Here is a 144179-nt window from a genome sequence, read left to right as displayed (position 1 = left end):
ATTAGTTTTGCAAAGACTGGTGTATGTTTTCCATTAATTTTAGCATTTTTTCCAGTTCACATAAACACTGTTGTGATGTTCATACATCATAGGCTGATTCTATTTCTCTTTCACTATGTGACTTTTGCTCTAGGCCAACACACTCTAAAAGGGGATATGATCCATATGTTTGCTTTGCCTTCTGGGCTTCTTCCTGTCCCTGACATCATTTTGTGTTACTTTTTGAATTAAATGTAATTCTGAAGAGTCTGACATTTTCACCTCTGAGCCAGACAGCTGTTTGAGAGTGGTGATGGCAAGTAATATTTTATACTGTTTTGAGTTATTCTTCTTTGTTCATTGCTTATTAAATAAAGGATGTTCTTCATTGAAGATTTCCTTTAGACACAATATCATAATCTGTAATATTTAAAATTCTGAAAATAATCATGTTAGATTCGTTCTAGTCTTTCCAACCTCCAGACATAGCCAGGCTGACTAGCTCTTCAGTCTTTCTGACACCTTCTTCTTAGCTTTAAAAACTCACTTGAGTGCATTTGCTGCCTTTTCCCTTCTATTTGACAATGAAGGTTATCGCATTCTTACTGGATTTATGTTTTCAAAGTGTCATCTTGCAATGATCAGTATGACAGCATGTTTCACACAGTGGTCCATAGAACCTTTGGAGAAAACCCAAGAGAGGATTAGTGCTCGTGAAAGACAAAGTTGGAGGAGGGAAGAAACCAAAATATTATTTTTTTTATTTTGTCTTTCATACGGGGAGAAAAAGGACAAATCCTCCTGTTCCCCCTTGGAGTTTATTTGATGATTGGTGCCACTTGCAGTACTTCTGTAGTCCCCTAGATAGCACAACTTTTCAATCAGAATGAAACATACTATCATTTTTTTGCTCAGAAGATTAAAACCTTTAGGCAGGTAGACACTGCTTCTTCATATAGAGAAATCTGAAATGAACATGAATTGCTTGGATTAGTGGGACAGAAGACATTGGTAAATAATTGTGTTGGAGATTAAACAGTACCAAAACCCTTTAGCTGGAAATGCATGCTGTGGGAGGATATGGTGAGTGTCCATTGCAGGCTGACTATTTGACACAGATGTGTCAAATCATATTTGGTGTAGTGGGTTCACCCTGGCTGGATGCCAGGTGCTCACCAAAGCCTGTCTATCACTCTTCTCCTCAGTTAAATAGAGGAGAAAAAATTCAAGGAAAGGATCATAAATTGAGGCAAGGATAGGTAGAGGTCACTCACAGATTACCATCATGGGCAAAACATGCTTGGAAAAATTAACTGAATTTATTACTAATTAAATCAGAGCAGGATAACCAGAAAAAAAACCCAAAATCTCACAACACCCTCCCCCCCTGTCCCTCCCCCCTTCCCAAGCCTAATTTTATTCCCAATACTCTACCTCCTCCTCACAGCTGCTCAGTGAGAAGGGGGACAGGAGCTGTGGTCACCTCAGCACACACTGTTTCTGCCACTCCTCACATTCTTCCCCCACTCCAAAATGAGTCCTTCTCACAGGCTTTGGTTCTCCATAAACTGTTCTAACGTGGATCCCTTCCACGGGGTGCAGTTCTTCTGGAGAAGGCTGCTCCAACATGGGTCCCCTGCAGGGTCATAAGTCCAAGAGCAGTCCTGTTCCAGTATGGGATCCTCTCTCACTGGGGCAACAGGTCCTGCCAGGAGCTTCTCAAGTATGTAAAATCATGGAATCACTGCCTCCTTTGGCCGTGGTTCCAGTGCAGGGTCTGCAGTGTGGGCTGCAGGTGGATCTTTGCTCCACCACGGAGCTCCATGGGCTGCCTCACCAGGGTCCTCACCACAGCTACAAGGAAATCTTTGCTCCAGTGCTCCTCTACTTCTTCACTGACCTTGGTATCTGCAGAGCTGTTTGTCTCAGGTATGCTCCCTTCTTTGGCCACAGTAGCTCAGGATTTTTTCCCCTTGTGAAATACGTTATCCCAGAAGGCACCACCATCATCAAGGATGGGCAGTCTTGGCCAGCCCACCTGGCATTGACTATGTCAGTCAAAGGGAAGCTTTTGAAAGATTCTCACAGAATCTACATCTGTAGCCCCTCTGCTACCAAAAACTCATGACACAAGCTGAATGCATTTGACTTACATGGATTAAAAATAATTAAATAATAGTTAAATAATTAAAATTAGTTGTGTACTGTCTGCAGACAGAATCCTCTATATTATGAGTAAATATAGATATATAGATTTATAAATACATAGATATATGGACATAATTCCTTTAATTATGGGGAACTGCAAAAAATCTTGAGATGAGCTCCATCAGTCATTGCTTTCTGATATATGGGCTTTATTGCACTTGATCTCTGTGGACATTTTTCTGCAACAGTCACCACGGTTATTGCTGGTATTAAGTAGAAGGATCAGTCATTCAGAAATTCAATATGTATTTTCTTATATCTGAGTCTCAGTTGCAGATTTTCAATCATTCCTGATGTCTGGCATGTCAGTATCTCCAGGTCAAATTCTATTCTCCATTACACCAAAGCCAATTCAGAGTTGACCAGAGTTAGTGGGAGCTGAGGCAGAGCAGGTTAGTGTAGCCTAACAAAACACAGAAGATAATCCTCCCTGCTTCCATTAGTGAAAAGGCTCATTTTACTCCTTTTTTGAGCTGGATGGAAAAGCTCATAATGGCTTTTTTTTTGTTGTTGTTGGGTTTTTCTTGGGTTTTTTTTTTTGGGGGGGGGGGTTGTTTTTTGTTTTTTTCTCCTAGCAAGAAGTTGTAGTCCTGTATGTTGGAATGATAGCTGAGTCAAAAGGGGAAAGGGAGTTTGAAGGGTGGCAGATGATGCTATGAGGGACTGTTACCTGGCTGAGCAGTAACTGCTGTGGGTGAGCTGGGTTGGAGGCTACACTTTGCTGACAGAATTCCAGTGCAAAGATACCAGTACCAGAAAGAGGGAAAAATGCTCCAAATCATGGGCAGTTCAGCAAGTCTCTCAGGAATTTCAGTTAGAAACTGATTCTGACTCCTAAATATCTCACATCCTGACTCACCCGACAGTTAGATCTCAAATACTACAGAGCTCTTTTGGTTCTTTTGTATTCTCCAGTACCATAAACCCATCATTTTAAATCAATGAGCTTAGTGGTAGGATAAAGTCTGCTCACTCTAAATTTAAAGGGCAAGTTCTGAAGCAATGGCTAATTTTCCAGGCATCTGAAGGAGGCAGCTTGCTGGGTCACCAGGTCTCACTGCTGAGAACAACAGATGTGAAAAGAATAATGATCGATGCAGACCGTTCCCAGAAGTACAGCTCAAGTAGCTCTACCATTAAACTGTCAAACTCATTCTGTTTTCTATAGGTTACTCAGCAAACTGTTGCAATTGTTGATGTGATAGTCAGTGTTTCATAAGCAGGCATTTTGCCTATTGTTTTTGTAACATAATTAGTAAAATAAAGTTTACCTCCTCTAACAGTGTTACTGTACTGAGCCTGCTTGGGTTTTGTGAATCTTATGTCACTGCAGTTCACATAGGAACTTTTCTTTTAGTTATGCTTTATTTTTAGTGGGAAAGAAATTATGGATAAAGTAATTACAGAAGAAAACTGATTAAATAAAATTCTGATCACTTAGTCTCCATACAAAGGTGCTCATATTGTACCTTGCTTTTCTGTTTAGTCTCTTATGAAGGTAACGTGTCTTTATGAATTTAGCTCTAGGTCTTCAGCAGCTAATGAACAGGATAATAATTTATTAATTTTTATAGAATGATAATACAGTGGAAAAGTCAGGATGTAGAAGAAAGGCCTGGAGTGTGACCATCTTCTTGAGTAAGATTGGTCTTCTAAACCTGTAAGTAATGTATTCCTTGGATGTCATATGGATTATTTAAAAATTCCAGGCCTTTTGAGAAATGCTTAACGTAAATTGTCTGAATCTAGAAGCATGGCTCTGTAAGATGTTGAAACAGCAATATCATCACAAAGCCTGGAAAGCTTTTTAGTTCTGTATTTGTTCTTACAATTTTTTTAATATATTAATTCATATGTTACACAGGAATAGTGTGAAACAGGAATTATGAAATAATGCATTACTTTTCAAAGATACCTCTTCTCCTATGGTATTTGAATAGTTGCAGGTCAGCTGGTGAGGAAAATTTAATTGATCCATTCTTCTTGGAAATGATCAGCACAGGAGCAATAAAGGAAGTATTCTTGCAAATGCAGTTTGTGTGGCATATTGTTTACTGTATATCTTTATAATTATTCCCATTGTATAAAAAAGGACCATCTACTGGGCATAGTAGATGGCTTCTATTATCAACTAAAAAAAAAAATTAATACAAAAGTTCAAAATTCTAATTGAAGTTTGAACCCATGAAGGGTTCATAAAATTGTCTGTGATACAACAAAATCTCCTGGATTCAAAGTTTAGGATTTTTACTCCCCAGCAATGGGCAAGTATTATATTATCACATCAAGACACCTTCCTTTGGGATTTGAAAATGTACATTTTCAAATGTACATTTTATCTATTTCAGCCTTTTAAGAGTATTCCACCATTTAATCACAACACAAAATGTAACCATCTTGTATTGAAATGTTCATAAACATATTTCAGTTTTATGTAGTGTAATTTGAAGTAGAAAGAACTGAGGAATGATCAGTGAGCTCCAGTGGCTATTTGTGGCTGTAATAAAGCCACTCTAATATTGCATACTTGTACAATGCATCACGTAATATAAATAGGATCACCTAACTATGAAGGAACACACCAGCAAGATTAACACCTCAGGGAAGGGCAGGGAAAATTATTAGATTCAAGGGACACTCTTTGTGTGGGGAGTTTTTTTGTGCAAACAGATTAAAGCCAAGGCATTCTCAAAGGGAAATAACTTTGTACATGAGGAAACATTGTGTAGTGCTTGAAATTAAAGAGCTTCTGCTGTAGAACAGAGCTCAGAGTTCCTCTTGATATGAGAGGACTAAAATGATGGCCTCTCCTGCTTCAAATGAAGGCTCTTAGTTCATTCGCTGTTTTTATTCACAGGAAATTGTGAATGACATGAATCCAAAGGCTTTATCTTCTCTGGATACACTGAGGTGAAGCCACAACATTGTCTGGTTTTGTCCTTGATGAATGAAATTGAAAGTGATTTACTTTCTCTTTTTACTGTGAGTGTTGCCCAATCAATTTTCTCCAAGACTGTAGGCCTTCTAGTTGGTGGAAATCTTTCTTTAGCAAAAACACTACTTTGATAACTTGTTTTATGTCACTCTGTAATGTAAAGCCTAGTTGGCACATTGAACAACAGTGTTGGGAATAAGATTATTCAGCAGGAAATCTGCCACCATCTTCCTCTTAAACAAGGCTTGTCTAAGTGAAAGACAAGTAATGGTCATGCAGAAGAACAGACTAGCCAAACACCAAGATGACACAAAAGAACTTTGACTTATTTATGAATAAAGCTCATGCAAAGCAAACTACTTTTTATGTTTTAATCCATTCTTTTCCTCTATTTTAATTGGGAAATTAGCATTATTAGGGTATGTTCCTTAACTCTGATGTCATTTTCCTTTTTGAGAAACATGTGAAAATTTTCCATGGAATTTAATTTCTCATAAAATCATCTTCCACAGAATGGCTGGGATCATTGGATTGGATTAATGTGAAATCAAAAATTAATTCATAGATTATATACATCCTGAGACACAATTTTGATAAAAGCTTTCCTGTGAAGCTTTCAATGATTGCTTGATGTGGAATGAAACACTGTTTATTTTCTGATATTATTTTCCTATATTAAAAGCATTAGCCACATAATTCCATCTGTGAAATAAAAAGTAGATTTTTTATTCATGTAGACAACAATTTGCATTTAAATCTGTGTATCGCCCCTGCAGAGATTCTTGTCCCAGCATATGAACCTTATCATCTCAACAGCCTTATATTATCAAAACTTTTATGTACATAATATCCTGCAATGATTCCTTGAGATACTGTGTTAATGTAGTTTTATAAAATAGTTTCTGTTGGATGTGTTCCTCCATTATAACTCAGGCTTTTCCTGCAAATGTAACTATTTACACAATATTTTTCTCAAGAAAAGACCACTAAGTAGAAATTCTTGTCAAAGCAGAAACCATGAAGCTGTTCCTTTGCACTCTCCTCTTCAAAGTGCACAGAGGCATTCACAAATGTATGTGCAAAGGCACCTATAACTCTCTCCTGTAAAATGCCACCTACTAGCTATGGGATTTACCTTTTCTTACAGGCAGTTATTTAAATCTCAAATTCATCCTCCAGTAGAACATATGCTATGAGAATATTCTGAGTAGTTTAATATTCCACAAACTTTCCTTCATTTTTTCTTCCTCTTTGTTTCCACCTTCCTTAAAATCCCATACTAAGAAAAGAAATATTCACTGAAGAACTTCTTTGAAAATTATGCTTTATTTGGATGTATAGATGAGAAACAGTTGGGAAACTTCATTATTATTGAAGAATAAAATACTGCAGATTGCTGTGGTTGTTCTGCTTTCTCCTGAGAATACAAGCCAGATGAGGTCTATGTGCATATATTTCTAGGGGTTATCAAGGAATAACAGAGCCCAGAGGCAGTTAAAACAATTTCAGTGGAAGAGTGTGCTTAAAACATTGCTAAGGAAAGGCAATCAATTTCATATGGAGTGAAAGTCTCCAGCCTCCATGCCACCTTACACAACATTATGAATGAATGAAATAAATCAGCTTTTAGAACTGAAGAACAAAAAGAATTTCTGTGTTACAAAGCAGGTCCATATTTTGTGAAACTGGAAGAACTTGATATTAATTATTCTGACATAAATCACATTATTCCTTACAATTGCTTCATTCTCTACATTTTCCATAGTTCTGTAGACATTGTGAAGCTGCTTTTTTTTGGGTTTTTTTTTCCATTGTGCTGCTGTAGAGGTGAAAATTCTTTGTGTTTTGTACTGAAAAGTGAGATATATTTTTTCTCTCCTAGATCTGTTGTCTCATTGCATAATCCTTCCAATAGAAGAATCAAATACTTAAAAATAAAAATCAATAAGGACTAAACCAGTAAATCTCCTGAGCCATGCTGCTGCTGCTCTAGCTCCATCTTTTGCAGTTGCATTTGTGTTCATGCATATGATCACATGAATGGGACTCAGTAAATCACACATTGCTCACTGTGTAAATCTTAAAGAACCATTTTTATTTCCTGTGGAGCAGTTATGAGTTCACACCTGCTAAGCTGAGACTATTCTAAGATACAATTTTGGGGAGTGTCCCCTGCATCTAGATAGTCCACCTGAAGAATAAGAGAAAGCTAATTAATAAAATAAGATTAATAACTAGAAAATTATCTTTTAGCCTGGTCTTCTTCCAAGTCCCACTGAAAATTAGAATATTCTGGCTATAGCTTTCCTACATCATCATTTCTACTCTGCACACTGTGATCATTTCACTCAGTTTGATTTCATTCTCTTTAAGGTAAACTATCTATGTTCTTTTGAAGTTTTCCGTGGAGGAAGCTCAAAATTAGTGGTCCACCTAACAGCTGATAGAATACCTCTATGCTTCCAAGACATCAAGATGCAGTGCTGGTCATATTATGAAGGGAAAAGTGAGATTTAGAGGTATACAGGTATCCTGTGTTGGAGAACATCCCCTCATTTGTCTCCACACCCTGCTATGTTCTTATTGCTTATGTCCAGGCCAGCAAATAAATGGTAGAAAATCAAAAAGCCTCATCTGCACCTCCACATCCACCTGGTTTTGGGAGGTACCAGCATCAGTCTGAAGCACACTGAGCTGGTTAGAAAGGGCCTGCAGCTTCCCCTCCCCGCAGCCCCGACCGCTGCGGCCGGGCTGGTTCCAGTCGGCTCCATCTGCACAGAAAATGAGGTGGTTGTGAAATAAAATCCCTGGTTTCTGGGAAATACTACACATGCAGTCCTCTTTCCCAGGCTACACAATCAAAGAGAGGTTTTAGTAGTTAAACAGAGGTTTTATTAGTCAGTTCAAATGTGCTCTAGCTAGATGTTTTATACTCTTCCCCACATCCCTGTTCTTGGAAGAGGAAAAATCAGTCATCTGCTTTGTGTGGATTGACTTCATAGAAACTGAGAAATAGAGTATAGAGCTTCTGACAAACCTGAATGGAGATAATCATGTTTTATTAGTCTCTGAACCTAGGGAAATTAATGTAGTTTGGAAGGGCAGAGAGCATTGATTTCCAAATGATCTATTTTTCCAAGTCTTATCCTCTATCCTTAGAAAAAGTATAAAGTGCTCTCTGGTATTTTATAAAATTAAAGTTATTTTACATTTAAATCCTGAAATTTCATTTTAATCCACTTTATCTCAAGAAACCTAAAAAAACGTGTTCACTTTTGCATCTTATATTAACTTATTTTAACCTGCAAAAATCTTCATTAAAATAAATCCTTCTCTTAATATTCATTCTTTATATTAACTGTCAGTGATTGACCCTCTTGGGTAGTGTCTAATGAAGTGAAGGTTGCTGTTTCCTTCATTTTTATAGAATTAATTGGTTTCTCAAAGCTCCAAGAGATTTGACCTATTGTTTGCCCTCTTTCAAGAGAATTTAACACATTGTAGTCATTCCAACAATGGGCAAATAAAGTTCAAATAGGTGATAAACTAACTAATTAATGCTTATATTTAAGAAAGTAAAAAAGAACATTCTACAGGTTTTTACTATTACTTGTCGTATTTCTTTCAAGGATTGTAAGGAACTGTTTTATCAAAATCTTGTAGGAGAGATTTTGATTGGTTGTTTGCAATTAAGAAAAGTAAGAATATGAATAAGCAAATAAATGTAATCAAAATGAGAATTTGAAGATAAAATCACTTAGACAAAACTATATTTGTGGTAATATGACCAGGGCCATTGACATTTTTAGAGGAAAAAAATATTAAAATTATTCTTATGTTTCATAACATTTACTAGCATTATGTACATAAATCATTTATCATATACATAAGTTGACTATTTAAAAAAATTAATACCATTTTAGTGGTGGTTTTTTCAATATTTTTTGGTTTAACACATTTGATATCATCATACCAAAAAAGATGTTTTTGCATTTCCATTAATTCAATATGTTGACTATTGAAAGCAGTACTAAAAGCTGAGATGACAGTTGACAGAGCTTTCCATTGGGCTGTGCCTGCCTGAAAAGACCTACAAGAGTCATGGAATCACAGAAGAGTTTGGGTTGAATGGGACCTTAAAGAACATCCAGTTCCAAACACCCCTTTTCTCAGATACATTTTTGTTGTTGTTGTTGAGGGGAAGAATGGACAATAATATAAGGATTTATGATTTGTCTAGCTCTTTGTCCATTACTTGACCTCAACCAGACTCTCTCTTCCTCATTGTTAGATTTTTTTTTCCTCTCTCTTTTCTTGGTGATCAAAAGTAGATCTTTTGATACAGGATGATAGTAAGTCATTAGGAGTTTTTATAAAGTAATACACTTCAAATAGAATCAGGAACATATTTTGCTAAACTTAATTCTCATAAATTCTTATGTTCTTTATTTCAAAACAAGGGAAAGCTGTTCAAGATCTGGCTACATTTGTTTCTCTGAAATTCACCTGCATTCCGTTATATAATTTTTCTGGTTTGTACAATGACTTTCTGATGCTAAAAATAATGAATTTTTGAAAACTTTCATGAAACTTCCTGAAGATGCTGTCTACCTTCTCTGATGGGTTAAGAAATTCCAAAAGAAGGATTTCATATCTCTCTCATCCTTAACTTTTATTAACGCTTTCTGTGTTATCTTTATAAAAAATAATAATTTCATTATTGTATCCAAATTATTCATGATAGTCCATAAAAAATAACCAATTTTTCCAAGTTTCCACTGGAACTCTGATCTGCAGAGAAGTACTTTTCTTCCTGCTCTTTTATTTGAGGAGGCAGGGGAATGATATGATAAAGCCAGGAAAGCCATGGTCCTGTTTAAAGGCTCCCTCCACTATATCTTAGAACTTGCTTCATCTACAGGCTTTTCAAAAGCTATATTAGGTGTGATTAAGGAAAAATTACATTTTATGCATCATGTTTTGCCTATTTGTCTTTAGCTCTGTCAGCTGAATCAACTACAACTAGTGCAACACTTTAATATTAATCAGATTGTGAATGTCAAATGATCTGCTTAAAATAATTAAAAGCCATTATAATTGAAAAATCTATTGATATTAAGAATAGAGTGAGACTTTAATAAGATATTGTGATCCATATCTGACCTTTTATGTTATTTTGGATTTTTCTTCTAAAAACATCTAGGCAGATACAGCAGATACAGCAGTATTTTTAAATTCAGGTTTTTTAGTTTTAAGGCTGATATAAAAAAGCTAGTATAATTTTACACTTTTTATTTTATAGCTAATCAAGAAAGCTTTAACAATTTACCACTACATCTCTCACTTCAGTCTTTATTGGAGAGTAAATTTAGTCCTGATATCTGACTTTTCTTTTTTTGCACACTTCACTCCTGATTATTTAATGCTACTGTGTTGTTTATTCTTTAAAACTGCTCTTTAGCCTCTTAGGCTTGTTTAAACTAATGTCTGATCTAGAGACTGCAACTAAGAACAGATATCAGCTTGCAGAGGCAGAGTGGCCCATGTTGTATATTAACCTTTCTATAGAAATTTTATTCCTGAGGACTAGTGCTAGGAATTCTGCTCTGTATGAAAACTTCTATGAAACTTAGAAACTTAGGAAAGACTCTTAGCATATAAAACAAGAATTGAGAAAAAAAAAAAGCCTTTGTTTAAAGCATAATCTGTGGTATTGAAAACCTATTGTGTTTAGAGGATAAAAGAAGAAAAATTGCAATTGGTAAAATAAAATTATTCTGTTGCAATTGGTAACAAATTATAGCATTTTTAATGCTTATTGTGCAATGTAATTTTTTTGCCTGTCTGAATTTCTGTGGGGTTATTTTCCAGCTATGGGTAACTATGTATAACACATTTTTTCCAGTTATGTGAATTTACTGTCTGATCAACTAACATCTTTGTTAGTTGTTCAGACTGTTCCTTTGCAGTACTTCATTACAAGCAATTTTCCCTAGATTTTTTAATTTCTTCCTGTATCATCTGAAAGTTTTCATCATCCCTTAAAAACCTGAGAGCCAAAATAAGATATTTCACAATTAGACATTTTTACCTTTCACACACAAAATTCTATACACAGAATTATATCAGTCTCATTTAGAACCTCCCCGATTTACACAAGATTTGTATTAGCACATTTTAGTTATTGTATTGCCTGGGATTTGCAGCTTCCCTGCCAAACAGAGCACAAAATCTATTCAAGGTGACTTTTTCCTAGGATACAGATTGCCACAAGAAATGGATTTACTGGATTTTACCTTTTTCATTATGAGATCATGCTTCAGCTATGTAATAATACAGTTGGGCTGACTTGGATAATTGTATCATATTGACTGTTTAGTATGACTTTCTGTCCTTATTTTTCACCTCAGACAGCCTGTATTTTTGCAGTTGAATACATGTTCCAGTCTTAGTGTAGCATAAGTTTCAGAAAAAAACCTGTACTAAATTGAGTTACAAAAGTATAATGCAACTAACAATTTTCATAATTTAAACTTGTAGCCCAGCCCAGCATGAAACCAGAAGTGTTGAACTGTGCATTATCAATTCCTTAGAAAGCACGTGTTGATTATCATTAATTATGATAATCAACACGTGCTTTCTAAGGAATTGATTGATTATATTGCATTTTAAAATTTTTTTATCTTCAATTCTATTTCTGGCCAGCCCTGTGAGTGCTCAGACTGTTCAGATTCTATAAATAGTAGGACACATTCATTCTCAGGTTTTGAGTAGGATAGGTTGTCTTCTTCAGGGTGCTCCCAAGATCAGATTGAGAAAATCACTTAGCATGTTCTGGAAGGCTTGCAAAAACTATAGAGAAAATACAGCTGGCTTGGAGGGACTGCTCTGTATCAATAACAAGTTAGGCACAGGCTTGATGAGTTAAACCTGTACCACTGGTAGGTATTTGAAGTTGCCTCAGTTAATTAGAACAGCAATACTATTAATCACATTTATATGATTAAAATAAAAATAAAACAAAACAAAACAAAAAACACCAAACAAATGAAAAAACCAAACAAAAATCTGTGTAATGTTATTTCTGTCTATTTCTGTCCTGAAATATTAATATATATCAAGACTAGCACTTTACCTTCTGTCTGTAATAAAGGTCTGCTCTATTTCTAAGTGCTCTCTTGTTCTTTTCTTCTTTGCTGTCCTCTGAATGGCCATGCAGAGGGTTTTTCTATTGGATACTCATACCTTCACTTATTTTTTTCTTTCCATATAAGCTTGATCAACTTTTTTTATTATCCCATGTAACTCTGATATTTTTCACCTTGAAGTAATAAACTTTTAATTATGGTATAAAAGTATTAAAACATTTGCAGACATCTCTGGGATTTTTGTTTTTAATATAAAATTATTATAATATTATTAATTATTAGTTATAATTATAATTACAAATATAATAGTATAATTATTATATTTTATATATTATAAAATTATTATAATTTATATAATATATAATTATTATATAATTATTAATATTTGTTATTAATATAAAATTGGTTCCTTACTTGTCATTGATTCCTGCTCCAAATCTGCAGATAGATTGATTTTATTAATAATAAGATCAAAGATTAAATATAGTCAAAAAAGTAAAAGATCTAGTAGTACTTAATTACTAGGTAAATGGAAGTTGTTTCAAATTTTAAATAGCATCTTCCATTTATTTTCTCTTCTGCTTCTTAATGACCAAAATTCAACTGTTAAAATTCATATGACTGATCATGTTTCCACATACATCAGTACAAAGGGGTAACTCAACTGCAGCAGTAAAATTAGCACAATAAAATGTGAAAGCATTTGAATGAGGTATTTATACTAACAAGGAAATAAAAGAGTTAAGATCTATGCAGAAATACAAATATTCTCTATTGCATATCTGTTGTTTCATATAACTTACACTTTAGCCTCTTCTGGGCAAAGACTTTGTTTATTCTCTAATTATTATGCATATTTCTACTCCTTTCAGATTTCTACCCTTACAGATTTACAGAATTTCTTATAGACAGTTGCAGGTGCCATATAATAAACAGGAAAATGAAATATTTTTGTGAATGAGCAGTGACTTAATAATTTAAAGTACCTTAAACTATGTGCACTTAATACCACTGTAAGTGGTGCAAGAGCTTCTTTATTTAAGAAAATAATTAAAGTTTTGAGTAACAATTCCTACTAAGAGAAGTGTAAATGTACTTTTGCATTAATATACTGTGAAACCAGTAAACTGAAGGATAAGCAGGTCACTTGTGGTCAGAAATTTTAAATATTCGAAAGAAAAGAAAAGTTAGATTCAGAAACACACCCTCCACTAAAGAAGGGTCTTTTTCCAAGTAAGATCACATATTTGTTTATTGTATAGATCCAGGAGAATGGAATCCTCCTGTCCCTGCAGTCAGATAAAGGCCAGAGATTTGCACAGCTGAAGCATATGCATACATCATTAAAAAGCAAAGGACTGCTGAAGATCTGTCATGTGCTTGTTATCTTTATCCAAGAGCAGCAGTCTGTAAATGGTCTATTTTGGTCTGCAGCAGTTTGCCATAAGGGCCTGTGCTTCACCACCATTACAGAACTTCTGGCCATGGTCAGTTGAAGCAGCCAGTGTAAAAGATACTGAAATGCAGCTCAGAAAATAGGAGAAAAATAAATTGCCTGAATCAACTAATAAAATAGGTTGCTACTAAATAGAGAAGTGCTGAAGAGTAATGACCCTGAAACAGATTTTAAAAATATTGCCCTCAAAATGTCTCTGAAAAATTCAGTCATAATTGAATTTACTTTGAAGAAAGCAAATAAGATACAAGAAAAACATGTTTCTGGAGCAGTGATCAACAATATAGAGGCAAGCCAAGGTACTGAAATACACAGGATGATTTGTTTTCAATCTAAAATGAACAGTACTGCAAAACAGATGATGGCATGTCAGGCATCATGCAAAAATTACCAATGGCTAAAAAATATGTCACTTCAAAGACAAGGGTCTCAGGTGGGAAAGAAAAAGCTCATTACTTTCTTTTTTAAGCAGTATTTAAGGGTCCAGCAGCTGACAATCAGAAGGACACACATGGAGGAAAATGTGTGCCTATATTAAGCAGTGGCTAAGATCAGCTGCAAAGACAAGTGCCAAGAGCAGGGACAAGAGCTTGTCACCAAGGGGATGGAACACCAAATTACTCTGAGGCAGATGTGGGACTGGCAAACCTGCTCTGTGCAGTAGCTTGACATACAAGTGTGCTCTTCTTCTGCACCCTGGAGGATATCTGCCTAACAATATTCTGTCCAGTTCCTGGGGAGTTTATAGCTGGGTGTCTGCAGAGGCTGCCAATAAAACCCCCTGTTTGCACCATTGTGGCTCATTGTGTGCAGTTTCTCAGCTTTTGCTCAAGGCAAGGGTGTAGTGCTACCATAGCACAACCCAATCTCACTTTTCTCCCAAAGTGGTAGATTGCAGTGACATCCCCTTTTTTCATTTTGGGTTTCCCTGCCTCTCTGAACACCCTATATTCAGACACTTAGACATAGACTATGGCTGCAAGAGTATTTTGTGATGTGTGTGACCTGTCAGTGAAGCATAGACATGTGTGAGTGCTACATAATGCACTGGTTCATTCCAAATTCTGGTAAGGCTTTGTAGGACATGTATTTCATGGTTACAAGTGTTATTCAGTGCAGATATGCTGTGCTGCAGTGGGTTGATGGGAGCAGTGTCTGTCACGGGGCGGCCCCTGCACTCTTCTAATGGAGGTCACCCTGTAGCCATACCACTGCCACTCATTGACATCCACATTCCTATACCTACATTTTCCTTCTCTCAGTTTAAAATATTTATTATTTATCCTGTGTGACAGGGCTTGGGTATCAGATCCTCTGATTTACCCAACTGCTTTCTCAAGCTGCTGAATATTGTTATCATTCTCTTCCTCATCCTTTAAGTTACCAGGAACAAATCAAATTTCTTTTAGCAATTCTTACTTTTATATAGTCCCAAACCATGGTATACCAAATTGGACATAGTACACCATGTGTCATATTAGGAAATCTGAAGTGTAGGCATAATTCAAATATTATTCTCTGAATATGCTTTTCAAATCCATTGCAAAAGGCTGCATAAAAAGGCACTTCAAGAAATGGAGAGGCTACAATAAAAAAAACATGGCTCTATAGACCTGTTTCAAAGAGTTGTTTCTATCACCTACACACTTATAGTATATATATCCTTTAATAAAACTGTTTACATTCCACTGTAGTAATGTTAGTTTAATGAATTTTTACTTAGCAGGGAAGTTTGAGGTTTGTGATCCATACAAAATGCATAATTTTAACAATTCTGTGTTTGTGATGAAAAACATGATATAACTCCATCCTTTGACATGCTTTTAGTTCTCATCTATTTCATAGAGAGATAATAATCAGGTTATTTCAGTACTGCCACATATCAACATTTTATGTTGTCTTTCTGGCAGTATAGCAACTTCATTTTATCATGTATTTGTCACTGCAAGTTAACCAAAATTTCTTTAGAACTATCATTGCAATTAAATTGTCAGTGATGTTGTTTTTATAAATGAGGTAATTAAGCCCTTCCATTCTATTACATAGTTAATGAGCATGCAAATTAAAGTAAATAGTTGAAAGATGGCAAATCCCTAATCCCTTTTCAAGTATCTTGTTTGAGCTAATGCTTTGTTTTCCTCAAATTCATATAATACAGCATAACATTTCTGCCGATATAAGTGACTTGCACGTATTTATTACTTCATATAAAAGTCCCCTCCAAATGTATCCAAGCTCAACAGAAGAAATATTCTTAGAAGAAGAATAAAAATAAGAAATATTCTTAGAAACTAATTTCCCACCTACCATTTCGCTCTGGAATCTGAGCATTTGATCAATGTGGCTTCATACTGATACGAAAGAGTAATGTTACTTATTTAACACTGCTTTTCATTGTGGTTTTGCCCCATATTGGCACAAAAAAACCCCCCCCCCAAAAAAAAAAACCCACAAAAAAAAACAAAACAACCTCATTTGGATTGCTGCTGTCTTTATTGTCTTTATTTTTGTTTTTTATCTCCAGCTAGCACAGAAATCAAGGAGAGAATCAGAAAAGTAAAAGCTGGAAAATTCCTGCATTTAGATAAAAGACCATTTAAAATTTTAAAGGAAAAGCAAAAGCTGCACACACAGGCAAAGCAAACCAAGGAATTAATTCATTGCTTCCCATGGAAGGCAGGTTTTCATCCATCTCTGGGAGAGCAGTGCATCATGTGCAATGGTGACTTGGAAAGACAAACACCATCACTCCAAATGTCCCCTCCTTCCTCCTCCCTCCCACTTGATGCACTGGGTATGGCATCACATGGGCTGGAATATCCCTTTGGTCAGCTGGGGTCACCTGTCCTGGCTCTGCTCCTCCCCACCTCCCATGCATGCCCAACTTCCTTGCCAACCTGACAATACAAGAAGCAGGAAAAGCTTCAACCCTGTGCAAGCCCTGCTCAGCAATAACAAAAACACCTCTATATTATCAACCCTGTGTTCAGCATAAGTCCAAAACATAGCCCCATAGCAGCTACTGTGAAGAAAATTAACTGTAGCCCAGCTGAAACCAGCACAATTCTTTGGGCTGGGTATTTATGATTAAAAATGGCAATTTTGCATTTAATATAAGGGAACTGTCTTTTTATCTTCCTGAGAGAAATGAAACATTTACAGCAGGACTAGATAAACACAGGGTTTATAATGGCCCCTGAACCATATGGCAGCCACATTAAAATGAAGCAGAGAAGGGAGGGGCACTTGAAAGGGACCTTCCAGGGTCACTTTGCATGTTATGCTTAGCTGAGTTTAATGTGATCCCAGGCAGGCAACCAGTGTGGTGCAAAGGAATAAGTGGCAGACTTTAGGCAGTGCAAACATTCACAGAGGCAGTTGCTGTGACTGGGCTTGGGGGGTTGTATCTGTGGCCTGTGAGGGGTGTTAAGACTTTCCCATCTAGCAAACTCTACTTGTTGAAAACTCTCACTGGATGTGGAGTTGCCTCACATTTTTTAACTCTTGAATCTGTAAGATGCACAGATTTAAAGGAGTTACCCTTGTTTACTAGAATTTATCTTTATGCAGATATTCTTCTGCATAAAGAAGTGATTGTGGAAAAATCAAAAATGAAAAAGGTCCAGAAGCTGTATTTCTGCTGAATAAATAGAAGCATAGAATAGTTTGAGTTGTAAGTGACCTTTTAGAGGTCATCTAGCCAGAGCCTGTTACAATGAGCAGGGACATCTTCACCTGGCTCAGGTTGTTCAGAGCCCTCTCCACCCTGACCTTGAATATTTCCATGGACAGGGATGACCGTGACTATTTCCATGGACACCACCTCTCTGTGACATAATGTTCCTGCTCTCACCACTAAAATGAGAGAGGTGATAACTTATGAAAGAAGGAAGAAACCTTTGGGTATAGGATATTTGAACTCAATTGATTAACCCTTTCTATGCTATAACATAGTCAAGGTACTAAGCCATAAGGTAGACTGGATCCATTTTCCTTTTCTTCTCCTTTTCCACCCTCCTCAGGCATTATCTCTGCATGCAGTTCACAAGATTTGGCAATAAAGAAAGTAGTATCTTTGGAAACAGAACAAGAACAGGAAATGCAATTGCAAATTGAACTCAAAGAAAGACTTTTTTTTTACATAATCAAATAAGACCTTCTTTTCAGAGCTGTCCTAAAAGAATTTATATTTATTTTATATAACTTCATTTATATTTAGCTTCATTAAAATTACATTACTTGAAAAAAGTAAGATTTATTTAAACTCATACATTTCAAAGCTTCACAAAAACAATTAAAATAAGAAAGCAAAATTGCCTCTATTAGTGGGGATCTATTTAATAAAACATTCTTACAAACATATCTATTGTCCATTTTAGTACTCCTGTCAGCTGGTTTAATTGGTTGTCTCGTGTATATGCATTTCCAATGTTTGAATATGTAAAGTTTATTGAAACTGCTGGATGAAATGTGTCAATAAATAGAAGGTAGTGCAGAAGTGTAAGTATTTACTTTTTTTCTAATGAAATTTAAGCAAGAAATAAATATATGTTAAAAAAATTTAAATAAACCAAATTTTCTCCTGTTGTTGAAGAAAGTACCTGCAAAAAGAATCCTGTGGATTTCTCAGTTGCATGTCTTCATCTAATTTGAGTTCTGAAGATTTTTCTCTTCAGAATATGGATTATAACTTGGAACCTACTCTGGAAATGCTGTCCAGAAATAGCAGTTTGAAAAGTCATTTTACATTTTCTTATTTCATGACATAATGAAGATATAAATACTATTGTAGGTGTGTCATGATATCCTATTACACCGGTTTGCATACTGGTCTGCCCTCTTAGATCAGTCTGGTGTTGCCACCCTGTGACATAACTGTTAAAGCCACTGCTTATTTGGATCCTCCTCTTCCATGCAATGCAGACAAAATGCTGCCAGCTCTAACTCCAACTCACTTTTCCTACATCTTTCCTTCATAACTTTTTGTCAGCTACAAATCAACACAGAGACATTTCACTTACCTTCATCTCTATACATAAAAGTTCAAATGAGAAAATGCCAAACATTTTAGCACTGTGCTTGCCACCCTGGCAGGAACTCAGAGGGGATTAATAAGGTACTATTGAAAATTTGGGGCTTTATACATTTCCAAAAGGCAACAGCAGCAGTCAGTGCCAACTTAAATTTGGACTAAAATCTTCCTATGTCTATGCCATGGAGAAAAGACATGGTTCAAGGGTTGTTTGTTGCATATATCACAGTTATAAATAATATCATAGATACAACATATAGATGGAAGGCAATTACCCAGCTTTAGTGTTATACTAGCTTTTAAGGTCAGTGCCAATATTTCAGAATTCTCAGTCAGGGTGAGATTTCGGTGTCTTGGCCACTGAGACAAGAAAAGATAAATTGGACCACATCAGTCTCCAAGGGACTGTAAAAAGCCGAGTGCCAGGTGTTTTATGCATACTTGTGCCATGTATGCTGTCTTTGGCAGTAGAGAACATCACCAGATGTAGACTTTGGAACAAGAAACAAATTTAAAAAGCACAACAGCCTGTGATCTGATCTCTGAGTTACATGCAGGTCCCACACTGTTGGGCAGTAGCAATGGCCAGCAGGAAAAGTTAAGTTTATTCTGTACTTGATACAGACCTGTAGATTCTGTGTGACCATCAAAACCAGAAAAAGCAATCTCAGTATTTGTATTTGCCTCTCCTGGAGTGAAGACCTTTCCTAACCCAAACCCAAACTTTCCCATCCATTCCCAGCCACGAGCATGGCTGCTACTTAATTAGACCAACTGCTGTAGCAGAAATTTCAGAACTGCTACACATACTGTGAATGCAACACAATGGATCTTTGTGGGAAAAAACAATTACTTTGTTGGGATTGTTGTTTAGAGTTTAACGGCAACCTTTCCAGCAGAAGATTTGCTTACAAAGTACAAACAAACCAATGCCTACAATGGATTTACTGATCCTACTCTTCCCCCTTTTTCATCTTTTCAAACCCTTGAAAATCTATTCAAAATTTCAACTGTGTTGTAAGGTCATTCCTTGTTTAATATAATGCTCTCTTTAGAAAATATTTGGCATAGCAGAAAGAAGTTTTAATGAGTAGTTGGTCATCCAAGAAGGAAAAGAAATAAAGGAATAGGACATCACTCTTTTTAGAAGAGGGGGATGGGCTACCCATTTGAAAAGGACAGATTTGGTACTTGGCTAGCTAGTGGCTGTCAAATGATGGGGAGTTGTATTCTCCTTTCCCCTGATAGTGGGTGGCCTGCTGGAAACCCATCAGGATCTGATGGGGATATAATTCATATCTAACTCAATACAGCTCAAACAACAATTCTCAGGGCATGAGGTGCCCTTTCTCTTTCCTTTAGAAGTATAACTAGCTGCACAAGAAGAGCTGGTGGGAAGAGCCACATGAGAAAACTGATGGAAGATGGGACTCTCTTCTCCCGTGCTTTTAAGCTTCATTTAAACTGGGCGCCTCTCTAAATCCTCACCTGAGGCACACAACACTTACATTAATGTCATGTCTGTGCCTTGGCTTCTAACTCTTTGATCCAGATGCTGACCCAGGGCCATGTGTTTATGAAACAGAGACACTGAGCCCTGGTGCAATGCTGCACTGGCTGTGATGGGTGTACAAGACAGATGCTGTGGATGATTGATGATCTGATGGTGGCAAGACAAAAAAAATGTTATGTTCTTCTCCTGGAGTGCAATATGTCTGTGATGTAAAATTCTCCCTGGGTTAAAGCTACAGCCTTTGGTCAGGAGGTCTTTCAGCAGACTTTAGTTCAAATGTCAATTATTTTATAGGTGCAACCACAAAAAAACAAATCACAATGAAGTTCTGATAGAGTATCTCTTTTCAGGGACACCTTTTTTTAATCCAGAGAAATAATATTTCACAAAATTATGTAGAAAATGCATATTTCTTAGTAATCTTACTCAGCTGACAATTCCAAACTGGGGGAATGAGTGACACACATTAACAAACTTAATTTCTTGACTTATTTTTTCCCCTCACCTGATTCTCAGTGATGGAAAATCCTAATTATAGCCTTCCTTCTCCCATTTTTTTTCCTGCTCCATCATTTCACTTTCCCTTCTGGATACCAAAGGAAAAAAAAAAAAAACCAAAACAAGAGATATCAGTCTTTCAAGACTTGGAAACCACTTAAGCAGATCCAAAACCTGAAATCAGCACATGTGTCTTTGGGTGTTATGCCAGAACTCTAAACTCTGCAAGCTTTCTCCTTCTTCAGTAATATTTACTTCTGAACCACAAAATATGGGTTGTGCTAAAAAAATCAAGGTGAGATGAAGACTAGGAACAGAGAGTACATTTTTTAGAGGAGTGCAAAAAGGTGAAATACATAATCTGTATTGAGATGACATTAATCTGTAAATTCTGATTTGGCACCTCATTTTATAGCTTATCCCCTGAGCCCAAACAACTACTCTTTTTATGCATGGAAGTTTCAGAGCTGTCTAGTATGAGAACTTGCTGTGAGTCCTGATTTTAATAGCTTCAAAAGAACAGTGCCATTCAGATTGGCTTTTAACATGTTCTTAAATTGCTATTTTATTACTCTTGCTGACATTCCAGAGACATGAAATTACCAAATCACATTAAGAAGACAGTAGGTGGAGGGAGGAATCTAGTTAAATAACACCAGACAGGCCAAAAAAATTGACTCCTTATCTTTAACTTTCAAAGCTGTGCTTGTTTAAAAAAAGAAAATTCATGTGAACATTTTGTAAATGAAAACAACGAAGAATCTTTATGAAATAAGGTCATTTGTCTGTAGTGATTAACCACATTTTTAAGCTTTGGTTTTCACCTTTGTTATTATATTTACATACACAAATCTCTCTCTATATATATGTGTCATGGTTTAAAAATAGTGCTCCCCAAGCTAGCATTCCCACTGAAACACCCCAGACATGTGTTTTTTCTTCACTCTCCTTCACCTGTGGTAGAATGGAGAGGAGAAATGGAGGCAAAAAAGGTAAAGATCACAGGCTGAGATAAGAACATTTTACTAGAAACAGCAATGAAATAAGAAAACTAAAGCTAACACTACTAGCAGAGCCTACAGGTGGATGATTCACAAGATCAATGGCCACAGCAGAAGGGTCCCACTCCAGTCCCTCCCCTGTGCATGTCCCCAGGTGATATAACAAACCCCAGGGTGTTGGCCACCACCCTCCTGGCTGTTGCAAAAATTAACTCTTTCCTTGCTGCAATCAAGACATTGTGCATGTATGAAAGTTATGTAGGAAAGACTGTAGTCATACAGTGATTTTACTGGTGACAGAAATTACAACGATAATGACTGTGGTTCATTTGAATGTGTTCATCATTGGTATAAATCTTCACCATCTGAATTCCATGTGCATATTCTCAATAAATTAAATACCTTTTTCTTATAAATTACAGAAACTTCAGGTGTGTAACAAAAGCAAAGATGGATATTGCAATATATTGTGTGAAAATTAATCAAGTCATGGTGGCTCAATTCACGAATGGTGAAATGACTCTCAAGTTTCTTGCTTTTAAGTCATTTCAAGAAAATCTATTACTAAGTTAAACCAGATAATGAGATGGGAAAAAAATAATTTATAAGGCAAATTGCAGAAAATAATTACAAATCATAGGATTGTTTCAGTTAAAAGGGACATTTTAAGCTCATATGATCCAATCCAATAGCTATGGACAGGGACATCTTTCTGTAGATCAGTTCCGCAAAGTTCCATCCAACGTGCCCTTGAACACTTCCAATGATGAGATATTCTAACAGGATAGCCTGTTTTAGATGGAATAATATTCCAATTTGTCCCAAAATACCAATTTATTTTACAAGATCTCAAATGCAGTTGATATGTTGGACGACATTTTTGTGCCTTGAAGTGCAGCAAGTCACCAAGTTTTTGCTTAATCCATATGTTTTAAAGACTGAGCAAGTAGTAAGTATCAGGCAAGTTCTAGGTGGGGTTTTCAGAAGTATATGCTTGACAATGTGCTCTGACCAGCTTCTGGATTTATGGGGCTCTCCTCAAGTTCTAATTGTTCAGTCAAAAATATGAATCTCTGTCTTTTTAACCTCCATCAATACAAATTAAAATCTTTATCATTGTAAAATGCTATAAAGGAAAAAGTTGGTTTTGAAACAGAAGTGGTTTTCACATGGAGGAGCACATGCACTGGGAAAACTTCCAGCTCATCTGCTGTTACTACTCTAGAAGAATGACACTGCTCACCTCTTTTTAGCAGGCGTGTGTACCACCCTCCCCAGATAAAATCAGTATTTCCTTTTAAAGGCACTTTCAGTATGCTTCAAGTTTCCACAATATCCCTGAGTTAATCAATAGAAACTGCCAGTATGTTACTAAATCTGTAGTTACAATAAAATGAATTTTGAATGAGAAATGATTTTTTTTAAGTGTTGCTGAGTGTTACATCCACACTGTGCAGAGGTATGTATAGTAAACACTCATCTCCAAGTTCTGGACCTTGACTTGTCTCCTCAGACTTACTGGGGTTTTTTAATGTGAATTTATTGCTTCTTTACTGCACATTCTATTCAAGAGAGACTTACAGGCTACAATTTTATTGAGCAAAAAGCAAGAAGGAGGGACTCATAAGATGCTGAAGAAGAGATTTAAAATGGATGAAATATATAAACTGATAATATAGGGCATAAAATTCTTTTTTTTTCCCCCTTGTATTTTTTCCACCTTTTTATGTTGGATTATGTAAACTTTATATAGAAGGAGAATAAAGATCATGCTGAATATCAAATAACCTTGTTTCCAAAGAAGTGTCTTTATTTTCTTGGGGAGAGTGAGTGTATGTAAAGATAAAATATTATCTAGTGATAGCATAAGATATCAAAAAAGAAAAAAAAAGATGGAAAAGTCAATTCTGTGCTGGATCCTCTCTTTGAAGTGAATGAGAGTATAAAATACTTCTTTGCAGATTACATTTATATTGCTAACAAAGACAATTTCTGACTGTTCTCTGGTTTATTTAACCTCATATTGAATTTAAAAATCTGTTTATAGTACTCAATTAAAAACAGAAACTTATTCACCAATGTTTTCTTTGCTTCGTGTGACCACATAAGAATCAGGTTTGTTTCCATCAAACCTTTCCATTTCTTGGGCTCTCCATATCCCAAACAACTAGCATTTTTTCAGCCCATGCTACATCTTCCAATTTTCAAGCTAAGTTATGCCTGGACATAAAACACAACTACTGTTTAAGTAAAACTTTATAAATGTAGAATAGCTTATTTGTGAGGAACAAATGTGTTTACAGGCAAATGTCCATTTTTCAGTCTCAATTAATACTGGAACACAGACAGTCATGTCTCCTCAAAATAGACTATTCAGATGCCAAATAAAATCTCAGTTTTCTATTAATAGCTTTTCCAGCTATATATCTGTTCAAGAAAATATTTTAATGATAGAATATTATTTCTACAACAACAACAAAAGATATTTTAATCCTCATCATTTGCAAAAATGGCTGGACCATTTGCATTTGGTCTTTCCAAATAAATTCAGATTTGGTCAAGAACCCTGGGGGCAAAAGATACAACAAAGTAAAATAGAGATTGTCTACAATTAAAGCTACTATGAATTTTTAATGAAATGCAGGTGCTGCCTTTTCTCTCACCAATAAAGAAATTGTGCAGACCTTCCTTTAGAGACTTACCCTGATGGGAAACATACTCAAAGATTCATCAGCTGAATGTTAAAGTAAACTGGCTGGTGATCATCCACAGATTCTGTTACTTATTCTTCACTTTTTTTTTGGATGATGATGATGTCATGTATCAGTGTTAAAGAGGTGGCAATTAGCTGCATTCATAAACACGTGCTTGAGGCAGTCACACGTTTTTGAAGTTCAGCTCTAAGGACAAAGAGCTAGAAGCTGTGCTGAGACATACTAAAATCAAATCACCATAAGCCTGAATGTGTAAAAGGGAAATATTCTCTCCCTGTTTATGTGTTTGGAAATGAAGAGGCAGAGCTAAGAATATCTCCTTGCTCTTAGTTTAATGGTGCATTTATACTACAACAATATGCTACATGTGGTGCTTCTTAGTATACTTGGGGGAATAAAAAAGCAAAAGCTACTTAAGGGTTGAAAAGATACATCAGTGGGAGGAGAGCTTAGCTGAGAAGTGGCTGTTCAGCAGCAATTTGATTTCATAGCTCTTCCCTAAAGCTTTAGCTGGTGGCAGTGACAGCCTCATCAGTGATAGGAGTGTGGTCTGCTTAAATCACTGAGTTACCAGCTGAGAGATGGAGTGAGCAGGCTGCATAGAAAAGGAGGTATGAACGGCAGAAGAAGTGGGTTTTTGCAAAGACTCCAAGATGGGGGAGGGAGAGAAGGAATCCAAGCTCTACCTCACAAGAGAGTAGAGACTCACAAAAGATGCAGTCGGCATAGGTGGTTTTCCTCAGTGATGGAAGATGAAAGATGGTGTGTTCTGACCACGAGATGACTCGTTCTATGTCTGCAGATGTGGAAAAAATACAGACCTTTGTCAACAGCAGTGAAAGAGCAAGCTCTGGCAGGGCAGGCCTCTGGAAGAGCCATGCCTATCTCATAAATCTCTTCCAGTGCCACAGGAGAAATCAAGTAATAACAGTCAGGAAAAATCTTCTGTTAAAGGATTTAGAAACAGTAATCTGCCAATAAAAGCCTATTAATAGCAGTCCTATTAGGCTTGCTGCTTGCCTTCCACACTGGTAACTCTACTTAGTCTTCTACCAAATTCTGCATGAATTCTACAGACAATCAAGTGGAGTGTCGTAAAATGTTTAGGAGCTGGAGTTACTGGGTTTTTGTAAGCAAAAAGACAACACTACAGAAAGGTTGCAGAGAAGATGGAAGGAAGGAAAAACTGGAGGTGTATAGTGAAAGGAAGTGATAAAACCAGTTACAATAATGGAAAACTACATATAGCCAAATTTGGTGGAAATATGGAGGCAGAAGATTTCTCCTTCCCAGACAGGTTAAGCCAGCTCTGGTGGACTTTAGGATTCAAGGGTTATTTTCACCATACCTTTGTTCCTCTGACCCACACTGAGTACCTCTGTTTAATCTGATTAGCCTTGAGTCAGATAACCTTCCTTTGAACAAAAGAATAAAATCTTCACAACTAGAGTGGTTAAGCACTAGAAAGGATAGTTCAGAGAAATCATGAAGTCTTTCCCCTTGGAGCTTCTAAAACTTTGGCTAGAAAAGAATCTGAGTATGTTGGGTCTACATTTGAAGTCACTGCTACTTTGAGCAGGAGGTCAGACTGCCTGACCTCCAAAAGCCTTTCCATTTTTCTATCTCTGCAAAAAGAGGCAGTTTGTAGCAGTGACTGTGTGCTGAAAGGAGAGCACTTGAATTACACTGTATCTTTTCAACACTATTGAATCACTCCTAGAATATAATAAACTGAAGTGCAAACCTGTAGTGCCTGAACTCTTTATTGCCTGATTTCATATTACTGCAGTCACTCCTCAAAAAAGTGGACTCATCAGTCAAACAGTGTTTACCAGTGCATAGCATACTGCCGAGCTCTAATGGTCTTTAACTATCAGAAAAGCCATAAGGGACAGCATTCCTATTATCATTGAGGCCCAGCGTTGGGAGAGGATGCATTGTTGAGAGGTGAACGTAGGTTTCTTCTTTATTGCTTCTCTGAATATAAACTGATGCAATCTATCATGGTTTAAATGAATAATTTCAAAATGTAGTGGCCTTTAAAATGATTTAGAGTCAATGAGCTAGTAGTGGAGTCAGCCTGGCTCTTGCATTTGGGTGCACTGCCTGTGTGCTGTGTGTGCACACAAAGCTGTGTGCAGCTGCTCCTTAGCCACTGGTACTTCACTGGCAATGCTGAACCACAAACTCTCAGTCTGAAGAGCAAGCACTAAGCTCTCCATTGTGTTTGTTTGCTGAACAGCTGCTGGAAATATTAACAAAAACTGAGATGTTCTTTGTTACTGTTCTTAATTATTATTTTTTTTTAATATATAGAACAAGTGCAGGACAAAAAAAGCCCTTTTACCCACTCCTCAGCTTCACTGTGCTGAAACACACACCTCTCTGACGTTTGCTTCTGTCAAAGAGTAAGGAAAAACTGAAACTTTATTTTTCAACACTCAAACAAAGATCATCTGCACAAAAGCAAAAAGTTGCATATTTCCTTGGTTCAATTTGTATTTTTTTAAAATGTTTTGTGGGCAAATTGAGTGTAGGTTCTGGGTTGGTTTTTTTTTTTTTTTGAGGTTTTTTTTTGGGTGTTTCTTTTTTAATTTTTTAATTTTTTTAATCCTAACATTTCTTTCCCTCCTCCATTAGAAATAGCCAAAAATAAGACATTACTTTCTTTCTTTTCCCCTCAAATTTTTTGTGCACATCTGGGCACATGTTTGGACATGCACAAATTTATTATTAAATACAAAATCTCTAGCTTTTGTCCTAATTGTTTTTTCTCATTTCTGTCCACTCACCCCCTGTCCATCTCTTAGATGCTGCCTTTTTATTTCTCTTATTGCTTCTCTCTTATGTCTCTTAGGAATTACAAAGGACTTGATAGATTATTGAGGTCCTACTAAGTGTTTTCGCTTTTCTGAATGCTTGTTCCTTAGATACTAGGTAAAAAACAATTTGATTGCAGATTTTGAGTATGTTTTAAAACTTCATCACTTTCTTCAAAAATAAAAGTTGAATGAGTTTGGTCAGCAGTTGTAATCAAATTCTAAGAAAAACCAAAACAGTGACTAAAATTATTTCAAAACAATAACAACTTATAGATGGGGAGGGTGAGTGAATATTCAGTGTTGAAATGCAGACAGACAAAGACCATATGGAGCATGACTCAGGGTTATTTGTAAACAAACAAGGGAAATTGTAATCTTCCTCCTGTTGTGGGAACACTTACATTTCTTTGTTTCTGTTTAGACTTTTTTTCTGTGGTAGTTATAAACCTATCACTGCATTTTAGACAGACACAGGCACTTGCCTACTGTCACTGCTCTTTGGCCCACAATTTTGGCAATAATGAACTGATTTTTTTTGTTTTGTCAAGGTCTCTATTGTGGGTTCTGTGGCAGGCAAAGAGCCTGTAAAGAAGCTTTGGTCAATTTCTGAAAATTCCAGAGCATTGCTACTGAGCTGACACAGCTCTTCTGCCACACAGTGAATCTTCAGGCTCCTCTTACAGAAAGACCACGGTGACACTAATTAAATGGAAAGGTTAGATGGCTGTACTTTCATTGCCTTCAGCACTGCTTTTTTCTAGCTTCTTAGTTAATATTGAACATTTCTGGTGAAAAAACCTTCCAGAAAGTAATGCATTTTTCCATACACAGTTGCCCTGAATCACATGTACAATGTGTGCAGACATCTGTACTTCCCTGAACTCTGATATATTTAGATTAAACTTCTTTTCCCTGATATTGAAAAAACACTCACACATTTCATTACAATAACAGATGGAAGTGTTGACTGTGCTGACTTAATTCAATGTTAGCTCTGAATCCTTTACCATTAAGCAACACTTTTATAATACTTGTCTAATACATCTCCATTTAAATCTGAAAATTTGAGGAGTTGCATTGTTGGTTCTCAATCAATAGTATCAGAATTACTGTAAAATTAAAATTCTGAAGACCATTAGGGGAATAATAATTGAAATTAAATAAATTGTGGGCAATAAAGGATCCTTAAATTTTTAACATTCTCCACTGTACTGATAAACGTTAAAACTAGAATCAAGTATCAGCACTAGGAAATGGAAATGCAGGTTTCACTGATTTGAAATTACCACTTTTATGTTCCATTTTCTGTCCATCAATAGAAAAAAGGCAATTCAAGTCTGTCCTCAGCATTGCTTAGCTATGAATCTTTGTGTGCTGTTTCCAAGGAGAAAAAACATCTTTACTCACCACTGCTACTAAATGACAAAAGTAGATCTCGTAAACTCTTCCCTCTCATGCTGTTTCCTAAGGATATTTAATGCTTCTGTAGTTGTCATTGTCTGTGAGAAATACTCAAACATTAATCTTAATTAAAAGAAATGGAAAGAATGGAAGAAACAGGAAGACTGCTTGCACATTGGAGATTTACCCCTTACAAATTTCCTACAGAAAGGGCCTTTCTATTGGCTATAGAAAACACCTGAGAATTCTCAGCAAAACCCAGCCTTCCTCAGCCACAGAGAAAACAGCTGCTTAAAAAGAATTTATGAAATTCATGAAGATAATTGTTCTACTCAACCGCCTTAGAAGTTCTCAGAGGCCTAAACTGCTCCATACTAAAATAATTGAGTAAAAGAAAAACCTCTTCACTTTAGTAAAGAAGTTAGAGGTATAGATGATACATAATAAGGGCTGCTTCAATATTTACTAAGCAAATGACAGGAAAACAGAAAATGGAATGGTTAAAAAAGTAATTTAATATATGAAGTCTTATGAAGAACCTTGTAATTTTAAAGAACTTTGTTCTTAAGATGGGGAACTTTCTTTGGTCTCTCACCAAACATCTAAAAGACTAAGAAGTGTATGATTAATATGTTTTAGACCAAATGAAGTAACAAAAACTCCTTTAAAAAATAGAAGGATAGGATAGAAGTTTATCCAAAACTATTTCAATTCCCATTCCAAACTGCTTTCTGTACTAACCTGAACTCTAGACTTTCATTAGTACAAAAAAGACCTTCAGGTTCTCTTTTTCCCTATGAACCTTTTGAAATTTTCACTATCTCCCTTTTTCTTTCTCTCTCAGAGCTGATATAAAGAAATATTTTTCCCTCACCAGTACAGAAGAAAATGAAGATCAAGATACAGATCATAAGAAACTTGACATTTTGGAATCAGAAAATACAGTGCAACAAGTTATTTTATGAAGAGTTTTCTCACTACCAAATATGCTCTTGAGTCCCCAGTTTGTAAATATTTCATTTACTTGCTTGCATAAATGCATTAAGGAGCTTCCTCATGAAAACTTTATTTTATCTGTTTCTTTCCCCCTTTTCCATTATGCGGTTTTCTGATACAGTACAAGCCTTGACCCAAAAGAGCTTGATAAAATAAGAAGAAAAAATGTATTTCATGCCACGAAGATAGACAAAAGGAGCAAGAAGTAGATATCTAAACCTATGTCTTACAAAGATCTGTGATTATTTGCATCTCTTACAAACTGATCCTTTAAATCTGAGTAGAAAAATGGTTGGTTCAACTGATGTTACCTAAATGTTTCTAAGTAATACCAGAATAAAACATGAGCTGTTGGAAATACTCGAGTAAATAGAGTTACCTTTGGTAATCTGGGTGTAACAAGGAATTTGTTCTTCATGTATGTAAGATGCTGATACCTGTGCTTAGGATCACTCACAGGATCCAATATATATCAGTTGACTGCAGGAGCAATATAATTTGTCTATCAAAAGTTTGCCTAAAATTACTTACAAATTTCATCCATATTGCCCAGAAAATAAGATGCCAGAAAATATATTTTAATTGCTGAGAAATAGAATCATTAGAAAGACAGTTCTTCAGGTCAGAAATTGCTTTGATGCTTAGCCTAACCCCTGTTCTCTGATAGGGTTTAGCAGAATGACAGCAAATAGTGTCATCCTACCCCTAGGAATCTTCAAAATGCTGTTCACTTTTAACTATTGACAGCAGGGCTTAATTCATTACAAATTCTTTCAACTTTTTTGTTTAAGTAATTGTTCATTGCCCCCAAAGGAGTTTTAGCAAGAGTAGACCATTGATATGCAGTCAGTGATTTTATTCTGCATGGCTTCTTAATGTTAAGTATGAATTGCACCACCAGCCTCTCAAATGACATGTAGCAGGAACCATGAAATTTTATTCTAATTTATTTGGCCAGCTCCTTCAGCAGCTTGAAGACTTTCTAGACATACTTCATTAACACAGAAGTTTTACTTTCATTTGGAATTTTAAAAACTCATATCCATTTCTGTAGTTTTTAATGGTTTTATAAGGACCCCACTATCTTGGTACAAATAAAATTTTTAGGGCAATTCTTACTTTATATTTTCATTCTTTATCTTAGAACAGGCCTAGTGTGAGATGTCTCTTTTTTTCTGTGTGTTTCATAAGAACCAGGCTGGCATGATTTTTTTTTAAAGGCTATTCTTGTTTCATACCTTTGCTCTTGATCTTTGATCAGGCTCAGTATGAAATGATTTTCTTCTCTGATTCTTGTACTAATATCCATCTCTGCAATAGGCTATTTCCCATCTGTACTAGCAAGATCTTGTCAAACAAGCCAACAGGAGTCTGCAATAGCTTCAGGCACCTTCATCTCATCCCGTCTTTCTCCATTTTTCTTTAAGCAGTAGGAACAAATTCTCAGAAAATGAACAAATAACTTTTAAATTTGAAACTATCACCAAAGGCTAATTGAAAGAACAGAATCTCAACAAAAAAAGGATTATGTATTCTCCCTCTAGACAGGAGAACAAAATTATAAAACATACAAGGCTACAAAGTAAGAAATACATTGGAATGCAATTAGATGTCAGAATTAAAGAGGATTCCAAATTTTTTCTTCTCTTATATAACCTTAAATTTTTTGGGCCATCTAGGATAATAACTGTGCCTAATCAAAATTGCAGCTGTTTTTGCAAAGAAATGTTCAAATAACTCCAAGGAGTCACTCATTAAAATAATTTTCTTGCCATTATCCATAATATCCTAGGCAATGTTTTATTTAGATGATGAACCACAGAAAGCTGCTTTGTTGTCTTTAGAACACTGTTTTCAATAAACTTCAACAAAGTCCATGCCACTTAGGTTGATGATGAGTACAGATCACTTCAGTCATTTCCAGGTTCCTTTTTCAATGAGGCCTGGTTTTAACAAACTTTGGTTACTAGCTTGCAATGCAATGTACAAGGAGCTATAGATAAATTACTTTTACTTATTGAACAGTTGATTATTGGAATGTTTCTCTCTGCTACACCAATATCAATAATTCACTTGATCCCTGGATCTGACTTTTCCCAGATTCACCTTGAATGTTACATGAAATTAGTGGCAGATGCACTGATATTCCTGAAAATAGTGCTGTTAAGAAATAACATAAAAATACAGACAGTTTCTCATCCCACCACTCATCTATATTTAAATATGGATGGTGGTTATCAGATGATTCCCATGGCTGATACCTGTGGAATGATTTCCTATCTCTGTTTTTGACACTGATTCATTTCTTGCTTCAGTTCCTAAGTCAAAAAAACCAAATAAGGAAGTTACATTTATTCTAAAGAGCTTGAACTCCTTTCCCCTTGCACACTCTGCAATGTGCCAAATATATGTGTGGTCTCTGTAGAAAAGGTATTAAAAACTATACACAGTAGCCATAATTGCTCACAGGCCTTCTAGAAAAGCATTTGACTGTTTATCTTATGCTTCTGAAGCTACTGATATTCCTGTGTGACCCCTAAAACTAACCAAGCTCAGTGCCATACTGAAGCTCTTTATCTCTAACAGCACACTTTATTCAGAGTAAATAGCAAGAGGAAGAAATGCATTGCAATGCACTGGTATGCAGAGCCCATGGAGCCATCCAGTTATTGTTAAGTCCAGCACTGCTCTGTGTACTGAAAAATAAGAGGGAAAAAGCATTGGTAGGTGGCAGATCTGCATCAGAAAGCAGTGTTATGAATTTAGAGGATTATATTAGGATGAGTTAGAGATCTATGGATTTAACAGAAGTAAAGGTAGATGAAGTTCCTGGGGAGAATTTTATTGTTATCATCTTTAACTGTTGATGCTTACCAATTTCATATTGATTGAGAAGCCATCCATTTTGAATTATTTTGGAATTTTTAAGTAACACTAGAAAAAAAATCTCACACACACAAATCCAACCAGAAATCCAGCAACGAATGACAGCATCAACTTTTTTTAAAGTTTTTTTAGAATTTTACATTTTAGCATTCTGAATTATAAAAAAGAGACCTCTATTTTTTCCTATACGTATATTAGGAAAAAAAACAAACAAACAAAAAAATTTTACATTTCATTGGTATATTTCTTATTTCATAAAACAAAAGTTGAAGACTTGATTTAACTACACATATGGATATAACATATATATCATTTCTTTATTTTACAACTTTAGGTTCTTGAAAAAGTCTGATTCTCTTAATTGATTACCTTTTTTTTTCCTGAATGTTGGGGTGCATTAAGGAAGATCAAATGCTTTTGTATAGTGATGAACAACGAGCAGAGAAAGAATGATATCAGAAGAGGAATGGAAAGATCTTGGGTTGTTAGAACCCTACTCTTCACCAAATTGGAGGGGAGAGGATATTTTATTTTTAAAACTGTATGTGGTATGGGAATGAATTTACTCAAAAATGTTGATTAAAAAAAAAAATTTATAAAATTTTTCTTTCTTTTTTCTATTAATTTCTTTTTGGTGCAAATTAAGGGTTCAAGAAATAAGATTTAATTTGAAAGAAACTTAAAAACTGAGATATTTAGTGAGAGAGAAAAGACTGTATGGAAGGAGTAAGTCAAAAGAAAAAACCTAAAGGAAAAAATTGTCCTCCTGACACTATGAAATATTGAGAAAGCCACTAGAGAGAAATGCTGTCATTTTCATATTTCAGGGCTTTCATTTAGCTTTGATGAAAATTGAATAACGTACAATTTTCCCAATATTGTAAACCATTTAACACAACTTTGCCATTTTCAAGGCACAAGTAATTTCAAAAGTCAACAAGCTTAAAGATGATGTTTGACAGAAAGGGTAGTTCTCTAAAAGCTGAAGAGTGGTCCAATGACTGCACTGGTATCCTGGGATTTAGAGTTCATAGTTTTGTCAAAGACTGTCTGTCTGATCCTGGACAAGTGATTTGATTTTATGCTGCATTTCCTCATCTGTAAAATGGGAAAGTGTAGTATTCATCTCTCTCAGAGGAAACTGCAAGGATAAATATGTCTGTTGTCAAGAAGGAAGTTCAGGAAAAAAGTTTTAAATTAGGCATACAAAATTGCTGATTTGAAATGTCATTGAGATTCAACTGTGGAAACAATTGTCTAAACTGTTTAATGCAGTACCTTATGTAGCTTCAAATCATTGTAACTGCAAATAACTATAAATAGCTACAAAAAATCTTCAGATGCCATAAAGCACTAGTACAGAAGCATATTCAGATGCCATAAAGCATAGTACAGAAATTTCCAGTATCAGATTTCCACTACAAACTATACAGAGATTAAAAATATAATCACAGAGTACTGAGATTATGTATGCTGAAAATATCCAAGTGGGATTGAATAGTGTGTTAACATACTAGCACATTTCTGAATAAAGAAATTACATAAAATGAGGACAATATCTCAGATAAAGTAAAAACAAAAACTGCTTTAAGAGGGGGTTTAGGTTGCTTTCTGTGCACTTGTCAAACACATCTATTTTCTACAAGTAATTAGATCCTGCAACTTTTGATAAATTTTAAAATGGCCCTCAAAGTGTTCACCATGAATTCCAGTCACCTGTTAGGTCATGGATTAAAGAGGCCTGGTGGGGTTTTGTAGAAGGAAGGTGAGGAAGCTCAGCTTTCCATACCTACGTTACATACTCCAAACAGTAATGCTTTGGAAGATTACACAGAACTGTATTGGTAAATGGTGCACTAATCAGAGATGTAACTATCAGGAAAAAAATACAGAAACAGCTACCTAGCTTGAAAGTGTTCAGCAGCCCCACCTGTTTCCCAAGCCATGTACTGTCTGTTGTACGGCCCACACTCTTTCTATTAGAGCTAAAGGAGCATGCTTACTTTTTAACCCATATCTATGTCTGGGATCTCTTTCTGAAAGTTATTGTTAAATACAGCTGTGTGAAATGTGCTGCACAGAAATTAATCTTGGCAGATTCTAGCACAAAGTAGTTAAAGATAAGCACCTGAGTTTCATGCCATTCTTAGTAGCAGGTGAGCTCTAAATATAAAATACTGGGGAGGGATAATTTAGCCTCACATAATGCTGAAACATATTCTCATAGAAGTATTCCAGAGCAATTTCTTCTTATTTCATATCTACTGCATCCATTTTTGACCTCTTTAGCTCACCTTCAACTTGAAAGGTGTTCTGCTGCCAGCATTCAGGCATGCACATCACTTGTCCAAAAGCAAGATGGATTCAGTTCTACCCTGCACCTCACTGGCAGCTTTACCAGGAAAATGTTCTAATTGACTCTACTCTTTGTGGTTCTGGATGAAGAAAACCTGCCCAATGTTTTTTCTCTTTGGTTGAACGTGACAGGGGTGGTAAGCAATAGATTTTACTCTAAAAAGTCAAGGCAGTCTTTAAACAGCACTTAAAAGAAAAAAATATATTGTAAAATATTAGATCGTGCTTTTAGATTAATGCTGTAGAAATAAATAGTAAAGTATTGAAAATTACATTGTAATATCCTGGTTCCCATGGTATCAATAATTAAAGTTTATTTCCAGTATGAAAATAACTGTCCAGTGATTTTAAATTACAGAAATTCATTACCAAATACATAAGTTTCAAGACAAAAGAGAGGATTTACAACTGGTCATGACCACTTGAGTAAGAAGTATGTATATTACTAACAATGTTGTAAAAGAGTAAGAACATATGGAACATACTGCAATGAAATTTGCTTCAGCCTGATTAGGATACCTAATATGATGTAGGTCTCCAGCAAGTGCTGACAAGAAGTGATACTGTGATCTTCTCTGCTATGTCCTTTCCCTCTGGAAGCTTTTAATGTCACTTACATGGTATTATCTGCAAATGTGCCTCCAGCTCTGGCTGGAATGTAAGGTCCAGGAGCAGCTTAGCTGCAATGCTTCAAGTTCTTTCTGCATGAAATAAAAATATTTGTTATTAAACTAATTTTAAGATCAAGACCTTTTTTTCTCCCTGTAAACTAGAAAAAAGCCTATTACCTGTCAGCCTATATGCATGTAAAAACTTCCTACTAAATAGAACAGACACAATAAATATGTGCTGAGGTCCAGTGCACAGATAGGTTAAAATCTGGATGATTATTTCTGTTGTCCTAGTTCAGTGCCAGGGTTGAGTTTTTACAGGGACTCTGATGGTGCACATGAGTCCTGCTGCCTGTGTTTGGTGCTCATTAACACACTAATACATTGTTACTACATTGACAAGCAGTACAGGTGTTATAGGGCAGTGACACTCTCAACCTTTCTAGTGGTCTGTGCATTAGTCCATTTTCACATGCCTGTTTCCCTTTTGCCTCTGAAAAAGAGTTTGCTCTGTGGTCCATTGACTTCTTGGCTGCAGTAAACCTGCTAATGAACTGAATCAAAGCTCCCAGACAACTTCACAAGTGTTAGCAAGAACAGATGTTAAGTATCTGTAGCAGAGATAAAGCAATTATACAAATGGGAGTGGTGGTTTGTGTTCTAAGGCATCCTCATCCTTTGAACATGCAGATTCAAGCATTCATTTACATAATGTCCATATTACCTCTAAAACACACCCAGAGCATACTCAAAAGCAGAAGATGCAGTAAAGATTTTTAAAGAGATGTTATCATCTTGACAGTCCTTGTTGCTCTCTCCAATCTCTGAAAATCTAAGCTTTTCATTTTATTGTCATGTTGGAGAAGAGAAGCAAACCAGACCTGAAATATTTTTATTGCTTCTGACATGGTTCATTTCAAGATGTCTGTCTGAATTCCCAGTATGCTCCTTTGCCTGTTTTAGCATCTCCTTCTCTCTGTCCTGTGAATTGTGAATGCTATTTACATGGCATTATAAATAGCACCATCTCTTTTTTTTAAGTGTCTGTACCTTCATGATCTGTCTTCAAAAGAATTGAGAACTCATTGTAATTTGTTCTGTATATGAGTTATCATATCTGTGTTTAATCTGCATTCAGTCTTGTACTTTTCCATTCCTATTCTATGGCAGCACTTTCCATTACTTTCATTTAACTCAGATGTCTAAAAACTTTTTTGTCTTTAAATTTTTCTTTTATAGAACAGAGGATTTTTCTGAGTTAATTATGGATGACATTTGGAATCACTGAGAAAACTCTGGTGACTTCCACAGTTTTTGTAATTCCCAGTTTCAGGTTTTTTCTTATTTGTTCCAGATCCTTTTTTCTGCTTGTTTGTAATTATTAAAGTTGTTTATTTTAATTTCTATTCATTGAATACCACGTCCATTCATATTTTGGCCACTTACTTATTTCAAATGATGCTTCAGCTGTCCTGCTTACTGGATAGAAATAGATGAAAGCGTGCTCTTTACAAAAAGCCACATCATCTGACTTCAAAAAGAAGCCCTCTGCTCCAAATATTATCCCTGTAATTGGCAATAAATGAAATAGATGCTAAAAATACCTAACTTTTTTTTTCCTGTCCATAATTCGGTTGTTGCTGGCTTTTGGCTTTGTGTATATCTACATTCAAACTGTGTGCCTTTGAATATTTTCCTCTTCTGTGCTGATAAAGTGTGCTCATATGGTAGTGACATGTGCTGTTCTATTCTGCTGCAATCTAACACCATGTGATGACACTAACCAACCAAAAGCAGAACTTTTGACCTGTAATTTCTATACTCACCTTTTCTTGTCCTTGTGTTCCACTCTGTCCTTTTTTCAGCTGTAAGACAAAGTTTCACATATATCCAAACTCTTAACAGTGTTTAACTTACATTTGTCCCATCCATTTATCACATGTGGCTCTAATTTCAGGGCGCTATGTCACATGATTCAAGCCTTTTGTTTATTTTCCTTTCAGTGTGTGTTTCTGCCTTTTAATTTTCTTTTAGAAAATCCCCATACACTTTTTTATTTATCGTTATTTCTTCCTTTTTTTTTTCACCTTTTATTATTTAATATTGTCCTTAATTTTCTTACACCAGACAAATATTCAGGCTGGTTAATTTCATCATGGTAGTTGACTAATTTTGATTCAAACTGCATTCCCATCTTCTTTTACTTTAGAGACTGCATATGCCATTATAAAACTGGATTTTTTTTCCTGGGTTCATAGATTTACAAGACAGAAAATAAAATTAATTTGACTGTCATTTCCCACAACCATTGAGTTGGTATTGGAGAATTAGCTAAAGAGAAAATAAGGTACCTTAGGTTTTTCTGACATAAGAAGGAGTAACAGTAATTAAAAGACAAGAAATAAACTGTATTTCTGGCTTACTCCCAGGCAGACTGGTGTAATTTAGTATCTTCTCAAGAATAAGTATGCATTTCCCAAAGATACCTAACTAAGGATAGATACCCTGCTGCCAGAAGACAATGCAGCTTGATTGATGGGGGGAGAGGCCACCTTTTCTGTCAAGATTACACTTAACTAAGGATTAGATCAGAAGACCTTGGTTTCCATTCAGGCACATCCTTAACCTCAAATTTACTTTTGAACTTGAGAAGACACAATACTGTGTAGTTTCCTACCTTTGAAAAGGAGATAGAACTGCTCTTCAGGAAAAATACATTTTAATGTCAGGCTCTGATTCTATTTGAGGGCCTGAGATACTACACAGACTGAACATCCTCAGTTTAGAAAAAAAATAAGAAAAAAAGAAATCAGTATTTGATCTCATGAGTTACTTGACCTTATGTCAGTATTTGATTTTATTCCTTGGGGCTTTATTTTTTTCCCTTCCTGATTGTTTCATTGTATGCTCAGTTCACATTAACATAAATGAGAGTTGGATCTGACTTTTTTGAGTTATTTTCCGCCTGCTTTTTAAAGTCACAGCGGCTATCTTAGTGTCTTTCAGACATTGAAAATCCTTAAAAGTGCAAAATGTTTCTGTAGGGTAAAAAAAATTGCACAATATCAGTTTACAATAATATTTTTTTTTTAAATCTAATAACATTAGATAATTCAACAATTTTAAAATATATTTTTCTTTTTTGTATTGGACACATTGCACTCTAAATTAACATTTAGGAAACCAAAGCACCATTGTGAAAAGAAAGATTATCAATAGAAGCAATGAAACATTAATTTTATAGTATTATTTTGACATATAAAGGAAAGTCATAGCATTCAAAATAAATGACATAAAACAGAGTTGTATGCATTGCAGTTCCATACTCCTAATTTTCTGCATCAGTCTCTGTAGTCTGACAGCTTCATGAGCCTCTGTACTAATTAAAATTCCATAAATGATGTCATAAAAACCTCAGATTCTATTGTTTATATCAACTATAACTTGATCCAGATTTTGATTTCTTTTCATGCCAAAGACCGCACAAAAGCTTTCTTTTCTTTTTCATTAAGCTTCTGTTGATATAATTTCCCACTGAATAATATCTTATTTTACCATGATAATGGTTGTTTTCTTCCTCTTGTAAGATAATTAATCAGAGTATAAAATTTTGAATGTACACGGTCCCTTTTTCCAGTCATTGCTCCAGCTACTTTTTAAAAGAGAGTATTTCAGTATTTCTTCATCATTTCTCATTCAGCTCAACAAATATGAATTTTCATTGCCACTTGATATCCTCTATACTTTTGCATTTATGTAGAGAGCATAATGTAAAATTGCAATCAAAAACAGTTGTGGTATCACTCCTGTCTAATGAAAATTGTTCAGGGCAGGGGTGAGGGATGCAAAAAGCAGCAGGAGTGATCTTTTCAGTCATATTGTCCTTCAAGTTGAACTCATTCCCTCTTGTCCTGTCACTACATGCTCTTGTAGACAGTCTTGCCCCAGTTGCCCTGTAAGTTCCCTTCAGGCATTGGAAGGCCACAATTAGATCACCCCAAGTCCTTCTTTGTTCCAGGCTGAGCAGTCCCAATTCTCTCAGCCTGTCCTCATAGGAGAGGTGCTCCATCCCTCTGATCATCTTGTTGGCCTCCTCTGGACTCGCTCCAACATCTCCACGTCCTTCCTGTGCTGGGCACCCCAGAGCTGATGCAGCCCTGCAGGTGGGGTCTCACCAGAGCAGAGCAGAGGGGCAGAGCCACAGACCATGGAGAATGTTGGTACCTACAACCAGAGGAGGATCAACTTCAGCATGGGGCAAAGGGACTAAATAGACAAATTAATTCAGATCTTATCCGAGCTAGTTCAACGAACCTCGTATCTGACAGCCACCTGAAGCTCTGATTTAGAATAACCCAAAAATTAGGTTCTAATCAGGAAAAGAACACTACTGTCTCTACTGTTGAGTCTTTCAGTGCCTTTCTGCTAGCCCAACTAACTGCTTTATCTATACCTCCCAGATAAATTTAAGATATGAGCTCAGAAAATTTTGAGTTTTACATGTCTAGCAAACTTTGATTTTCACTAGAGATCTGGTATATTGAAGACAGTGTTCCATGGAAACCATAATTCCATGCATAGGACAGGAGTTTCTCATAGCAGATTTAGTCCTTAAATTGTAGCTAAATTACAAACAATAACAAAATTCAGCAACAGAAAAGACTTCTGAAGCCAAAGGCTCCTGCAGAACTTAGTCATCAGCCCCTTAAACAGTGGAGAAATTCTGTCCCTGGGTCTGGATTAGGTCTACTGTACTAAAGGGTAGACTATTTGTCATGGACAGAGGAAATTTACTGCCAAGTCTTTAGAGGGCAGAGAAGCAAGTCAGTCTCACAAACACCATCCTCTATGTCTGGAAAATGCCTTTAAATGCCATTTCAAAAGTATGTGGAAGCTTCTACTCTGTTACTCTCTTCCAAAAAAAATTGTGCCACTGGTCTGATTTTTTTTTCACTTTTTGGTGGGCTAAAAGATGAAAGACCTATTTGTCTCATCAAATGACCCTCTTCAAATCATTAACACTGTAAGATACAAAACCACATGTAAGTTAGTTTTCCTCCCCTTGTGCTACATCTTCCCCTTTTTTTTTATGCCCACTTTTCATTCTGAGAGATATGTAGTACTAAGAATATTATAACCCCTTCTGGCAACAGAACAGAAGCATGGTTTCCATTAGAGTTTATTGTTTTTTTCCTTTTTAATTTTTTTATCAATCCATATGAATCCCAAAGGACTTCAGCCTTTGATAGAAACTGTAGTCAAGATATATTGTGGGTCTAGTTCTCCCATATTTCTATTCGACTTATACTGTGTATTTAGTTCCCCTGTGCCTAGTTAAATTAAAATATAAGTACAATACGTGTTCATGTAGTACTCTGAAAATGAATTTGTTTTGTTCTGTAAAAAACTACCCTCTTTAGTTTTATGCACACAGAATGCTTGGAAGTGTTCTAAGATTAAAAGAAAAAAGAAAATGCTTTTCCATTTCATCAAGAAATATATATTTTACATGAAAAGTTTAATTCCTTCAAGTTAGTCTTTTCAGCTACTCTACACATGTATCTTTAGGGTGTTTTCTACTGCCCTGTAGCCCAGGTCAGCCAGGGAGGTCCCATCTGTAATGAACAGAGGCAGCAACCCTTTGCCTCTAATGCTCTGACTTCACAATCAATTCGCAGAAGCAGCATCTGGCACTGATGCCCAGAGAAGTGCTTCTATCACCCCCCTTTCACCTCCCTGCCATCTCTTCCCTCCTGGGAAAGCTTTGTCTGCCTGCACAGTGAACCAGGTCGGTGAATTGATCTTGCTTAAAACTAACATAGCAAAAAATCCGCTGTTTAGTTTTAACCAGAAGGTAAATGCTTGTGCTGACACAAGGGAGAATCAGAACCCTGACAATTTAATCTGGTTTAAACTGATTGCAAAACCACAGCATTGCATACCTGGCTTTGAAAATGGGTAATTACCATTGAACATGGTCATTTTTATCCCCTATTAAAGGTGCTTGAATGACTACTTTAGCCTTTTAAGAGCTATGCAGTTTGTCTGAAGTTCAAGGAAATTAATTCCCTCAAAGTGATTTACACAATGACAGAAAGTTTGGCACTCCTTAATTCTCTTTATGTGCCAGGGACTGTGTTGTGAGACTGAAGGAGAATACACTCATTTTAATCCACTTGCCTCCCTAATCTGAATTACTGTATTTACCTTTATTTCTGTATTTACCTTTATTTCTGTATTTACTGTAAGGCAAAAATAGAATATGATTCAGTCATACATACTTAGCTTCATTTTAAATGTGTTGTTTACTGCCTCCAACTGTAGATTTCACTATAGTATTATCTAATTTTAATCTTTGAAAAATCTTCCCAAAACATAATTTTCACAGACCCCTTGTAAAAAAGTTATGATGAATTAACATCTGTGCTAATCTAAGTGTAAATCTCAAATGCTTTTCAATTTACTAGGTCAGAAATGGAGTAGTTAAACAACAGTTCAGAGATTTAAAGAATCAAAAGCAGTTCCTTCTGCTAGAGGTCATAAAAAAGTTAGACTAGTCTTAAACAAGAACAACAGACATTGTGAAAGTCCTCAGCTAAGCATGTCCCTATCAGTTCTTACCTTGGTAAGAGAGGATAAATAACTAAGTGACTACATATGTCCCCAGAATGGCATTGAAAACCATTTTATGAACTCAGTATGACAAACTGTGTCTGTGGGTAAACATATTCTACATTTCTTACTCAGAGCCAAGAAAGGAACTGAGAGCTGGCTTAAATAATATGACATGAAGCACAGATCACAATGCAGCAAATCTCAGCTCTGAATTCTTTATTGAACAAAGAAATTAGAAAATGTAGTATGAAAAGAAGTGCTTAAAAGGAGTTTTTAGGCCCATATCCAATGCAGGGAATCTGTGAGGCTAAACCAAGCAGCCTACTAGTCTGGCAGAAAGGACTGTGAGTAATGCACCTCATTTAACACACCTTCATCAGCCAACAATGGATTAACAGCCTTGCACAAAGTGATTCCAAAGGTCATTTCAAACTCTAGAAGTGCCATTTTTTCTGATTGCTTACAAGAATCTAGTAATTTGCTTAAGTAAAAAAGTATAGTTAAACAGAGAGTATTTGTCAAGATTATTCTGGGTCTTGGGGCCGTGAAACTGTGCTCTCAGAAATGTTTCTACTATTTAAGCCTTTTTTTTTTCTGTGAGATTTCTTAAAACATTATTGAAATTTCTTTTTTTTTTCCCAGAACATGTTGCAGTGTGTTGAAGTACACCCCTACTTTTTACCTCATGTTTTCTACCTTTCTCTATTTGTAACTGCCAGATGAAATATATAAAACAGGGTCTAAATTTTGTAAAGGTTGAGGAGAAAAGTGGAAAATGGATAGCAGGCACCAAATTTATAGTAAATATATGAAAATGTTATTTACATCAGTACCTATTTTTTATTTGCATGGCTGAAAAGATGAAGTAATTAAAAATCTGTCGTATAGACATTTTCTCTATGTCCTCTTTACCCAAATGTAGCAGACATATCTTGGAACAAACAGCAAAACTACTCTGAAGTTTTGAGGCAAGCAAATACTGTGAAATCACATTGATTTCTGTAAGTTTAGAACTGTAGCAAACATCACCTAGTTTAGGATTAATTGTCAACAAATGCAGAATAATAGTAAAATAAATCATGTTGGTGAGTTAAGTACATCCAGCCTTTGTCTCTCTGCAGTGCTGCATTCTAAAATACCAGCTTTCTCATATTATAATGATTAGAGAAGTGGTTTTGTAGGAGAATGGTGACAAGCACTTGATAGTGACAAGCACTTAATAGACAAACTCCTACAAAGTTGTACTTTGTTTTAAAATGTGCAAACTGTGCTCGTTTCTGAAGTGTTTTCCAGGGAGCATCTCAGCAGAAGTTGTTTGCTTTTGATACAAATTTGGAAGGGCATTTGATAAGAGTAACTATGAAATACCAGAAATGCATTTTTTCTTTCTTTTAGTCTCTCTTGTCCATAGTAGGTCTGTGGCTTCTCATAAATGTTTCTGATGGACCAATTCCATGACAAAGCAATAACCTGTGGTGCTCTTTGGTTGCCACCTTGCATACAGCCCAGTACTGCAACCTGGAGTGTACATGAGAGACTACAGAACAGCATATTGACCACTGCGCCAAAAATGACATTGGGAAATCTTCATGTCTGATGAATTCTAAACAGCAAGAGGCATTTATTTCATTAAGCTAATGCTCTGGCCCAGAAGTGGTACCTCACACCTGAGGTTTGTGAGGTGTTTCACTGTTGTCTTGAAAGTCATTATGCCCTGATGACAATGAGTGCCACATACTCATAGTATTCACTCTTCACTTCCTTTAGTGCCCTAAAGAAATATTCCAAGAGAAGCAGTCCCTGAGTGTCCTGAGGCCAATGTTACACTGCTGAATGGAGCAGCCTGAAGCCCCTTCACTGGGCCTGAAGGCAAAGCTCACAGTTCAAGGTCCAGCACGTTGGGCCATTCCCGTTCCTCGTGTTTCCCAGCTGATATAGTCTCACCCAAACTGAGAGCCAGCATCCAGCTGAGGCCAGCTCTCCCCTGAGACATTGCTGACCATCATCTGCTGAGGCTGAAATGGAGCCCTGGGGAAGGGACAGAGGGGCTGGGGGCTCCTGGGTCCCTGGCAAGGGCAGTCAGGACTCCTGGGTACCCCCAGGGCCCTGGCAGCAGCAAGGGTGAAGAGGAGGCTCCCTTGTCCATCTTCCAGCCTACATTGCCTGGGAACACGGACTGTGAGGTTTTGATCATTCTTCTCTCAGATATGTTTGGGGTGCTAGAATTTTCTGTGATAAGAAGAGGAAATTAGGCCCTGGAATTCCTGGTACATTGCAAAGGAGGACTCTCCTTATGGGCCACAATTTGGGTTTTACCTTTGGGCTGGAAGCCGGATCAAATGAGCTGTAAAATAAATAACAGTAAGAAGTAAACTGTAAAATAAATAACAGTAGGAGGTAAACTGTAAAATAAATAACAATAAGAGGTAAAATGAAAGTAAGAGGTAAACACCTCTTACTTTCCAGCTTTTCTTGCTGTGAGGAATATATCTTTTTTCTTCGTTAAGATGTTCAATTTTCTGCAGATGCAACCCAGTTCATCAGAAAATCTGTTGCTTTTTTAGCCACAAGGTCAGGGGGGGTGTATGGTTTTTCTTTGCTTTTTTTTTCAGAAGGATAAACTCCCTGTTGACATGTTTCTTTATTAAGTGATATTAGAATAAAACGTGATAGTACAGGGTAGTTTATTAATCATCTTTTTTTTTCTCTAAAAGGCCTTATTTTTCATTTCTTTACTTGCATATGTTGAAGCCAAAATTTTGTTATTTGAAAACTTAGAAAAATTGTGTTCTGTAGCACTCATTCTAAAGCCTTCTAAAAGAAAAGATTCTTGGAGAAATAATTATTGACTCTTTCATCAAAAAATGGGAAAAAAAATATCTGAAGTTTCTATGTCAACATTGTAAATTCTCTATGCTCCATTTCAGAAATCTTTACTAGTTTAAAAGAGCTTTCCATTTTTATTTAAATTTAATACTGTATTTAAATCTACATATTGGTATATCAGGAGACTGTAATATCAATATCAGTGAAAAAAAAAATTACCAAAAAAAAAAAGGAGTATAAGAAAGATGAAAAAATCTTGACACTTTGTCTAAGGAGATTAAATACAAAGAAGAAATGTTTTGAATAACATAGTACTGTTACATATCAGCAATAAGTTTTCCTCACATTTCATTCACAAATTTTATCTTTCCAGTATCACTTAAAAAAGAAATAAATTTTCAAGTCTAACTTCCTCTCGTTTTACATCCTTTCATAGAGCACAGGTCATTTGCCAGGAGCAGAACATTAACTTAATGAATCACAGGTAGCCTCAGCAATATGTAACTTTTAAAATTATTTCTGTACTGGAATAGATAAAGAACAGAATGTCACAGCCGCTGATTTTGCGCTTTCAAAATGTGTCTTAAATCAAGCCTGGAGACGAGGTGAGAGGACCACTGAATGATAACTGATTAGGATGATATCACGCATGGCAGTCACAGAAAAAGCACATGTAACTGTGCTGACTTCATTTTCTCTTGGGCCACAGTAATAGCTGTCTACCTGCAGCTACCTGCAGAACCCCTGATAGCAGAGTGATAGGGGAAACAATAGGTGAGCATGCTGGTGCTGAATACAAAACAACAGCCTTTGAAGTGAAAATGTAGATGAGAAAATGAGAAAAGAAATTTGGGTCTTAAGTGACAGAAATATTTAGGTTGTAAAAGTGGCTTTAAGAGATTTTTCATGTAAGATTTATAAATATATTTGTTTATTTTAGAAAAATATGAGCTGAGAAATTTGAAGAATATACAAATACTTGAATTTCTGTGGTTTAGGGAAGAAATCTTGTTCAAAATGAAATACTATAGGAAAAGAAGCTTGAGTTAGCTTTCTAATTGTTTTAGAAAACAAATTATATTATTACAGAGCAATGATTGCTTGTGTTTGGATAGCTTTGTGGTTATTCACACAACACAGAGCCCTGCAAACAGAAAATATTGAAAGCACTGAGCCTTACATGACTGGAAAAAAAGAACTTGTGTGTTTCCTGATGTTCATCCAGAAATCTTACTTTATGGCTCTCTCTGAGACTTTGGAATAACCAAGAAAAGTGAGTATTTTAACTCATTTAAAAGTGAGTAATTTAACTCATTTTCAAAAATGTGCTGCTTAGGCAAACTCTGCTGTGAACCTCTGTTAAAATGCAAATGATGCAGTCACTGATGAAGTCAAGGGCAGTGGCAGTAGGATGCTGATGTGTTTGCATAGATCTGAGCATTCAAAGCAAGCACATACCCCCAAGATTGTGCAGACCACTCGTTATTGTAGCATTGCACACACACATGCACTCTCCCCAGACAACACCTTTTTTGTCAGGTTTCTGCAGAGCACCAGAACTGGGTTCTACTTTTCTTCAGCAGTGAAATAAAAGACCAGCTGGGACAGAAACCCAGTTTGTGCTAGTTTGGTTAGGGCATTCAGTGCTTATTGTGGTGGAAGCACTATGGAATCTGTCATTTCAGTATTCATCCCTCAAATATTTACACTAAAATTTAGGTTTCCCATGTTGCAGATACAGCTGTCTTTATGGGTATTAAAACCTGCCAGCATCCACACATCACAATGTGCTAACAATCTAACTTACAGCTCATCAGTCTGGAAAATAAAAGATATTATTATTGATGAGCCTGTTTATCTATTCACGCCTCATTCCTTTGACCTTTAGGGGGAAGTCTGGAACAGATTGATGTTCATGGCACCAATCTGATGCCATGCCAGCCTGCTGACCACATTGTTGTTGAATCACCCAGCAAAGTTGGGAAACTTTTATTTTAAACAGCACAAATTATAAAGATCATCCCTGATTAAGGAGATTCTCTGTGCTTTCCAGACATTTGCAGTTTACACTGTAGAGACATCAGGCTCAGTCACCCAGAGAAGGAAGCACAGTCATGTTGTCTGCTGGAGGAAAGATTTCTTGTTCTCCCTGCTAGAACCAGGAGTATCTGTTCTGTTTCAGTTAGGTGACCATTGCAGGTCATGCAGAGGGAAGTGACTTCGCAGGCTGTGGGGGAGCTGCAGATGTTCAGGTCCCAGCCTCTCCCAGAACAATAATCACTCAGAGGATGCAGAGCATAAAAGACCCTCAGTGTACACAGAAAGTGCCAGAGGTAGCTGTGACTATTGTTAATGAGTGGTAGAAGAATAATTCTCTCTGCTCTATGTGTGTGTATGTGTATTTTCAGTCACAGTGGTAACTTTCAATTCAATACCCTTTATAAAACCTCCACAGTGACTAATTATAAGAGAACCAGGAGCAACTACTATTAGCAGAAATAGGATTGTTATTCAATAACCTTGTGAGGCTGCACATCCAATGACATTCTGAATCTGTAGTTATTAGATGGGGGGTCTAGTGAAGGTTATTTCAGATTGCTGCTGGCGTCTTGCTGCTGAGCTCTGTATATTCAATGCCACAGTGTCAGCAGCTTGAAATTCCCTGTCTGGATTTTACACAGTTGATAATCTTCAATTTAGAACTGTTTGCAAAGAAAGAGAATGAGAATGAAGTGTTTTCAAAATAGGGGCATTCTGTGCAACTCTCTGTCTCGGGGCAATCCTGTCAGTCCATTCTCAGGCACTGCTCACCTGCAGCAATGAGTCATGTACCGAAATAAACAATTTGCTGAAACTGCTGTGATGTGTACTGATGCTGATTAACAGGCTGCAGACATTTGGAAATTGCCTTTGTATTCAGTACATGGCTTTGTTTGAACAAAAGGTATCACCAAGTAAACTGGGATGCCAAAGATTTCTACAGACCCAGATCTTTGCCTCCTCCTGCTCTCTGAAAGCAAGAGCACCAGTGGGTTTCAGCATTACAGAAGCAGGGAGGATGTATTTCATTTTCACACTGTGTGGATGTTGAAGAGGGAAGAACAAACCAGCAAAACAGAAAACAGACTAGTCTTTTCAGAGAGCAGTCTTCAGGGCACTGGCTTAATTCCATTCCAGAAGGTGACAAACAAAGCCAGTAAATTAATTTCCAGCCCCAACATCTGTGTTTTTGTAATAAGAGACTTACCAGTCCCAGATGATTCTTGGACAAATGACTTTGAATGGCTGTTTTCATTGGAAAGAAAAGGCAGCTCTTCCCTTCCCTGCATAAAAGTTCTGCTCCATGAGCCATTAGCTGTTTCCCAGTAATTTCTTTAAAATTTGTTTGTTGGAAAAAGACCAAAAAAAATTTAAAAATTGTTACTAGGAGTAAGTGCAGCAAATGTAACATATGTCAACCTCATTAAGGATCTGTACTTAAGATAGAAAAGCAAGATGAGGGCACAAAACAAGATAGAGACCCATCTTCTGAGAGAGTAGAGACCCTTTTTCACATTTATCACACACTGGGCTTTGGTACAGCACTGTTCTGAGCTGACTGACATACACAGAATCTGCCTTGTCCCATCTATCCAGTAATGCTTCAGTATGAATTTCAGGGAGGTTTCTTCAGCGTGTGTGCTCAGAGAGTTTTTCAGTATCTGCCCCTAATTTGCTCTGCAGTCAGGCAGCCTTGTTTCATTGGAAACTCATCTCCTCAGCTTGCAAGCAGAGGTTAAGACATTCTTCAGGATTTGCTTCTTTCACAGACCATTTTCACTATCTTCCCTTTCTTTAGACAGAAACAGTAATTCAGAACAATGATTCAGAGATTTTTATAATCTGATTTCACTTTTTCTATTTAATTGAACGGTCATACCATGATTGTGCATATAGAAACAGAATCTGAATTTCTCTAAAATTTTAAGCCTGTTTTAGAATTGCCAAGCTCTTTCATGTTCCTGCTGTAACATTATCTTTCATTAATCCTCCTTACATAGACAAAGAACTCCTGTCTGTAACCAGAGTTGAAAAATTTTCCTTCTTCATTCAAATCTGTTAACACTGATAAGCACAGATATGCAGTCCCTCACACATGGCTCATTGCAGGGTAATGTTTATAACCTGACAGAACAAAAAGAATAGATAAACACCAGAAATTATATATACTAATTCACTTACCTGTGGAACCAAAGCAGCCCACCTCTGATTGCATTCCAGGCTTTTGAGCACAATTCTAAGCCCATTCTCAAGGCTAGACTTGTTCAGTACCCACAGTGCTTGGAGAAAAACTACATTTTGGCATGGAGAATGCTCAAGATTAGGAGCATGCTGATACTCAGTCCTCTATTAATATAGACCAAAATAGCCCATCCTGCACTGTGAGCAGATGGAAAACAGGGAGATATACAAAATTGAGATATAAAAAATGAAGGTTTAATTTCCTGTGTTCACTATATTTATTGCCATGGGTGCAATCTTTTACAGTATGTTGCAGAATGGAAATCTAACTCCTTTTACAAAACTAAAATAATGTCCCAGGTCTCAAATATGTGGATTCTATTCCTCATTTACAAGCAGTATCTGAGTTAGTGAATGTGTCTCTTTGTGAACAAGTACAATACAAGCTTGAATTCAGTGAGATCATTCTGACTTTGCAAATTGCCCTTGCTGCAGAAATTCAAAGCTATTAGTTAGTTCTGATCAAATTAGCCTGTTTTGAAACCAGTGTGTTACTAGCCTGCTTCTTTCCAGCTGTGCCATGATGTTTGATAATCTGTTTCCATGCTTGTATTGTTCTGTAAAACATTCCAGTCAAGAATTAATCAGTATATTTTAACTCCAACATGACAGCTTCAAAGAATGTATTTCAAATTATTTGGCTTTACTTTATTTTTGTTTTATTTAGATCTGTAGCAGACTTTTGCAGCTGATTGAAATAAGAGCACAATTATAAGATATCTTTGCAATTCTAATTAAACAGTTAATTGGTAGTGGTGACTTATCATACCTTACATTTAGCATTAGTGAATAGCAATATAGGAAGCAGAAGCAACAAAACTAGCATTATTTTTCCCTTGCAAAACTCTGAACCCAATTCTGCTTTAAATTTAACAAGCTTATTTGATAACAGTGTTACATCATAATTTGTTCAAAAGTCTCCAGCTCTCAGTTGGAGATGAACAGTGTTTATAATTGGGTACTGCTGAAGGTGGAAAGTGCACATCATATACTACCACACAAATAATTTTCAAATAGGATATGTGGAGTAAAGAACAAAAGCTAAATTGCATCCCTGTAACTGAATTCAAAAAGCATGGAAAAAAACTGCAGCAGAAATGTGAAAAAGCAGATGAAGATTGGCACACCTATAATTTAAGAAAACCTTCCTTTACAAAATAGGAAAAGATACCATTTACTAACATCTCCTTATCCCTCCTAAACTAAAGCATGTTTCCTATAGTAAAAAAAATGGTTGTGTTGAATATGAAAAAAATTACAATATTAAATCATCCTTAAATCTGTTATAGGACATATGAAAGGTAGTCCTACAGAATAGTATAATGTAGTTTGTTTACAGCTCCTGATATCAGGGAAGAGAATTTGTTCTTCTATGATGTGAAGGGAGATAATTCCTTCAGAAACATAATTTCTATCTATCATTGTCATTTTGATTTTAAACTTCAAATGAAAATTAATGTCTGCTACTATTGTTAATTATAAAATGGAAAATGCAAAAAAAGTATTTTTTTCTCAATTCAATTATTAGGCAAAATATTTTGATTTCTTTCAAGATTGTAAGCATAGAAAATGGAAGAATAATCCAAAAGAGAAAAAATAATGTGGCTATATCCGTCTCAATACCAAAATATATATTATTACATCTTATAATTTATGATCTGATGAACAAACCTCAACATGGAAAAACTGAGATCCAACTAATTCCTTCACCTTGAAAGCTATTTGTGTATTTTTATTAAATACATGTAATGGTGCATCCTCATGTAATGCTAAAAACCATGAACTGTTCTGTTCTATCAAACCCACAATCTTCAAAGGAAGAGTTTCTAGAATCTCACATGGCTGTCTTTTCTCATTTAAACAGTCCTGCTGGAGACCTTGGGTTTGATTAAGTAGTGAAGGACTGAGTAGGAAAAAAATAGAGTTTTGAAATTATTTATTGTTAATGTACGTGTTTGCCTCATTCAATGCAACTGCATCTTCTACTACTTTTACTTTTACTTTTACTTTTACTTTTACTTTTACTTTTACTTTTACTTTTACTTATTGCAATGCATTTCCATAACTTAAAAAACCAATTTGGTTATATTTTCTAGTCAGATAGTTCTCTTCATAAAGCTCAGTGAAAGCTCATATAGCATTTAAAGTTCATTTCCACCCAGATTTTGGCAAGCAGTCTTTTAATACAGAGGAATCATATTTAAATTATCCATGCTAAATGACAGATTTTAATTGCACTTCATACTTTTCTTTCCTCTTTTACACTATAGTGATTTGGAATATTGAGCAAGCACGTTAAATCCCTGGCATGTAGTGAGTATTCATTTAAAAGGTAAATGGCACTGGAATGGAATATGCTTACTGTTTCCATCAAAGGGTGCTGTTCTATTCTGTCAGGGCTCAATCCTGGATGGTGCTTCGTAGCTATAAATATGACTGACTGCGTTGGCAACAATTTCAAACTGTGTCTTTCAAGGACACAGCCATAATGCTTATTTACACATTGATTTCAGCTTACTCACTTGAGTGACTAAGGGCTGTTGACACAGGTATCACATTACCAGATTGAATTTGTCTCATTTAACATATCAAAAATCAAAGACAAATGAAACGTTGAGCAGAACTGGTTTTCAGCTCCAGTCTATATCTCCTTACTAATTCTGTTAACAATTTCCCAGACACTTTCACCTCCTTTTCACTCCCTTTTTATCCTAAGGATAGAGAAAAAAAAACTTTTCATCTATTTTATTTTAAAACAGTAAAAAGGTAAATGAAGGTAAATGAAGAAACTAGTTTCATAGAACAAATAAGATATGCAATAGTCTGAAATACTATAATCTCTTGTGAAGAGAAAAGGAAAGATAAGGAAATGAAAGGGGCAGCTACCATTTTACTGACATCACAGAAGTCTGCTTTATTAAAAATCAAGTGGCTTTAAATGCCATAGGGCCAATAAAAGTAATGAGATGTGATCTCGAGTCAGTGAGTGATGTGAAGCCAATTCCTTCTCAGGGGTTTAAGCTGTAAGATCCACATTAATGTATTAGTATCAGTAGATGAAACATAACGAATACTACATCTCATTTACATAATGGATGAGACTGGTGAAGCTGTTCCAGATGGTAGATGAGCACCTTGAGCCAAAAGAGGATTTTTTTTTCCCTTTTTGCATATCAGTATCCACAAGTCTGAATTGCTGAGATTAGATCAGTCTGATAAGAATATGGATTTTGAGTGATTTGTTGCCCTTAAATATGAAGAAAGTTAAATACCCATCAAGAACAACAGCATTCCATGCAGCTGTGAGGCCTTCTTTTCTTATTGATATGTCTGGTAGTACACTAGAGGTGTAAATGTCATAGAAAACTTTATTCTCTGACCAGTCCTGCTTAACATGCCATCAAAGAGTTAATTCACATGTTCAGTCAGACATGCATTGTAGGGGTTTAGTACCTTAACACACACACTATGTACATTGTGAGGAAATGCTGGGCTATTAATGAAATCAGTAAAACACCCAAATGTTCAAACAGGCTAAAGACAAATGAGAATGTGGTGTCCTTTCTTGCAACCATAGGCTTGCTTTATAAATGTTCAAGTTTGGCACAGGTGAAAAATCAAATACATTGGATCAGCTTCATCAATATATTGAATTATGTGTTACTGGAAGATGGACTCTGTTTTGCCACTGAAAGAAGAAACTGATGTCCTTTATGACTTATTATTGGAGAAGGCTGTTTTTGTAAATAAGCTAAAGTGCAAGAAATGTTTACCCTGGGTCTTAAGCACTGTGCTGTAAGTGTTTCAAGGATCCCAGTAAGCCCATTGGTAAGAGACTTCTGTGCATCTACTAGTAATGAAAAATTTTAGCTAGACTGATTTGTGTGATTTGCTTGTTATGTTATAATATACTATGGTTAAGTCAACTTTTGTTAAGCCAATAATATGTCAGAATCAGACCCCATTTTACAGATTTACAGCTAGGAAAAAGTCCCATCTTACCATTTTCCCTTTCCCTGGTTAGAATGGCAATGACATTATAGACTTTTCCCCTTCATTTTAGACTGTGAAGTCCACTTCCTGGTATAACTGTGGCATTTTCTGTCAGTGTCTGCTGTTCCAGGAGGCTATTCCATCGCCAACATTATGTTCTGAGGCATGTTAAGTTATTCAAATTTTTTGCTCATTTATCAAATGTATTTAGCATAAAAGCGTCTTTTGAAGGAGTGATGTAGTTATTGTAGAGACGTGCAAGTGAAACAGAGGAGATGATGTTTTTTTCTTGGTGGCCTGATGCTAATTCAGTGTCTGGAGGGGGCCTAGCTGGACTACTGTTTCATAGCTTTTTCTACCTGGAACACAACATCTAAAAGAGATGTAAAGAATGATAATTGAAACATTATAGATTTGCATGTGAGTGTGTGTCTGTGTGTGTGTGTGCACACACACTGTTGAGTATATTCATTTCTTGGAGGTGGGGGTGGGAAGGAGTTACGCAGACCACTTGGTACAAGGACGTCTCATATTTGAGGTACAAGCTCAGAAAGTCTGCCAACAATTTTTGGATTTGAAAATCTTAACACCTTTCCTTCCTTAAACATTGGCTTGACTTTTTTGTATATATAAAAAACAAAACAAAAAGTTTACAGAAAATTCCTATGCAAGGAATTGCAGAAGGAAAGAAGGAAATATTTCTGAATACTGGAAAGATTCATGTGGAATTCCCAGTACTCAGAAACCCAAGCAGGTTAAATGCTACTGTGTGCAATTTACAGCATCTGCTACTTTGCAGGTTTCTGCTCCACAGTAAAGAGAAGGTAAAGAAGCTCTTGGATCTGTGAGGCTTGAAAAATAGATTTTTTTCAATGTTCTCTTCTGTTAATTGACTTTGTTTCTGCTGTGGTTCTAAGACTTTGTGAAAAAGTAACATCTATGTTTAAAAAGTCTTTTTTTTTTTAACATTGATACCAACAAATGCTGGGTTACACCTTGACAAGAGGTCAAATTATGAGGATGCATTAAGTTATTAATCTGCTTCCCAAACAGCCCTCATATAACAGAGAGTAGAGGGAAGTAAGGAGGAAAGGGGGGAAATGAAGTACAACTCTAAAAGCACTACATTTAAATTATTTCAAAATATAACTCTATAAAGAGATGTTTTACCACACCATATAGCAAATTAACTCCTGATGGAACAACCTTTCAAAAATATTAAATTTAAAAAAATACTAATGAAAGTATTTTAAGAAGGTTTTCTTTTTTCATTTGCCCTCACTTCTTTCATTTCTTAAAAGTCAGTAACAAAATTGCTGTTAACTTGATGTATTTTCCTTTCCTTCTGGCCCATGAACACAATTATGGGCTTGTGAATCACTGGAAAGAGGATAAGATGCCTCCAAAATAATAACAGTGTTGGAAGGTGAGGTGAAATGAGGAAGCTATGATGCAAATGCATCCCTTTGTGCTATGTGAAGCAGAAAATGAAGGCATCTTTCATTGCAGAGAAGTGAATCTGAAACACATTTAGGAACAGCTAGATTTATGTTGAGTTAATATTAAGTTAATATTGATTGAGATGAAACAGCAAAACCTGAGGAGACACACTCATTCATATTATTATGTACTTTTGGCAGCTCTATTTTTCTGTGAGCTTAATGAACGATATAGTCAAACTAATTCATCCCTAAAGGTTTGCCTTATTTAGAGATCTCATACTGTCTGCTTTGTCTATCTTCTTTTAATTTGTTCAAACAAACACTTTTTCGATCCTTAAATTAAGTTGGCTTTTCGTTTTTCCCCCAAGACAATTGCACATCATTAGAGAGGTGGTGGAACAAGTACAATTGCAAACATCTGCTACTGCAGCGCAGTGATGCCGTAAACTGATCTGCAGTCTCTGTGACTGTCAGGACTTCAAGTTTATGCAAAGGTCACATTGTTTGATTGCAGACAAATGACTCTGGGATTTCATGCCATCATTCAGGGCTTATAAACCCATTTTGATTATTTAGTAAAGTTGTTCTGTGAAAGGAGAAACTATATGAAGTCAAGTAAGGGTCCAGAACTGCTCCTGTATGTGTTTTTTGTTACTTCAGGAACAGAGTCAATCATTGACAGTGCATTGCATTTCCAGTGCTGGGGCCTAGAACTTTGCAGTTGGGAACTATGCAGAACATTGCATAGTAATGTCATAGTATGATATAATGAATTATTAAATTGCATTTGTCCTAGGCATGGCACTTTCAGTTGATACATAATGTGAATACTGCACATGAATAGACTCTATTCTTGAACTTAAAACTGAGGATTTGTGTGTGTGTGGTTTTTTTTTTTTTTTGTTGCTTTGGGGGTTTTTTTGTGTTCTTTTTGTGCTTGTTTTTTTTTTTGGCTAGTCACTTTTTGGTTTTCTTTCTTTTCATTTTTACTGTCAGTGTACAAAAGTGGCTTATTTATAATTACTTGTATCCTATCTTTTACAGCCTGGCAACCTCTGTATGATCCAACAGGAATTTTTTCCCTTAACAAGGAAATAAAATTTCCCAATTACAGAAACTAGCTGTAAATAAGTCATCTTTACCTAAATCCTAAAATGTTCTCACACTCCCAGCTCTAGCTGTAGTCAGAGAAACTGTGTACCTATTTCCCTTTAGAAATAAGGATCTTAATTTTATTTGGACAAATCTTGAGTTAGTGTAAATTTGAATTGCTTCATTGCCTTCTGAAGAGTGATAGCAATTTATGCCAGCTCAGAATGTGATGCTTAATCTTGGTACAGAGAAGGAAGGTGATAAAAAGAGCACCTCATATCAAGTTAAAAAAAATAGCCTCTGGTCTTAAGACAAAATGATGGAAAATTTAATGCAAGTTATAAATAGGGCCATTAATTTGATATACAATGCTCTAGCAGTATACTCCATTAAGCATCCATATTTACTTAACTGCTACTGTGCTACCAACATGACATAGCAAAGTTATTATGGGAAACCCTTCTGTCATATTGTATTACTTTTGTGTCTCAAACTTGGTTAAAATGCACAGTTGTACAACAAAATTTCTACATTTGTGAAGTGCCCACCTATTATCATAATATCCTATGTTAAAACAGGGATGAAGAAATATCTTATATTTGATTCTGAATCTCCTTGTTCTGTGAGTTTAGACTTGACTCAAGTAAAATTAAATTTTACTTTGATGTGAAAAACATGAAAATCTTGTGTGAAAAAAACCCATGGAATTGTTATTAATCATTTTTTAAATCACAAATTTTAAAAAAGAGGGAGAAAAAAAGAATAAAGAAAGAAAAAAAAATTATAGGGTTAGATGATTGTGTAATGAAGGTAAATTGAGTTTCTGTCTCAGACAAGGGCCAAAGGCAGGAGCACCCTTCCAACTGTTGTGATCAAAAAGACAGACTCACAAGGACCTCCAAGGTCAGTGAATTCAATTGTCATAAAAGCAGGTAATTTTTCATAGTGTCTTATATGTGTAATTCATAATGTCACATTACATTGACTACAGATGGCTTGGGGGAGAGGTTTGTTCTCACTATTCTTTACTATTCTTTTGTGATTACAAACAACTCCTAATTAGTATCTTAAATATGTTAAATGCAGTCCCTCCTAAAATTTCCAGGTCCTTAGATTATTACTACTTTCCTCTCACTTCAGTAAACAGTGCACAAGGGTGTGTGACAAAGAATATCAATGCAGAACTGCATGCTGAGTGGAGAGGTTATCCAATTAGATTCTGCAGTGGTCTCTTCTGGCCTGTTTTCACTTTTCCCATGGATCAGTTCAGTAGTGGCAATTGTGCAGAAAGTAGACTTGAAATAGCACAAGGAGCTGTAGTAACAGCTTCACAGTTAACTCGCTCAATGCCTTTCCCCCATCACAGTGATTTTTATAAATTGACGCTTGGTTTCTTGACTTGTTGTGGGGTGAAGCTTTTCTGATGTTTTTATTAGTTGGGGATGTTTTTAGGTTATCTGGCTTGGGTTTTTCAAGTATTTTTATTCCTCTTGTTCAGCTTTCATCCATGAAGTTTTCTTCAAAGAAACACAACAAAAACCCAGGTTTTCTCCAGCTGAAGATGCATCTTATGTCCCTAGGAAAGAAAGAATGAATTGTCTGACAAGTGATATAAAAAACTTGCTTTGATTCTTCTTGAGTCTGTAACTTTTATGTATATAAGTTAACTAGACGACTTCAGTCAGTAATATACATAAAGAATTTCATTCACATTAACATGTTTTTAATACTTAAAGAAATATGGATTAATTATAAGCATCTCCAACAGATCTATAGAAAAGACTAAACCAGACTAGAACAGCCTAGACTAGACTATTTCAGTTGAAAGGGACTTGTAGCCATCATCTAATCAAGCTGCCTGACTAATTCAGGGCTGACCAAAAGTTAAAAGTGCTGTTAATGGCATCATCCACATGTCTTGAACACTGACAGGCTCATGACCCCTCTATAATCCTGTGTTTGACCACCCTCTTGGTAAAGGAATGCTTCCTTATGTGCAGTTGGAATGTCAACTGGTGACACTTTGAACCATTCCCATAGGTGTCCTCACTGGATGTCAGAGAGGTAATCTGCACCTGCCTCTGCATTTCCCCTCTGCAGGAAACTGTAGGGAACAACAAGATCTTAAGCATAGTTAAGAGCATGAGCATTTTCATCTGTAGGATTTAGAAGCATATAATTATCTTTTTGTAGATGCAATTTTAATTCATCCAAAGACTGGAAAAGAGCTGTGACTTGTTACAACCTGTGGAATTAAAATGCTATTGATAAAAGATTGGCATGTTCTGACTAGCAGTAGCCTTGTTTTCAGTAGGAATCAAAACTCTGGGTATGATACCTATGCCTCAGAAGAATTAATTATTTTTTTCCAAAAGAGAAATGTATTGAGGAAATATTTTACAATCAGTGCATCTTTTTTGATACAATTACAAGCACAAAATTTTGGAATTTATCCCAAATATTTCTGTACCAGAAGCAACTCTTCCAGTCATTACAGGGGTTTGTGCCCATAACCACTTGCAATACTTTATGTACTGATATTTGTTGACAGTAAGATCATGCTATGGCAGATATCTGAAAATAACTGATGGGAAAATTACAAAGACAAATGGATCATAGCTTCTCTCTTGAGGTGTTTGTTAGAAACTGCAGTTCCTTTGCTATACCTTTTCTCCTTTTTGCTTTCTTCTTGCAAGTTCTCCCAAATCACTAATCAATGTTTCAGTCCTTACATGTTTCATCCAAGACAAATAGAAAGGGAGGAAAACAGCATTTCTTATACCAAATGGCCACTGAAAGATTTTGCAGTGAACCATCAAAACAGTTTACATCCACTGTTTCAGGAGACCATGATTTATGCAATGTTTCAAAACCTGTCTCCAGAAGTGTTGTTCTTCACACTCAGTATCCCTTTAGGATATAGTGAAGTCATTGAATTCATTGCCAGACTTCAGCCATATGAAAAATGACACATTTTTTCTTTTAATTGCCTCTCTAATTTAGATATTCCAAATGTTTAAAATATCTTTATTTTTATGTAGAAGAAACCATACAGACATGCAAAGAAAAGCATGTAAATATTTGTATTCTTCCAACTATTCCACTGACAAGAAGAAATGAAAATCAAAGTTGCTAACTATAAGAAGAAAAGGAATAATTTTAAAGTGATGCATTGAGGTTTTTTGGAATGCATGTTTGAAATCCTAAAAACTGTTCTTAAGAGAATCTCAGTGATCTAGAAATCACTCTGAAAAAGCTGCTATTCTTTGAATGCTATCTCACTCTTTGGTGTGTAGTAATTGAACTAATAGAAAGTTTTATTCAATCTTAGAGAAACCTAACCCAGCTTGAAATTAGTTTTTGATCATAATTCCTTCTTGGAGAAATCAATACAAAGGTAGTAAGCATTGTGTCCCTTCCACAAGTATTTAAAATGCTGTATTCCTGCTGTATAATAGCCTATTTCATACCAATATAATCTGAGCTACAAAAAGTCAGCTAATTCCATTTTGGATAATGAAGCTATGCTCTGAACACTTCAGAGCTATCAGTCAGACACAGTATGTTTGATACAGTTATGTTTCCAAGATCTTCTGAATGCTCGAGGGTCTAGAATATAGATGAAAGTTACAGAGCAAACAAATAATAAAATCAAAGTTAAAAGTGGGGACTGAAGTGGTAAATCAGCTAGATGCCCTTTATCTCTGGAGATCAGTGTTCCAATTCTGCGTCAGGACCCATAGTGAAAATAATTTTAATGGCTTCATTCTGATCCCCTGAGTGCAGTTTATCCATATTACAGATTTCACTGTACCATTAGGAATGACATATATTTTTCTCCTAAAGAAAGATGTGGAACAGGAGTAACAGGGGATACTTCACAGACCAGGATTGATGTATGTTGGCAAAGCAATGTGTGAAAACTGTGGGCTCATAATAGCCAGGGGATTAAGTGGGGATTAAGGTGCAGTGAAAGGGGCTATTGAGAACTCTGAATGACCCCTCTCTGCACAATAGTGCTAATATTCAGGCCTTAGCTTTGTGAACACAATTTTTATCAGTATAGTTATTAACTGTAATGTATTAATATATATATGAAGATTGGGAGTTGTAGTAGCTTATCTCTTACAAGGCTGGGTGCTGCAAATAAAAAAAAGTGAAAACTTTTCACTTTTTCTGATCTAAAATTGTAATAAAAACAATAGTAGGTTGCATTTTAGAGACATTGCAATAACAATAGTAAACTAGTATGCTTGTAGAGTTTATTCAGTATTTTTTATGAAAGCTGTAGAGAGTTGAGGCTCATAAACATGAAGAGCAGCTTGATTTATCAGAGGTAATAATCCAAACCATTTTTAGTGTTATGTTCTTGGTCAGTGTTTTATGCATCACAGACTGGGTTTGGAGTTTATTTCTCCTTTCTTTTTGTCTCATAATTTAGCTCAAATCTAATCTCCTTGTACCAGCTTTTTCACCCCCATGAGTTGTTTCTATTGTTCTTCAGATTATAATTAATGTAGCTGTCCTTTACAGTCACATTTACTCTCACTTCATCTGGAAATGTCTAAATGATAGTGTTGATCCATTTATGAATATCAGTGGATCCATTTCCTGAATATAACTTCAGGAATTCCCAGAGGCTGAGTTTTTTAAAGCAATTGCCTCCAAATTAGTACCTTGAATGTCACTGGTACTGTCTTGCCCGAGAGACCCTCCAACATTGCATTCAGCTAAAAGGAATAAAAAAATGCATGAACTGACACTGTCAACAAGAGCATCTTTGTAATATTATCTGTGTTTTGTCAGTTACTCCCTCACTTTTCTGGCCCTTCTGTGAATAAATGATTTTTTGGGAGCTGCAGAAAAGATCCTCTGGTCAAAACTGCAGCAGTGAAGCACTGAATGTCCCTCTCCAGTCCAGCAAGGTGCTTTACATCAGCTAGAAAATTATTCATGGTGGACCACAAAGGGAAACAGGGAGAACTATAGCAAGTTCCCACTACTGTTATGTCTCATCTCGAGTTTGTAAGCAACTTGGCTCGCAGAGGACCCTTAACTAGGTAAAAAGCAGCCTGCAAACCCTTGCAGAAGCTGTAATTTTTTGCGTTTCTTGAAATGAATAACGTATGCTATACGAAGGAGTTCATCAAAAAAACACTGTTTTGGTTTTTCTACAAAAAAGCTTGAGAAATCCTCTGCATGTGTAGGTAAAAAGAGTTTTGGTATATTACCTCTTTGGCCATAAACTCAAGAATAAATACTGACCCTATAGAACATTACAAAGTTCTAACCCTGGCCTCCATGGGGCCAAGACTTAGTGCTCTGAAGGCTGGAGCTGCTATGTTGGAGCACTGGCTAAAGGTTAATTTGGGTGAAAGCTTTTTAAAATCTTATCCCATCCACCATTCTGAAGCATCACTTAGCTTCAAGTTGGGAAAGATTCAAAGAATAATTTGCTTTTACTTTTATGGGCAAATAGGAGATAAGAGTTACAGGACTGTAGAGCACTTGGAAAGGAGAGCAACAGGGAAGGAGAGCAACGATGGAAGGAAAGATGGAGGAGGAAGAAGGGGGGACTATTGATTTCCAGGTCCAGGATGTGCTGGACTTGGATGAATCTGGGCATGAGCAACAGAAGTTGAACTTTTTCATGTCCTTCAACTTCTACACCCAACGTGCTTTTAGAAAATAAAATCAATTTACTTGAGGAAAGAAAAGGATTAATTGAGCAAGTCTGTTAAAGGAATCAATTTCTTTTTTATATGCTTTAAACCAAAATATTCTCCATAAGCCCTTCAGTACTCTGAAACAAACAACCGATAAAGGAAAAAAAGCTTTTAAAATGAAATATTTTCCTTGGCATCAAGTTTTCGCACAAAGTGTGCTTCTGCTGAAATACCAGCTGTGAAATGTGTTCCATGAAGTCAAGAGAAAGTCTTAATCTTCCAGTTGTTGGCATTTTACTTATGCATTCAGCATATGTTATTATCATTCCTCTTGTTATTACAGAACATGGTTTCAAAACTAGCTTTGTCTTTGTTCAATGACAATGGTTATGGACAAATTAGAGTTTAAAAATGCATTCTTGTCTTGTATTTGAAATTCCAAGACAGTTTTTCATGCAGCAAGGAATTTCAAAAGCTACTTGGAAAAAAGCATAGGAAAAAATACATATAGTTACAAAAGTACCATACTATGCTTTTATATATGTATATACTTTGGTTATTTTCAGTAGATTACTGCAAAATTATTGCAATGTAACCTTAGCATAACATTAATTTTGCTCTAAGAATAAAATGCAGCAGAAAGTGTAAAAGGGAAAAAAAGCAGATGCACTTTTTGCTAATCCCAGGCTAATGTGTGTGCTCTCATGAAAACCACAAATAGTTTAAGGACTTGACATTAAACCAAGGGAAATTTGTAGATACTGACCAGCTGTGGTTTCATTCCATCTAGAAATTTAAAGTAAATTTATGACAAATCTAATCCTAAACCACAAATTCATCCTTATTGCAGATCTATCGATGCCAGGGATCTTGGAGAAATTAGATAATTAGGATATTATTCATTTAATTCCACAGGGAATGGCTATCAAGCTGCTTCCATCATTCTCCCATTCAAAAGAAAGAATTCAATTTTTTTCCACAATCAGTAAAATATCTTACACTTGTCTGAAGCATCAGAATTAGGAACTGTTATGGAATGTTAGTTCCTGTAAGATGAAATAAAAATTTGTCACAATGGCTTATCTATGGGAGAGCTCTTCTCTAACAATTGCCATAGAATGCAAAGTCAGTTTACTGTCCTGTGCATGGATATGGATTGGAACACTGTGCAACTTGGAGAAAGGCTGTCTCCCAGTGTAACTCAAATGATAATATGTTTAGGTGATTGCAGATAACTCATAAGACAACCTATTGTGAGGTTTCAGGCAACCTTTGCAGTCTTATAGAATCTACTTATATACCAATGTACTCCAGTCAGATACTGACATACTTCAGCGCTCATGCATGCTCCTGCTCCCAACCAATTACAATTTGCCCTTGAGATACTGCCTAAGAAGGATAACTGCATGTACTGGATGTGATGAGCAATAAGGCTATATTTCTCTGTACCACATACACAGAGAATTTTTTAAAAGGTCATTAAAATCTGTGAAGAAAAAATTAAAAAGTCAGGATCCAGGAAAAAGAGATATACAAGTCAAAGCAAAATTAATGGTATTTTTTTCTTTTTCTCCTGCACGCTTCTATAAGTTTCCCAAAAAAAAAGAAAAAAACAAATAAGCCCCCACCAAACCTCAAATGGTATTACACTGAATTTATAAGAAAAAATAAAAGTACATCACTTTAGAATCTAAAGGTCTATTTTCTAAAAAAAACCATTCTGACTAACACTATGGCCAGTTGCCTACAATAATGGAAATTTCTGTAGCCAGAGTAAACTCTGCTGCTAAGGTTACTTGTCTTCACTGCTTCAATGTTTCATCAGAAATAATTTTATGACAGAGAAGTTCAAGGATGAATTCAGGTTTTTACACCCTCTTGGTCATTGATTCTGTGAGAAAAAATAATCCACTGAAGTTTACAATTGTTTTGCATTCTCCAAGTTTGCAGCACCTGCTGCATAGAGCTTTGACTCCACACCCAAACTTCAGTGTATGCTGTGATATGACTTGCATCTACCTGTAAGGATGTGTTTGTGCCTGTGAAGACATGACAATTAAATAACAGTACTCAAGGTGACATCCACTACTGCAGGCTTGCATCCCAGTCATGTACTTCATTGCACAGTGTCTGGAGGAGTAGTTGTTATTTTAGTTCTAATTAACTAATTCTCCTTCCCTCCTTATTGTCACAACAAATTGGTTACAGACCTTCTAAATAGTCTTTCTATAACAAAAGTAGGCAAATATGCAGGAATGTCTGCAAAACACTTAAAATATAAATTTTGAAGAGGGAAGATGTCAAAATTATTATAGAAAATGGGTTTAGTTTGAGTGAAGTTGTCCCATCTGCCAGCATTTTCACTCATTACCTGTAATTGACTGACTGAGGTGGAAAGGACAGGCAGATTGAGGAGAGGTGAGTGCTGTTGTAGTGGATTGACCTTGGCTAGACAGCATGTGCCAACCAAGCCCCTGTATCACTCTCCACTGGACAGAGAAAAGAAAATAAGATGGAAAGCAGCTAGTAGGCTGAGATAAGACAGTTTACTAAAGTGAAAAAAATAAGCAAAGCTTTGCCTGCACGGGAGCAGAGGGGGAAAAAATTAATCTTTACTTCCTATTACTGACCAATGCTCACACACTTCCCAGGAAGTAGGGCTCCAGCACACTAGCAGTGGCTTCAGAAAGCAACCACTTTGCAAAAGAACAATAACCCTCACCCCCTATTCCTCCTTGCTCCCTTAACTTTTATATCTGAGCTGACATCACCTGGTGTGGAATATCCGTGGTTAATTTGGGTCAGCTGGCCTGCTTGTGTCCCCTCCCAGGATTTTACCCACTCCCAGCACCTTGATGGGGGTGGGAATGTTAGAGAAACAGCCCTGATGTTGTTGTCAAGAGAGGCTCCAGGTGGGGCTCTGGTGTTCCCCAGCTGCAGTGTAGGGAATATTTTGTACAGCCAGTCCTGTCTGAACAGGCTCAAGAGCTACTGCACGAACTATTTCCTGTTTGATCTGCTCAAGACCCTGTTGTTGCTCAAGGCCAGACTCAGAATGGTTTTTCTTCCAGGTCATCCAGCTAGCAGCAGCCCACCACTGCTGTTCAAAACTCATTTAATTGACTGTCTCTGAGAACAAGAATGGCAATGACTGTTGCCTAACTGATTTTCATGCTTTTTAAAGAAGGTTCCTGCTTAGGATGCAACTCTTGACTATGGACTTTCACCTGAGTTGAAGAGGTTCCTGCTCAGGATATGTATAGATTATTTTGGATGCCCATCTGGTATGATGTAAAATCTTCTTGGAGACCAGCTTAGCACAGAGTAAACCGTATGATGCAAAGGCAAATTTAAAACACTTGGAAGATTGTAATTGAGGTCAGGAGTAATACGGTTGTGTAGTCATGGTCAGTAGCTTTTTGAAGATATTTACATGGTTTAGTTTCAGACAGGTAAATAAAGGCACTTATTTCAAGAGATTTATTTCCCTAGATGTTCTATAATCAATGGACCTAAATAGATCAGATGCAGAAAGATTAAGTTAGTTGCTAGCATAGCACAGCTAGGTTTCACAGTGTGTTATTCACGGTGGAGTTTGCTCCAGTCTCCTCTAGGTAAAATTCCTTGGTTTTATATTGATCTCTCAGAGTTTCTGTGTTTTGTTATTCTTCTGTCTGTGTTATCCTTTCTTCAAAGAGTATTTGCTATCTTACTGTAGCAGAAATGCTGTGTGCATCCATACTTGTATCATTTGTAAGAGTAGTCATCTTTCTTTTGAATGCTTTAAAAATTTAAAATGTGATAGACTAAATGTAATATTCATAAGGAAAATGGAAATTTTAAAATAATTTCTGGGTAGATGCCTATGTATTGCCAACAAAACAAAGAAAATTATAGCACTGAAGAGAAAAAGAGAAATCACATATATGCAAGGACGATACTCTATCAAAGAAGGATAATTCACTTTGTCCTACCTTGGGTTAAATGCTCACTGCTGCTTGGGAAAGCTTGTGTTTCTTTTCTGCTGTGTATGTCTGTGAATGTTTTATGAACCTAACTGTGCTTAGGAATCAAGTTTCTTAGACAGACACAGTTTATTCAGAAGAATAAAGGTACAGCAGAAAGCTATTGATTTCTCAGGACTCTACGCCTTGTGAAAAATTAAGCAGACATTCCTACCAAATCAATTGTATTACCCTTGCTGTTTCAGGACTTCTTCAGGACACTCATAGCCTGTTTTCTGTGCAAAATTGTCTGTACCATCATTTCTTTCATAAAAGCTGATTTCTGCTGTCTCCTTTGTCTATGATCATTCCAGACTTTCTGAGTATGCATACACACATGTCTCTGTGTAGGAGTTGTGATGTTTATGAGGAATAAAGAGGCTGAACTCCCAAGTTTAACAAATTTAGAGGAGTGACAAATTCAAGAATCTTTGTCATAAAGATGAAGTCTTCTTTACTGATGGAACTGAAAATGCAAATTTTATACTTTTCCACAATGCTTAAATGCTGTTTGAAAAGAAACAGTACTAGATTATTGTCCTTTTGGTCTCCACTACCAAGGGTTTCTCTCTTGAAACCATCATTAAAGCTATCAGGTACAAGTACTAAGTCTTGGTAAGATTTCTTGTATCCAAAGCAGAAACTTGCTGCAGTTGCTTATTTAAATAAAATAAAGACATTTTATTTAGCAAGTGACAGCTATACAGCTTTCAGTCAGGAAATTTGCTTTATAGACATGAGCAATTATTTGTTCCACATGAACATTGTTTGTAGCTTGTCTCCTCTTTCAAACTTACTTTTTTTTTTTAAATTGCTTTTATTTTCCATCATAGTAATTCACTTCTAGCTTTCATGAACTTGAGAAAGCCTGGGTGTTTTTGCTTTTGAAATAACTTCATCAAGTTAACAAGAGTAAATTTTCCATGAAAAGATTCTGTTAACCTTTCTATGTGTTTAATACCTTTTGCAACTGTGTAACAAGGTTTTATACATCCTCATTTCTCACTTTGCTAAGACTAATGATGCTTCCTGTTTGATAATATATATTGAATAGATCCTTCCTCTAGTGAAAAATTAATAGAATTACTAGTAACTATCAATGATGAAACATTGACAAGGAAAGGCCTATTTATTTTGCAGTTAGATTTTACAGTTTCATTTTCTAATCACGAAGGGATTTGTTTCTGTATGTTAGCCATTACTCTAGGGCATATATCTGAGCACATGCTGAGGACTGGTTCCCCTACAAGTCTGGTATAACACAATGAAAATGATCAGAATCTTCTTTCTGCAGAAGTCTATGAGAGGTTGCCTGAGTAAAAATGAGCATTTGTGACAATTCTGGGGTCCGTGACAGAAGTAGGAACACATGCAACCAATACAGAGAGTTAAACTCTTGTCAAATCAGGCTTTCCTGCACTTTTGGGAAGGTTCATGAGCCCAAGAAAAATTACAGCTTTTTACGCTATGAACAATAAACCTCTAAACATGATCAGGTTTGCTTTGATAAATGACAGAAGTTCCCAGGGGGAGATTCAAATGCATGGTAAGAGAAGTCCAGGCTGACACATCTTTATCTCAGGTGACTTCTTGGGTGTTTGAAATTTTTACATAAATTTCTGTAAGGTGCCAGTGTACAAGTTCTGGGGTTTGAACTAAACTTCTTGGTTTTTTAAACACCTATTTTCACAAAAGGGATGAATGATTTTCCATCTCTGTAATTTACCATGTAATTTAAATTGCTATCAAGAGCTGAACCATTCTGCTCACCAATATCCAAGTATTCCTGTTAAAGATAATTTTTAAAGAGCTTTGGAATCAATCTGGATGAAAGTGGCTCTGAAAATGGAAACTTTTGTAATTATAAACAATGAAATGTTTTTGTTTAATGAGTCCCTGAACTAAAAAAAAAAAAAAAAAAAAAAAAAAAAAAAAAAAAAAAAAAAAATTGTGAAATAGGGTTTTGGTGAGAAAAGACCAGAATGATCCAGGAAAGAGAAGCTGAAATGTAAGAGTGTAAGGTCCTGGACTGTTAGGTTGTATGCCAGGACTTGAGAAATTGTCTTAATATGTCTGGAGTACTTTTACTTAAGATACATAATGTATGCATATGTGTGCATTTGTATTCTGTTTGTATTTATATGAACTACTAACAGAAACAGGTGAGAAACTTCAAAATATAAGTAAAAAGAGCAGATGAGATATTCTCATTGATGATTTGTTCAAGGAATTTAAAATTGAAAATGTCATAGTCCAGAAGCTATTTGGTAGCCTTCACGATATTAAAAAAAACCCCCAAACATTAATAAATAGACAAGAAGGTTTAAATTGGAGAATGTCTTCCCTCCAAATGGAATCAGAGATTTCAGGTAAGGAGAACGAAGGTTTTAATAGAGCTGCTCTGAAATGCAATTACTGAGAGGTTTTAATGACCTGTGTTTGGGGTTTTTTTACATTTGTTTCACTGTAAAATGGCAATTGAATTTTAAATTTGAATCCAGCAGGTGTTTCATCTTAAATTAAGTTTAACTATTTCTTGAAATTACCCCAGGCTGCACAGAATTTGAGTTTTTCAGAGCAGATAAGGAAGATCAATTTGATATCATCTTTTCTAGGTTCTCTACGATACTATTGACACATAATCTGTTGAAAGTGTGGGTCTTTCTTTGGAGATGATTCTACAGCCATTCAAACACAAGGACTTAAAGAATAATATTAATAGTAGCAGCAATTACAATAGTAATAAGAGTAACAACAACAGCAATAATAATATTATTGATAATAATAATTAGTAAATTAATTATTTAATCATAACTACTTGAAGTATCGAAGATTCGCAGATTCCAGATCATAGGGAAATATATATTACAAAACCAAGTTTGAACTAAGTACTCACAGTATTCTATCAAGATTGACTTTTTCTAGTTTTTGCACATTGTTTTTTAAATGAGAAGGGTTATGACATGATTGGCTTAGACTGACAAAAGATACTTATTTTAATTAGCTGATGGCTTAAAGAATCTGAGTGATATCATGTTTTCAACAAAGTCAGTCTTGACACATCTTCATCCTGTTCTCTGCTATTTGCTAAATGATACTTCCCCAGTAGCAGTCCCTGTGGAGCCACACTGAATACAACCAGAAGTACAGAAGCACAATGACAAAGAAGGGCCATTTTCTTGGACATTTTAACTTAATTTGATGATGCTAAGGAATTTATAAGCAATTAAAAGAGTGCAATTTATAGAAAGGAACAACTGGGAAGTAGAAGGAAGAAAACTTTAAAAGTCATGAAGTGTAGAAAGCTGATTAAAAAATTAAAAACACTAAACACATTGCTGATAATGAATCACAAATTTAAGCTGCTGTTTAAAAGAACAATAGATAAATAATAATCCTGTATTTCTGTAGGTGTACTAAATGGAAAGGGTAAATTTGTTAAAAAATTGATGCAGAGCTGGCAGATGTATTTGATAAATACATCTGGATCACATGAAAAAAAACTAGTATGTTTTATTTAACCTTAAGGGAATGATGAACTATGTTTCAGCCTATTAGAAACTGAAGAGATTTTAACAGCTGCTAAGCATAAACATGAGACTCAACTTTAAAAGATCTGAGTCACGCTAATTTTTAATATTCTTCAGGTATTTGAAATATTCCAGAATAAAGGAGTAATGATATGGAAGTGACAGACTGCAGTAAGGGCAGGCAGAATAACCAGGGTATTAACAGGCTTCTTAGTCTGATGCCTATCTGGATAAAATAATAGAAGAGATAATATATTAACCAGTTAATAAAGAATGAGAGACTATAAGTATAATTAATACTAGTCAAAATGACTTTATGAAAATAAAGCTTGTCAGACAAATGCAACTTTTTATGGGCTTACATATTTAGCGGATAAAGATATTGCTGAAAACTGAATATGCTTAGATTTCTGTAAAAATTTTTACTTTAACCATCTGACATTCAAATTTTTTAAAATTACCTTTAGATTCAATCACAATAAAGTACATGCCAAACAGAATAAAAATTGATGGATCTCCAAAAGTAGCTGTCATTAAAGACTCATCACTGAATGAGAATGTTGTCAGAGGAGCTGATATTCAATCTGACACTACTCAATATTTTTTTTTTCTTTATCCAGGATCTAGGAATAAATATGAAATTGCTGCTGAAAAAAAATATATAAGAGGCAAGAAGAATTGCAGATAACAGTGAGGAGCAGGCTTACACTAGAGAGGTGTAGCACTGAGGAGCCTGGGGTTACTCGAATGGCAGAGCTGTGAGTCTCTAACAAGGGGTTCATGCCACTGCCCCATTCTCTAGTGCTGCATAAAGGTGTCTGAAAAGCCCTGAGGCCAAAAGACTCTGCAGGCAATAGTGGAAACTCAGCTCAAAGTGAAAAGGTGCTATGGCCAAAAAGCATCTGAAATTATCATACTGAAAAGCAAGGAGGTGGTGAATTAATCACAGCTAATGTGTTCAGAAGAATATTCCTGTTGGTTGTTTTTTATCAGGTATTTAAAAGTGGAAGAGCAAACGCAGGAGTTACAAAATTATTCTGCGGACTAAAAGTGTAACAACTAAATGTGTATAAATTCTCAAAAATAATTACAAAAGAGAACTTCTAGGCAAGGAAAATGTACCTTCAACAAGACAGCAAAGAAGCAGTGATTATTAAATCAGAAAAATTCAGACAACCAAAGGTAGATTTAACCAGTTGTTCTAAAAAGAATAGTTGCTCCATCTCAAAATTATTTGCTTCAAAACTGGCAGGATATGTAAGAAGTCATAGATTTTATTATTAGACACCCAAATCTATTAGAAAAAGCAGACAAGTATTAACTTACCAAATCCAAACGTGGTTAAAAAACCCAAAAAAGCATTTTGCTGGAACTACTGTCACTTTTTCAATTGTTATTTCATAAGCATTAAAGAAAGATGGCTGTATTCTCACATGGATTTTTCCAGTGGAAACTGATCTAATCCTTTGCATAAAAATGCATCTATTAACTTCCTGGAGTCTGTCTTTCATGTCACTCTGTACCTCTGCAGTTACTGCATCAGCTGATGGATTCTTTTTGCAATGAGGCTTTTTAAAATTTTTCTTGATACATGTTGGTACTATGTCCATTCTTTTTGCCAAGGCAGAGCACATTGTTAAAGTCATGTTACACATTAACACGTTGTTCAATTGTCACCTAACTTTGGATAAGCAAAACTAAATCCTTCTATATACTCAGGTATGCACTGCTATTATTAGACTCTAATGTTTTATATGGAAATAACTTTTGTATTAGCATTTGAATAAACAGTTTGATAAATTAGGGTAAAGGTATTTTCCTTCAGGAAAAAGTAGAGTAAACTATGCCTTGAAGTTTTCTACTAAGAGAAACTACTTATACCTACGAAGAATCAATTTAAAATCAATGTATTTAAAAATAAACATCGTTTTGTCTTTTTGCCCTAGTTTGAATTTTCCTTGAAATGCAGTTTCAGATAATAGTCTGCCATAGTCCAAATTTCATGATGTGCTCCCAAAGTACAGAAGAAAATAATAAGCATATCAAAGAATGGAAAATACAATTCAGACTTTATTTCTTCCACAAATATTAATGTTAAGGTGAATGAGTTAATGTGCTTGAAGAGTAAACCCCTCACCACAGGTCCATCAAGAGGAAGATATTGACTCACAAAATTCTAAACATTTCATTTTAAATTGTTCTATTTTATAAATTTTCATCACTTCCAAGTAATGTCCTTATAGGTTCTGAAGAGTCTTATGGAGTCGGAGACAACAGCTGGGACACAGCCTCTAGATATCTTTGCTTGTGAGGTTTTGTAATTCAGATACATCTGATCAATTCCAGGAGCAAATATGTAATCATAAGAGAGATGCAGGACATGCTTGTGTGTGCTGGACTGCTATAAATTCTTTAGGTGTGTTTTGTGGCCAGCAGTGGAGATGGGAATCTGGCATGTCTGTATGTAAATCCAGGTCCATTTTTCTTTTCCCTTATCTTTTCCATCTGCAGCTCTTTCATTCTAACCCTGCAGTTGTTCGTCATCCTGTCCTGAGACAGTTGGGCAGCTGTGCTTATTCTGCAATGGTTTCTGAGCATGTGCTCTACAGAGCATTTATGCCAGCAGTTTCTAGCTCTGTTCGCTTTGAAAATGGTCTTTCTGACATTGACCTTCAACTTCAATGTGTCTTTGATGCCTAAGTTTGGTGTGCAGGTGATTTCTGACCCTCTGATAGCTTACTTGGCATGGAAAGAGCTTTAGTGCCTAAGGTTCCTGTGATGGAAGCCTGAAAACCTACACTGATTGTCTAGATATGAACCTGCAAACCAGAAGCCAAAATCAGTCCAGGATGAATGGCAGCATTTCTTCCAACAGCTGGAGAACCTGCAAGGGAAAACTGGTGGCTATTTCCCTCCCAGCACTGCAGTTACAGGTGGGGACCAAGCCAAGGCCAAACATCAGCTCCAAATGTGGGAAGAGCAGCAAGTAAAAGAGTGTAGTCAGGAGATTACAGTAATATGATTCCTTGGTTTTCAGAACTGTTAGAATCTGCTTTGGTGGCAAAGGAACTATCCCAGAGCCTGCTGAGTGGTGTGTGCATGGCACCACCCTTTACTCCAAGAACCTGAGGCAGAGACTCCATTTTCTCTAACATTAGACATTTAGGCTCCTTTTATAATCAAAGAGAAATGGACCTGCCTGGAGTGAGAATCATCTGATCTATTTTAAATACCAGACTTACAACAGAAAAATGTGACATAGAAGTATTTTGTTTTATTTCAACAGACTCTGTTGCAAACCTAGACAAAATGCGGACAAAATACCCACATTTGTTGAGATAAATTTGAAGACACTTGAGAAAGTTAGTAGCTGCTAGGTTAAGACTGAATTGGAGTGAAGAATAATTGAAATCTAGGTTTAAGGGTCCAAATTTCAGCTACAACCCATTAAACACAAGCAATTTCTTTATAGCTTCTGCATTCCAGATGTTGCAGCTGGAAGAAGAATGAAAATATTTTAATAGCAGAAAACAGAGAAGTGTAAGCCCAGCATCTATGTATCTGAGTAATAATGAAAAGAAAATAATACACAGGCTATCCAAAGAAGTAATTAAAAAAAACCCCAAAACTATTTAAATATATGATGTTTCTGACACGAGTCTCTACTGCTTGCCAACCATCTTCCTTAAGCATGCAGCTCAGAGGGAGCTGCAATTCATCACTAATTTTATAAATACTTAACTTGTGATAAGCTTTGACAAATCTCATCTAAATGTAAAACATTATTGCCATTCTTATCCCACAAGAAACCTTTGTTCCAGAGTTGCTTACAAGTCTGCTTTAATAGCATTTAAAGAAAATAAAATGTCTGTATTGCACAGAGACCAAAAGTTATTTTCTACAGCCAATGAAAAAAAAAATCTGAAAAAAATTCTTCATGTTGTTGTATGTATAAACATGCACTCACAAACATAGGCTCACACACATGAGTAAAAAAGGCCATGAATGATTTAAAATTAAGACATAGAACTTGAAATTCAAAATAGAGTCGTGTTCAGCTAAGGAGAAACAATGCGCTATGAGCAGTGGTAAAAGAAATGCTGTTGCATAAATTATGTATTACCAATGGATTGAAAATAACAGAGGTATAATAGTTCCTGGTTTTATTTAGAGGAGAAAGCAAAGTTATCCATTAACAAATTGCTTTTTATAATTATATGTTCTTTAAAAGTCTGGGGGTAGACTTTATGAATGTTAATTAATACATAATGCAGTACTTTTCAGTCTGCTATCTATTTCCACAAACATTTCTATCACATGAATAAGATAATTGAGGAAAACTTCATTAAAAATTATAACCATAAATACATTAATAAATGGAACAGAATTTACTAGTTCAATGGCAGTAGATATAATTCTGTCAATTTCTGTAGCACTTCCATCTTGAAGTGCTTTATGAACCAATTCTGGAATCACTTCAGAATTTGGACCTCTATTTGACTCAAAGCATTAGTCCAGCACTACTACACATCTCCAGTTTTTTAGCTGGAGAAAGGATAGAGTAATGGTCATCTTGGAGTAACAAACTGAGACACCTGACATGGATAATGTTGTTTAGTTTTGATTTGTGATAACAATGATGCTTGCAGTGGAGATTTGTTTCAGTTAAGTCATTCTTGACTAGAATGGGATTAGAAACAGAATGATGACAACTCAGGTGAAACACAGGTACTTCTGAGGCGCCCCAGAAAGAAATAAAAAACATACAGTGCTGTCCAATACATTGACTAGTCCAAGAAGTTGACATAAGGAAACTGTTTTAAATCCCATTTCTCTTTCAGGTTCAGGCACCTGAATCAGAGTTTCTCAAAGGTGTTAAATTCTTCCCAAGACTCCCAACACAAAACACTATCCTGGCCTTCAGCATTTCAATTTCTATTTCACAACAGCTTGCCTAGAGGAAACAGTGCTCAGTCTAGAAATGAGTGATTCAGATTAACTACTCTCTGAGGATCCAAGATGCTCCTATTTGAAATTCATATCCATGCACTCTTCTCACTTTGTACTTAACTTTACTACAACCAGCCACAAGCAGTGCTGAGTAGTAGGTATCTGCAGTCTGTGTTCTTCATAGCATCCCTTAAAACCAGTGCAAATATTTAATTGAACCAGTCTAAAATATAGACAGAGGAAACAGTAATGTCTGTGTACTTTGGGTTAGGATGCTTCTGTGAAAGTGAAAATTATTAACAGTCATTGTATAAAATACAAATGCGTAGCAAATTATTAGCAAAGTCTTTCTGATGCTGTCCTGATTTAGTTTGTTTTCAGTAAAACATTAATTTGTTTTCTGATATGAAATGCCTTAGCTTTTCTTGAATTCAGCTCTTGATTGGTTTTTCAATCCCCTGTCAGAAGGAAGGCAGATAATATTCTGTGGCATATCTCACAGAGTAGATGCTTAATTGGCCAAAGCTCCTTGTGAGGATGAAAAGTTATTTTATCAGTTGATTCACCAAACAAATAGGGAATAATCTCTGAGATTCAGCTTCAACTGAACCTATGACATGGCAGTGGGAGATTTGGAGAGCAATCTGCACCTTCAGCATCTGATGCTTTTTTAGAACAACTTCTATCCAACTTGCTAGTTCAGAAAAATATGTTCATATCTACAATATGTCCCATAATGTATTAATTAAACCATACTATTAGGAAGGACACAGTACTCCAAAACATCAGCTGTCCTTTTCTGCTGCTGTAAAGAAGCTACAGCAGCAAGTTTTTTATTCCCTGCAGTACCTGAAAGCTTAGCAGTTATAAAAAGGTCAGCAGCAAACTCCTGAAAGGATTTTGTTTATTGCTGCCTAGATACCCTATGGGGACTTTATTTTGATAGGTCTGTAAGTAAATTAAATGGTCTATTTGCATATTGTTACAGAAGTGTAAACCTTTTATAGTGTTTAATAAAGATTTACACAATACTATAAACTTGATATATACCCTATGCTTGTATAATTGAGACATGCTAGACAAACTGCACTCATGGTATCCATTTCTTTCATTATTTATGATTTTGAGTAACACCATTAGTAGCGAACATATGTTGTTGTAAAACATTTGGTAATATTCTTCCCTCCCTCACACTTCTAGAGCTCAATCTCATTGAAATTCACTTATTCTATCACTCATGACATTTGTTGAGGCAAACACAGGGAGAGGGTAATAGTCACCTGAGAAACCTGTAACCTGAGGAAGTGCCCTGGACTTTTATTGCCTTTGTAAGGGTTTGATTGTTTATCATGGCAGAAACATTGATTTCTGAAGAAGCAATTACAATGACAAAATTACATTACAGCAAGAGCTTACAATTGCTGCTGCAAATTAACCATGTAAGTAGAAATATCAAAACTGGGGATAAGTGTAGACTGTTGTTCACTTTATGTTCAATTATTTTAGGATGTACATCTCAATCCAGGACAATTAGATCATGAACATCCAGATGCAGAAATGTCAAAACCAGATGATTATATGCCAATACATAGATTTATTATATGTATCATTGATAAACATAGTTCTCTTCTGGGAGAAGAGAGGGGAAAAAACCACTGTAAATATAGATAATATCAGAAGAGAAAGAGGTCCCAAAAAACAAAACAAAACAAAACAAAAAATCATAACAGGAGAAAAATACTTTGGTAATACGTTAATGGCAGTGACCATTAAAAAAAAAAAAAGGCCAAGCAACATTTAACCAAAACAACCTATTTGAAATTATTGGCAAGACCACTACCTCCACATACTAAGTTACTTCCTGCCAATCTATACTGATAGTATAGGTGGGGTTAAAGTATGAATGCTGCATGGATGTAGACTTACAGCAATGCTTGATGTCCAGGCTTACAGCTAAGCAGGCAGAGATTACAAAATTTTGAGCAGTCTTTCAACTGGTCATAATGTTTTTAGTCTTTGTGAAAAAAGGGTCTCCTGACTACCTTGGGTTTCATCTTCAAATCTCTAATATGGTGGTGATAACAAATTTCATATGACTTGCTGAATGATGCTGAATTTATGGAGAGGTACTCAGAGTGATTTGTGCTATAAAGATGTCATATAAACCAAGACTATGATTCAGACTCAAAATTACAGATTTAACTTTCCAAAATAATGCTAGAATTTTGGTGTTAAATAAATTTTTTCACAAACATCTGCTTTATTTTTATGGAATTGAAGAAAGTCTGTACTCCTACCTTCTGGTGATATATTTCTGTTATGTCTTGAAAAGTGCTTCATGCTCCTAAGTGCAGCTGTGTGTGCTGTAAAATAAGGTAAAATGAGCTGCTGGTGTTTGCTGAGATATATAATGTTTGAGACTGAGACCCCCTACATTTCTGAGTCAAAAGAAAACCTCATTTGAGTTTTGTTTTTATGAGATCTTTCTGAATACATAAGCTGTTTGTTTTTTGCAAATCCAAAACTATGGATGTAAGCTACCGAAACGAAGCGTCTCTGATTAGAAACATAAAGAAATTTTAATCTCTTTGTATTTCTAAAGCATTCATTACTCTCTTATCAAGGCTGCATCTGAGTGATAAGAGAATTAATTTTATATTTCACAAAGTATATAAAGGCTTTTTTTAGAGTCTTCTCTTTGAAGTTTTCTGAAACAAAATAAAATCCCTCCTTAGAAAAGAAGAAGTGAAGAGGTCAGTTTTGTTCATTTCCAAATTACTACTGTTACCACCTGCTGAACTACTGCTGTTTATAGAGCTACCCTAACTACCCCAACTGTGGTTTCAATTACTTTGTATGTTATAAATGTCAAGGGAAAGCAAAAGGGACATGCATTTTTTAACAAATGACTCTCTCCTTACTAATGCCATTTTTTAATTCAGCATTTGAGAGCATTCATTGAACTTATGAAGTTCTCCAAAAGGGCTGTTTATGAGCTTTCAGGCTTCATCTGCCTTCCTACTTTTACAATCCTCTATAAATGACATGCCATCTATATGTGTAGAAGTGAGAAGTGACTTGAATTAATTAGCTGTTAATATTTAGGTGGTCATTGACACCTGATGAAGGGGATATGGCCATATTTTATGGGAGTAAAGATTTCTTAAATGCCTGACTGTTTTTCAGGAGCTGAACTGATGAAGCTGCTGGTTGGCACCACACTTTTCATTCCTTGTGGAGAATGAAAACCTAAAAGAAATATAACGTAGTGCTGGTGGTGAATGATTCATAAGTGTTTGTTGGACACCGTGCCTTCCTATTCTTTTATTTCTCTTTTTCATTTGCTGTTTTATTACAATCTTGCCTTTTGTCCCAGCAGTTTGTTTGGCACCCTTTCTTGCCCTTGCTGTGAATGAGCACAGGAGGTACGTTGAGATTACTCTGGCTAGTCTGAGACTAATAGCGAAATTAAAGAAAAATAAAACACATAGGATATTGGTTTTATTTTTTGATTCACAAGAGAATTGTGATTAAAAAACCCTCAAATATTAACTTGTCATATCATTGCTTTAAAAACTCAATAAATTCTAACTCAAATCTGCATTTATCTAAATTGCTTTATTCAGACAGGGAATTACCATGAATAAGGGTAAGGGAGGAATATGTTTGAGCCTCAAAATGCACAAATAATTCCTTTTTTTGGTGGAAATGGATTTGAATATGAGGTTAAATTTGAAATAATGTAACCTTTTAAAAATCTATGTTCTTACTTTTTATTGCAATTTACAGCTGGCAAGAGTCCTGAAATTGCTGAAAAATCCAAGCTTCAGTTTCAATAAAAAATATGTCCTGTTTATAGTTATTACTCGTTTTAGCCTACCTATTACACACAAAAAAAAATAGACTGAAAGGTCAAATGAAAAATAAATTATCCAAAATGACTGGTTCAGCATGTTGTTATTATTTACTCAGCAAATGCCTGCCTGGGTTTTGTTTTTTCCTCTTTATTCAACATTTCTTGAGCAATTGGCAGATTAGAAATATTTTTTTCCTTATCTGAGCAAATCTATAAACTACTAAAACAGTTCTCCAGATGTCAAACTCTTTCCATGTTCACAACACTTAAGTTGGCAAAATTATGGTTTTCTGCCTGGTACAAAAGGTCATGAAGATGTACTAGTGAATAAGGTGGCAGAAGATCTTCATCTTACAAGGATCTGCACAGTTATAAATGTCCAAGAAATTATGTTTTGATTAGAAAAGAGCTCTTAAAAATTAAGGAATTGTTTTTGAAACATCCTCCAATGAGTGATGTGAGAGGATTTAAAGTAGATGCTCTTCATGGTGAAATTGTCAGCCTTTGACATACAACTTCTTTATAATTATAAAGGGATTAGGGAGATGGCTGTCCTTTAAAAAACTGAAAAAAGGAAAAAAAAGGTTTTGCCAATTTTAGAGTGTCAATCTCTCATTTGAAGAATGTATTAACCTTGAAAATTCACCTGAAATCATAGTAAAACAAGACTCTAAGACTACTACATACTTTTTTCCTCCAAGGAATGTTTGTTTCATGATCACTTGATCAGGAAAGATCTGCGCCACTTCCTGGTTTTTTAAGACCATAGCCATAATAATTTGATGAAATCTGTATGTTTTACAATTATTTCTGACAAGATAAAGGGAATCCCATTTGTTACAGTGTTTCTCCCTTTTCTGCTCTCATCTTTTACCTCTGCAGACCTTGCTAGCTATCCTTTGCTTCCCAACACACCAGCCTCAATGCCCAAGCCTAGTTCTGTCCATCTCAACACATTCTCGTCTCCCCCATCCTCACCTTTCTGTCTCTTCATGCCAAAAAAGCAGTTTCCTCTCTTAAGCATCCGCTGCCAGCAGTAGGTTACTCAGAGTGTGGAAGAAACTTCTTGCCCCCTGACCATTCTGTCAGAATGAGACAGTGAAGGAGATCCAGGCCTCCTGCTTGCTGCCTTGGGATGGAGAATACAAAGTCCTGCTGACAGCTTGTCACAAGGGAGCTGTGCAGGACTTGAGGGTACTTGGTGAGGGCGTCTCTGCACAGAGTAATGATCTCCAAGACTGATGTGGTCTCACTGTGTTTGTTAACTTCACTTTTAAAGGTTTCTTCCAGTCATACAGTTTATACAGGAGAAAATCCCCCAGCATTACATGTCTATCAAATGATACTTTGGGCACTACTATCCATGGTAAACAAAAGAGTTTCCCAAAAATCTTAAAAGTATTTTCTCCCACCCAAATACAGTTCTACCTGTTCTGACAGTAACATATTCAGTCCGAAGTTCAACAGTTCAAAACAAAAAGGTTTTGAGTGTTATGATGAAAAATATAATAATCTTACTATCCTGGTTTTTTACAGCTCAACCTATTATGATTTTTTTCTAGTTTGAGGCCTGATCCCTTCCTTATGTTTATAAAATCTAATATAGTCACGCAGTTCAGCAATATTGAAAATAGCCTTGTGGCCCACTATTCAAAACAATCAAAAAGATAAAAGTATGCTTGTCAGATTTAAAATATATATTTTTATGTAGATATATATTTTATTATAATTTTATATATAAAATATATATCTTTTTTAAGCTTGATTTAGCTTCTGAATCACCCCAGCTGAATTTTATGTGAAATTTTCAGAAGAACAAAGCCTCCACTGAGACTATTACTTCACGACTTCAGCTGCATTGACAACACTTGGGAAGCAACACTGCCCTGAAAGTTCAGCTCTCATTAAACAAGCAAGAACTGAACATGCCTTTCTGAAGACAGAATTTGACCTTTGTTCTCCCAAAGATTTCACTCTCACATCAAATGAATTATAGAGCAGAATCAATTTAAATAAACACACTTATATAGAATATCAGTAATGATAAACTGACACCATCAAAACAACTCTTGCTGTAAATTTCAGCTTCACTTATTTAGCATGCCTGTGTTATTTTCTATTACTTTAGATTTATTAATATACACAGGTTTGTAGATTTTGTATGGATATTAGCTAATGAATTGCACAGTTCATTTTTAGCTTGTTTTATTTAGTTGAAAAGGCACCATTTGTCAAAGGAAAGCAACATTAAACAACTGCACAACAATGAAATGCTAACTCACTGGAAATGAGCATGTCTCCGGGTGAAAAAGAAAAAATTTATGTGAAGATCCCTACACAGAAATCCTTTAATATCCCTCACTGACTGCAGAAATAGCTCATCCTTCTTCAAAGATGGCACTTTCTGCTTCTACACAGCCCTTTTTATTGCAAATGGAGCACAAGCTTAAATCTCTCACAAAGGGCAGAAGGCACAATAGGTCCTTGGCAAATAAGCTTTATTCCATGCAGTGGGAGAAGGAGTGGAACAGGAACAACTTGACCTGGTAACAACAGATTTAGACAAAATATCATTGAAATCCTTTTATGGAAATCAGATTAAATTTTTTCTTGAGAGAATATTTTCTGCCTAACACAATATGATAAGGGTTTTAACCCAGAGAGAGAATGTCATCAGCTGCTATCTGCTGTCATTTAGTGTGGGGAAGACACCTGAAGGACTGAGGAGGTCTGAGACTGAGGGAGGAAGGTAGAGAGCTGTATTCCTAGTAAAGCAGGGAAGCAGGTATCTGACAATGAAGTCCAAACACAAAATTATCAAGTGACAGCTAGCTTTGGCTTTCAGTCTGCTTTGTCTGCTCCTGGTGCAGCTCCCCTGCTCTGGCACCAGGCCTTCTTACACTTCACAAAGTCTCATCCATAATAACACTTCTCTCTTCTATAAAAGGATGTTCAGATCTCCTAGGAGTTCCTAGGACTCATTATATGTATTCATTAAGCCTTACTGTGCCTTTGATGAACTAAATAATAATCCTTTTTGACAGGCAGATAAACCAGGCTGTAGAGCACTGTGGTTCCCAAGCAAGTCACTGCCAAATATTACACACGATTTCACATGTCTTCATTTGATGCATCAACCATCAGGTAGCCATTTTTTCATATTTTCCTGAAGTTTAGTATGGGAATAGAAAGATCTTATTGTGCTGGGTGATCTGTATCAATTCACTAATCTTTGACACAAAAATGCTACAGAAGTCCCTTTAAACACGAAAGCTTAACACAAGCATGGCCAACAGGTTTTGCTTTTGCAACAGCTTTTTTACTGGATATCACAGACAGTGATACACATAATAAAAGGAGATTTAAAATTGACTGCAGTGTTTTCATTGTGGACAACACATCAGCAACATTAAAAAAGATTTTTTAATCCCCAAACAGCTTTTAAGGAAAGAAAAAATAACGTATCTAACAACATTACTTTTTCCGCTACAGATTATTCTGTAAATAAACTCCCAAGTTCCTGTTTCGTGTTCAAAGTTAAAATATTCAATTAAAATTGAAAAATCTGATATTTTTTTTGTAATCGGTTTTTTAACATTTAACTTCCATTTTTCTCCAGCTGTCGTTTTTTTTGATCCCACTTTCTAGTAGTGAGTAACTTGAGCTTGTCTACAAAAGGGAGGAATGGGGAGAAAAGGTTTTCAATGAACACCGCTTGTTAAATTCATGATCAAGAGAATTTACCCTAATTTGTTTTCTCTGGACAAATAAAAATACTTGTAAAAGATACTCTTAATAGGAAATCTTTACCTTATTCAAACACAAGTTAGATGAAACAAAAGTTTGAGAGAGACAGTAACAATTAGTAAATCTTCATACTCAGTAAAAATAAGAAAAAAACAAAAAAATAACATTGCTTATATTCAAGAAGGAAGATGCCACTAAATGTATTAAAAGTTGTTATGGAGTAGTAGACTAGAGAGCTGTTTGCTTTGATGTTTATCTTTTTTTTCAAAATTCATTGAAAAGCATTTCTAAATTATCAGTAAACCACTACAGAAAATAAAAGAATGTCACTGCTATAAAGTAAAGGGTGAAATAATAATATCATGTCAAATCAAAAAGTTTGAAAATTAAAAGGTAAGCACAGCAATAGCTTAAAACTTTTCTCACACACTTACTCTGATTAAAAAACCTCAGCAGCAGTAGGAAAGTGCACTTCCTCCAAACTACTTCACAGATTTTATCTCTGTTTAAAATGTTCCTTCTAATGGTCATTTGATCACAATTCTAATGTTTATTCAACTTGGACACTATGTCAAAATCATTTTAATAATAGCTTTATATATTCACCTGAAATTAGTGTTAAAAATTTTAGGCAGATGCTCAAAGATACCATAGAAACTGAAGGGGATCCAATAATGTGCCCCTGCCAGAGAAGTCTGCAGCTATTGTATTGGGAGGCTGTATTAGAAGGGCTGCCAAGAGGTTGAGGGAGGTGATTCTTTTCCTGCCTCAGCACTGGGCATTTCACAGCTGCAGCACCAGGTCCAGTTCCAGGCACCCCAGAGCAGGACATGAAGATATTCAAGAGAGCCCACCACAGGGCCATGAAGATGGTTAAGTACCAAGAGCATATGAGGAAAAGTTAAGAGAGCTGAAACTTCTTCCCAAAGAAGGACAGGCTCAGGATGATTTCTTCATTCTATATAAATGCCTGAAAATATACTGCAGAAAATGAGCCAGGCTCTTTCCATTAATGCCTGGTGATAAAATGAGAGCCGATGGGCACAAAATGAAACACAGGATGTTCCATCTGAACATCAGGAAACAGCCATTTAACTCCAAGGATGGTCAAACACTGAAATTATTTTCCCCAGAGAGGCAATTACATTTTTCAAAAGCCATCCAAATGTGCTCCTGGGCAGCCTGTTCTGAGTGCCCTGCTTGAGCACGAGGGTTAGAAAGGATGACCTTCAGACCTGTGCTCCCATCTCTTCCAGTCTGTGACTCTGAGAATTGATATTACCTCTACTGTGTAAAAAGAGTTTGAATTATTGTTTTAATTGTATGAGGACTACTGAATATAATTCAAAAGAAAAAGCTTAAAAGTTGCATTAAGGTGTACTATTTGATTAGTGAGAAAGTTAAATTTAGAATAGGGCTTTTAAAGCAGAGTTTTTAATATTAAACTCAATATGATCCTAAGTCTCTATTTAGTTTCTGAAGATATTATCTTCAAGTCTAAGTGGAATGAAGATGTCCATGTATAATTAAAGTGTTTCCAGTGACCTTCTAAGTCTTTTTCCTTTGCAAACCACTGAGACCTTTAACAAGATTTCGTGACTCTTGTTAAATCATTATCATAACAGAAAGCAGTTCAGTATTAAGCAATGATCAGTATTCAAAACATTCATCATTTTAGTACTCTTAGTAAATTTTACTCTGTACTGACAAGATCATTTGGGAAAAAACACCATTTTGTGACAGGACTTTATGAAATGAATTAAGAAGGCATGATTACTTGATAAGACTTTAAATAATTTGCTAAATTTAGAAACTCAACTCAATTTCTGTTGCACAGCCTCCTGCATTTTTAACATTATTTGAGGTCCTCATCAACAGATGCTATTTCCTTAGTAAAGTACATATATTTAGTAATAGTCTAAATTCCACTTTTTTTAAAAATAAGTGAAGAAATACAGTAGAATCATTCAGATTTTTTCTGAACAATTTTGAGTGAAATGATCACTCATTTCTCCTGAGGTCTATCGTAGTTCTAGATATAACTACCTTTTATATTTCAAAAAATCTTTTCTTACTCCCATTATCAAAATCAAACAACTTTTGCCACACTACAGGGAGTCTTTTAATGAAGGCAAAGATTTAATTCCCACTACATACTGTTTTTTCTTAATTCCTGAAGTTTTTTGTTAGCATATCTCCCTCTACGACCTAATGTTATTTTTTGATTCCTGATTTCTTTTGTTTCTAAACATACTTCATAAATAGCCCCTTAATTTTAGTGATTATAGTTGAAAACTGATTTTTGTAGCAGGAGTGTGAACACTCCCCTGTGTAGGAGAACTCAAATTAGTATCTCTACCTATGTATCTACAGTTCTTTGGAGAGCTCATGTCAAGTTCCTTTAACTTTCTGTTCCTTTAACTTAGGGAACTACATTTCTTAGGGAAGACACAAAATGGCAAGTATGTTTAGGACTTCAAAAGGACTTTGACCTGAGAGATGTGCTAAGCTGACTTGATACATCAGTTTGGAAATAGATCAGAATTTGCATAGAAACCTGCTTTGGTCTCCTCAGAATATTTTCTGGGGAAGAACTGAGTGTTTAGGTAGTCCAGTTCCTGGCAGTTTAGTCAGATTGCATGACAAACTCTACTAATGTGGAGCTTGTGAATTAAAGCAAATATATTTTGTTTAGTGCCTTTATCCACCATCTTTGGTCATATCAGAATGACAATGCACCTCTTATCACAGCACAACACACCCAAATAAACACCATCAGAGGTGATTTAACAATGACTTCATTAGTGTTGGAAACACAGATGACTAATTTGTAGGAGGTATTAAGTTCCTTGTCCCCATTTACATGTACTGAGTATGTGCTAACAGGTCAGGCAAACTAGAACATGTAGTGGGCCACCATTACCAGGAATAAGTAGAATTTCTGGAATGCTTTTCTAGATATTTAAAGAAAGTTTTAAGTCTCAGTTCTTTGTAGCGATATAAATTTTTATCTTTCTTCTTTCAAAATGTGACTATTTAAATATAAACTGCTGTGAGTAAATTCAGGGACAAGGCAGCTTGCTTTGTGAGGAGTCTAAGAAATGCTAAAATAGTAAAAAGGAAGTATTAAAAAAAAAAAACAACAGGCTAGCTAATTCTAAACATCAGCATTATTCTATCACTGCTCAGGCTTGTGAAGATGGCATGAAATCTGTGTAAGGACAAGTTATGTTCACTTCTCTCTTTGTTTTTCATTAGCATACTCATCATTTGGGACATGCAAATGAATGGATATTTGGATTGAGAGCTCCTCCTAAACAATTAGGAGCTGAAGTTTGTTCCAAATAGCATTCAGAAAGCAATTTCTCTGAGAATAACATTAAGGTCTCAGATGCCATCTATAAGATTAATACTACAGGCTGCTAATGACTCCAGGCATGTTACAAAGGAAAACAAACCTTATTTGAGCCCAAAATATTCTCTTCTATAACATTTATTTAAGACTTTCAAGATCAGACTGCTAATGTATAATTCCTAAGCATGATCTTTTGACACACAGAAACTGTAATGCCAGATTGGAAAAAGAAAAGAAACTGTTCCTGGAATTGTCTTGGTTGATTACTTCTTTCCCTTCCCCTATTCCCTAACAGATCAATGATAATCAGGTAGTGAAAACTATAGCACATTTTGCAAACCAATATAAGAAATAATTAAATTTATTGATTTCTATTTACTCATTCATTAACTCTTTTGGTCTCTATAGGAATGATAGAAAGACCTTGAATCTTTTTCTTCTTTTCTCATAGACTACCTTTGGAAAAATCTAGGGAAAAATTAATCAGCAGTAGATGTCTGTTTTGTAGTTTTGTCACTCTCTATATGATATCTTTTTGCTATTGCTGATTGTTTGGCATTTTAGAAATAGATTAACTTGGCAAACAGTGACATTAGTTGTCAGACTGTAAGGATAACAAAAGAAAATAAATTCATGGGGGAATATGGTCTTTTTGTGGAAGCAAGAATGAAGGTACATGTTTTCTACTTTTTAATATTTCTCTAAATTTTATGCATAATATTTGAAAAAGAATTCTTGTGTTTGCTTTGCTTGACTTCCGTTTTTAGGGCCTTTCAAGAAAAAAAGGTATTCTTGAATTTATTTGCTTTTGGGATGGTTCTGGGACAGAGACAAGGCACCAGGGGGAAAAGATTTTTAAGTCCTGAACATAATAGCAGTATCTCAGCTATTAAAGATTTTTACCATATTGCATATAGTCTCTTTTTTCCCAGTGCTGGTCAACAAGTGCAAGGACCTTCCTTCACAATATAATACATTTGTTCCATGGTTAATTTGTTGTGATCCTAGCAATAAGAGCTTTTCTCTCCTCTGGGATACACAGGAATTGATTATCTGGAATTTCACTAAGAAAGCAAGTTCCCTCAGTGGACAGGAACACATGTTCTTTGTCAGCCCATGGGCCATTTGTTGACATTCCATGAGACTTTTGATGGAAGTGGAAAAGCTACAGACCTGTAAATGAATGGGGGTTTGTGTGGTTTGTCTGAAATAGAGCTAATAAGTTTAAAAAATTATAATTCCCTACTATCCCTGACAAAGTCTTTGCTGTGGGGTTTCAACTACAGTGGAGCAAAGCTTTTGTTGCCACTTTATATGTGGAAGTGATTTCACAGCACCCTGCATGCCCCAGTGCCTCAGCATGCCTTCACATGGCTAAGGACTTGCTATTTACAGCCCTGGCACCCTCCCAGGCTGGCCACTGAGGCAGTGTTTTCCACTTTGACTGTAATTTTTCTTTACTGTTCTCATGCTTTTTTTTCTCATATGGTTGCTTTCATGGGCTTACACCTGCAAAGCTTGACAGAGTTATAGAGAGCTCTCATGGGCAGCACCTGCCACTTGCTGGACACTCAACCATCTCTCCCCTTCTTTCCTCTGCTCCTTTAGTGTAACATACAGCAACGTGCATGGCAGGAGTTTATTCAGATGAAACATAAAATTTTGTGCATGCACATTAATATGTATCCACATATGTCTGCATAAACTGGCCAGCATGGGTGAAATTATGAAACTGAAAATTATTGGAATTATTTTGGAATGAGAAATCCTTTTATCCATTATATGACCCTCTTATGATTTGATTATGACTACGAGGTCAAACAGAATGCTCTAGGCATTTCTTGATATATGTTCTAAGCCACCATTCCATACAGATGAAACCCAAGTCAGGCATTACAGACTGAAGTGAAAGAAAAGCTGCGCATAATTGTAAGGATGACTCCTTCTCTGCTCCCATTTTTTCAGAGTTGAATATACTCAGGGAGTCTTCTATGAGTAATTCCTTTCTTCCTTATAGAAATTCTAAAGACAAATATTGTCTTGGGCCATGGCAAAGCCAATGAGAGCAGGCAGAGTAGGTAAAGAGAGATTTTCAGGACAGGTAGCTGAGCTGGTGATCCAGTGACTAATCCAGTGATCTTAGCCTCCTAGAGGCTAGCACAAAACTCTGAGTATTTGAATACTCCTGACCAGGCTTTTTTAAAAAATATGCACTGTATTTCCAATTTTCCAAGTTTTAAAGTTGCTAATACTTTGGATTAGTGAATAAAAAAAAACAATACTTCTTGCTAGTAGGTATTTTCTGACATATTGCAGAATGAATAAGAAAAAAATCCTTCACTTTGATTAGGAGGAAATTGAGATGTGGGAACTGATTTGAAACTTTATGGTGAATTAGATGCTTTTCCAGCTATTTCTGTGGGCTTTAGATTGAAACTCTTGTGTTGATGCATGTCTGTAATGCATGTTTGCTAAAAGGTACTAGTCTGGGAACAAATTTCACTGAGGTCAGAAAAAGTTACCCTTGGGCATATCAGATTGCTGCCTAAGCAAAAACATACTGAAATAATGGGATATAAGACACTGCAATTTTTCTTTTTTTTCAAATCACAGTGTTTTCTCTAACACCTAATGTAAGGTGACTGTCATTATTTTAAATTTAGAAAGCATAGTTGATGGCCTTTTTGCATGGATTTTTGAAAGACAAGGAAGCTGCAGAAGAAATATGCTGTGCTAGGTAATTTCCAAAACCAGAAATCCCAAATAACAAACTATAATTTCACTGAAGCACTTAGAATAGGCAACATGGTCCATTTACTCTCATATTTTCTAACCACAGTTGAGTAAAGATGCTTTAGAGGATTCTGAAGGAATCTTTTGCTGACAGTTAAAGAAGAATTTGCTGCTTATTTTTTAACCTATAAAGTGCTGGATATTATACATAATTTAAATGCAACCTATTTTTTTTATGTTTTAGTGACTTCTTGGATTCATTATATTTAAAAAGTGAGTTTCACTCCTCAGCTATCCAACCAATTGTGTGCTTGTCCTTGTTTTATACTTTCCACTGAATTTTCCTGGTTCTTGCATTGAGAGAATTATTGTATAGGATTTTTTACACCATTCTTCTTGGCCTTCATGGTGCTCTCTCATCTTCAACCATTCATTAATCAAACAATTATTATTGTTTGAAAACACAGGACTTAACTCTCAGAGAATTTAGATAACAGTGTGTATGAAAAGGGAGGCATTCACATCACTATACTCTTCAGTTCTGAATTCCAAAATCACATTGCATACGTAACCCTCCACCATATGCAAAAGCAATAGAACAACAACAAAAAAGAATTTAGTGACTCACAGCTGTGGGACAAATTTAAAGGTACAAGGAAACTTGCTGGAAAGACAGCAGGACAGTACAAACATAGAATAATTCCTATGCCCACTTTCTTCCTAGGTGGTTTAACCCCAGCCAGCAACCAAGTCCCACCGCTGCTCACTCACTATCCCTGGGTGGGATGGGGGAAAAGAGTCAGAAGATAAAAGTGGGAAAAATCATGGGTTGAGATAAAGACAGCTTAATAACCAAAGCAAAAGCTGGGCACACAAGCAAAGCAAAACAAAGGAATTAAATACTTCCCATGGGCAAGCAGATGTTCAACCATCCCCAGGGAAGCAGGATTCTACCACTTATAATGGTACAGAATATCTCTTGGGTCACTTGGGGTCAGCTGTCTTGGCTGTGCTCCCTCCTAACACACTGTGCACCCCCAGCCTCCTTACTGGTGGAGGGGTGTGGAGAAAAGCCTTAACTCTGCAAGTTCTGCTCAGTGACAGCTAAAACATTCCTGAATTTTCAACAGTTTACTGCACAAATTCAAAACATAGAATGGAACTAGCTACCCTGAAGAAAATGAACTCTATAACAGCAAAAATCAACATATTAGGGAGCATTTTTAAAGCAGAGAATGAATATATTTGCATAAAACTAGTTTTTAATTACTTCTACTGCATTCTCTGGTAATGAAAAGGAAAATATGGCCCAGATCAAACACATTGCCATTCAGTGCCACATTTACTGGTACTGAAATTTATCCTAGATTGACTCTACCTACCATTCTGCTATCACACAGTTTCAGTTGTAGATTAGTATATCTTTTTTCAGTAGCTCTACATTCCCCTTTCTTTACTAAGCAAAAGTTCACAGGTTTATTTTCTGACAAGGTGATGCCAGTTTTTGATAACATGACTTACTGTGGAGTTTCCAATGTCTTAGGAAATTAGGACATGACTTTGCTGGATTAGGGTGGAACCAATATTTACATTCTTTACTAGGCTGGGACACAGACACACAGACACACAGACAAATATATATATATATATGTATATATATATATATATATATTTAAAGAAGACAGAGCAATTTTTTATATGTTCTTAAATAAACCAAAATAATCCTCTGAAGCAACTAATTTTTAATAATATAATCCATTAGGATTATATATTTTTTTCTGAGGAATTCTCATTTTATTTGTTAATAATTTTAGCATAAATTGTCTGGCACAGATTCTTGGTTCTTGACATTATTTAATACCTGACCTAGCCCATGCTCTCAAATGCTATCTGTGTCAGTGATAATTTCTAACTCAGCAAGGGTTCTGAGATGTAATATACAAGAACTTTTGCTTTTCAAAAGTGCATTATTCCTAGTGATTATTTAGAAGCAATTCCATTTCAAAAACAATAAATTAAGGTTAGACAGTGGAAAGTGACCCCTCACAGTGCAATTCTATTTTGATAACTTTCTACAGAATGTTGCAAGTACCTTTTGACAATCTGTCAAAGCTTCTGTCCCCAATATTTGAATTTTAAAATATAGCTAAAAAAAAAGTTTAAGCTTCTAGTCTACTTAATAAATGCAAATAGAGTCCTATTGGGTTTACTTAGCAGAATTACATTCACCTAAGGAGAATTCACAGATACAATATGTTTTGTACAGGAATATTTACATGCATTCCTGTCAGGACTGAATTTCAAAAGAACCTGTTACTTGCAAGACAGAAAACTTTCTCTGTTGCAGAAAACTTTTTTATGTATTTGCCATATCTGACACACTTTCACTCAGCTGTCAAGCCAAAGCATAAACACTGATTTTATCATTATATAAGGAAGGGCTGAAGTAACTGAAATTCAAGGTAAGCTCTCTTTATCCATTCAGAGCATTACCAGCTTTACTTTTCCAATCGCTTTTTAGGTGGGACTGTGTTTGAGCTCCCTTTCTTTATTCTGCTAAGACTCTTTCCTCCACATAAGCCTACAGATGGCTGCATTGAACTGTGACAGGGATGGATAAGAACTGCAAGGTAAAGTTATCAGTTGGCAGAGTGTGAAAAATCATAAGTAAATCATCACATATCTAAATGTGTGTGCATTGGTAACTAACTCTTCAGTAGCTGGTGGAAGCAGCAGGCCTTAATCCAGTTTTGGTACTGGATAGAAAACTGATGAAATTTTCAAAATAGTTTCATGTTTTAAAACACTCACCCTAAATGCTTCCTCATGTTCAGTTTGGTGTCTGCCAGTACCCTAGGCCTTTTCTGCCAAGGCTGTTTCCAGCAAGGTGGCTCCCAACGTGTGCTGGTGCATGGGGTTCCTCCTCCTCTGATGTAGAATTTGACAATTTCTTTTGCTGAGCTTCATGAGGCTTTTGGCCGCCCCTTTTTTCAGCCTGAGGTCAAACTCTGAAATGCTACCCAAGATGTTTGAGTTTATCCTATTTATATTATTAGGAATTTATTTCCATCTTTGGAAAAATGCTGTCATTTTTCTTCTAAAGCCATTTCACACATGCACTGGCATGAATGCCAGAAGGAATGAGTATGACCATGAGGTTTCACTGACTGCATAACCTACTACACTGAATTTCAGAAATTTGTGCCTCAAATTACAAAAATGACTTGTCATTAACTTGTGCACTCAGAAGTCAAAGCAGACAAAATCTTTAACGCCTTTATTTTATTGTTTGCTTGACAGTAACTTTAAACACAAACATTTCCAGGGTTTTAAAGTATGGTAAATTATCTTCACAAAAAGACCTGGAAGTTAATGACTGTATTAAATAAAAATGAACATATTACTGACCTGGAAAAAGTGAAATGTTAAATAAGAATTTGAGGCTGAGGAATTAGAAACAATAAACTGTACTGGCTTCAGCTTTTAATAGTTCAATAATAGTCTGCTTCACACTGATGTTGTTCAATTTACCATTTTTCACTTGGATTATATCAAGCACTTTCAGGTTATATATGTTCCAAAAGCACTTTAAACTGGGTGCCATGTCATTTTGTACCCAAAGATTATGTGAAACCCGTTAGATATAAAATGAAAACAGTAGATTAAAGCTGTTGTGGTCTAATAACTCTCTACTCTACACACTTCTAAAGCTTATATCAGGTTCAGATTTTGCTTACAAGCTATCCCAGAGTTCATTAATCATTGGGTGGAAAATATGTGTAAATGGAATTAAATTAAATAGTCTCACAAACCCTAATTATTATGGGTGATTAATTTCCTATTCTAGACTCCATTAAGTGCCTTTACAGATATTCTTTCTACACACCCAGGTTTCTAATTTATTTCCCCCTTTGCCTTCATGTCCTAGCAGTGCAGGGTCGTGCCAGGATACTCATTAGTTTTATGCTAGCAATTCTGCCAGGCAGCCTCAGAGGCATCAGCATCACCTCAGAAACCATTAACAGACCTGGAGCTGCAATCTAAAACTGACAAGCATAGAATAATCATTGAGGGGCTGAAACATGTTCTTCCATAAATGAGCATTTTGGAGGAAAAAATAAAAATGCATGTGTTCCAGTTCTTCACCGGAGACAAAAAGGTGATCTTAATAAATCAGACCTGAAGAGATTTTTGTACATATCTGCTTGCCATGTCTGAAAAATAGCATCAAGTTTTTCAGACCCATGATTTATTTTTTGCTGACAAAGTCCAGAAACATTGAATCACCATGTGGAAGCAAAGATGCTGGATCTGGTTCATAATCTGACACTATATTGGCTAGGCCTGATGACATTATTTGCATACTTGTCATGATATGTTTCACTTAAGTTGTCTGCTGCCTCGCTTACCAGAACTATTTATGAGGCAATTTTTCACAAGAACAACATGAAGAATTTGCATGGTCATGTATATGAAGATTCATCTGAAATAACTAGCATAGTTTTGAGGGACTTTGAATCATTAGTTACTGATCCTGATTGGATTAGTGAGTCATTTGGGGGAAACTCACAAAAGACAGGTAAAATATTAGGGAACAAAATGAGATGTCTTGCTTTGCTCAGTGACTTGACCCTTCAGACTCCCATTCCCTTTCTGACAAACAGAAACAGCTAATGTTTCCCCTTGATCATTTACTGTGGACACATATATCCTTTGAAACACCTTTCTCTTTCTCACTTTTTCTCCTCATAACTCCAACTCCATAGTACTGGTTTAGAATCATGTTTCCCTTTCTCAGTTTGGCCAAGGGATGATAAGGCAGCTACACACTGGTCTATAGCACAGCTTGACTATAACACAGCCACACATTTATCAGTGATAATATAAACTGAAAAAAGACTTTCTGAGATAATGGAGGGGAAACTTGCCTTCACTAACCACCACATTCAACACTGAATTCACTGATAATCTGTCTGCCTGTAATGGTCAGGCTTAGATTTTTTTATCTCGTTAAAAAGCAGATGAGCTTTTGTGTTCAAAATGCTAATGGAAACAACATTAAATTCCTCTGATTACAGCAGACTACACATATTTTTATGAAGCATACTGAAAAAATAAAAAGGAATAAATTACTAAGTGCAAACCAGTCAAGATACAAAGATCAGCAATCAGGGTCTTCATGTCAGCATTCACCTCATCTGTGTCTCCATTGTGACCCAAGATTTCATCTTAGTCGTGGAATGCACAGTCAGTGAATTCATTGTGATTTGCACTGCCATATACCTCATCTTAAAGCAGATTTGTAGGCTGAAAATTTGGAAGACAATTTGCAATCTTGATGCTGATTAGCTATCAATTGATCCCGACAGGTCTGATGCTGTGATCAAACAAACTTCTGAGGCTTGATTCACCTGTGTATCAGCTCAGTGTCCAGGGCCACTTGATATCTCCTGAAGTATCTATGACATATTCTTGGGGTTTCTATGACAGAACAGTTATAGAACCTATAGAAGAGCTAGTCCCCTTCAAAGGAGTGACAAAAGGAGGTTAAGTACAGAACCCAAGGACAACTCAGATGTCCATGCTTACCAATGTGAGGGAAAAAAAATAAATCAACCAATGTAGTCTTAGGCAATATTACTTAGAGGCTGTGACTGTCCTGGTTATAGTTCCTCTAGGTCATAACATTCTCTGTGCCTCAGTTCTCTATCTGAGGCCTAACTTTAAACCACCTGGGTTTAAAGATGTACCTTATAAAGAAATAGAAACACTAAAAATCATCAGGCAGACACATCTGGGTGGGGTCAAGGAATATATAAAGATAGCTGGAGGAAGTATATGATCTAAACAAAATTGTATGTCCCAAGCTATATAATACATTGTACAAAGGACTGATGGCAGATTTTGAGCTCTCAAGCATTTGGGTTTTTTGTCTGAACTCTCTGCTTTGTTTCCTAAAAACTACAATATATTTTCCCTTCTCTTTTCAAGATTCAGATTGTCTCTAACATTGCTTTTAATGGCACTACTTGCAGAGTAAAACAATTCAAAGAAATAAATGAGGCAGAACACTGGCTCGTAAGGAAAGAGACTCATAATGAAAGTTGTTCTTTTGTTTAGGGTGGATCTCAAAGCTTTCTGTAAAATGTGAGATTACTGCTCAAAATCCAAAGTTTCTAATATAAAAATCTCCTACTGCTCAGTTCCTCAGTTCCTGTGAGAGATGCACATAAGTCACTACTGAAACATAAGCTGATAATACTGAGGCTAAGGTAAACTTTAAAAGCACAGCACCATACATTTTGTGAAGATCTTTTGTAACTCTATAAAAATGCCATCAGAAAATTGTTCTGTGTGGCGGCTGTTTGAAGATATGGTCATTTTATCTAGGATACACAAGAAAACAGCTGGGTAAGCTGTCTTTATCAGACAAGACAGATAAAGGGATAGCACTTAAGGAAAGAGTGAAAAGAGTGAAAAAGGGGACTTTGTGACAAATTGATTTTCATCTCCAATTATGGCTTTTTAGGAAATATATCTCTCACAAAGGATTCAAACAAGCCTCCTAATGCAGGTAGCTATTGCCTTCTGGTAACTACTTTTATTTGTGCTTTCATTAGATGGCTCTAATACTAAAGTGGCACATACAAAATTTTACAAATCTGCTGCTGTCAATGACATTTTAAGACCTGTATTGCAGCTCTCTCAAAATACAATATGATAGCTATGCTACAGTGTTCTCTGAGAGGTGTTTGAAGAAGCAAATCTATATGCTTGCTGGAAAAATATGGCATCTTATTAGACTAAGTTGTTAAAATTCTAACAAAGAAGTCTTCCAGGTAGTACATTTCTGCACTACACTGCAAAAAAAAAAAAAGAGAGATGAAGTTTCGGGTAACATGGGCTTTACCTCCCTGCCTCTGAACCATTTTGTTGAGTGAATTATGCCAAACCATCTGCACAGCCTTCAGCTCACACAAAAAAGAGGTGAAGAATTTCAGTAATGGTGCCAAAGAGAGGACTCTCATTTTCTTTTATATGCCACAGTGGATTTCAGAGTTATCCACAAACACACCCACATTTTTATTGTGTCTCTTAAACTCCTGTATCAGCACTATTAATGAAAAGAAGATTTAGTATATTAAAATGCAAATTAAATGAACTTTGGCAGAGAATTCTTGCAGTACTTCTATCATTACAAGTAATAATTAGCTTATGAGCTGAAGTAGTGGTTTACTAAAAATAAATAATTTTTAGATGGAGGGCTTTAATCTGACATCTGACATGTCATATTCCACTTCAAGTGTAAGTGTAAATGACTTCAGTTTCACTTGAATGATTTAGAAGCAGCATCCAGAGATCTTGAAAATAATAGCTACACTCTTTATGAAGCAGCAGTAGAGTTTTAAGCACAAAAATCTATCTAAAGCAGTATATAACAGATAACAAACCTGTGACAATTAGCAGTAGCTATGTGGAGTGCTAAGGTGCAATTTTCTCTTCTTAGTAGGACACACAGCATGTTTCACTGGAATTAAGAAGCAGAAGGAGCCTAAAATTGTTTCAACTCTTTGAATAAGATTTCAATGGTTGCAATATGGCTTCCATTTGATTAAGGTAAAAGAGGCAAATGAAGCTTTTTGACTCTACACAGGTGGGTTGGAAAAAATCATTAACCTTTTTCCGCAGTTCTAGATGAGTCAGACTAGAGATACTGAAAACAGAATATCTGAGGTATTTTGACAATTTAATTGAGGTTTGCTTCAGGTTTTCAGTGGAGCAAGGGTTATTTGATTTAAATTGCCCTGTCTGGCATTACTTTTTTTCAAAAAATGAGGTAATGCCTCCCTCAGGATTAAAAGGAAAATTGTATCATTCTCCTTCATCTGGTTTTTATCCAAAAATACTTTCACCTGTCCCAGGGAACAATTACATGATTTTCTCACTTTTAGAATAGGCTCTTGTCCACAGTACTCTGTGTGATTTTATTGTTTACCAACAAAAGCAGTGTTATTTGGAAGTTCTTTCCTTAAGTAGTCTGTGACCAGAGGTGAATTACTTGTCAACATAAGTTTCTAGAAATATTGTTTCACTTTAAAGGATAAAACACACATACTCTACTCATGCAGACCAAGCAGGTCTGGAAGCTTCTTATATGAGAAAAATTTGGGTTATCTATATGATTAGATTTTTTTTGAAGTATCCTCTCTTGTAAGTGCTATACTTTAGTTCTGATGGTTCCCTGCTGCTTGATTTTAAATGGGGAAAGAGGTTTATTAGGTGGCAGAAGGCAAAGAGCAAAACCTTCATCATCGTAACTCAGACATCATCTCATTCCAGTCCAAAAGCATTCACAAAGTCAAGATAAAGCTTGTCTTCACATTTCACTTACCCTCCATGAAATGTAACCATCTTCATATAACAAGTATCTCAATAACTAGATATTGTGTTCATAAATTATTACGGAACAGACATACACATATTGAGAATGATTAATGAAGCAGAATTGTTTTCATAGAAGATAACACAGTGAACATGAAATTGTTCTCATACTATATTTCAGCCTTTTTGTCTGTCTTACAACTCATTCTATGGGCATCAATTCTTCTGGTAATTTGTAATTACTATTGAATTTTGGAACATTCTGTAGTGAGGAATTTAAAATCGAAGTTTCATTTTTTTCTCTCAGAAAGTGATGATGCATCAAAAATTCATTCCTCTATCTTCTCAGATATATCAGTTTCTGAAAGACATTGGTCTGGAATGCAATTTTAGATTGAAAGTAGAAAAACAATCATTTCTTACCCTTGCCTGACATCTGACAAGGCACCTATCCCAGGGATTAGAATAAGGGCATTAAATATAAGAACTAGGTGTTCAAGACCGGGGAGAAGACGTTATTTATGTCACTCTGGATTAGTGCCCTAACTAATGCTCAAAAGCAGGTTTTGGTCTTCCTCCAGAAGAAAATGAATCAAAACCATGTACCACTTGTACCCAAGTGACATTAGAGTTCTGTTTACAGCCCAATTTATTTCTGTGAATTAGTAAAAGTATTTAAAACACTTCATTTCACTGTCTGAGAATTTGTTTATTATCCTAAGGCAAAATTGATTTCAACAATGCACTTGGTTAGGTAAAAATAAAATCCAAATCCTTGAAGTCTCAGGCAGTAAAAAAAAAAAAAAGATGATTTTCAGATTAGTCAAAAAATCAGGCAGGAAACAAAAATCCTAATCTTGCATTTTGCCACACATTGCTTTTTTGAAAAGAAATCAAGTAATAATTTTGGAACTGAGACGAGCCCGATTTTTGAGCCTCCTTGTAATGTAAAAAGACAATTTCACAGCAAGATTTAGCTCCTTTCTAATATCTCATGCATACATTCACATTAAGTTTTGCTTTACACCTCCCTTCAATCTTACTGAAGAAATGTGTGAAATTTGCTATGAGTTTACATTAGAAAACATTACTATATTTATGAGTATCTCACTGAGATGAGGTGAGCACAGATCTGAGGATTTTGTTGCAGTCAGTCTGACGTGGGCTCCCAGCATCCAGGTAGACTGAGAGGAGGGTTTAGGAGCAAAGTCAAAATGAAGAAAAATCCCCTAATGGAAAAATCACCTGTCAGAAAGCTCTGTCAAGGAATGTTCATAGTATGAGGCTTGATGAAGTTGTTGTCCACAAGGTATAAGTATGAACAGCATCTATGAGCCAGAGATAGGAAAACCAGCAATGAAACAGAATCAGCACTTGGACAAAGAAATGTAAACACACTTAAATCCATGAAGAAGAAAAGCTGTTTAAAAGTGAAAAGACTACTATCCCTTTGAGACATGGAGACAAGCTTTCTCTCAGCACCACAAGCAAGTTTTCAGGCAGAGCCAGCTGGCTTGACAAAGACTCCCTTCATCTCCCTTCATCACTGTGTAGACTGCTGCATGGAAAAGCCGCCCTGACAGCAGAAGAATGAGGTTCAGATTTTATTTTCAAAGTCTACCAGATTGTAGCCTTCTTTAGCTACATCTGGACCCATCATAAGCAAATGGGAACCCTACCAGAGACTTAGGGCTGGGATTCTATTCCTCATCAGTAACAGGAAAATATTGTTACAAGTATTATTGTTATGTTATTTATATCATGCTGTACAAGCAGAGAAACAGTGCAAATATTTTAAGTTACCACTGGCCATAGACTAGTATGTGTTTGAGGAAGGCAGTGGAAGAAGTTTCTACTAATTCTTTTAGAGTATATGGTTTCTCATTTGACATAGTCCAGTCCTTTAAATTGTAGTACCGACTACAGCTGGAAAAAAGAGATGTGTGTTTAAAAGAGCAAGGCACTCATGCTTTGTGAAAGGGCACTGAGCACAAGAAGCATCTGTGCAAAATCTGTGTCTACAAAGAGTACTGAGATTTGGAAAATATGTGGTATGATAGATACTCATGTATAAATAAAGATCATATGTCAGTGAGATGCACATGATGAATTGCCTTATGACTTTCTGAGTATTTCATGCAGATTCTGATAAATAACTTCTCCCTCCATCGCTTCCTTTCACATTCCAAAAGCAGATCTTCACTGAAAAACACCACTGAAAAATATGCTTAATTTTTGCCAGGAATCTGTAGAAAAATCCAATTTCTTCTGGACTAGAGCCTGGGATTTCCTTGCGATGAGAACATTCAGCTTTCTAGAGCTTAGATTCACAAAGTTTGAGAATATTTTTTTATTTCTTTTTTTATGTAATGTCTTTCACCTAGACTATCTCAGGACTTTTATAAAGCTTTTTAATGTAGTGGCTACTACTTTCTTGATATATAAAAATAATCCCATTAACTAAAGCAGGTGCCTCATGTAGTAGACTGTAGTCTCTAATTCATTTTATTTCCCACCTAAAATACTAACAACTTCCAGAAACTTAAGCATATAAATCCCTTCTGAGCTTGCCATGCAGCATTCACAGACTCAGAAGAAACCCAATTCTTCTGCACATTCTGCATTTACTATTATTACTATTATTATTATTATTAATAATAATAATAATAATAATAATAATAATATTGCATTAATGAATTAGGGCTCACCTAGGTGTTATCAACTAAAATCTTTCCCTTGTAGCAGTGTGTGAGCATGGTAGTTGACTTTAACTATTTTTGTGAAGGAACATCAAGGTACAGTTGCACATGAGAAACCAGTACCTGTACAAAAAAGCTTGTTCTCCATAGGGTAAGGATACCCCTTCCATTACTGAGCTTTGGGAGCCTAGCACACAGTACTGCAGGGCTTGTGCTCCAAACAGGAGAGGGAGCAAGGAGGAACAGAAGTGAAGGGGACAAAAAGGTTCATCCTGACCTGGGGCCAAAGCTGCCCCACACTGTGATGGACAGTAGGAGCTCAGGATTAATGCCAGATGGAAAGGGGACTTGGATGAGAAGAAAAAACCTCCACTTGCTCCTTCAGGTGGGGCTCATACACCCTGAGTACAGCTAGAGTAGCAGAAGGGGATTTAACTTGAGCTGAGGGTCTGATCATCAGGATCTCAGAAATAAATAACATATTCAAACAAAGAAAAAAAGTTCATTGGCTGTTTGCCTCACTGTTTTTTCCCGTTCTTTCCCCAAAAAAGCTTCACCTGTTGTCACTTAAATAACTGGGACCACTGTTGAAAACCAGAAGGAATAATATGCAGCATGAGAATATATATCCTAGCCTTCTGATGTACATGGAAATAATAACATAAGAAAGACTTAATCAATAATTCAACAAGGAGCAGAAAGTGAAGAGGGGAATAAAAAGTCTGAATTTAAGCAAAACATTTTGATAACCAGCATCAGATATGTCTGATGCAGATGTGGCTAATTATTTAATGACAAGTTAATGGGATTTACAATATATACTGCAAATCTCTATACCATCGAACAGGAAAACTGCCACAGATTCCATCTCAGATTAACAGAGGGCAAAGCATTTTACATGCCTTTGACCCTGTTTATAATTTCACAGGGAAAAAAAAAAGGAAAAATAAAACATAAATGAAAACTCCTTCCCCAAAGTGGGGTTTTCAAACAGTGATAAAGTTAGCAGAAACATACTTTCCGTACAATAAAAAGTATAAATAGAGCTCATATTTTTGACTCTTGATTTTACCATTAGCCTCCCATTCTTATATTGCATTTTGCTTTCATCTGTTTTTTAAACTTGAAAATCTCATCTGTGCAGATCCGGAAAGAATTGTTAAACACATTAAATGTTACAACCATTTAAATAGCATGAATATAATTGTCTGGGTTTATTTTGCTAAAATTATGTTTAAAGAATATCTTTACTTAGTGTGCTGTGAGGTTTCTCTATTATACCTGCTACAGTTAATAACACTGTTGAGGGTAGATAAAAAACAGAACACTAACCAAAATTGTCAAGAAAAAGAAGGTACAATTGAATCACTACAGCTTTCTATACTTAAGTACTAATTTCCTCTAAAGTGGGCATTTTTAAAATAGTTAGTCAAACCTGTTTTAGCTATTCAAAGTACTGACCAAGCCTTATTTTGCAAATGTACAAAATATTCCTAGATAAACTCTTTTTTTCTGTTTAAAGAAGAGGACTGTAAATGCCATTTATTCATTTAGTGCAATCACTACATAGACTGGCAAAGTGTATAAACATAAAGGTATATAAACATATATCCAAGTGAATCACTTGTAATTAGCTGAAAATTAGTCATTCACAGTCAATTCATAGGGAAATAGTATTTATAGAAGCTGAAAGAAGTGGGGTTAGGAGTGACTTGATTGCTACACATATGATAACGTCCTGGCAATTGTGGTTCCAGAGTATCCACTAAAATATTCTGGAATTACTCTATCAATTAACCTATGCAGTTTAAGAAATGATTTTCAATAGTAACCATAGTTTGAAAAAACCCACACCCAAAATATTTGAGTAGAAGAGATAAAAAGTGAAAGAAATTATGGACACAGAGCTGCGGGACAACTGATAAACTGCAGGTTTGGGAATTTTGGTCATGATTTAGTAACACCGTTGTGATGGGAATTGTATTCAACTGTTTGAATGTTACAGCTGCTTGAAAAGTTCCAATCAATTAATAAATTAGTTTTCATAAAGGGTTGATGAGCTACTAATGACGATTTTTTTTAATTTGCTATTTGTATTACAGTACATGTTTCGGCAGGGGTTCTTTTGAGGATTTATATGGGGACCAAAGCTGTAATGAGTGCTTAAAGAAAAAATGAAGCCTTTGATTTTTTGGGGGTGGGAGAAGATTTAGCAGATGATAAATGAGCCTATAGAATTTAAAGCATTTAAAATCTTTTCCTATCATCTTTGAATCAGCTGGAGAATTATGTTCCTTTGGCTCAACACATGGACCTTAGATTTAAAAATAACCATATTCCTTCCTGAGTGAGGCAGTGAGCAGGATAAAAGCCAGATGTACTGGTTGTCTGAGATATTTAACATTCTTTTTTTTTCTTGACACATTCTCACAAAGCAAGTAAGTGTGCGGTTCATGTTGTGAAAGCTGTGGTTAGAGCTTGATTCTGGCCAGGAGGTTGAGAGAATTTCTGTTTCCAATATCCCCCATGCAGCAGAGCAACATGCTTTCTCACATACCTGGCAAGTATGTGGAATGAGTGCCCTCAGCAGCTACTTGTCACAGAATCAGTTGTACAAGGAAAGTGCCATGGAGAAAGGAAGTAACGGGGTTTGAGGGTCACTAGACTCTGCTTATTCATCAAATTAGGGGATTTTCATAGAGATAAGTCACTTTTGATTAAATTCTCAAAATTTCTCTGATTACTTGCCAATTCACCTTTGTTGAGACTGCTTTCTGGCAGCTGGTCCACCAGATTTCCACCCTTTCAGAAGCCACAGCTCCCTGAGAGCTCAGCAGTAATTTATTCATTTACAGAAGGAATCCAAAAGCTTCAGTTTCCCAGCCAGATAAGTCTGAAACAGAAAGCAAAAATAAAACAAAATTTTTCTGATAAAGAAATTAATTTTTAAAGTTCCACTTTATTCCCAATTCCATGCCTATTAATTTTTTATCTGCTAAGCTTATTAAGTTCAGTGCATTGGTCTCTTTTTCCTTTTACTGAATTTTTGCACCAAAGGGGGAATAAAGCACGATATTTCATTGCACGGTTTTTGATATTTTGCATGGAAATGAGATTTTTAAATGCAAATCTACAAATTAGGAATATTATTTAGTTCTTAGAAGAACTTATAATTCAGAGACTCAATTCCTATCCCAGTCATCTGGGGTTTAAAGCCTTTTCAAGAGATCTGGGAGCCAGAGATTCAAATGCTTGTGTCCAATTAGGAAGGCCATAGGTGTAAAGAGCAATAGTGTGTGTGTGCTTTCATCATTGGCTCAGGGAACATAGTCAAGTCATCCTCCATTTCAGTCAAAGGTGTATCACAGTGAAGAAATTAAATCAAGATTTCTATGAAAACACAAAACAGAATGATCAGTTGAGATGATGTTTCTGTGTGCTACCGGGAGTACTTGGAAGCAGATATTTGTGCCCTTCTCCCAGCTTAGGGCATTTATGTCTTTTGTCAAAGATATGTGTTCTTTGGAAATGCATAAGCCATCCTCACAGAAAACAGAATTCAGATTCTCCTTCTCCTTGATGTGTGCCCTAAACACAAACCAAGAACATTTTATTCTCTATTTCTGATGTTCAGTTTTCAGTGTTGGGGCAGAGGTGAGTCTGTATGCTGGGGTAGCTTCAAAAGAATAATTCTTGCTTCATTTATGGCAAAGAACACTAACCAATCCATTTCTTGTTGTTTTACAGCATTATTGTGGAAGCTGAAGAAATGCAACTTTCAGTCTTCTAAATTTTGATGGGAAAACTGAACTCTGCTACTCTGGAGCCTGTGCAAATTTCTAGAATCAATTCTCAGAAAGATGTATCAGTATTAACACCATTTGAAAGAAAAAGTTGCTAACAAGTTTTAGCTTTCTCCTTACAGAGTTTTGTCTGTAAATTCAGAAATTGATCAGAAATTTGTTCATAAAGTACCTATAATATCAAGTTGCTATAAAGACAAATGCATGTCTATTTCACTTGGGAGCACAAGCTACACCACCTGTCTTTGGTGCCATAGTTGATGTGTTTCTGTGTATGAAAGCAAAGGAAATGAAAATAGGTCTCTCTTATACTTCCTGATTAAAAATAGTGGGCATAGGAAACTTAGGATCCCCCAACAACAGACAGCAAGTGTGCAGAAGGCTTTGACCCTTAAACACCATTTCAGCCCTATTTTGTGCAACTGTCCAGTTTTTGGTTGATGTTAGCTATGGATACTTGAGAAATTGAATCTAATCTAATTGTGTTGAGATATTGTCCTGCTGTTTTCAAATACTATCTAATTCAGTACTTCATGAGCTCTTATTGGAATGCACATCTTCTACTGGAGTGAAAGTAAGTATTTTCATCATGATACTTATTTTTGTTACTAACATTGCTACTGTTACTATTGCTACATTTTTTTTTTACCACATTCTTTCTTGCTTTGAAATCACAGCAAATGACACTTTATTTTGAAACTGGTTAGAGCTGATGTATTTATTAATCTCAAACAACTTTATCCTAAGGAAGTGGTTTTCTTTCTGGAATTAGATAGAGATATATATATTAATGAAAGATAAGTCAGCAGAATGTTTGGAGACAGTGTCAGTTTCAAATTGAAATGATAAAATGTTTTTCATCCATTATTACATATGATTTTACAATTCAAAATTACCACAGATACCTTGTATAAATGCACACATTTTAGTGCAAACTTTCATATACACTCTCTCTCTCTTCGAAGATAGACATGTTATACTCTAAATTATTGACACAATACACGGATTATATGAGAAGGTAATAAAGCACACAAAAATAAATGCAGTGACAAATGTATTGCATAACACCAAACCATTTGCTATACTGAATCATCTAAACCTATAAATTATACTAGCAGTCTGAATAACAATTTTTTGGACAATGCTGAAATGAATTGTAATATGTCAGGCAAGATCATTTTCCATTGGGACTTTATGTCAATGGTCTCCATGAGTGAAATCTTGACTCCCCTGAATTCTAGAGAGAAGCTCCTCAAGGGGCTATGGTACTTCATAACAGGAGAGGCTCTGGGTCCCAGAGCTGTGAGAGACTTTTAAATGATCCATCACCTCAGTGCTGTTCAGATTGTTCTTTGGAAAGGAACTGAAAGAGCCTTTGAATGTCTTTCTTCTTTGAGAAGGAATATTTAAGTGAACAGGGCTGAGAAAAGAAATTCTTATTTAGATATACAGCAGCAGTCCCACTACTGATGAAAGTAAGCAATTGAGATGAAAAATCATACAACAGATGTAATTTTATGAAGTACTACATAGTAGCTACCATTGCAAACAAACAAATAAGCATATAAAGGGATTTTGTGGCGCCAAGAATATATTTTCATGAAGTTTTCCAATCTTGGGTTAGCAGTATGTGTCCTCCTGTGCAGTTTAGAGATATCTGATTGCTTTCCTAGTCTCCAAAATTTTTCCTCATTCCCAAGAGATATGCTAAATGTAGTTGGAATGCTTTCATCCACTCTTAAAACAGGATCTGGTTTTAACAGGGAGCAGCTTTACAGAGAGTAGGGGGTGATCACTTAATCCAAAACTGATACTCTTTTATGCAGAGATCATGAGTGTAATAAATCTTGTCTTGAATTTTAAGACTATTTTTTATGCAGAGCATCAAGGTGATAAATCGTATAGATTTCTGCAAAGACAGTAAGGAAAGAACCCTGGAAGTTGTAAATGTAAGGAGCTTACAATTCATTTCACCCCCTCCTTTGCAGTTATTTGGTTGAACCTTCACTCACTAAATTTAACTACATACTATCCCACCTGCATTGCACTTGCAGCCACTTTGGAATATGCATCTTATTTTGTTTCAGTTGCCACTCATGTAGTAGGTTTCAGCTTAGCACTGCTGTTTGTTTGAAAAATACACTGAAACCCATACAGTGGCCAAATCTATTTGTTTCTGGTGTGGTCATAGTTGTTTCTGTGGTAGTCAAAACTCTCAATTCTACATTAAGAAAACAATTCTTAATTACATTTGATATTTAACTGTTCTGGGTTTTCATTCCTCTTCTGAGAGTAAAATAGTAGATACCTATTTTGTGAGTTTTAAACACAAACCTTCACAGATATCAAAGCAGAGGCTAGCATGATTCTCTTTTTCCAATAATTTCAATTTTTAAAGTTTATCATGAACCTTACCAAACTGGTCTTATAAGCTCCTCATCAAAAACATAATGAAGAAGGAAGACAGATTTAAGAAACAAAATCCTTAATAAAATCTCCAGTGTAGGAACTTTAAGCACACTTTTATATTGTGCAGTGTTTAGCAGGCATAGACAAGGAGCTTTTTTTTCCTTAAGACTCTGCATTTATTTTTAAGTGCTGTCTCTGCTGCTTTTAAGATAGGGTAGCTGTCTATGAGTCTGTGATTTCCTCCTGTGGAGCTTTACAAGCTGTTGACATTCTCCTGTAGTGAATTGTGGTTGGTTATTCAACACCGCTTTGGTAAACCTTAAGATGCAAAAAAACCCCATAGTGCTCATGTGGTTTTGGAGAGAAGTTGTTCTGGACATGCAATTACTTCAAATAACTGTTGTCTGCTACTGGGAAGCATTCCTTATCTCTTTCAGCATGGCTGGATAAATTGCACTAGAGCAGTCAAGGGCTGTTTTTGTCCTTGCGAAGATTCGTGCTCTTACTGTTACACCAGCTCCTCATCTGCCTCTCAATCCCTTCATTAAATCTGGGTTAGCAGCAATAGGCTCTTACTAGAGCTGTCATTTGACGTTTTCTAAAGTATTTTCTGGGGAGATCTTCGGATGATTCACCTCAGTAACACAGAAGAATTTCTCACCCTGAATTCCCAAAGCAAGTATCCTTGCTCACTCAAGAGCAGACACTTGATCATGGGTCTGCAACAGCAGCTGTTCTATAATTAATCCTAGGTTCAGCTGATTCCTAATTAATAATTAATGTTGTGTTCAGCAGTTTACTTTTAGCAAGAATTCAATCATTTAGTTTAGTACAAGGAATGCAATCTGTCTTTCTTACATTTTGAGTGTTTAATCCATGAATAAATATAAAATAATGTGTTTTCAAGTAACTGTGTTGTTTATATTAGGAGTTAGGAACAATCAAACCAACTACTTTAAAAATAACTATTTTCTACAATATCACTTCTTTTCATATCCCTTTTCAAAATGGTCAGTAATTAAAAGTTATCAGTTAAACTTCCAAAACAGTTACCATTCATTAGAAGTTCATATAAAAATTGCACTTATTATTTTTAGCTCTTCTTATACTGTTAATGAATTTCTGGTCTTGCTTTCCCTATGTCTTTCCTTAATTCACACTGGTGACAATTTATGGTGAGTTTCAATATCCTTGTTGCTGTCAGATGGATTGATACTCTTCATAATCATGTCTCTCCACCCAAGCCCAGCTGGACAAGAGGAAGAGTCTCTAGTAAAGGTGGCCACTGGAGAATTGGAGTGTTTGATTAATGTATGAAAGGTTTTTCATTCTTAATTCAGAGGTTCTAGATTCATTGATTTTTTTCCATAGAGAAAGAAAGATAACAGTATTTTAAATAGCCAATAGGAAATTAAATGAAAGCAATACATCTAATCACTGTTCAGATACCTGTTTCTAAGGAAAGGCAAAATCCCTGTATTTCAAGGTCACATTATTTTGATCTGTTAGAGTAGTCCATTATCAATCACCCAAGGACTTCCCTGTATATATTTGTCTAACCAACATCTGCTTGAATAAATGAATCTGTGAATCTCATCCTGCCTTTAAATAGATGAGAGGGAAGGAGATCTGATCTCCTTTATGTAAATTAAATGTGACCTCTGGGCTCTTGGTAAGGTGCCAATGCATCCTTCAGCTGAGCAAATATTGGAGACCTGATCTAAGCCTATATTTTTTTGAGGCTGTTGCATGTTAAGAACGTATTTATTTGTGACATTCAATTCACTCAGCTTTCTGAAATCAATGAAATAATCCTCATTGGAGAGCTCTGGATAGAGAATATAATTCCTTCTGGCTCATAAAGGGATATGTTGTCATTAGCAGGTTTTGTGGATTCTGTGGCTTTCTTCATTCAGTCAGTGGCACGACCAGTTCCCTAGAGAAACTTAGTTTTCACTTACATAAATAGGTGTGCTCCCTGAATAATTTCTACAGAGAACTGTTATGGGGAAAAGCTGAAATCTTCCCCCATATTGCCATCAAGAATGGTCTTAAGAGATGTATATCACATGAACTTGCTTTTATTTAAAGTGGAGCACATGGACATAGCAGTGAAAAATAGATACATTTTAAGGAAAATTACTAGATATGTATGACTTTATGCTATTTTATGTTTATATATTTAAGAGCTTTTACAAATATATATCAAAACATTTTTCAAATAAAAACTCCCTAATGTGTCAAAAATTAAAGTTGTCATTTTCAACCTGCAAAATTTTCTAAATTTTGTACTAAATCATTCTGAGCTTGTTGTGTGAAGGCATTACTAGCCATGGATCCCATGTGCTAGCTAATTATAGTGTGGACGTGGGCTGAGAAGTGTCCTGGCATGATGCAGATAGAACGGCTTTCTCACTATTCTTTCTGAAGTATTTGCTTCATCTCTCACTCTGGTTACATTATACCATCTGCTTTCAGTTCTTTCCAATCTTGTTTGATAGAGGACAGGAGTATAGCCACTTTTGGAAGAAGGAAAATGTCAACCCCCAAATCTTTCCTGTGTTAAAAAAAACCCACACCAAAACCCCAGACCAGTGAGGGCAAGCAGTCTCCTAATGTATTACATCTGGCTTATGCATGAGTGCCTCCATGCACATGGGGCTTGGGGTTTTTTTGACAACAGTTCTTACCAATGTTCTTTTTTGTATCTATAAACACTTCCAAAAACTTTTGGAAAGTCTCTAATGAGACCATATAATTTTTTTCTCATTTTTCTATATCCATATTGGAAATTGTATATTAGTTTGAATCAAATATATACTACATATATTTTATATGAAGTGTACACCATATAAAGTTAAAAGCATCCATGCTTTGACTTCTCTAGCAGTTATTTCATCAATATGGTTAAGTGGCTTTAAGTGTAATCATTCAGAACCCTAAAAATCTGGTCTTGATACTGCATCTTGCAGAGAAGAATGGATGCTATTTTCAAGCACTTACTGCAAATTCAGTACGCTGGAGTTTTTCTCTCTGCTCCTGTAAAATTATTGCATTTATCCCACATAATGTGAATTGTATAGTTCACATTGTGGTAATCTGCCAGTGGTTAAAATGAAGACTGAATATATACAGGCACTTCCCAACAGTAGATAGAATGGGGGAGAAACCAAAACAAACCATTGAGTGAGTCTAGAGTAATATTTTTTTTTCTGTACTATATAAAAATAGCTTTTTCTGCTCTCTCCTTGTAGTATCCTGAGTTTTAATAGTTTTTAGATAAAACTTTGAATTTTGATTTTGAAGTATAAGATGTCTGTCTGCAGTGTTCAAAAACGCTTCTGATCCCAGAGAGGAAAGGGGATAAGGATAATTCTGTAAATCTGAAATGAAGGAGCATTTCTCCATCAACCTCTGTCAGTTCTGTGATGCCAGTTAAAGCTGGGAGTTCATAGCAGTCTGGTTCTGAGAGATACCAATCTGGCATGTGACAAAACAAGGACAAAAACTCAAAGGTTGGTGAAATCAAATTTTGCTAATAAGTCAATATTACCAAATAATAAGATCACCACCATAGGCATCTAAACAGGTACATATGTTGTATTTAATTGAACTTGAGAGGACTTTTCCTTCACAGTCTTTAGGCATTTGAATCCAAGGGTCATGTTGTATTCACATACTGCAATTGAATTATCTCAGACTGACCATAGGGTAGAAGTTGACTACAGCTACCAGACAAGCACTTTGCCACACATCAGGTATTCTGTTAAGATTGCCTTGGCTCACTTAGCTAGTGAATGTAATGTAATTCAAGCTAGTTTACCCTAAGATTATTATTCTCAATAGATGCAAAATATATTTAATTGTCATTAATAAGGGAAATTTAAAATATGTTTTGGGTTTTATAAATTTAGTAGGTATGGGCTGCCTTCAACTCAGATTTGTCTTTTGCCCAGGCAAATATGACTGCATTTGTACATTATAAAATATATTAATTTTTATTTCTCAGACTACTTAACGAGTATTGTTTCCAATAAAATACCAGTGCTTCATGCTGAATTCTGTGAGATGTTTTAGCCGTTTCTAAGGAAGGGAAAGGTCACAAAAATTTACTGCATTATACAAATGCAATGATGTCTCCATATGCAGCTTCTCTGCAGTGACATAAAGAATAGTGCTAGCTGAATTTTCTCCATTGTAATTTTATTTTCCTTACTCTGAAAATCATTGCCAATGGCAATAGAAGCTATTAAGGTGCTTAGAGTGTGTCTTATATTTATAAAAAAGCATAGCAGATCATTATTTTGCTTACAGAATCATAGAATACTTTGGGTTGGACAGTGATTTATTGACATAAACACATAATGTTTAATTTTTATTTTTCATTTTAATGCTTGAATACCAACATCCTTGCAATTTTTGCCATTTACATAAAATGGATGGATCTCTTTTTAAAATAGTTTGCATCCGTTTTTAAAGCAGCTAAGTAGTAGAGACATTATCAATGTGCCATTGAAACACAATATCTGGAAAATGTCTGTAAAATTTATTTTCTTCAGAAGTACAGTTAAGATAATTTTTCTGGAAGTTTACTAATAATATTTTTCATTATGAAGTGTGAAATTAAATATTATTCAGGTAGAAAATCGGTTTTAGGGGGAAAACTAACATATGTAAATTTAACTTATTTTGGTTTATTGAGTCTCAACATGCCACTTCTGTGTGTCCTGTTGCCCAAACTTCTCATATTGTTCTCATATGGGTTTGAATTTAGTTAAAGCACACAGACAGTCATCTCAGTTGGTACTGATGCAACTGCTTTGCTATGTTAGAAATTGTATTGCTCCCTGCTCATTTTCAAACTCTAGAGAGTTTTACATTATTCCCATGCTTTTAACTTAGATAAATTCACATTTGGATACAGCCAACATTTATACTTGGTGCAGAGGCCCCCATATAAATTTTCAAAATCCCTTTTTCCTGCAGTAATTTTTGCACATATTCAAAGGAGTTTAAGCTGTGGAGGAATACACCAAGGGGACACTGCTGACCTGTGCCAGAGCACTCAGGCGTGCTTAAAATCTCCCTTGCCTTTGAAAGCCCACCCAGGTCCTGTGCTCAAGAATGAGGGTTGTGCAGAGAGGAAATCCTACTACTTCCTCTAAATTGCCTCTAAGAAATTATTAAATTCCTTGATTTATACAAGCAGATTTTTTTTTATTTTTTTAATAGTGTATTTCTTTCCTGCTTTTATCTTTCCCTTTCTCGGTGTGTTTTATTTTGAAGTAAAACAGAAACAACCTTTTCTGAGTGTTTGGTAGGTAATTTCAGTGCAAGCATATGTTCAGCATGCTCATTTTTAATCCCATTTACCAGGGGACATCACCACTGGGCTCAGGCATCTGTAGCAGCCTCCACCCCTTCATGTCCATCGCTCTGCCACGAGCGCACGCGGCAATGCTCAACAATTCCGCCCTCTCCCAAAAGCTGGGTGTCATGCTGCTGCTGATTTATTTGGAGCCATTGCCTGTACAGGACAGCAGCTCCTGTTGCTCCCTCAGATGCCTTCAAGGTCGATGTGAGCCGGGGACAGACCCATTTTGAAACGGTGTGGCATAACAAATGGAAGTGTCCCATTTCAGCAAGTCGGCATGAAGTTTATTCCTGTCATTGGTGTCACCAAATCAAATTTACTCGCAAAAGTCAAAGCTATCAAAGCCTCCCTTTTTTCCTTGCTTATAATTCAGGAACTACAGAGCCATCTACTGGTGCTTTTTAATACCTTTAGGTACAACTTGAAGGCATTTGGGAACAAGATAAAGGGGTCCTGAATCTATAAGGTGGTTCATTCAAACTAAACTGGTGAATTTTTCCTTTGTGATTGCAGCTTTAGAGTGAAAAATTAGGACAATATGACAACCATGTTTCACCTGTGAAAATTCATAACAATAAGTAAACTGATAAGATAAGGACAAGTTAGAGAGAGTCATAACAGTGAAATAATGAAGCTTCAGCAGGGGCTTAAAGGGCTTCAAAATCCCCAGTGTGTATGTGTGTATGGTGATTGCTAATGACAGATATTCTTATTAGGCTAAATAGCTTCTATCTTAAAATGTAGTAAATATAGACTCCTTGACAACCAATTCTGCTACTTCAGGTAGTCCGTACTGAAATAAAAATAATAAAATTTGAGGGCCTTCAGTGGAAGATAGGCTCTTCTTTGGGCACAAAAGAAAAGGTATAGATGAAGTTTCACCCAATAATCAGCTTCACACCCTTAAATAAGCATCACTGCAATGTCACTGTTGTTTTTCTGTGCCTATTGCAGAGTGTGCTCTGCTAGGTCTGATTGAAACACCACATTCACATGCCAGGGCCTGTTCAGTGAAAAACCTACCTACATTAGTCAAGTTTAACATCAGGGTGACTAGTTAGGACCACTGTGAGGGACTTCTGGTTCAAGGCACCAGTGAGGCATCTTCCTGCAGGCCACTTTCTCCTCTGGAGAATCTTTGCAAATCCCTCTGCCAAGGATGCCAGAATAAGGAATGCAGCTGAGGAAACCATGTACTTCCAAAGCCACTCCGTGTCTTTCCTTTGAATAGATCTACAGCAGTATATAAAATAAATTGAGGACGATTTCTTATGTGAGACCGAGTGTCACAGCCAAGCTCACACAGCAATGCACTTTCTAAAGCAGAGGATTCAAATATACATTACAAACAGCTTGTCCCTGTCCTCCCTCAGGCCCATGTACTGACAAAACCCTAAGTTATTGTGAAATAAAAATATATATTTTGCTCAGACCTGAAATCATGTATGGTCTGTACAGTAACCAATGGGCATCCCAATCTCTGTTGTGAGGAATCATGGAGGTGTTTGAGGGGTCAAAGTCCTGAATTCCTGTCCACATTTTCATGTAGGACATGAGAATCAAACTGGTCTGACCTTGTTTTTTTACATGTGGAGAATATCCTTGACATTTGCTGTGTCATGAATCATGCCTGCATACTGCCCTTAACAGAATGAGCAGGGATGAGCAAAAAACCTCCTTTTGGGAGCTTGGTGGCTGTTAAGCAGTTCTGAGGATTGTGGATCAGTGTTTAGGCAGATGATATGTGGGTTTTTTTGGTTTGTTAGTATGGGCAGGCAGAATTGCTGGAGCAAAAGTAGGTCAGACAATGGTTGTAAATGACAAGGAGAGAAATGAATTATGGAGTGGAGAGTGTAAGTAATTTGGCACAGAGTCAGAGAAAAATTGCAGTGAAAGGTGAGGGAAAGAAATTAAGGAAAAAGTAGCTACCAATTGTAAGACTGGAAAGGACATAATAAGGGGACTTGCACAGATAAAAATGAAGAAATAGAAGGAAAAGGCCATAGGGTAAGACAAGAACTGCCAGAGGAAACAGAAGGGGTCTAACTGAATTCAGCATATAGAGATCTCTAGTCAAGCCTAGAACTGAGATACTTGTTTCATTTATCAGTAGACTTAAAAAGGCTTTTCCTACCTTCAGGACAAATATTCTCAAAAGCAAATCATGGCACATTAGCTGTGTGGGAAATAATATATTTGTCTTTTCTTACTACAAGTGCTTTTGCAGCAAAGCTCTTCAGCAGGCCAATGCAAATAATCCATCTATTGGCAAAATATTTAAGCACTTTTTTGTTTTGGACACAGACATAAGTTTCATGTTAAGGAGTTTCATCCCAACTATGTGTTTTATTTAAAGCTGTGCCTATGCACTTTCCTGGAATGAGACCTTTAGGTGTTACTTGGCTGTCTGTAACTTATTCCCTTTATCTCTGAATCAAAAATTTGTGACAACCAGAGACTGGTTCAAAAAAACACTCTCCTCAGAAATTTGACTGATTCTGGAAGGTCCAATTAACATCATGCATCTTCCACTCAGATCAGAGAGGGCTGGACAGCCTTCTCAGAGACCATCTGTGTTCAGCTAATGCTCTTTCAACAGCACCACGCTGCCAGCACTTGCAAGCAGGGGCTAAGGAGGAGGTGGGATTGCACTGGAGAGTCACCAGTCCCTTTTTTATGCCTCCTTTCACCCACTCTGCCCTCTGTAATCTCAGAAGACACATCTACAGAGATGCCAGGCTCTTCCACACAGTCCCCACCAACACCTGACCTGCTGACTGTTCTTTCCCAGGGGAAGCAGATAGATGAAGCTCTCTCCTACTTGAACATGATGGATTTAAAAGGGTTTAGCACTGGTTTCACCTTCTGTACATATGTATAGCTATGATTAAATCATTACAATACATATATAAAGTTATGATGAAAAAATTGAAAATTATCTCGAGCTTTTCACTCTTTTACACTTCACTTTTTTAAAATCTGTAATTTTCTGGGTTTTATGAGACAAATTGATCTGAGAACTACAAGGACCATGCTTCCTGTGACTGCTAAAGAACTGCTACTATGTGCCACTAGAGACAAGAGGCTCTCTAAGGGGGTTTATCTTCACACTTTTGTACACTTTTAAATGTTCTGAGAATGAGTGGTGAAGTGTTATTGGATTTGCTAAATATACCCATATGCTGGTATCTGCAGCACAGTTAAAACACATCCATCTACTTTATTGCTGTTGACAGAACATAATATATAATGAAAAGAGAAAGAAAAAAAAGCCAAAAGAGGAATAAAGCCCCATCTTAAAGACTTCTTTTAATGAACTATTTAGGTCATTGTAGGTGGGTTTTACAGGAGCTATTTATTTGTTCTTATAATAAAATTCAAATCTATAAAATAATTTTCTAGGGTGAGATTCCAGTATTTTCCTAATACAATAACAAATGACTTATATTTAATAATACTAGAGTAGCACTGAAAAGCATGAGCAGAGAAAAGCTTTTTCCAGGCTATGAATGGACATTAAGAAACAATTTTCCCACTACAGAGTAAACTGACAAGACAGACTACCTGTGCCACAGACTGAATATATTTGTATATTGCATTTTGTTAAAAACATTCAGATAGAGGTGCTTAAAAAACTGAGAATTCTGTTTCAATCCTACAGTTTGCTGGACTGGCATTCATTGACACTACACATGGGCAATATAATCATTAGTAGTACATATGAAAACAGTTATCCTTAACACTTTTATGTTAAATCAGTTGCAGGTGAACAATCCTACACACCTCCACTTAAGGCAAGTTAGGGCTGATGACCAAGGTACCCAGTCACCAAAATGGAGGTGGCCAGGGTTCAGAGCATTTTGATGAAGAAAACTGTGGCCCAAGTATGGATATTCTTTTTTCCTTCATTTTCCTTACTCATTTTTTGTTCTGCTCAATGATTTCTACAAATGAAAGGGGGTGATCTCACCTGCTTTTGACACAGTTCTTCTATTTGGGAATGGACAGGACTAGTTCTGTTTTCACCAAACATCTTCCCTGCTTGCTCGGCAGAGTTACCCCAGCAGACATCTCTCACTGTACTTTCTTTGTTCTTACCTTGTAGATTTTGCTACTTCCTCAAAACACTATTTTGAAGGAAATATACCACATATCTCCATTTGTTTGCTTGCAGTTATATACCACCTCCATATTTAGCTGTGTTTAAAAAGGTTTATTGCTGCTTCAGGTATTGGTAGCATTACTATGTTAAAAAAGGTCTACATACTGTCATATATTTTAATGTCCTTAAATCTGCATTTATGCCCAAGGCCAGAGGTATGCACAGGCAGGTGCAGAAGGTTCCATGTGCAGCAGTTTTTTCTTTTCATTTGCAGAACTGGGACTTAATCTGCACTTACCTTCTGTGTTTTCTCTCTGGAGGTTGGAAACTGTAGTTTTGTCTGGTAGCTACCCACCAAATTTGTAAACACTCAGGGGAAGCTTCAGTCAATTAGATCATCTCCAACCAACAATTACTCCAATAGTTTTTCCCCTGAATCTTCTCCTTTTTTCCTTCTGCTGTTAATACTGTAAAAAGAAATTACTGTCTTTTTATTTCATTATTAATTAATGGTGGGGGATTTTTTTTGTTTCTTTTTAATGAAAAATAATAATTGTAAGTGATTTTAATTTTCCTCTTAATCAATCAAAAATCATATTTTATTTATATTTCACTGCTTCTTTTGACTAGTGTATTTGTGTACCTGGAGTCTATGCAATTTTTCTGAAGCTGGGAGAAGTATTGAAAATTTACAGAATATACATTTTTCATTCTGTAAATTTTTTATAACTTAAGAGACAGGATGCCTTGTTTTTTCTAATATATAAAGCAATTTTTGTTTTATCTGTGTAAATTCTTAAGAAGAGACATCATCATATTTAGGAGACAGATTAAGGCCATGATCAGATTTGAATTCATCATGTATCTCATGATACTCCAGGGATTCCTAGAGTAGAAGCTGATGGGACTAAGTCTACACTCCCATCCTGATAAAATGAATATTCATGATCATGAAAAATTTCATACTGACAATAGGGTTAAATTCTGTTAATATTCAGAACAGTTGGGCATGAGGTACAGCTGTTAAAGATTTCTCTTATATGCCCATGTATTTTTAGCACCATGACTAACTATATAGAAAAGGAATATTTTATATAAACAAAAAGAAACAATCCTCAGGTGGTATAATTTGGCATCATTTTGTCACTTTCTTGGTATATAACCCAGTTTTCATGCTCCTGGATCAATTTCCAGCACCTAACTTAAACATGAAAAGGAGAATTTGGTAGGAAAGATCACTAAGCAGCCTAACAATGGAGAGAAAATAGGATCCTGCAGGACCTTTCAGTTTGCATGCGACACTTTCTCTTTATACTATAATCCTTAGAAGGAAGCCTAAACTTAGTGAAGCTGTAAAGACACATTGTGAGTATGACCAAATTTAACTCTTCTCAAGATGAGTTGTTCCAATGACTCATGATATATATATATATTTAAAGATATATGTATCTCAAATAAATAGTTAAAAGCCTAGTTCACCTCTAGTTACTAAAAATAACAGTAAATTGTTTAATATTTTTAGCAACTCTATTTGTTTGTTTCAGTCTTTTAAAAAAGCAAAACATGTTTCTTGGGGTTTGGGATTGGAACTAGTTAGATGTGTATTCAACCTGCCTTGACACTACATCTTGGAACCAGCATAATTGCTGCTGATTGAGTACATCCTACTGAAACAAAAAAAAATTATGTTAAGCTACAAAGATTTGTATTATGAACAAGACTGAGAAAGCTGAATGTATATTCACTGGATGCGAAGGAACATCAAAGCTATCCATGCAACAGTTATAAAGTTATAACAGAGATTAAATCAAATACAAGCCCAACCCTAAAATTTAAAGATGAATAAACAGATATTAAAGAGATTGTTCTCTCAAAAATTAAGGAATTAGAGAACAAAGAAACTTTAGAAATTTCATTTCTCAAAGGCAAATAAACCTGAAATATTTAAAGCAAGGAACTATCACAACTATGAGCTCTATCAATCAGAAAATGGAAGCTGGAACAAAAACTATTAGTCAAAGTGAAAAGCTAGAGATAAGGTTTCAAGGTGAAGGAAAATCACCACAAGCAGGGGCAGGAGGTAAAACAGAAGGCTAGGTCTTACCAGCATATATTTTTATCCAGTCTCCTAAATAAGATGACAGGATTTTTTGTATTTATGTGTTTGTTCAAATACTTGGATTTGCTGTTGTGGTTATTACATTTAATTGAGAGTTTACTTCCATCATGCCCCAGTGCAATCAGTAGAGGTGGCATCTATGTTAAACCAGAGAAAAACAAAACAATTTTCAGCTTCTCTCCTCTTCCCTCTCCCTTGTTTGTTAATTTGAGCATCTTGACAACCAATACCACAATCTGTAAACAAGTTTTATTACAAACCAGCAAAGAGTTTAAAAGTATGCTTCTCTCTAACCATGCAAGCTCTTTTATGTCTTTAATGATTTTTTCCGGTTTGATTTTAGCCTTAATTATTTACACTGTAAATACCTAATCATTGATCAGATTACTTAAATGAATTGCAGCCTTCCACATGGCAGAACAATCAGTTCATTTGGGGCACTCCTTCATCATATTTAATCTTTTACTTAAGTCTTATAGTATTGTTTTTGGAGCCCAATGGATATGTAATTCTTTTTAAATAGGCATGTAACAAGTAATAGCCAGAGAAAGCCATAGAATATATTATTGGTATGGGCTTTTGGATGAACAATATTGGTTTGCAATTGTAAGATTTGCACTCATTTTCATGAACAAAGTGTCAGTTTTCAGAATACTGTAAAATAATATACAATAAGGTATACGGAGTAACAGCACAGCAACTCTATTTATTCATTAAAATATTCATGAGAGATTTTTGTGCTATCAGAAAAGTTCTAACAAGAAATGAAAAGCAACATTTAGGATTAAAATTATAAGGGTAGCCAGTTAATGCACATCTAAAATAACAATTGATATCTTTAAAAAATATTTTACCATGCATATTAGCTAGGATAAAATACAGCATTCACTTTTTTCACTGTAGCATTATACTTACATTATTAGTGTATTCTTGTTCTAAATTTATTTGCGGGATTTTTTTTTTAGTGTAAATAGCAAATTTTGTATAACTATGGGAGAGGGCTTTAACTTATGCTTATATGAATATTTATACAGACATTCTGAACCAATTTCTTCAGGTTTACTTAATATAATATAGGACAGGAAAGGATATTTTCAGTCAAGTCCTGCTCTTTTCTCTCACTGCAGTATGTTCTGCAATTCCTTTTATGTGTGTGTGTATATATATATATATATATATATACATATGTACCAGCTCCAGTTTTAAAAGTAGTTAGGTTTTTAATCTCTTTTGATTATGAACTCCCATTTGGACAGGAGTCTTCAGTTAGATCTTTAGTATATTGCCCAGTCTCTACTTTTGCACTCTAGACAGTGTTTAGACGGTGTACGTTTTTGTGATCTAAAGGGATTAATCCCATTAAAGTTATCTATAATGCCATATCTATCCATAGCTACACTGGCTACATTAGAGTCAAGAAGATCCAGTTAACACAGTCAGAGGAGTTTAAGGAATTACTCCTTTGTTGAAAGCAGGCATATAATGAAGGATGAATCAAACTTTAAATGTGGTTACTCACACGTGCACTCCCTCATTTCAGCAGTTAAATCCCACCGTCTTTGTCTAACATGCTTCTGAGCAAAGTATCTGCTTGGTATAATTGCTTCCCTTTGCAGACCCAAAGTAAGTTAAGATGAATTCTAAATACTTTTAATTGATCTCTACTTGCACCCTGTCACTCTCACACTTTTTCTATTTTTATTCCTAGAAACCTGATCATTTGAAAAATGAACAGTGTAATAGGAAATATTTCTGCTGTACAGGCAGGCAGCAGCAACACAAGGTTGGCAGCAAAAGCTTTTTTTCATTTTCCCAACATTATTTGGATATTCACAAATTCAAGCTCTTTAGTATATTGAAATATTCAATTCAGCTGACAGCTGCACAAGTGCTACTTTAAATTGCCATATCTTCTGGGGTAGGTACATCAAATATATTGTAATGGAAATCTTCCATCCACTCTCAGTTAACAAGCCTGTGGGGATAATTTTCAGGACAGAAAAAGGTAAAAATATCCATTTATAAGAATAACTGAGGCATGAGGGCAATAATACAGTAATTTAAGTATTCTAGAAATAGTATGTTCCTGCCCAGAATTTTCCACTCAACATCAAGGAGCAAGAGCTGATGGCTTGTAGGTATACAGATTCAGATTCTGATATGGTAACATAGAAATCTGTGAGAGTTTTCTTGAGAATCAGAAGCAATTGTGTATTTTCCACAATATTCTGATATTAACCTGAAGCTCTTTGTGGAATTTTGACTCACAAGAGACTTGCTTGTGAAGAAGAACTAATAAAAATTTTGATGGTTCTCTCCATTCCTCAGCTAGGGCACAGAAACCCTTATGTTTCTCCAAGGCTTCTGCAGCATAAAGGTTTTAGAATTTCTTTGAATCCCATCAGTACCTCAATATTCATTTTTGCAAATATCAAGTTTACGTCCAAACTGGTGTAAATACATCTAGCTTGGTCTTTAATATTTGTTTAAATATTTATTGCATTTCTATTTTTGCCTGTAATTCCAAGAGACCCTTCTTTACTTTTCAGTAAGCTTATAAAAACATTTATTCTTTTTTCCTTATATATAATATCTCAACCATCACAGGTTACTCCAAAGCCTAAAGCAAATGTTGGTGGGAACACTGCTCTTGAAAGTTATCCTTTAAGTTCATCAAACTAGATACTCTTATTACTTATTTAAGAGACATTTTGAAAACATTGACTGACACTGAAAAGTATTTTACTAAGTAAAGAATGCATTGAAATTTTCGTAACTAATGATAGTTTGTTTAATGCGTGTTTTTAACATTTTAATATGAGTTGGAAATACTCATTCAGTTGCAGATTAATAGTGGGGTGCATTTAATATTTTATACTTCCCTCATATTAGTAGAGGCTAAGAACACAGAGACTTGCTTTAGGCTAGTTTGTTTAACCAGTGACAAATCTGTTATAATAAAATATGGATGTCCTCTGGAATTTTTAAAAAGAAGAGATGGTTTCTCCTAGATGCACACTAGGTAATTACAAGAGAAAATGAAAAATAAAGTGGTTTCTTCAAAGATGCACTGCTAACTTCATATATTTAAAACTCCCATTTCCATGCTCCTTGACTTCTGCTATTATGAGAAAGTCAATAATATCTGGATTTACGTTTGTCACTCATGAAGAAACATTTTTTTGGCAAAGTCTTCATTTATGTTTTGGCCAATAACAAATGTTCAAGTCTTATCTAACATTGGCATGTCTGTATTTGTAATGGTTTGTAATGGTCCAACATTAATGCAAATGAGTTGACATTTCTAGAGGCAATTGTCATCTCAGAAAACTCCAATTAAAAAAGTGCTTAGGGGTGTAAGTCACTGAAAGGTTTGTCTTCCCTTTAAATGCTTACTTTAAATTAAATCTACAATGCTTTAAAAAAACCCAAACAAACATTTTCAAATTCTTGAGGGATGCAGGCCTGAAGGGATGCAGGATGACCCACTGAAGAAGTCTATTTTAATAGTAACTAGTTGAAGATATCTTTTTTTTAATCTGTGGGGTTCCAAATTACAACATTGGAGATGAAAAATATTTTTGTCCTAATCATGATCCTAATCATTGTCCCACATGAAATTCAAATTCTTCCTGGGTTTCAGTAATACATTCTAAAAATACTCCATTTAATTGATATTAAAAATTCCTTCCTTTTGATGACAATGGGTTAATTTTACCACGTATTTCTCAATAACAAATTTAAAAGGCTCAAAAGGACCTCTAGACTCAGAAATAATCAATTTTTGCTGCTACTGAAATGTGAAGGTTTGGTTTTGGGTTTGGTTTGAGTTCAAACAAAATTTTTTGTAAATTACAGAATTTATTAAGAGATAGGAATTGTATTTCTCGGTGACCTCAAACAAACATATCAGACTTTCCAGTTTTCTAGTTGTTTGGCTTGGAAGTCAGCACTAATATATTATGTAGTCAAGCTGAAATTCACAGCATCCACTACTTTCATTCTTTGTAACAGAAGGATGAAGACATTGTACATAAGTATCCTTTATATTGCATATCTAGAGCTGCCATTATTAATTTTCTGGTGTATTAAGACCTATCCTGTGAGCAACGTAAATTGAAAATCAGTATTATATTTAAATGCTGTCCTTACTGAAAGTCATAGGGGCATCAAAGGTAGGAATGGCACCGAGGTACCCAGCTAAAGTATATTTTGGTGGGAATTAGTCAGAATTAGCCACTTGAATATTTTTGATGGTCTCATTCTAAGTTCATACACATGTGCTGATTTTGAAGGACTTCTTATACCCTAGTAATGTGGCTACATGAATGAACATGCTGAACAACTGTGTTACAGATGGCACACAGAGCTCCGGAACAAAACCACAACCCCTTCCATGTATAGATACAGGACTTAATACTTCCTTCTTTTCTTGGACTGAAATCTAACTTTTTGCACCACTCTTTCCCCATGTAATTTCTGAGATTGGTAGAAGGTTATTGTGAGGTCTTTTGTCTTGGTGTACAGCCCAGCTGTCAGGTCTGAGATAAGTTTAGCATCAGAGTGGGCAATACACATCACCTGGAGGTCAGAATCGTGCTCCATGCAGAGCCTGGCTGCCCCTGCTCTGCCTGTCCCAGCTGCAGAGAGGCTGCACTGCCCCACTGCAGAGCAGTGCTCAGCACACTGACCCACTGAAGGGGCTCAGCAGGGCTAAGGGACCTGCCTTTCCACCCCAGCACTCTGCAAATCCACTGCACAGATGAATTGCAACAAATGTCCTTTGCATCCAGAAAAATAAACTACAGCTAAGGTCTCCTGGCTGATTTTGAAAACCAGACCACATATCTAGATTTACTCCACTAACCTGATTGCCATTTAATGATCTTTCAAAAGCAAAGGAACCATCCTTCTCTTCAGTTTACTTTTCATTTTGTCTGCATTACAGTGATGTAGTAAAGTCCTCTGAGATCAGATGAAGGGACTTCCTGCATAAATGTATTTTAAATTGTATAAATTTTCAGATGGCATCCAGCTTTGTGTTGGCAGCCCACACCAGACAAGGGTTACTGCAGGACACCATTTTCAGCAGTTTCCTTTCATTCAAAGATGTTATACTATGGAAACTGCTCTTCTACTTCTCTTTCACCATATTGTCTGGCAGCATCTGTAACTTCAACACTATTCCCTTATGTTAAAAAAAGGAAAGAAAAAAAGCCCCAAACCCTATGCTGACTCCAGTTTTGCTAATGCACATAAAATAAAATAACTTTCTGTCAAAGCATGAGAAGTCTTTTTTCTTCCTCTTTTCTATTCTCCAAGTAGCTCGTCCAAAAAATATTATTTTTAGACAGACAGATTTTTAGATGAGTGCACTTTGCATTCATTTAACACACAAAATAATGGAGGGATTTGCTACAAGCTGAGAGAATATTAAAAGCTTTTAGCATATCCTTGTAAGAAGCTTCAAACCCATTGGGTATACTATGATGATCACTGTTCGCTCAGCAGTCACTGTCTTTAACTCATGAATAAAGTAATGCCCTGAAATACTCTCAAGAGCCTCATTGCATTTCTGGCCATGAAGTCTACAGTACTTATCCCAATGCCTCCCATGTCTCATCTTTTAAGGATCTTAATAAATGTCTTAAAAATCCTGGATGAACTTCCAAAGAAAGGAACGGAAAAAGGGAAGCAACAAAATAACAATAGTAACAATAGTGTAATGTGATAATCATGCATTTCTTGGTATGTGAAATGTTTGCATTAACAGAGCCAGGTGTTGGAGACATGAGATATGAAAGTCAAGTGTGCTTGGCTTGAGGTATCAGTGACTAGGGAAGAAACAGAGCTGATTGCCATTCATCCAACACTGAATTGACTGCCACAGTGAAATATTTGGCTCAGACCCTATCATAAATGTTTACTGAAAAAACAAACTAACCCTATTTTCCAGAATATCTTAGAAGTAGTTTCCACATAGCTGACCTAAGACCAAATCCAATACCATTAAGTGCTTAAAAGTTAACTTGCATTGTAAATTTCTTAAATCCTGTGATGACATCCACAGCCTAAAGTTAGTTTATAAAAAATGAGGCTAATTTGCTCTAAAGCATACAATGTATGAATTCAGAACTTATTTGCCCTAACTTTTATCTTTACTAATGAAATCACACAGGTACCTACAAAGGGCAATTTATTCTCCCATAGGATCTGAATCCCATTATATATATATATATTTATATTTATATATATATTTATATATATATATATATGCTTAAAGGATTTCAAGTCTACTGGCTGGTATTCTGAGTTGGGATTTATCTATAAACCCCAAAACAAAGCAGAAGACACCACAGTAGAAATTTAATTAATTAATTAATTTAAATTAAATTAAAGCAAATTAAGTCCTGCCATCCTTAAGGATGAAAAAACTACTCTGTGCATGAGGAAAAAGTATTATATTATGACAGCACTTATTAGCAGCTGATAGAAGCAGTGTTAAGTTTTTGTGGATGAGACAGCAAGAAGATATTCAGATCTTGTCCCATGGAAATAGAAGAATTGTGACATTTAATAATGAAAACTATTTTTTAGACTAGTTTTTGTCTTTCTCTGTAGAGAAATTGTAAAACCATATTGATTTTTAAAAATAAAAGTATGAAAAAAATAAAAAAAAAATAAACATTGCACATCAATGTTTTAATGAAAACCTAAGTTTTTCCTCAAAAAGGTAAAAAAAGGAAAAGCAAATTCTAGTAGCTCCACCCACCCATCTTTCATTTGTAAGCAGATTTGGCAGAGTCATTAATCCATCATTAATGGTATGTTCAGAGGTCATATTATTAAAAAGAGAGCCAAGAAAATAGAATGAGAACAGTAAATGCCTAATTTTACTGTGCCAAAATTTGAAGTCTCACAGCATTCTACTGGGAAAAGGTTGGTCTCAGAGTTCCACCAGTCTTTAATGCTTTAATATTCTTTAATGAAGTAAGGATCATTTCAAACTGTATTTGAGGTGACAGTGCTTTAGAATATGCTGGAAAATTCTACTGCATTTAACAAAGTGATTGTAAATTCTTCATGCAATCCAACACTGTTTTCAGGACAAGCTGAGCTTTTATCATTACCAGGTGGCAGGATGATCTATTTCCTTAAATGAAAACGTTTCATGTGGGTAAACATTTTATTAATATATACACTATTTGACCACTATAGTATTTAATTTTTTAAAGTATCTTCTTCTGGTTTTTATATGTTTCCCCAGTCTGCTTAAGAATGGCAACTAAACAAAAATGTATTTAATAGCCCACGTTTTTTTTTTCTTTCTCATCCTATTGAGATGAATCATCTTATCATCTGAATATTAGGAGGTCCTACACATTTACACCAAATAAGGACCAATGTGATTGTTATCTTGGGCAGTAGCAAAAATTTTTCTTCAAAAGGATGAATTCAAACAAATACTTCACTCTGAGATCGTTATATAAATAAGTGACTTTTAGATTAAATTCTCTGCCTCAGTTATCATAATAGCCAGTCCATATTTATAGTCATTGCAGCAAAAATTGTTCAATTTATACTTCTGCACATTCATGGACATTTACACTTCAGGAAGTTTTTAGAAAATCAAATCACACTAATAAGTAAGGCACAGTTCCTTGGTTTAGCGAGTTATGGCCTAGTTTCTCCATAAAATGATTATAATGACCCAATTCTCTCTAAAAGAAAAAATCACAATCACTTCTTCCTTCATGTAGATTTTTCTCTAAGGATTACTGCACTTGTCTTTCATATAAAACACATGTTTCTTGTAATCAAATAATATGATGACAATTACTAAAAATATATCTCCTGCTTATAATTTAATATAACAAGAACATATCAGACTGTATGCTGTAAAGATTGTAAAGCAGTTCTATAACCATCACTATATGTAAATATCTTCACCTTGCTAATGAGAGTTTTACAATTAAAAGCTCCTATAATATATTTTGTCATTATTTTTGACACAATAGGAAGAGAAGTACAATCAACATAAAACTACGTATTATAATGGGAAATTTACTTTCAAAGCTCATTAAGTTTTGTTTTGAAAATATATGCTAGTTACTATATTTCAGTTACATTTTAAAGACACTACTTGAAAACATAAATCAGACTTTTATCTATATTTGTCTAGAACTTAGTAATGTTATAAAGTGCTCTGAAGAGAACTGTGATTGAATGAGTTTGGAGAAGGATCAGTTCACTTCAGCGAGCATAAATCCGTGAAATATCATCAGTTGGCTCATTTTGTCATGTTGAGTGCTTTTACTCAACTTAATAGCACTTTATGCTATTGTTTACAGCCTGATGTTACTCTGCTTTTAGGCCATATGACACCACTTTCAGACATTTCTATTCATCAAGCCTACAAGAGGATATATGTCTAAACCAGTAAAGATGCCAATGGTAAGACACTAGGCAAATGTTTTCCTATATAGAGGAACTGCAGAAGAAAGAACAGGCATACTTATATTTATTCAGTTCATCCTTCAGGAATATTTTCAGTGAGAAAAAAATATCCAGTTAATCTTTAGATAGGAGGCACACACACCACCAACTGATACTGTTGTTTCTTTTTGACACAAAGTCATACACATTTTCTTGGCCATTAGTACTGAAACCACTGCATTTTAAAATGCTTTGTCTCTGTTTACATATTGTTTGTGTAGCTGTGCACACCTAAGTGACCTCTCAGCAGGCCATCTGAGCCTGGGCAGGTGAAAGCATTGAGGAAATGGCCAGTGGGAGGGAGGTACAGCTTGTTACGTGTGACTGCTCCAGAAACCACACCTCCACAGATGGCATGCAAAGGAAACAATTTTGTACGACCTCTGAGGCAGAGAAAACAATCTCAGTCCTGTTATTGAATAAAATAATTTAAAAAAAATATTCAAAGGCTTGGTTTAGCAATTTGACTGACAGAAAAACTAATCCAAATGTTTTGGTTTTTGGACACTGAAGAGATACACCCACATATGAGAAAGGCATAAAGATACAGTGCTAAGATAATAAAGAGTTTCTAATAGCTTCTGGCATATCTAACAATGTTTGCTCATGCCTTTACTTCACTAATGCATCAATTCACAGCACTTTGAATACTTTCTGTTACTACTCTCCATCTCATGAAGATGAGAGTAGAATTGAAAAAGGTTTAAGCAGAACAGTAGTGACAGTAAAAAAAAATGTTCACTATAAAAAAGTAAAGATTCCATTTCTAAAATTAAATAATGGAAAGAAAAATTGTGTAGGTCTTCAAAATCATGAATGACACAATAGATGGTCATCAACTCTTTGTACTCTCTTGCAAATTTGGAGCAATGGAGCATTGGATGAAGCTGATGGAAGGCAATTTCCAATAGAAATTATTCTTGATATAACAGGTCATTGAGCTATCCAGCTCCTTTCCAAAAAAATGTGTTGGGAACTAAAGGTCTGTTTTGGTAACCATGGCAAGCACATCTCCTTTGTTAAAGGGTTTTGAGCACAATAGCCATCCTAGAGGTCAGAGAGCCCCAAACTGAAATTATCTGGAGTCTGGGAAATATTAAATGGATGGAGCATCTCTGAGTGCTGGGTTTGTACTCTTCTCTAGCCATTTACTTTAGTTGTTTTTCAGGATAAATAAACAGGATCCTTTTTTGTGGTGTCTTTGGAATAGTTTTTCTGATTGTTTGTTTTGTCTGATACAGGGCATCTGGACTATTCTTCCAGTTTTTATGTTTTCATTCTGTTTTTTTAATGAAAAAGAAGAGGGTGAAACCCATTATTATTTGAGTTTTTCTGTCTTCCTCTAACAGGTATGTAATTTAGAGCTAGTCCAATTCCCAGTTACCAAGGACTCATTTTAGAGACCTCTCAAAAAGTTTTCAAAGGAAAAATAAAATACTACATCTTAAAACAAATCTCTCAAAAAACATTCTGGTCATTTTACAGGAGCCGGACTTTCTCAGTCTTTTTTAAAGAGGAATACAATTGGTTTAAGCAACATTCTGGATTTTTGGTAAAAGGGTAATTCATACTTTAGAGTATGAGTGAGGTAGAGGATTTCTATCTACTGCTTTAAAATTAGTTTTCCAAAATAGATCACTCCAGGCATATCCAAGAATAAAAGTTCATTTTCCTAATGAAACACAATTAAGGGATATTTTTTACAAGATTGTGGCTTGGGACATAGGAAGATCAGGGATTCTGTGTAATGTGGATGAATTAGAAGCAGCTTTTTAGAGAGAGAACAAATTTGAAAGTTAAGAAAGGTTTTATAAGGAGATACATCAGAGGATAGAGAACAGTATTTTGTGGATAGAGTTCAAATTCTAAGAGATTAAAATCCTGTGTAGGATATCTGTCTTTCACAGTTACTCTGGCAATTATTACAGTCCTTGACATGATGAAATTAAGACAGAAGGGAAAGGCAATGAGCCTGGCTCAAAGTCCAGTAGTCTGTGAGTCTCATTTCAAGTATGAAAATATTTAGAGCATTTCAAAAATTGTTTAAGATTCCAACTACTGGAATAAATGTTCAGTAAGATTTCAGTTTCTATCGAGTAATTATGGCTGGTTCAGAATATGTTGCAAGTTTGGTTCTATGAATTGCTTATCTAGAGGATTTTTTACTTTAATGTGTTTTTAAAAATTCAGAAAATCTTTTTAACATGCACACTATCAAAGCTAATGAATTTTAATAGTAACTGTTTAACAGCAAAAAATGTGATTTAATCAATAAAACAAGATTTCTTTGTTAGATGAAATCTAGACAGCATCTTAAAAATGGGGTTTAGAACTCATAAAGGTTTCAAAAATATTTCTGATTTTAAGAGCCTCCATGGATTATAAGAAATGCAGTTTTCGCTATTATCAGCCTATTTCAGAAGGTCTGGGGGTAGGCTTAGTTGCACTAATTTCTCTGGGATTGTTCACCACTTCTTCACAGCTGGACCCCAAATTTCTGTGTTGCTTCTGATAAAAAAAACCCCAATGCTTATGAAATTCTGTGCATGTTACAGAAGCACTGAGTTGGCCACAGGACAGGCTTTGCTAATCAGAGTGTCCCTGTTCTCACTTTTATGCTCCTTACATCAGAGTTATTGCAATTACTCCAACATGCACTCTTTAAGAAAAGTGAGTACTTATGATTCTACAGCTCCCTGCCTTTACAATTTTTCTTTTTTCATCAGTGTGCTGTAGCAGACAAAAAGAGCCCTTTGTTAAATTGTGGAAATAAACTCCAGCCAGTACACTGACAGGTGGTGGGACAGCCTCACTAGACAAGAGAGGCTGTGATGATTAGAGTGGGGTCTGGAATCTCTGAATCCCCTATAACAGCTGAGCTGCATGATCTGCATATGAAATGTAGCTTTTCTGTCTCACTGGAATCTCCTTCCATCCTGTACTCGGAGAAAGAAGGAACTGATTATCTGAGGTAACATTAAAAATTACAGTCTGATTTCATATATTTACCTTATTTCACCCAATTTTTTCCTGATGTTTTATAGCCTTTACTCTTCGCCCTGGTAACAGCTTTTCAAAGCTTGTTTGAATATTTAAAGAAAGAAGTGTCTTTTGAATAATGAAATCAAATCTTCTAATTCTTCGTCTCCCAAGACTACAGATTATTTTACTACAGTTTGGGGTTTTTTTCTCCCCCAGATGGTAGGAATTTGAAGCCTGACAGAAGAAATGAGGACTTAACCTTTCTTTTTAATCTCCCTATAAGTACAAAAAATGTCCTTACCTCTGTCTCTGGAAACACTTTCTTCTGTTTTTCTTTGGAGATGAAGAGTTACCAAAAAGTCAGTTTTACTCCTGAAATATGAAAATATTACCAAAGGATTTTTATGAAGGCGAAAGTATAAAAAAAAAAAAATACCGTGTCTTTTTTAAGATTTTGCCTTACATGCTACTAGCTGTTCTGAAGTAAAAACGTCAGCCATGAAAGAAACATCCTGTGGATTTCACACAGGGAGAGATGACTGAGGAACATTTTGTCACTTAATGTGCTAAATCATTTCTGCCTGTAAAGTTCTCTTTATTTTATTATTTTGAAATTGATAATATCCCTACAAGAAATGGTTTTTCATAATATGTGAATATCACAAATTTCAAATTTGCCAAAAAAAATCACCTGATAAACCTCCATTTACAAATAGTTACAGTAATGTGCATTGTCTTTCATTTTATCCACTCCATTCCCACGTTAGGTCTTTTTCCTGCTGCTGAGCAATTTTTTTCACCTTTTTCTTTTTAGACATCATCATCTAGTTCTAGTATTCGAGTTTAGATCAATCAACCAGAACTATCAGATTTTGCAAGGAGAAGCTGATTGCCTTGAGGATGGCAGGTGATATTTGTCAGTCTAATTGGAGCACAGCTGTGCAAGGAAGCTGAATCTGCCTATGAATCTGCTGAAGTCCTCTTTGTGTTAGGAGAGGAAGATTAAGGTTTAAACTAGACATTCACCTAGTAAACAGCTGTGCAACTTTATGGCATTGCAGTCTGCCACTAATTTGTTGTATTTCCTGTCTTCCAAGTGTTATCCCCCACAGAGCTTGTTGCAAGCAAATTTTCACAAGTGTCTTCAATTAAAATAAGCTGTGGTAGATTGTTCATTTGAATTGATGCTTTAAATGAACTTGCTGAGCTGACATCCAGCTGGAAAGAAGCAAGGAAGTTCTGGAGGAATTTTCAGCATTTCAACAGGGATGCAGAAGATGTCATCTCTAGCTTCTGGCTTTAAGTAGAAGCTTACTCCCAGCAGGGCCAGGGCTTTGTGCATGGCTTGTGAAGAAGACAACTGAAAACCTAGCATGGTAGTTAAAACACTCTTTTAGAAGTGACAGTAGTGAGTTAAAAATTGTCAGCCTAAGCAGAGAACTGAACTTGATTTTTCCCTCTCTAATAGTCTTCTGGGACTCATAGACAGCAGGGAAGCTGGATCACTTTTATATAGTAAAGATAATGCATAACTTGGCTTGTGATTCTTCACAGCACCTTGAGCTCAAAACACCTACAGGTAAGGTACCCCAGAAGCTAAATTCTAGGAGCTTAATATCTTTATTGTATTTGGTTTTTTTAATCCCTAATTTTTTATTCCTCTGAAGTTTCTGGATATTCCCAAAGATAAATGAAATGGAGAGAGAAAGATATCAGAAGAGAAAGGGCACAATCTTGCAAGCATATGTTATGTCTGCAAGACATATGCTATGTGGTAAACACATAACTTCATCTAAAGAAGCTACATCCTACTGGCTACAGACAGCATTTCCCAGTGCTAATGACTATTCACAACCCCCCTCTAACCACTACAGGCATTCTGCCTATGCCATAAAGGTGGAAGTTTTCTAAATATCAAACTATTAAAATTCCATTACCATCTCAATGACAATGATTTATTCACTGGTTTTCTGCAGGGCCTTCAGCCATTGAACCCAGATACTTCTCAGAGTAAAGCAGAAGTTTTCAATGTACTCATGCTCTCAGATAAAGCTTCATACATTTTTTCTTACATAACAGACATAAAATGAAATTAAGTGCATTACTCTAAGAAGTTTAATCTCTGCAGACCATGACATTTCTTAGATTTCTAAAAAAATTTCTTTCCAGTGGAGGATGTGAAAAGTGTATCTGTCCTATCGCTGTAGTTTAAATTGGGTGAATGTCATAACAAATCATGAAAAAAGTGGCATTGGAAGTAGATCATCCTTTTCTTTGGGCAAGTTAAGAACTAGCACACAGAATGACACAGAAATACAGCAGAGGATAAAGAGTTGAAGCAGCAGGCCACCAAGACTTGTGGATGTTGTTAGCTGATCTGACCTACCCCCTTTCGATCTTCAATCCTTTGTGTTAACCTACAAGCTACCTTACTCCTGCTCTGGTTATGAAATTCAGGAGGAAAACTTGTTCAAAAAAGGAACAAAAATACCTTGGTACCTCTACACACTTTTATTTAATGGCAGAGTCATAGCCTACAAAGTCTCCCATTGCTATTGTTAGAGCACAACATATTTGATAGGCTATATAATATTTTAGACCTGCTCCACATAAATACTTAAATGTCCAAACAAAAACTTTCAATCTGGTAAAAGAATTCTTCACTTAGATCAAAGAAAAGAACACAATCCTAGCAAATCTAATGTCAGTTATGTTACCTAGGATCACAAACACAAATTGCTTTAGGTCCTAAATTGGGAGTTTTGTTGATTAAGCATAGAGTCATGATCCTTGGCTGTCACCTTTTGGTTGTGAACCTCAGGGCTCTCAGCACCTTGAGATTTTGCTTCTGTGTGACCATGAGGTGTGTCAGTTATCAGAGAAGTGGTAATTCTCACATGCTCTTACCCTATTGCTCCCTGTCCCTGGGACTCCATGAAGGACAGGCCTGGTACAAGCAGGATAACAGAAAACAAGAGCTCATCAGGAGCACAGAATGAACCCGCCAGTGGGTGTGTTTGTTCCTGCAAACTGGCCTTCTCCACGTGAACCATGAGAAAAAGGAGATGACAATTTTCAGGAGAAATGAGCACTAAGTGACTGAGATTTTGAAAGGTGAGTCTTACTTTGCCAGAGCAAAACGACTGTAAACTGTTTTTAAAATGCAAATTAGGCTGATTATGCCTCTGACCTTTTCCTTATGCATGCACACGTGGCTAGAAAACCAAGGCTTTCCAATTCTTTGGTGTCCATTTTACTGTCAATAAATCACCTGAGAAATAAAAGGTGAATATGTTATTCTTATGCTGTTTCTGTCTCAGATAATTTTATGGTATATTGGTTATTTTCACCCTGCCAGACACCTAGTATGAGTTTTGATTGAATTGCAGGAAGCCTAAAAATTTCAAGGTGCACTTTTCTTCTTTCATATAGGTTTTTAAAAACAACGACAAATGCATAGCAAAACTCTTTGGCTCATGTAATTTCACTAATAAACCAGATGTGCTGTGAATTAGTCCTTAGGGCCTAATATGCAAATATTGATGGTGCTGATAATCACTGGGTCCTACTTTTTATAATTCTTTTTACCTTCATTAGCTTCTATTATCTCCCATAAGAAATCCATTTTCCACTATGATATCTGATGCATGCAACGCAGAACATATCAAGGGTTTAATGGTCTGCCTTTTGAACAATTGAATTTAATGTCCTTTATGATTCTTAGGAAGGACCAGAAGATAATAAGACCATGAGAACAGAACAGTCACTGATCATTTTCAGCCAGTGAAACCTAATACAGAGGCTAACTGGTCCCTTGAAGCAAGTTCACTAACCTATGATATACACACAAGATATTCCATCATAAATATTCTCAGGTGGTTTCCTAGTTGTAGGATTAAGAAAAGCTTTGCAATAATTATGATACAATGAAAAAACAGTATAGATTGTCAACATCAGAACCCTGCTGAAACTCTTGTTGAGTCCTGCTGCAAAGAGATGGTACTCAAGAATGTAGCTTAGTTCCAAAATGATAGCTTTGTACAAAGAAGACAGTAAATTATTACCATCTGCAAAGTAAACTTTATTATTGAATGAACATTTTTCCTCCTGTCAAATATTTTTCTATCTTACTCTTTTTCTATATTATTCTCAGCTGCTAAAATTATGGCCTAATCCCCCTATGTATTTGCCTCTAAAGGACTTTTGTCCTGTACACTGTCTTTACAGAGATAAAGTGATTATGCACAAATAATTGTAAGTAATTGACAGGTCTTGCTCTGCCTTACAGTGTAAGTCTGCTGCCACCTATAGATAAATCATAATTTTTGCAAGCAGATGTGATGTAGCATTTGGAAAAGATTGCCAGGGGAGCAGTACTGCTGCTATAGGGACCTTCTGTGGTAGAAAAATTAGTGGCTGACTGCACAAGTGGGAACACTGTACAAAGTGTTATCAGTTCTCAGGGTGATAAATGAATCTGCCTGCCATGTCAATGGTAGGTACCACTAGGGAGTAGGAGTGATAATGTGCAACAGGCAAAGAGTAAGTGAAAACTGAAAAAAGAGAGGAGGTCATGTTTTAGGGATGTGATATTTGTTTTCTCTTCAGAAACAGCAAGTTCACATTTAAGGTTATCCAACATACATACATTATTAACTGGGGACAGCAAAAGAGATCAGGACAGAATAGGGAATGTGATAATAAAAGCTATGTGCCAAATTCCTCTTCATCTTCCTTTAGCCAGCATTTTTACTTATATCATCCCAAGATTTCAAGTGCATCAGAGGACTTTGAAAAATAAGAATTGTTAGGTTTTATTCATTAATATTGTAGTTATTTTCTGATTAGAAAATTTCTGACATGACAAGTTTAAAAACATCTTAAAAATAATCACAATACTCAGAGTTATCAATATTTATAAACATGATTTATAATCAAGTCTTACTTTTAATCCACTAAAGAATCCCATTAGCAAGAATTAAAACCAAAAAAATGAAGCTCCTGACTAAACACTTCAAAATCCTCTATTTCAAGCTACCAGGAGATCATTTCATCCCAGCTTCTGATAACCTAAATAAAAGCATTCTTTATAGCTATTTTGTGATTGGTAAAGCATGAAAATGAAACTGGCAAGTGAAAGGTCTTTAGTCTAGGGTTAGAGGAAAAAAAACAAAACAACACAGAGACTTTTTGGAGGTTTTGGGCTTTTTTTTTTTCCTTTTCATTAACAGTTCCTAATGTTCCTTTTTATTATTACTATTTTGAAGAAAAAAAAGAAAAGGCAGCAGAGTAAGACCCCTAATCCGAAACATAAATCCCATGCCAGTCTGAATAGATGTGGATTCAATAAGGGAACCTGCAACAAAATTGGTAACTGCAGATGTGGGATTTGGTGTTAGAACATATTGGGTACTGCAAAACAGAAAAACAAAGGAAGGCAAACACTTTCTAGAGAAGAATTCTTATAGTACATTCCTGAGATAATACATGACAAATGTCAACAAATAATGGCTAGAATGATTTTTAAAAAATGTTTTTCAGTCTTGGATTTCTGATATTTTAAAAATATCAGAATTGTATCTGTAGATTCCTTGGAAATACATTAGTGCATCAAGAAACTGCCTTTTTGCAAATTCTATTTAAATGCCCATTGAGCAATCCCTGTCAGTCTGTTCAGTCCAGTTAAGTGGGGTATCATCACAATTACAAACTTGAATAGTAGTGGCTGTTACAAAAAAAAAAAAAAATCAGATTATTAATAATGTGAGCACTTCCTATGAATTTTGCCACCAGATATGTACTAGAACAAGCTGTAATGGTAGGATGAAAGTATTAAAGAGCATGATAAAGATCTAAGTCAGAACACAGTAGCTGTAGGGTACTGTATTTCATTCCAGATCTGCTGCTCCTAGTTCTTTTTGACATCCTATAATATTGAGAACTGAGAAAAATAGAGCAATAACCCAAATGCAAATCATTTTAGGGCTGAAGAAGATTCATCCTCTTTAATTCATTTTTATTGCATGCAAATGACTCAACTTTAGCACACTGGCTTCTCTTTTTTGTGACAACCAATCTTCCTTTTTCAAGTCAGTTATTTCCCTTGAATAATAAATATGGACTAGGGGTTAATAGCTGTATTGGAACAGAGCACCTGAGACAATTGGTTCCCATGACAACCAAACTCATTTATTAATACTTTTTACTTATTTTCCCCTTATATTCCAAATGAATCTATTAGACATTAGTGAACCTTAAAATATCTTACAGAAGATTATTGCAGCCATGCATTTCAGATAGGACATCATGGACTTTATACATAATCAATGGCTTCTATCCCTTGAAAATTAATTTTAAAAAAGGCCAAATATGTGCTACCTAGAGACTGCTTGGGGACCTCATTTTGACACGATTCATACAAGGAATCCAGAAGTTATTGATAAGGCAGATAGGCCTTGTAAGTCTTCATATATTTTGGAAAACTACTTTATTTGTATGTTAGACCACAATGTATTTGTTATTTTTGCTGCAGAGATACACTGAGTAAGCAAACAGAAAATACATCTGAGGAAAAGCAGCATCTCATACTTGGACCAAGATCCTGGGAGGCACAATACTTGGCTGCTGGTTGAACTTTGGACTACTCCTGACTGCCACTGACTTCCTCTGGTACTTGAAATTTATTTAATTTCTGTTCTGTGATAATAATTACAAGCTGTCAACCCACTAGTAATAGGCATCTTGAAATTTCACTTCACTGAGTTGCATAACCTGTTCCGGAACATGTGACCCCAGTGAAGTGATTAGTGTTTCTAGAAAAAGTACTAGACAACATTTTGTGTGAAACCATTCCTTTTACCATTGTTTTCTGCTTGTTCATATTTTTCTTCTCTTCAATTCAAAATAAACAAGCCCAGTATCCTGGGAGTTTCAGCAAATATCACCACCTTCCAGCTGTACACACCCTCTAACCACAAATGTTACTCCTGTCCTGATGCTGGCATACTGTATAAGCTAATCACATAAATAGAATTGTCTTGAGTTTAAATAAAGGGATTTCTGTGTAAATAAACTCATCAAAAAGGCCTGAATGGCATTTTCTCTTGCCTTGTCTTCTCTTGCAAGGAATCCTTGCAAGAACGTATGACTCTGCATCCTATTTTATTTTAAAATGAAAGTTATCCTTTTGTAGAGATGTCATTCTGTATCCTGTAATAAGAAGGAATCAGCATCAACGAGGATACTTGTGCTCTATTTGCCTGTTGCTCTTTCTTTTCCCTCACTGGAAAGCAGTCAAGCTGAAAAGCTGTATCCTACTCTTTTTCTTCTCTTTCATCTGTCTCACATGCACACCTAGCAGTGTTCGTGTCAGAAACAAAGTGGTTACTGGTCTGCTTCAATTACCCCAACTGAACAGCGTGCTCCATGCTGAAATCAGCTTGACTGTATCCATCTCCTTCTGGCCATTTCAGCTACTGCTAGAAGAGGGAATGAGAGAGAGCCTGTTGATTTCTTCCATGCCTTTCCTCCTCTTCCTCCTATTTTCCTGTAGCCAGAACTGGAAATTTACTGCTCAGAGGGCTTAACTGCACTGGAGAAGGAGCATTCAAACCAGACCCTGCTGCAGTGTAGTCAGCACATGCAAACATTGCCAAAGAATCTCAAAGAGCAGTGCCTCAGACATTTCTCAGAGGTGCATCAAATCCTCTCAGGATAGTATTAGAGTTTGTTCTCTGCCTCCTCTGGCCTTGCTCTCTCTCAGCAGCAGGCGAGGGGCAGGCTGTAACTCGTGCCTTCAGTGTCCCCCCTGTCATGGGGACTCAAGCTTAAGACAGTCTTTCTAGACACAGATAAAATAATAATGTCAGAAGAAATGTGCCCCTTCTAAAGAAGCATGTGTAGGTGTCAGTGTGGCTCAGCAGGGTTCCCAGTGGGTTGAGCTTAATCGCAGAGGTGTTGCCTGTAAGCAGAGAGAGGAGCACTGAAATAGCAGAAATGTACCTCTTTTGGAAACTGTACCTGACAGTGGTCACCTTGCTACATAAAACATAGCCTATGTCACAGAAGGGCTATAAATTCAATACCACAGAGGCATGACTGCAGTGGTTTATTGTGCTGAAAGAAAAGCAGAAGCAATGTTTGTCCTGAGTTCTGGATAGATGAGTAGCACACAGCATGGCCATCCTTCACTGATGAGTGCTGTGGGCTTGCCAAAGCCACAGCTTTCAACTGTGACAAAAACCAGACAGCAATAACACAGAAGATTCCCAACTGCAGTTCTTGTAATGCACTCTGCATTTGGCAGAATTGAGTAAAAAATCCCCACTAAAACAGTCTGCATACATCTAGCCCCAAGAGCATCTTTCCCTGCAGCACATAATACTCCACTCTGCTTCCACATCTGACTTATGCTCACAAATTCTCCAATGCTGCCACCGGTTATAACTCAAAGATTTTTTTTCTTCTATTTAAATAACAAGTCTGAATAAAACTGCAAAGATGCTGTTGCTGGCACACTGATAGTATTAATTGCAGTCACAAATTTGACAATACCTTCTGTATGATAAATTGGCATCATTGATTCTCCTATTTTCCATATTCCACATGCTTGTTTTTATGCCACCTGTTCTTACCAGCAGCTCATTCTGGCCCTGATCCTGAGAGGAAGGTTCCCCTGGCTATTTCATTCACTTTGGTAGATGTTTCCATATATGTATTTGTGCTGAGCTTCTTATGGGATTGGAAACATCATTTTTGCTACAAAAATTAGTATTGGTATACATGCTCCACCTTTCTGCTTCTTTATTTCTGCTTGAACCCTCATATCAGCAAAACACACAGCTAATGGACACAAACTGGATGTGTTGTTTGACTCTGGCCTGCTTTTGTTCAGATATCAATAGCAAATCAGTCTCACATTGCTTATCCTAAATACCTATCATCACCAAGCACCAATTGAAAGCTGCCCTTGGACTGTTAGGTCTAAATTTCTAGCTTACATCTATCTCAAATATAACTCTACAGGAACAGTTCTGATGCAAACTCCTTGAGCCACCTTTATAATGTAAATCACTAAGTGGAGTAAGTGAAGGACAATTCACAGCTGAGTGTCAATTATACTGTAACTCTTTGAAAGGAGGGCATAGGAAAGACTTTCCTACCTCCTCCTTTCAAGGAGTTTTTGAACCAAAAGACTGATATATATTTTAATTCTACAGATGGCTTTACAGGTATCATATTGCAGGGTGTTAGTTCACTCAGGTTCACTATGATACTGTGTCTGAACACAGACAACTACACAGTAGGCTGATTTTCAGATCTTTAAATTGTCTGAATTTTTGTGTCCCTTTTGTCTGTTCTATCTCTTAACCCTTCTTTGGTATGTTTTCAGCTGGAGACACTATTAGCCATCGCCATCTCCAAGACATCTGGTTGAAGTTGTATTTTTTCCCTTTAGGAAAAAGTATTTTTTAAGGCAAACTAATCAGTTTCTTTTTTTTTTTTTTTTTTTTTTTTACTTTTTGTGTCTTCCATAGTTGATGAGAAAGATCCTAGACTCAGGTAAAATTTTCAAATTTTCCCTGCAAAACTAGACTCAGTTCAGTCATTTGGAGAGACTTATTGCAAGAAAAGCAGTATTGGAGTATCCTTTGGAGTATTTTATGTACCTGTGATTTTTATCAGTGATACCCACTCAGATTCCATTCAAGCTATTTTGTTCCCTCACTACTGGAATGATCACAGGAAAGTGCAGATACCAGTGAAGTAGAACAATCTTTATATAGTTTGGAAAATGAAATTTGAAAAATTTGTACATCTACATCAATGCATGTTATTTTACTTGCACTTAGATAAGGGAGAAGCATTTAAGCAGACAGAGTTCTTCATGACACAAAGTTGCTCAGGGAAACCAATAAGGAATCTCCATGGAAAACCAAACCCAACATTGGCATGGATTACCCCACATCTAGGAGTACACAACACCTAAAGAGTGCTGCATGAGCAGAGGAGTGGAATCCTATTAAATATCTGCACTTATGCTACAAGACTTGTAAAAGCATCTGGAGTAAAGAAAATGTACTAATGATAGTTGTGTATTAACAGGATAAACTGGTGAAAGTCAAGTCTGACTTTAAAATGTCAGATTATTGCCTTCTGACATGTTACAGAAAAATCTGGAGTATGACTTGTATGGTCATCTGCTGGTAAATCTCAAATTATTATTCTTATATTACTTTATATGCAGAACGAAAAAAACCCCAAACTTACCTAAAATACTGTCTCTGATAGAAAATATGGTCTTAAGAGAGTAACAATTTTCTAGTGATAAGATAAGCCAGCATGCTTATTTTCCAATTTCAAACCAAGTAATTTATATAGAAATAGGAAGAAAAATAAGTTTTATTATTTCAGAATAAATTCATTCTCCTGTCTCCATTGGTATATAAAATGGAATTGGGGAGTGCTATTTTTTCAAACTACCCCTAGTCCCTGAGACAATAATCCATTAACCATGCAGCTCACCATAAATGGATTGCAAAACTGACGTTTTCATGAATTATGGTAGTCTTTCAAGTAGCAAGAAGTAAAGTTGCAGCAATTTTCCATGTCTTTAATTTTACTGTCAAAAGGTATATAAGGGCTATGTCCTGGAACTGATGGATTTCCAGCAGAAAAATTAAATTTCATGTATTAATAGGTAAAAAGAGGGGCTTTTCTGGTATAATTTTAATCTAATTATTAACTCAGGGAAAGCTTTTGTGAATCTGAATTTAACATTAGAATATACCACACAATGATATTAATGGTCTACATGCTGTCCAGATTGTAGTATTGATAGAATTGTATTTCTTTCAGAAAGTAAATTTAGGTTCTTACAATAAGAAAGAATGGGAGAGATGAGGAGAAGAGTTATTTTTAAGCATAGCAACACTTTAGTTTCTTTGCCAGGGGACAATTTATTTCAGCTTTTTCATCTTTCTATGCTGCTATTGTTACAATGAATGAGTGAACTTAATTAGCACTGCAAGGAAAGGGCTATGTTCCCAAAGCTGTCTAAATGGGAAAAATATTTAAAGAACAGAGCAGAAGAAGAATACAAAATTTTTGGAAAGAACAAAAAAAACTGCATAAGCTTTAGTTTCCTTACTGAAAACACAGTTGCATATAATATCTCCAAAGTACAGTATTAGAAATGTCTTTGAGATTTTCCTAAAAAATAACAGTTGACAACCTTCTTTATAGATGATACTTTACTGAAAAGTTTCTAGATAAATGAATAAAGTAATCACTCCGTTCTAAATTTAAAAAATTATACATGATGACACAACTGGATGTATATTGGGTCTCTTCATCCTATTCATTAAAGCTCATGTTTAAGTGGGAATACACTATGGGCTCCTGATCATTATGAATTAAAAATAGACTCAAGCTAAAGCAGCTTGTGAAGAAACCAGGAAATTGAATGTCTTTCCTTAGATCAGCTTTGAATATGACTGTGCAACAGGTTCTGAAGAAACTTGAGTTCTTTCTATTTATTTTAGAATTACACTCAGCAATTCAGGTTGTAGATCCCCATCTATAGAAAAGAGGTGACATTTTTTCCCTGACACATGATCATTCTTTTGGGTTAATATTTTTAACACTAAGGTACAGGAGGAAATGTTGTCTCTCTTGAGGAACCACATTGCTCAGCTGGAGCCTCAGAGTCTACCCCTACCAATGAAAAGGATCCCTGTATACCATAGCACACTACATCTAACAGTGGGACCTCCGCTCTCTTGACACCACAAAAAGAAATATCAAGATGGATTTTGGATCATCAGGACTGAAAATGTTTCTAAGCAAAATAAAAACATGGCAAAGCTGTAAAGCCCTCATATAAGTTCTTGTAAATATTAAATATTTAGCTGATATATACACATACATATGTATAGATATATATATATTTGATGATTTTCTACCTGATACTCTGTAAGAATAATGAAATATTTACCTGATAGCAGCAACTATAGCAAAAATGCCTCCATGAATTGAGTTGGAAGGCTTTCAGAACCACACAGCAGATATTTTGTTCTGGTTTTGTTGTATATTCTCTTGAAGTCACATCAATGTCGTATCTTGGAGACAAATGTTCAGAGTTTTATTTAAATAAGTGTCTTTTCACACAGTAGGGAGCTCATTTTAAGCACCTGATCATGAGTCTTCCTTAGAGAGATTATTTGATGGCAAGAAACAATAATGATGGTTCTGGTGATGAAAATAGGGCTGGTATAAGTGTTTTCTGTTACACAAACAGTAAATTATAACTGTAAAATTCTGCTTACCATCAGAAAAAAAAAATATGCTAGAAGCAAAGTAATATGTGCAGAAACATATGTCAGCCTTTGGGGTGGAAGAAAAATGCCACAAAAGGACACAGGCATAACTTCTGGTCATGTCCATACTAAGAGAAGCTGAGCATGACTAAATGATGTGATATCAGTATAATCATCCTGATGGCTGCAATGAAGAAGGCCATTACCTGCAAAGTGAAGTTGAAGAAACCTAATAAAATCTAACTTCCTTGTACATTCTGCAATCTTCCCTAAATAGTATTATAGTGCCATGTCCAATTTGCATCTCTCTTCTCACATATTTAAACAGAACAGGTAGTGACACACGGTTCTCTTTTCAAATGAAACAGCTCAATGCCCTGTCTTATTTTGCATTCAAAAGTAAATGTCCAGTTCTTTATGGAAAGGTTATTCTTAGCTGATATATTTTCTTCTTTGGGAAAGGAACTCAACCTCTCTCTTTCTGAATGGTATTTGTTTATATCTCTTCTGATACTACTATAATTTCATTCTGTTATAAGGCAGGTAACATGGAAACAATATTCAATTCATCAGTGTTGCCATTGCCTTCAGGCCTCATTATTGCTCAGATACTATTTTAAATCCCCCAAACCCTCCCATCATGCCTTCTCCAAAAGCACCCTCCTCCCTCAGGCTTATCAGCTGCTGCCCTTCTGCTCTGAGCACCAGGAAGTTCCCTCTTCCAACAGGCCCCAAACTTATTAGCACACCAAAGGCAATCACTTTCATCTGTGTTTAACTGCTGCTTTTTCTCCTGCACATGAACCTTGCTGCACTGCTCTGCCCCTCCTTAACTTCCAGTGAAGGCATTTGTAATATTTTAATGACCTCTTCTGCTCAAGCAGTGAATATGCTGCTCTGTTAGACATCTAGTAAATCCAATACAATATCTTCTATCTGAACTTTTACAGCATTTCTACTTCTAAAAGTTAGCCATTAAACATTTTTAGTGCTGTTCAACAATTTTTTTTCAGGGAAATTCTTCTATTTTGGTTTGTTTCAAATCAAATTATCAGCATCATCACACACTGTTCTGAGAGATGAAATAGATGCAGGTGAATAACTAATTTAAAAATGTGTAGGCTGTTACTGTTTTCTCCTATAATGAAGTGCTGACGTATTAATTTCCTCACTGTCTTGTAATTTGATTTCTCATAATCTGTAATGTCACTCCCATGAAAGAAATGACAAGTGGTCAGCAGAGCTTGTGCAGGGATGCTTAAAAGTGATTCATTACTCCCTGAAAGTTGTGAGATTAACACATCTACTTCAGACACAGGAATGATTGGCCTCTAATGGATTGTCTGTTTACTTTATTGCTACTCTCTAAACCCTATAAAAGGTAGCCTTTTACAACTAAAATAAATAGTCACTTTTTGAAATCCATTAAAAAGGCTAATTGCCTCTCTTCCCCTGTCAGCATTTAGGGCTAAATTTGCCTCATCTGTTTTAGGTGGGAAAGCACAAAGACAGTTTTTGTCTTTTGCAATGGTGCTGGGCTGAGGAGAGCAGGGCTCTGGGAGGGTTCCCATGGATGGTGATGATTTCCTTGGCACCTGGGTGTGTGCAAAGGCCAATCCCAGCAGAGGGACAAACCCAAATGTCCCACTGTAGACAGTGGTGGTGGCACACCCGTGTCAGGGCTGCCAGGATGAGTGATGGGCTCTGCTGTGGGAAAGGACTGTCTCATTTATCATTGTTTATCATAACAGCTGTACTTAGGAGTAAATATGATTTTAAATCCAGATATTATAAATCATTATGGAAAGCTTTCAGTGGCAAAAGAAGCTTCATCAATGTAAAGAGAAACACTGACTCAAGAAAATGTCCATTCTATGGTTAACAAGACTTGCTCATATGCCTTAGGTGAACAAAGAGGAATGGTCATACTTTGAAACATTTAATATATTCAACAACTGATAATGATTTTGAAGTCAAGGTGCATTTTAAACTCATCTTCAAAACTGAAAGACATCACCATCTGTGTCGTTTGCATGTCTATCACACCAAAAAAGTCAGATTCTCAATGTGTTCAACAACAGTTCAATAGAGAATTTCTTAAAGCATTACAGCAGTGAGTGTCATACTTGCAGGAGTGAATTTCACATTTTAAGGACCAAATTTCCTATGTACAATCCCATGCAAATGATATGTTAGCTGCAAATGAAATGAGTTTTAAGGTATCACAGATCAAAAGTATTGAGAAACAGAAGTTAAAATAAAGTACTGGCAAACTAAGTTTAGTTTTCCATTTTAAACAATTAACTCAGGCTACAAAAAAACAGCTTTTTAAGACAATACAGCAAACAATGGCTTATTCTGCATATTAGGTGGGCAAAAAAAATGTATCTGATTACTGTCACTCAGGACTATATCTGATTCATAATAACTGCAGTCTAGTTCAAGTGTGTGACCTTTAATTACAGTATGTTAAAATGTGAAGAGTATGAGAAAGGTTTCTGAAGCTAGCCTTAAAGCCTCTTTGCTCCATTTGTTAAAAAAATTTAGTAATAACAAATCAGCCTCATGGCTAGAGAACAAAATTTTGACAAAATGCAAAAAATGGTACAGCAAAAAGTGCGGAGATGACGTCTCTTGAAGGCCAAGCTTCTGTTTGTGTAAAAAAATGCATTCATTTTTCTGTGTGTCTGGGTATGTGCTTTATTTATAGAGACAGTGACAGAGACAGCAATTTACCAGCAATTACATTTTCCACAGAGACTTCAGTGTTGTTCTTGTATTTATAAACTATTCAAAATGAATGAGAAAATGGAATGAGGAGGGGGGAAGGGTCAGTGAGGCAATAACTTAAAAATTAAAATGTGACTGCAGCACTTTGTATCAATTTTTAGCATGTCAGATAGTATCTATACCATCTTATGGAAACATTTGGATAATTCTTATTATCACACTATCTCCCAGGTAGCATTTCCTCCAATAAATAAAAGAACTCTGTGTTTAAAGGTAAAAGTCAGAGTAATTATTAACTTGTTCAGAAGATCCATTTATGGGCACTTACTTCCAGGGTTCTTCACTGCATATTTATTCTTCCCTTTTGCTGCATTCCGCTGCAATTTCCTTGCTGAAATTCTTTGTTTAAAGGTAATTAAGGACTCTACTCTCACAATGACTGCTGACCCAGATAATTTCCCACTCATCTGGGCAATAACAAATGGATTTACATTTCTCTTTATTTTGTTCAGTGAAGATGACATACAATACCTCACTGCATCCAATCTACAGAGTTTTCTAAAACCTACATTTGCCTTGCATTCTAACTGATGAAGGGAATTGGAAGGGAAGATGAAAGCTGCTTTCATCTGTGGCCTCTGTTTAAGAAGGATGGACTCTCTTTCTAGTCCTGCACATATAGCATGAGAGGAATAGAGCACTTAAGCCAGCAGCAGTGCTAGAAAAAAATTTAAATGTGCCTTCACTTGAGATGGTCAGGTTAAAGCATATTTAGGATGTATAGCACTTTTTACTGGCAAGATTTTGGAGTTCCCTTCAGGGATAACATTTAATATATCTACTTTATATATAAGAGATTGGGGTAGGGAGTAGCCAGGCTGGGTCATTTGGTATTATATATTTTCAATGACGATACAGAAATCAGAAATGTAAACCATAACCAGTGTTAGATAAAAATAATAAAATCCAGCATGAGTTCACAGAAGATGGTAATTGTATAAGAATTGGGTTTTTTTAAAGTAGATAGTCCTTTGCATGGGTCTAGAATTTCATAATTATTTTTAGTCTTATTCTTCCTCTTCTGATGTCTAATCCATTGCAAAAGAAATATCTCTTCCACC

The 144179-nt window shown here is 35.8% G+C and overlaps 2 long non-coding RNA genes across 3 annotated transcripts; both read right to left on the bottom strand.

Annotated features, from left to right (window-relative positions):
- Nucleotides 1-38764: 38764 nt before the first annotated feature.
- Nucleotides 38765-49346, bottom strand: LOC139589861 (uncharacterized). The gene is made up of 2 exons (XR_011679150.1): nt 49218-49346; nt 38765-39779 (listed from the first exon to the last, which is right to left on the bottom strand). It is a non-coding gene; the product is annotated as an uncharacterized lncRNA (long non-coding RNA).
- A 555-nt stretch (nt 49347-49901) lies between these two features.
- Nucleotides 49902-128526, bottom strand: LOC139589860 (uncharacterized). Of its 2 annotated transcripts, XR_011679149.1 has the most exons (4): nt 128475-128520; nt 128313-128383; nt 101483-101619; nt 49902-57380 (listed from the first exon to the last, which is right to left on the bottom strand). It is a non-coding gene; the product is annotated as an uncharacterized lncRNA (long non-coding RNA). The 2 variants fall into 2 exon arrangements; XR_011679148.1 differs by having other exon boundaries at nt 128313-128526.
- Nucleotides 128527-144179: the final 15653 nt, after the last annotated feature.

The sequence above is a fragment of the Agelaius tricolor genome, unplaced genomic scaffold (assembly GCF_023055355.1).
Source record: "Agelaius tricolor isolate 1412-34295 unplaced genomic scaffold, bAgeTri1.0.p SCAF_5, whole genome shotgun sequence".
NCBI classification, from domain to species: domain Eukaryota; kingdom Metazoa; phylum Chordata; class Aves; order Passeriformes; family Icteridae; genus Agelaius; species Agelaius tricolor.
This window is presented reverse-complemented; position numbering and strand designations above follow the sequence as displayed.